Here is a 144,179-nt window from a genome sequence, read left to right on the forward strand (position 1 = left end):
GAATAGGGTTTTATTCTGTACAGTATGTTGACATCAAATTTCATTGTGACTCATGAACATACTTTAGAAGAAATTAAAAAAAAATTTAAAAAAAAAGCACTAAACAAAATGGAAGTGAATTGATTCTCTGCTTTGAATTCTTGTCACAGAACTGCTGGTTGTACTTTAACCTTGGAATAGGTATTGATTGACATTTACCACAGGGGACTTCATTACTTTACACTAGTACGTCTGAATGTAAAATGGTGCTTTCCAAATACGGAGAGACACTATCTCCTATGCAGAAATGCACTCACACATTTATCTATGGCATACCGGGGCACTCATATTGACCTGGTCCCTAGGTTGCCCAGAGTTGGTAGCTCTGAAGCATGCACTAGATTCTGTTAAAAATATTCATCTTAATTTATTTTTCATGGAAATTAGGAGGTAGGTAGAAGAGGAGGAGCAGCCAAGGTCACTTTAAGTGTCACCCCAGCACGTAACTCAGATGATGCATAGACTGAAAATGCAAAATTGATTTTAGGTTTTCTGGCCTAGGCTTGGTGCTGAAAACCATCTCCCTGTCTGTAGTCTGCTGCTTAACTAAGGTCAGGTGAGATACTCAGTCTATACAATATAATCTTTGGTCAATGAACAAGCTTAAGGAACTTCACTGTTCAAATCAATCTTCTTTCTATTAAAAAGCACATTGGTTTCATTATGAAGATATTTATTGACCTCTGGATAGGTCTCTCCCACCAGATGGGGGAGGTGATTGTGGGAAGAAAGCTTTTTGCTTTGAAGTCTTACAAGCTCATGTACGGCTGACAAGATTTATTTTTTTGGTATCTATTTGTAAACATTTGAAATCTCTTCGTCTTGAAGAAAATCACTATCTTCTATTGAAAGATAAGAATGCGCTTGTTACTGAAGTAAACAGGAAGGCAGCTAAAAATATTCTTAAGGATTTCTTATGTAGGCATGCTATTTCTAGAAAATGTGTTTTAGTATATTCAAATGAATAATTTCTTACCAGAACTTGCATGTGACTCATTTCACTTGAAAAATATTTGCAATCAAGTCTTTAAGACTACTTAAATAAATAGACTAAGTCAGGACAAAATACTTATAGAATCATGTTCATAGAGTATAAATGCTAAATTTATCAGTGAAACAACTGTGGCAAAATTCTACAATAATCTAATTCAAACAATTTCAACCCAAGGTTACTGAAACAGATCCTTCCTGTAGCAAGCCAGAATGTAAATGAAGGCTGTCACATAGAAACTGCTTTCTGTTAATCCTTCACAATTAAACTCAGTTTGAAATTCCGTTTTGTCCTCCGTTTATGGGTACTGTAATGATGCCGTAAAGGGAAGAGGCTAGCTCTTAGATAAGTGGCTTTCAGAAACTACAAAGATTTGAACTATTAACTATGTAAAGATTAAGCAGGTAGATTATATAGCATGAATGCAATGCACTTTTATTGTGAAATCTTGCTAATAACAATTGTCTGTATACTACACTAGCCTCTCAAATTATCTAAATCTGCAACCCCATATGGAGATCATTATAATCTGGTCCTAAAGGGATAAATTGTTCACTGAAGAGGGGTCAAACAAAAAGAAAAGATTACCAAATTTTTTTAAGGAAGAAAAAATAATGGTTTTTTTTTCATTTCAGTTGTAGTTACTTCACACATTAAGGAGCTAATTGGGATTTAACAGACTGACTCTGTATAACACATAGCAAGTAAATTCTTTCTGGTGAGTCAAACAATATATTCCAATGCTTTCAACAGCTTTCCCTGTCTACTGGGAATTTCTGGGTATGTCATAAAAATTCTCTGAAGTAATCTCTTATGTCCAGGTGAGCATTCCTAGTGTCTTGGAAGAGGTGATTGAACTTCACTAAATACTAGGGACATTTTTCCCAAAAAATCTTTTGTATGTGACAATATATTCTTGGCATTCATATATAAATACAATCTAAAGAAGTGGCCTCTAAGTCCCCATGAGAATTTCTCAGTAGCTAAGGGTCTTGTCTTACGCCTAATGTTTCACTATATTGTCTATTTAATAGACAGTCCATGAGCACTGCAATACCCCTTGAGGAAAGACTGGCCAGTACATGAGCAGGAAGACTCCATCTAATATAAATCTTTCTGCAGAAAATTCAGATTCCTTAACTGCACAGCCAAGGAAAATGTCACAGGAGGAACTGCATATATACCTATGTATACCTGCAGATCTATCACCGTAGTGTCTAGCCATGTCAATTTATTGTTCCCTTTTATGCGGCTTTCTGAATGGGTCAGTAGAAGGTGGCATGAGCTTTTCAATGAAATCTACAGGGGACTTTTTTTGCAGTGAGGGTCACAGCATTTAGTTGTTGCTAGATATAACACAAAGATATATCACTACTAAGGTTTAAAAAGTATACATTACTCTTCACCTTGTTCAAAAAAATTAGCTTCTGAACAAAATACCCTGAATTCTCTCCCTTCGTCACACACACATATGTGCATGTGTGTTTGTGTCTGTCTGTTGCTTTCACTGGGCTTCTCACCAGAGAAAAAAAAGACATATTTAAAAGGTAAATGTGTTGATCCAAATCATGGTTGTGTACATCAGGATTATTAAAGGCCTCAGAGCTGATTTATTTTCCTATGCTTTTAACTACATTCACAAATTACCATAGGGTTTGTTTTTTTTTTTTTTTTTTTAGCAAACTGATTTGTTTTAGCCAATCTAGAAATTACCCAAATTACACACCTGTTTCTAATACCTGTCTACATACTTAGAACTCAAATGTCACCTGAATATACAATGTTATATGAATAAAACTTACTTTTTTCTGTAAGCATTTGTCTCTCCTTGTAGTTATTTGTTAAAATACTTAATGACCAATTAGAAATCTATTTCTCTGCCAGTTAAAATCTATAATTCATTGGATGTGATATGATAATTGCTCATTTATAATCTCAAACATTGCACATCATTGCATTGAGGAAATGATTCAGAATTGTTTTCCAATTATAAATAAACTTAATTGCTTGGAAAACATACTGTCTCTTACAATCTCATAGAAGCTGCCATTGGGAGCTAAGATGACACTACTTAAAGTTCTGCAGCTCATAATTTAGCAGTTTAAATGCACAGTTAAAACTTTATAGATACACATCAAGGCCGATGGTGCTATTCATACCCTGCAGATGCAGCATTTGAAGACTAAATCAGGGATATGGTGATGATCAGATAGAAACAGTGATTTGCCTTGGGCCACAGTCTTCAACTCACTGACAAACATGGAGTTTCTTACTCTAGAAACTTCATCAGACTAAAGGGACAATAAGAAGCAATTGATCCATTCTTCTTTTCCTTGTTTATGCTCTAGAGATTTATTAGCCACCAGAAAAGTGCTTGATTGTTCTTACCCTCTGGAGACTGATGCCTTATACCAATCGCTCTCAACAAAATGTCTATGAAGAAAGTCTGGAAAATGAGATCTCTATCAAAATTTTCCTTGCTGTCTTAAAAATGTGTGTTAAAGGAGCCACAGAGTCATACAGAACTGTTACCTGTAAAAAGATGATGGATAAGATTAAAAATATTGCCTCTGAAATTTCTATGATAGTTTCATGACTACTTGATATCCCAGGCTAGTCGATCAATTTACCAGGGCATGATATTTATATGATGAATACTGTAGTAAGGTTGGTTGTTGTAAAGATGGAAGGCCTGCCAATGCTGAAATGTGTCTATTAAGAGATTCTCCTCTTTTGTCTCCTTTTGAAGAATGAAAAGCAGTTTGCTCTGACTGACAGCGATGTCATCAAAATTTGATTCTTAGTTACTGTTTCAAGTGCCTGAAATCTGGAACTGTAAAATGATCACATGAAAAATTAACCATTTCTAAAACTGTTAAACTGGCCTATTTGCAAGCACAATCACAAAACAATCCCAGACAAAACAATCTCCCAATCTGGAGAACTTTTTTTTCGTCAGAGGTGTAGCTGAAACAAAAAATACTGATGCACAGACACAATGGCAAACTGGCAAATGGTTGCCTAACCTGTTCTCAAAACTCTTCAGTGGCAGAAACTTCATGGTGAGTCATTCCTTAACTATCTCTGACCTCATACCCTAGAGATGAGATCATAACCTATCTAAAATAAGGCATGCGTGAAGCATATATATGAGAAAATCCATAAAAAATTGCAGGGTTTGTATACTTTCAAAACTTGTAAATGAATGCAATTTTGTAAAAGACGAATTTTCTCTTGGACAACTTCCCTACACTGAATACTTCAGTGACCTCACCCTCACCTCCATGTTACACCTGTAAATAAAAATGTATCTGTGCACTTACAGCAGTCTACTTTTGCTCCATCTGAAGAGAGAGAAAGCAATTATTAAGCAGTGAGAGGCAACAGCCCTCTTTCCTCAAATAACCCTGAGGGACCAAAAGAGGAGACATAAGTACAGTTTTCTTGTAAAAATATAGCAACATCTCACAGTATATTGCCAGATTTTCCACTTTTTGTGTAATCACTCTACTGTTGCCAATATAAAATATGTTTGTGAGATTTTTTTTCTGTATTCACTAAAACAAACTTCATAAGACATCATAGCTGGTGTGACTGTGCAAATACAGTTCACTTACAACTTCAGAGTAGAAAGGTCACAATGAAATCACAACTCAAAAGCATGTCTTACAGGTGAGACAGGTAGGAATAGACTCCCATTGTTATAATACCTGAATATTGAACATGAAGAGTGTGCTCTGACATTTAACAAAATGTTTCTATTCATCTCTACCATGCGTACTTAACATAGCTCAATTTCATGAATATATAATTTATTATTTTCCAGTGATAATAGCAGAACGGAGAACATAAAAGTATTCAAAAGAGCAGAAATGTGAAAGATAAGGTTGCAACCTCAGATAAATATCTCTAGCAGCTGATGATATTCAGATTTTATTTAGAAAATCAGAATTCACAAAAGTCATGTACATTAAAAAAAGAAAATTAATCTATAAAAATTACCACAGGACTCAAAGCACAGAGCAATAACAAAATGTACTTAACTCAGGCTGAAGTTCAAACCACTCAGGATATAATATATACATATTATGGGTATGTACTTGACAGTCTTCTGAATTTGGCTAAACATATGCCTAATGGAATGGCTACAGAATTAGCTGCTACTTCATCTTTCATGTCTTTCCTCTCAAAAGTTCACTGCAGTTGTCATTCAATACGGCAGAATGGACAATTTCTGCTCTCAAAGTGAGCACCAAAAACCTGAAAAAAAGAGAAATTGCAAATAACATTTTCTGAAAAACCTATGCAGTCTTATGGTTTTTTTCATGAGCAGTGAATAAAGTTAAATTTTAACTCAAACAGTGCAAAATCTGTTACTGGACATATTGCTCAATTCAGTAATCTTAAACAAGGTGTATTAACTGAAGGTGAGCACTGGGAACTTAAAATAGCTGCAATTCTGGTAATACAGTTTGGTCTCTTTCATACTAAAAACATTAAAGAAATGCAGATGATAAAAAATATAGAAGCTATCCAAACATTTGTTTAGATATCAATTTAATGTCATACTGCTTCTAAGTATGTCTCGGGAAAGAAAGCAAATGGAAACTACAACACCATACATAAGATATATTTTACAATGTAGATGGATTAAACCCCGTGCTATTGACCTATAAAGATTATGCATGTGTGGAGCATTGCTTTTTGAAAAAGGTGATAGATACACAGAAGAAATTATGCACTCATTAAATACAGAAACAGCGATTTCAACAGCATGCCTCATAGAATGGGGAGATTAGACAAAGTGGAGTTGAGTCTGGGTTAGCACTTCCCAATGGTATGGTTTAGGAGAACATTACTTTTCCACTTGCTATGAGTAAGTTCTGTATTTCAGCCCCCTTTTAAGAATAATCATTTATCTAAACTTCCTTCCTGTTTGTTTTTGAGTTTTTTACCTTTTTTTTTGTTTTGGTTTTGTTTGGTTTGGGTTTTGTTTGTTTGGTATGGCTTGGCTTGGCTTAGGTTTTTCTTGGTTTTATTCTATTTATTCTTCTTGCAGCATGTGATTTGACAAGATAATCTCTCAAGTAACATTAAGATAGTTAAACCAATGTATCTAGAGTTTTCTTTGTCCATTATCTCATTTGGGGGCATCAGTGTAATTTTTCAAGATATTGTTCTGATGGGTTTGAGGCTGAACTTGTTCTAGAATTACTGGATGGTTTCTTGCTTTCTTAGTTTCCCTGTGTCTGTGCTTTATTTCTGCTAGTTGCTTTCACATGTGCAATCAGGGCCAGATTTAATCCTGATTTATAATAGAACAGAACTGAATAGAATAGACTATTTCAGTTGGAAGGGACCTACAATGATCATCTAGTCCAACTGCCTGACCAATTCAGGGCTGACCAAAAGTTAAAGAATATTATGAAGGGCATTGTCCAAATGCCTTTTAAACACTAACAGGTTAGGGGCATTGACCACCTCTCTAGGAAGCCTGTTCCAGTGTTTGATCACTCTCTCTGTAATACAACGCTTCTTAATGTCCAGTCTAAACCTCACTGGCACAGCTTTGAAACATTCCCATGTGTCCTGTCACTGTATACCAGGGAGAAGAGCTCAACACCTCCTTCTCCACTTTGCCTCCTCAGGAAGGTGTAGAGAGCAGCCTCATACACCTCTTAGTATTTTTTTGCATAGGATTGTACAGAATGCTAAATTTTGTTCATTACTTTGTTCTTCTCAAAAAAAAAAAAAACCCCAAAGCAGATTTTTATAGATTTAGAATGCTAGAAAATTCCTAAGATGGGCTACATTCAGTTCTATGTAAGGAGAAAGCACAAGAGCTGTGCACAGTTTCAGTCTCCCTTAACAGTGTCAGAAAAGGCTGATCTAGTATTTCATAAACAAATTGACCTTGTGCTGTCCTTTGCATCAGGCTGAACTTCACCCTATAGTAATAATGGCAGTAGTAACAACAGCAATTGTGAGCAGTGCTATTGGACTGCAACCAGCCAGGACAATTTTAGGACAGCTACTATACAGCTCAAATCACTGAGCAAGCAGATGCTTAGCAGATTACTATTATATCTTTCAGTTATTGACAAAGAAAATCTCCTGGGCACCACCAGGGCACCCTATCACTGTAGTAAAGCTCCTTAAAACAGAAGCTATCATGGAAAATTACTCAAAAAAACCCCTAAACCAAAACCAAAAACCCCCAAACCAGCACATCAGGGAACAGACTATTATGGTGCACCTCATATAGGCCGGTGTTACAGATTTCTTCAGGATATGTAGTGGCAACAGGAAGATCAAGACAGGGGTTGAAATGCCATCTCTGAAAAGCTGTTTGATTTATACTTGCTGAGATTTGTAAGAAGCTTGAATGCTTAAATGTGTGACTAGTCTGTACTAGGGAAAGACTGAGAGGTCTCTTTTGCTTGTTTTTGATTTGCAGTGCAAAGATTAAGGGAAAGGGTGAAATGATAAATTGATATGCAGATACACAGATATTTAGAATGCAAATATATAGAGAGGAATATAAAAAAAATAATAATTCTGAAGCAAAATCCTCTCTGAAGAGGTTAGAAAGCAAGGGTATCCTTTCTGAACATCATGACTCAATGGAAGGGTTTCCCTGACAGTTTTGTCTGACCCTGTCCTCTATGCAGTAAATAATCAAGTGTACCTTGCCATCCAATCTTGTTAAACCAGTGGCATATTTACTATCAAACTTTGTTAAATCACTGGTTTATATAAATACATATTACTACTTCTCTATTACAAGTGAAGTGTGTCACTCCATCCATGACAGATGCAGGCAAACACATCTTTCAGAAAGAGTCACTTTGTTAATCCACCATTTTATGTGGATGTCTGAATTTAGGACATTTCTGGAAAACTAAATACCTGTTCTAAGAAAATTTAACCAAAGACAATTTTATTCTACAGATGATTACCTAAGCCAAATAGGGGCTTGAAGGCTTCTTCTAATATCTTTGAAAGCATTTAGATTGTGAGGAATGCCCAGAACCCATCTGCTTTTTTCCCACAAGAAAAATAGTACTTGACTGTCTTGCTAGTTCACTTCTTCTGTGTTGATTTAACTGAGGTAAAGATCTGCTGTCTGCAACTTATCTGACAGCTGGCCACACACATGAAATTGCAAGTACCATAATAAACCACAGGTTCTAAACCAAAAGAAATATATATGTAGAAGAGATAGTTTATTCCAGAGTTATCACAAAACTGGGGCAAAATTCTAGAAGGGTTTTGGGCTTGAACAGTCTTCCCTACCAAATCGTCATATTTGAAGATTGCTGTATACATTTAATGTTATATCTTTTCTTTCATCTGTATGTACATATATATATAAGAATGTATATCAAAAGTACATAAAATACTGCCTGTTTGTATTCTAGTCTTTCATTGAGAGATCCTTGAGGTCTATGACTATATGACTATAGGAAGCTATGCAGAGCAAAATGGGATAAAATAAAATGCTCACAGAGCAGTCACTAAGCATCTAACTAGAAAACCAAAGATGCTGACTTTTAGAAGTGTTACTTACTGGAGAGGTTAGGACAGATGGAGATTCTGAAGAGCTCCTTGCACAAGAATGATTCTTGCTTGTTAACATTACAGTAGTTAGTATAGTCATCTGGTTTTGGTCTTAATTTCAGTAAATTTCTATTAAACAAATATTAGTTTTACCTTAAGATTACTTCTAAACCACTTCTCTGGGCAGAATTTTTATTCTGAAATTGCTGTTTATTTTCAGGCAGTGATAGGCACTTGTAATAATTTAAAAGGACTATCTGCAAACAAAAACTCTGGCCTTGATGTTTTTCACAGAATCACAGAATCTAGTCAAAACTATATCTAGTCTAAACCTTCCCTGGTGCAACTTGAGGCCATCACCTCTTGTCCTACTGATTGTTACTTGGTTAAAGAGACTCATCCCCAGCTCTCTGCAACCTCCTTTCACGTAGTTGTAGAGGGCAATGAGGTCTCCTCTCAGCCTCCTCTTCTCCAGACTAAACAACCCCAGTTCCCTCAGCCGCTCCTCGTACAACATGTGCTCCAGACCCTTCACCAGCTTCATTGCCCTTCTCTGGACACGCTCGAGTAATTCAATGTCCTTTTTGCAGTGAGGGGCTCAAAACTGAACACAGTAATCGAGGTGCGGCCTCACCAGTGCCGAGTACAGGGGTAAGGTCACTTCCCTGTCGATGCTGGCCATGCTATTTCTGATGCAAGCCAGGATGCCATTGGCCTTCTTGGCCACCTGGGCACACTGCTGGCTCATGTTCAGCCGGCTGTCAGTCAACACCCCCAGGTCCCTCTCTGACTGGCAGCTCTCCAGCCACTCCTCCCCAAGTCTGTAACACTGCTGGGGGTTGTTGTGGCCCAAGTGCAGCACCCGGAATTTGGCCTTATTGAAACTCATACAGTTGGCCTTAGCCCATCGATCCAGCCTGTCCAGATCTCTCTGCAGAGCCTCCCTACCCTCGAGCAGATCAACACTCCCACCCAACTTGGTGTCGTCTGCAAACTTACTGAGGGTGCACTCGATCCCCTCGTCTAGATCATCATAAAGATGTTAAACAGGAGCGGCCCCAAAACCGAGCCCTGAGGGACACCACTTGTGACTGGCTGCCAACCGGATTTAACTCCATTAACCACAACTCTTTGGGCCCAGCTATGCAGACAGATTTTACCCAGCCAAGAGTATGCCCATCCAAGCCACGAGCAGCCAGTTTCACCAGGAGAATGCTGTGGGAAATGGTGTCAAAGGCCTTACTGAAGTCGAGGTAAACAACATCCACAGTCTTTCCCTCATTGAATAAGCAGGTCGCCCTGTCGTAGAAGGAGATCAGGTTTGTCAAGCAGGACCTGCCTTTCATAAAGCCATGCTGCCTGGGCCTGATCATCTGGTTGTCCTGCGTGTGTTGTATGATGGTACTCTGGATGAGCTGCTCCATCAGCTTCCTGGGCACCGAAGTCAAGCTGACAGGCCTGTAATTTCCCGGATCATCCTTCCGACCCTTCTTATAGATGGGCGTCACATTGGCCAGTTTCCAATCTGTTGGGACCTCCCCGGTCAGCCAGGACTGGTGGTAAATGATGGAAAGCGGCTTGGTGGGCACTGCAGCCAGCTCCTTCAGCACACTCGGGTGTATCCCATCTGGTCCCATAGACTTGTGTATGTCTATGTGATGCAGCAGGTCACTGACTATCTCTTCCTGGATTGCAGAGGTGTCATTATCCCAGTCTCTGTCATCTGGCTGAGGAGGCTGGATTCCCTCAGTACAACTCATCTTGTTATTAAAGACTGAGGCAAAGAAGGCATTAAGCACCTCAGCCTTTTTCTCATCACTTGTTACCATGTTTCCTCCTGCGTCTAGCAGGGGATGGAGGCTCTCCCTGTCCTTCTTTTGCTGTTGACATACTTATAGAAATATTTCTTGTTATCCTTGACTGCTGAAGCCAGATTGATTTCTAGCTGGGCTTTAGACCTCCTGATTTCCACCCTGCATAGCCTCACAGCATCTTTGTAATCATGGTGAGTCACTGGCCCCTTCTTCCAAAAGCTCTAAATTCTCCATTTCTCCCTGAGTTGCAGCCAAAGCTCCCTGTTTAGCCAGGGTGGTCTTCTCAGTCATCACCTTCTCTTACAGCACCTGGGCACAGCCTGCTCCTGTGCCATTAAGGCTTTCTTCTTAAAAAGTGCCCAGCCTTTCTGGACCCCTATAGCCTTCAGGATCGTCTCCCAAGGGATCCTGTCAAGGTGCCTAAACAAGACAAGTCAGCCCTCTGGCAGTCCAGGATGACAGTTGTGCTCCCCCCTCTCCTGGCCTCTCTAAGTATAGAGTACTCTCTTATTTTGTGATCTCTGTGCCCTAGTCGTCCTCCAGTCGCCACATCATGCACCAGTCCTTCTCTGTTCACAAAGAGGAGATCCAGCAGGGCACCTTCTCTGGTCGATTCCCTCACCAGCTGCATGAGGAAGTTATCTCTCTCACATTCCAGGAATCTCTGGGACTGGTCCAGCTCTGCTGTGTTGTACTTCCAGTAGATGTCTGGGAAGTTAAAGTCTCCCACAAGAACAAGGGCAAGCAAGATTTCTTCTAAGTGCTTATAGAATATTTCATCCACCTCTCTGTCCTGGTTGGGTGCCTATAGTAGACTCCTACTACAACATCTGCCCTGTTGGCCTTCCCCCTGATTCTAATGCAAAGACAGTCCACCTGTCTTCACTACACTTGTATTCAAACAATCATAACCGTCCCTAATATACAGTGCCATCCCACCACCTCTTCTTCCTTGTTTGTCCTTCCTAAAGAGCTTGTAGCCATCAGTTGACACACTCCAGTCATGGGAGGCATCCCACCATGTTTCTGTAATAGCCTCTACATCACAATTTTCCTGTTGCATCATGGCTTCAAGCTCCTCCTCTTTGTTACCCATGCTGTGTGCGTTGGTATACATGCACTTCAGATGGGCTGATGTTTTGCCCCCTTCCCCCTTCAAATCTAGTTTAAAGCTCTCTCAATAATCCCAGCTAACTCCTGCCCCAATATCCTTTTCCCCCTCTGGGACAAGTGCATCCCATCTGATGCCAAAATATCTGGCATCCTATATACTAATCCATGACTGAAAAATCCAAAGCCCTGACAGTAACACCAATCTTGGAGCCACAAGTTCATCTGTTGAGTTCTCCTGTAATCTTCTTCATCCATCCCCGCAACTGAAGGGATGGAGGAGAACACAATTTGTGCCCCCGACCCCTTAACCAGTTTCCTCAAGGCCCTGAAATCTCTCTTCATTGATTTAGGACTTCCTCTGGTAATATCGTCGCTACCTACCTGAAAAACCAAGAGAAGATAGTAGTCCTTAGGTCTCACTAGAGTGGGGAGTTTTACTGTGAGGTCCTTGATCCGGGCCCCAGGGAGGCAGCAGACTTCCCTATGAAGCGGGTCTGGTCTGTGCATTGGGCCTTCGACACCCCTCAGAATGGAGTCACCTACTACAATGACTCTTCTGGGGTTCTTTTTAGAACTGGTTTTAATATCTGGTCTAGAGCAACCTGGCCTTGGTGGGCCTTGGTCTTCCTCCTTGTTTGACTCATTTTCTTCATCCTTCTCTACTTCATTCAAAAGTTTCAGGGCCCTGTATCCGTTGTAAAGAGGCACCATGGAGGGTGAGGGAGGTCGGGAGGGGATTTTCCTGCCTCCCTGAGCAGGTACCTCTTTCCAGCCTCCCCCATCTCTTAGATCCCCTCCTTCTGCCTGGCAGCAAGAGGGTGAGGGATCACTTGCCTCCTTTGGAGCCTCCATTTGCTCCTGTTGCTTCAGGGGTGCTAAGGTGCTACTCCACCAATCAATTTCCCTTTTGCACTCCCCAATACTTCATAATCTTTCAACCTCTTCTTTGAGTTCCACCACCAGGCTGAGCAGGTCATCCAGCTGATCGCAGCGCACACAGGTGTTATCACTCGTGCGCTCTGGCAGGATTGACAGGCTCAGGCACTCCCTGCAGCCCAGGATCTGGACCGCTGCATGTTTGCGTGGCAGCACCGTCTGGGTCGCCGCGTTCTTTCTGGTGGTGGTTTTGGCACGAGTGGAGACCATGGTTCAGCCTACTCGTGAAGGACGATAAGATGAAGCTAGCTCAGATAAGGTCTAGACTCAGGAAATGGACTGCGCCCTGTCTGCGCGAACTGCCATGCAAACTGACGCGCCACACCCTTCTGACGTGCCACGCCCTGTTTGCCCATCATGTTCGCTGCGCTCCTGGTTGCTCGCGCTCCCTGGGGGCATTAGAAAAATATCACATTTATATTACATAGATATATGTGCAAGTTATTTAGTGATTACTATCGTACTGATGTTGATCAGCATGTGAAAATTACATTGAAAATTGTGAAAATTACTATTCATTGTTAAAATGATACATTTTTCATAAATGTCATGCTATTTTAAGCAAATTAACTCTCTTATAATGGATATAGGATATTATACCAAAGAAAAAATTCAGAAGTAAAATGAAACTTAAAGAAAATAAAATTTTAATTTTGCAATGAAATATCAACATTATTATATTCTTTACATTTTTCTTAATTGAAAACAAATGTGAAATTAAATTAAGAGCATGTTGGCAACATGTTCAAGTGGAAATTCAGCAGCAACTGGCAGAGTTCTTCTATCTGCATAAGTGTAACATGTCCTCCCATGACATATATTGAGCTCTGTCAGGAGACCTTAGTCTGCAGTAAGCTTTTCTGGCATGAGTGTTAGCTGGGAGTGAAATTTTTCCCCTCCATTCCTAGTTGATATAGCTGTGTTCACAGAACATTATAGCATAGGCCTGGCCTTATTCATGACACATAAAGCTAAAAGCATGCATAAGTCTTTGCAAGATTGATGCCTTTGATTTTAAGACCTTTAAGACCATGTCTATGCTTTTAATAGTATTTTGTTTATAGACATTACATTAGGCCCTGGTTCCAGAGTGAGTTTCTAAAGGACTGCAGAAATAAAAATGATAATTAAAAGTAATAGGTATTAACAAAATATGTGGAAAAACTTGCAGAAATTTATGAAGCTGAGAAAAATCTTACAAAAATCAGGAGGAGGAGAGGATTTTATCATCTACAAAATCCAATAGATATAGCCATACTAGATGCCCACACAATTTGTACCAGTGTAAATGAAATAGCTTTTTCCTTTAATAAATGCTTTGGGGAATAAGTTGCAAAAAGGTTCTTGTTCCTTTTAATTTGGAAGTAGCCTGCCCCTCTTAATTACTGTATTCAGGCAGTCACGTACTGCATATAACAGTTGTAGCCGATGAAGTCATGGAATGCTTTAAACCAGAGCAGACAAGAAGTATTTATAAACGAGAATATTATACTTATTGGGGTTTTCTTTATATCACTCTACACAAAAAGCAAATGTAGATGAGAGAAATGAAGGAAGTCTGAGAATCCACTTTATTTAATGAAAGCAATGTAAATATTTTATTTAGAATTTCTATTTCTTGGATTAAATATGTTTAGTAACTTAAATTGCAAGAAATATTCAAAGCATGTTTTAATTTTCAAGACCTCTTCTCAAACAAAGAATTAAATCAAAAAATCTGACAGCTATCAAAGTAATTTAAAAATCAGTCAGAAAATTATGACATCTTTCCATGGGGATCCAGATGCTTTCATGTGTTATGAAATATTGTATATGTGTTGTTTCATACTGATTTTTACATTTCAGGGAAGGTTTCTGCTATACAGTGTTCCTTGGAATATGTTCAAATCAGTATCTGCACTTTTTTGGCTTTGAAATACTGTCTGATGACTAATGCAGAGGTTGAGTTTTTTTTGGGGTTTTTTGTTTGTTTTTGTTTGTTTGTTTGTTTGTTTGTGGTTTTTTTAAAGAAAAAAAGAAGCTTAAGGATACCAGTTACACCACAATACCATTAGTATGGAAGGATATAGAAATATAGGATATTATTAAAATCAAATGTCAGCAATAATTTCACATGTGTACTGGAAGAATATATGGAAGGTACTGAAAACTTTAACCAAGAAGTGAAATAGAAATAACAAACGTACCTAGAAAAGGATATGTAAAAATTCTTATGGATGATGGTTTCATGGAGGAGGCATGATGCAAATGAAACAGCAGTTTCACTACCTGTCCTTCTTTTAAAGCATGAAATAAAAATGGTAAGTTGTGATCCACATGCTGTATACCAATCAAAAATTGCAAGACTTTGATGACATTTACTTCAGAATTTGCTTACTAGGTTTGACACGAGCCAAAGTTTTTACTTGTTTTAGAGAAGCTGCTCCTAATTTAACGTACTGTAAATCAGATTGAAGTGAGATCTACATCTGTTGAGACTAACAATGCAACCTAGTGCTAATAACAATTTTTCATAGGTAAATATTCTTTCAGAATATGCAACATTGACCAAATAAAATGGAGCCCCTCAGTTTCTTTCAAAGATATTGCTGAAATCTTTGTAATTCAGAAAAAAAAATTCTAGATATTGTATCTAAAAATGTGTATCTACATTATTTTCACTGGCAAACAGACTTGTGGAAAGTCTAGTCACCTTCCAGTCAAGTAGTTCTACTGATGACACTTACTTTGGTATCTCAGATTGCCACCTTTCTCTCCCACTGAGGCACATTATGCTTACAACAGTATGGGACAGATGCTTCAGAAACCACTTGTTTTTGTGAGCCAGGTACAGTATCAATTAATACCCCATTGCTGCAGAAAAAAAGAATGGTCAGTAATTTCTGCAGAAAACCCCTTCAAGAGAGCATCAAAGGCAATATATTCATTTGGTCAGCTTGATTAGCCTGCTCCAGCAGAGGGGGACATCTTACGACCCCAGATGTGATTGCTAAGTTCAGCTTCTGACAAGTTATGAGCTCATGTTCATGTGAGGAATTGTATTTTGATTAGGTTAATTTGTAGCTGTCAGCTAATTCGTAGCTGTAATGATCTAGTTTGGAGATCACTGGCAGAAGAGGCAAAAATAAAAATTAATTTTCACCAGAATATAGGAACTCGACAAAACAAAGAGACAGTCTTGTCTCTGAACATTCTACAGTCTAAGTAGATGATTACTTTTTAGACAGATGGAAGTACAAAAGCCCCTTTGAATAATGATAAAAGCTTCTGCTTAACTTTTCTGTGGCTCAAAGTGACTAGTTAAGGCAACATCAACAAATCTCTGAATGAGGAAGCAACTCCATCATCCCAAGCTGTAGGTAATGAAATGGCTGTCTGCTCCTTATTCAGATTTCATACCTATACAACGCATGTTTTCTGTCTAGGGTTCTGGTGGATTTATAACGTGACAGAATATCATCAATAGAGATTTCATGATATGTCATTAAAATATGTAAATAATGCTGGTCTTAATATAACATAACATAAAATTTATTAAATTATTAATACCTCTGGTTTACAGATGGGGATTACCTTGATCCTTCATCACCCCTGGAGAGTCAAGATATTCCATATAGTGAGAGCCTTATGTGCCCCATATTAATAAAGTGAAATTTCTTAGCGTTCCCAGGAGCTTTACAGTGAAATGGTATACCTAGTCAGAGTGCTAGTAAAGTAACATTACAGGAGGCATGTATTTTTTTAAGAACAGTTTATGGGTATTTCTTATAGTACCTGTTACAAATAATTCCACAGATCATGAGAAAACATTAAAATTAGCTCTGCCTTTATATTCAGTTGTGGGGGGTTGGATTTTTATTTATTTTTTTGTATTAAACACACCCTCTGCAGTTTAGTTGTCAAGACAGAAAGGAGGTTGATATGTCACCAGTGATTTGCTAATTCATCCATTTTGCAGTTGAATGAAATAACTGTTTTTCCTAGTATATATTCTTGCTGCAATGGGAAGTGTCCCATTGCAAGCTGAGTCTCTAGTGCTCAAAAATGTTAATACTGTAGCAGCTGGTGCTATGGTGATGAGAGATAAATGATGACAATGGAAAAAAAGGTAGTCCTAATGCATTTAGCCATAAAACTGCCGTTTTCTTACAAACTAATAGAAGGAAATATATATATATATATAAAAGAGTTTGTTTGTAGTTTTTATTATCTTGTACTTAGTTATTATTTTAACTTTTACTCCCTAAAGTTGCAGTATTTTATGGATTTTTTTTTTCAATGGGCCAAATATAAAATGGGAGTATTGCAGAACTGAGAGTACAAATCCCTCTGTAAAGCAGCGAGATGTGTCACAGGAACAATTTAAAAAAAAAAAATAATGGCAATACAATCATTTAAATAGGGATTAAGAAATAATAAATTTTAATGGAAAAACACTGAAAATCTTGGGCTGTAGATAAATTCATCATAATCACTGCTATGTCAATTAAATATCTACAGGGTAATGGGACACTTTATAAGACTCTTCTGTTGTTAACTGAGTAATATTCTCTATCTGGGTGATTAATGTTGTCATGATGGAGAAACAGAAATGTTAGAAGATACAGCATCTGCTACAGAGACCCTGTTTAAAACCTGAGAGGTGTCATCACATAAAGTTTGCTATTCCTGTAAAATTAAATTTTAGTGCCCTCATTGGCAAAGGGTATTGTTGAATTCAGAGTAGACTTTCTGAGAGCTATTCAGGTCCTCATAAGGCAGGCCAGAATGTCCAGGCATCCACATCTTGCACAAGTTCATTTCCAAATATTTTCTGAGTGTTCTACCACAGTTTTTGATACAATACTCAGACAATGCAGCTTATCTATTGATAATATGCTGTGAAACTACAACTACTAATATAGTTTCTGCTCTTCTGCTCACAAGCGAAAATTTTTCTAAATTAAAAAAAAAATTAGTCTTTCCGGTAAGAGTAAAACTGAAAAGAATTATAGTCCTAAACCTATTTTTACTTATCAATCAATAATTAAACCATTTTTATGCAATACTCTGATAGTTTCATTCAGATTTATCTTTAACTTTTAAAAGAAAAAAGAAAACAAAAAAAAAGGCTTCTTGAATGATTGATCCAGATGTCAGCAGGTAAAAAACTAGAAGAGCTCCTTTAATTTCACATATCAAATAGATAGCTAGTTTGAGCACTCTTCTGCAGCAGTCCCCTAGCAGCTGATGCTCCCCAGGACCTCTCTGTGTCTTGCCTTCTATTTCAGTGTACAGCAAAAATGTTTCTGCACTTGCAGGGTGATTTAGACCTGTCTGAAAAAACAATCCCAAATCAAAGAGATTATTTTTCAGGGGAATCATTTACCCTATCATTTCCACTGTGGGTAAGCCAGCCTGTGAACAACAAGGCTACTGAAAAAAAAAAAAAAAAAAAAAAAAAAAAAGAGGGTCAGAGCAGGCACTTCTGCACCACTGAAAGAAAACTATCTTCTAACAGTGATCTAAGAAACAGCATTTTTTTTTCCAGGTATCAAGGTAGCTCCTGTGCACAGGAAATTGCCCATGCTGCTGTTATTGAAAAAGCATAACATGTTCTTCCTCATTTTGTGGTGCCTTTAGGTTCCAGCCACCACTGAAACACTAGTGGAGTTCACATCCTGTGCTCACATGAAACAGACCCCTCTCTAGGTGATAAACAGGAAATTTGACTCCTGTCGTTGCAACATAGTGAATAGTGGATGAATGTGGGCCAGAAACCCAATCCTATTAATTCTGAGGGATTTGTAGGAAAATGTCTAGTTTGGATGGTATTTTTTCTGTCCCGGCCTAGAGTCTGACATATTTTGATTGAGGCTTCTGCATTCAGAGAAATCCAGGCACATAACAAAACCATTGTAAATTATTAGCTTTATCAACAAGCACTACTCAAACAAAGCCTTGGCTAGAAGAATGGGTGATGAAGAAATGAATGGGAGAGCAGCCTTCTAATCTTTTATCCAGATTTCATTTTTGTTTACTTTTGGATAACAAAAAGGCATTACTGATAATTTTCAGCTTTTTGTCACTTTGGCTAATTTCAAGCTCTACAATGACTTTGTTTTCTTTGTTGAAGTAAGGTTTACAAAGAAAAATATATACAATTTATTTTTAGACCAGCTAGTATAATTCAGAAAAGAGTAAGCTTTCAGACCCTTGCTATCTGAAGGAGGGAGCAAACTTTAGTCTAAACACAGGCTGACAACATTTGTTCTGAGTTTAACTTAATTATGTGAGTTTGGATTTTCTTAGTGCTTGACTAAGCTTTTGACAACTTGTGAAGTGGTATGTGAGTACTGCTGAGACTGAGAACAAGATGTTGTTTTATAAATATACTTGGCAGAGAAAAAAAAGAATTCATAGTGAAAATTAGCTTGTAAAGATTCAAGAACCAGGGTATGTGAAATAAACCGGGTTTGTGGCAAGCCCATTCAAGTAAATTTACCTAGCATATAAGCCTGAGGGAAGACTAAGTTTTTCCGTTCACCCATCATTCATTCTCCTGCTCCCATTTCAGCTTCCAAACCCTGTTCTTCCCTCAGGGAAAGCACTACATCCTGTGATTTAGCTGGGGAAAAATGGCATCAGAATCTACACAAATACAAAAATGCAATATCAAGCCACCACTCCTAAGGTCTCTGACTCACCATAGGTCTAGCCAGCTCCTGGGTACAGCTGTGCTTCTCTGTTAAAACAGAAAAAGGGACAGTGGGTGGATTAGGGAGATAAGTAAGGTTTTGACTTCAGCTCTAGGGCACACAGCTAACCCAAAAGAACTGAGAGCTCTTAAATTGATCAAGAATGACTGCAAGATCTTGGAGGCAAGTTCCTCAAGGAAGTTCCTATGGTCATACAACAAAAAAAGGAGGGTCAATATGTTGTAGCAAGGGAAATTCCATTACATATAAATAAAAAAATAAAAAAAAATCACAATGAAAATTCTTAAGCACTGTCAAAGGTTTTCCAGAGAGGCTGGGAAACTGACCTGAGAAACCTGAGCTTTAACTTCAGAATTATCCTCGCTTAGAGCACATGTGCCAGGGACCAGCAAGGTCAGACACTGCACCCTAAGGGAAAGGGAGCCTGGGGTTGAGATATACAGAATTCCTCACAGATATACACAGGTCCAGAAGTCTTACCCCTTAAGCAGAGATGAATTAGGAATCATACATTGGTCATTTGTGATGTCGTAACCTGTCGTGTACCTGTTCTCTTCCAATTTTAGCATAAAGATATGCTCCTTGTCATCCTGAGATCCCTGGAAAGAGGCTTGGGTGCAGGAATTGTTTCCTTGAAGCTGTGTCCCTGATATTAAATCCCAGGTCCAAGGAGCGTTACAAAGTAGAGAATAGTCGGTGCAAGTCCTGAAGTCCCACAACAGGGTCTTTTCAGTACTCCTGCCTCCCATTTCCACTGTTTTTTAATTTAAGCCCAGAGTCTTGGGCAGAACTAGATATCTTATTTCTGCTTCTAATATTACCTTTTTTTTTTTCCCCTTTCAAACCGAGTTTTGCATATTTTTTTAGTATTGGTGTCAATTTTGAATTGCTTAGTGTTTAAATTGCTTAATCTGTAATGGAAGAAAAACTTTCATGATCTTTCCTGCTTTGTGATTTTTAAAACCTTTCCCTTTTGGCACAAAATTTTTACAGAGAATAAATTTTTCTAACAATCCTTATTTTGAGATTTTTATTACTGTTTCATGAGTTGTCATGATGAAAGCAACTATTAGAAAGTCATAAAATCTGCAACAATAGACATAAAGAGATTATACCAACTTACTTTGACATTTTAAAATGTATTCCTTTCTAGTTTCACCTGAAAAAAACATCTTGGAGTAAAATCTCATGAAAAGTGTGAAAGAACTCCATGCTGTAGTGGATTTTATAAGAATTACTAGAAAAGTTTCAAAATTTTATCCATTTTAGCAGCTCGCTTAAGAATTGCTGAGAATATGTGCAACTACATACTTAACCTTTTTGACTTTATGTGTTAATAAAAGAACTTGTGTGTATTTTCACTATATTACATTTTGGTTTAATGATAAATAGATATACTGTAAAATATACAAATCTGAAACACCTCTAGAAGCTCAAGAATAAAGAGAAATCATCTGGCCTAACTCTTTATTTCCAGAGAAGATCAAGTAACACACCTCTAATAAGTTTAAAGTTTTCCTAATGCTTAAAACAAACCATTTTTTCTGAAAATAAGACTTGTAACTTCTCATTTGGGTAATCAGAACATTGAAGACACAAAAACTCACTATCCTTACAAGAAACATTTTCACCTTGGGAAACTGTTATAAAGTCTCTGAGACCTATTTCTCCTTCCTCTCCAGGCACACAATCTTCTATTTTTAAAAATAAAATAAACCCAGTCCTCCAGGCTTTCCATTCCTTATTCACTGGTCCTGCATACTCTACTGAAGTTTTACTCTCCTCTGCCTCATTCCAGATTTTCTCCAGCTTTCAAACAGCATATGAAACTGGAAATAGTTCTGTATCTACACTATTTGGAGAGGAATAATTATACTTCACCTCCTTTTCTGCTTGCAACACGCTTCCTAACACATCAGAAAATACCATTTGTCTTTTCAACAGCAGTAGTTGCTTATTTGGACACACTGTTCAGACAGCCCTCCATATCCCAGATTTGTATTTTTCCCAACCTCGTTGACACTGTCATTGTATATTTTGATTTATTTTTCTTTATGTTTGTAGTTTTTCTACTTTACTGTGTTGAATTTCATCTTAAAGACTTCTCACCATTTCATTGATTTATCAGGATCAATTTAAATTCACAACTTGTCCTCCAAGGGGTTTACAGCACTTACTGTTGGGTGTCAAGGCTGATAAGTCATGTAAGCTGTTAATGAAACCATTAAATTACACAGGACATAAGACAGATCTCTGCAGGACCACCCACATCAACCATCTTCCTAGTTTCTTGAGAGCAAACTGTTGATAGCTGCTATTTAAGTTTGATGATTTCAACCTGATGTGAATCTGCCTGTTGGTATTTTAATCCATACCATATGACACTGTCTGAAAACTAGGCAAATATAGAACTCCATTAAAAGGTAATTGTGAATTGCAAATAGACCAGTTATCCATCTTATAGAAGTTCATTTCTGTTGCGCATTAAATGCTGACTGGAAAGAAAAAGAAAAAATACACTGAGCAATATATGAGACCTTTAGTGTGCTATCACAAATTCTATCATAACATGACATTTTCACCCGTATTGTCTACCATCTTTGTATTCTGTACAGATAATTGCATAGAAATATGCTTACTCTTTGCATTCCATCCAGTCAGCTCTCATATTATTATTCTCATCACTCATACAGCCTTCAAAATGTGTTAACATCTATCAGCCACCTCCTTCGCTTTCCACACCTGAGGCAAATATACGTTAAACTCTTGTGCCATTATTAATTCAGTTTGTATGGAATATAGATCATCTTAACTTGAAATGAGAATAAACTCTACAGTATTCTATCTACAGTTTTATGCTTCCTGTCATTATGAGCAACTGAAACACAGGACTTATAAAAGTAAATCAAATTATTTTGGTTTTCTTCTATATCAAAAGAAAAATAATCTTGAAATTCTCTTTTGGTAACTAGAATCTTTTCTTTCCACTGAGCTTTGGTCCATATGTCCTGATTTGCTATGAAAGTTCACCCCAAATATGTGTACAAACTTCAGAAAATATTTATCTCCCACTTATATCAGTATAACACTTATTTTTAAAAAGCAAGGAAACAAACCCCATTATTTCAGAAGGCTGAAGATGCCAACAACACCCAAATATTTTGTTTGTTGTCTTAGGCAAATTTGGACCCAGCTGTGGATGGCCTTGAAGATGGAAGTCTCTTCAAGAGACCTTGAATTTACTATAATATGCAATGAATAGAGCAATACATTGAACAAGTAACAGATTTAATGGGTAGCCACGTTTTTCTAGGTGGCACACTGCAATATTCTGTAACAGCTGAGCTCTTCATAGCACTGTGCTGCATTTGTGTTGCTCAGTTCAGAGGTGATGGAATTGTGAATAATTGAAGGGAGTCCATGACCCATCAGAGAGGAAAAATGTTTTAACCTTTCTAGAAATGAAATGGGATGTATCACACTGATACCATTTCATTGACAGCTTGTTGGAATTTCTTTGAATATTTCTACTGGATAAGCCTCACAGGAATTTTTGCTGTCTTAAGAAATCTGAAGACAGCAAGGGCTGTATGTATACAGTAATGGTCTAGGGATGGGACAGGTTTTCACTGAAAAAGCAAATGCTTCCCCAGAATAAAAATCACTGAAAAACAATATTCTGTGGGGAAAACAACCATCCAAAACCAACCAAGAAAATCATGAAAAAAGACCACCAAACCAACTCTCAGTGAATGATATTATAGTAAGTCTTATTTTAGCCTCCAGACTTTGGGGGGTGAGGGACGGGGGAATTAGTGATCATTTTTAATACATTCTTGTGTCACTAATATGACAATTTCATCATCCTAGTGACAATTCTGACAGTCATATCATAATAGGTTTCTGAAAGAGAAAAGGCATATTTCAATATGTGTCATTGAATTGCCAAATTTTATCTTACATTATTAAAACCAGAAATTGATAATAAAATTTGACAACCTCATTGAAGAAGTAATTTTCTGTTTAACTTTCGCAAATTAATTTCGTGATATATTAAGAGTTTGTTTGTCATACGTTTTTAGTACAACTCATTAATCCGATACGACATTCAGTAACTTAAAAGTGATATTGTACTATATTGATACGATATCTTATTAGGGATTTCATAATTTCTTAGGAATGCTTGTTTGATCTGATATAATCTGGATTTTTATTTATTTTTTTAGAGGACAGGTGATAATTTTTGCTCTTGTTTTATACAGAAGTAATGATATGTTACCCTTTTAAGGGAGGAAAAGTTTTAGGAAAAATAAAACTATAGAATATTTTATAAACTGAATGATGCACAAAAATCGAGATGTATGATGTTTTCTTCTTCCCAGAAAACACCCCAAAGTGCCTTTTTAAAATGTAAAAACTGAGGAAGGATATGCAGGAAAGTGTTGACACACTGAGTATAATCTCTCTTTCATTCTATTTTATTTTAAATAGTACTAAAACCATTGTGGTTATCTTCAAGATACACAATGAGATGATCATCACTTCAAGTGCTTACAGTCTTATTGCTTGCGCTGTCAAGTTGCAACTTCTGCTATGACTGCCTGGAACCATAATGATTTAAACTTGTCTATCAGGATGCATGTAGTTGCCTCCATAGAGTGAATTTGCACTCATTAGTGCTTAACTAGAAAGAACACACAAACTAAGGCTGTAGAGTGAAAAAATGGGTGGTTCTTTCTGCTCCATTGATTTTGGTTGACTTCTGAATATCTAACTATACACATGCAATTGCCAAATCAGTGTTCAGCACAGAAGAAATGGCTGCAAAGAGTGGCTCACTGGATTCTGGTGTATAGAGGAAAGACAAGTGTAAACTAGAAGAAATAACATGATCATTTGCCTCCAAAGTCTAATATGTAAAAGCCAGTACTTCAGAATAAAGATTTTAAATACCTGTCTTTGAAAACTAGTATCAAACTGCTGCAGTTCCAAAGACTGTATTCATTACTATGTTTTTCAATCCTTAATCAGTAAAATATAAAGCAACTGCTATGATGGTGTAATATCAACTGTCCAAAAGCTTTGGCAAAATCCAGCAATCTTTAACAGCTCCTACTGTCACACTCTTCTTAGAAGGAGAGTGAGGATGTAAGTAGCTAAAGCCCCCAAAATCTATAGTACCTAATTCAATATTATAGAGGTAATGACACTAATATAGGAAATGCTTTCTAAATTCTCTGTTAGGGGCATTCTGAGATAACATTTCCTAGCTGAAAAGAGCCAAAATTTTGTAACAATTTTTTACAGAGGGCTTGTTCTATTGCTCATCCTATATGACCAGTGCATTTTGATTTCTGCACAGAATTTACAGATCAACAATTTCTGACCATCTTAGCTATAGAAAAACATTACATAGCTTTCAAGTAATCTCATTAGGTCTTTAAATCAAAAGCGGAGTGATATCAAACCCAGACAGTGGAGTGATCAAAAAACACACATGCACAAGAAGTATTTATTTATGATATTTTCCAGTAATAAGCAGATATAAATTTTATAGTACAGGACAATTGAGCATGTACTAGAATTCCCTGCTGTGATTCTGGACTACATTTTATTCAAGGTAACATTGTATTTGAAATTAATGTGATATGAAATTATTTTAAAATCGTGCTTCAGCTTGCCTTTTTTTTTTTTTTTTTTTTACAGGAAGTAATATATAGATAAATAAAGTAGGATGCTGTGAATTACATAATATTTCTCAGAGCTGTATGTTCATGTTACCTATGTGGTGCTTGTCTGCTATAAAAATTTTAGTTCATATCACATTTACTAGGTGTGCTATCAAAAGTTTAGTGCCCGTAAACAGATCCCTACTTCTCTGCAGTCATCTTGGTTATTATCTGATATTAAAGCTGTGTCTGATATAAACCAATAATTCAGACTTTGTCTATAGTGCTAGCAGGGACAGTTAACTTCTAAGTGAATTTTTTTCTGTTTCAAAATGCCTGTCCAACAGAAATATACACCTCTTTCCATTAACTACAGAAGTAACACAGATTACTTAGGCTAAACTTTTAGGTAGCTGAGGTTAGGTGAGATCAATCCCCTATCTTTCCCTAGTGTCTGAATACCCAGAGAATTATGTGTGTTAGCAGCCCCTCAGTTAATTAGAAATTATTCTGTTCTACTGAATCAGCAAACATCTGTGTTAAATCGTAATGCATGCTTAATCAGAAAGTTACATTCCACACTCTAACACCTTCTTTCTTGCAACTTTGAATGCTGTGGATTTACCTTTATGATGTAGAAGGAAAGAGGGAGATAGAAAATCTGGACCTGGAAGAAGAAGGAAAAAAAAAAAAAAAAAGAGAACAACAACAAGCAAACACATGAAGAATAGGAACACTTATAAACCAATGTTCCAATCCAATGTCGGGGGAGGTTTCGATATGATCCCAAGAGCAAGATTAAGACACAAACGAGGTCAAATGCCGTATACCCAAAACAGGTTTTTATTATTTAAAAAGTGAAGAGGGGTAGTGATAGGACACAATGGAAGGAAAAGACAGAAATAAAGCAAGGATGCGGGATAGGGCTGCAAGACTAGTCACCACCATGAATCCAGCAGTGTCCCGTTGGTCCTCAGTCTTCAGTTCTTCAGTGGTGGGTGCACACCGATCTGGCTTTGATGGTGGATGCACACTGAGCAAAATTTTCTGCTGCCTTTTTAAATTCATCTGCTGATTAGCATATCTGCTCAACTTTAGTTTTTTTTTTCTCTGGTCCCACAGGTTTTGTTGCATCGGGCTTCAGGGCAGGAACGTTTGCCTCTGGTCAGTTCATTAGCAATGCATGCATGGGGTCTGGCCTACACAATAGAGCCACAAATGGCGACAGGATGGGGCCAGCTCAGTACACTCTGCCCCTTTGACGCTTGTCTAAAGAGTCCGGACAATGAAACCGCAAAGAAGTGGGGGGGTGCATCCTGCAATACCCTCCCTCTTCCCTGGGCGACACTCCCCAGACCAATCCACAGGCCGCAGCAGCTTCTCCTGGAGGTTTGCACAGACAGAAGCAAGCTTTGAGACAGTCATGACATTTCAGTCTCTCACAACCAATTCTGGAGACACTCTTTAGGAATGATATCTTGCACGAGTATCTTCTGTGGCTCCATTTGCAGTATTTTCTTGTTTATATTTATGCTTTGTTCAAGAAGACTTGCAGATTTCCTTCACCCACTGTGTATACATTTGCAACACTAAATACCACTGGATATCTCTCTGTTTGCATTCCTCAAAGTAGAAATTTTCCAGCTAACAACCTGGGGAGAGAATGGTTAAATCAGAAAAAAAAAAAAAAAAAAAAAAAAAAAAAAAAGGAAATAGCTGATATTGTACAATTAATTTCATAGGGAAGCATGAATAAATCTTAACTTCTTCACTTAAATATACCAGTTTCTATATTCAAACTGTAGTTTCTTGAGTAGCTCAACTTACCAAATCACCTGCTCCTTCCAGAAAAAACATGTTCCCTTTCTTTCTTTTTTTCTGTCTACCCTTGCTGCTGCTTCTAGTAGTATGGTCACAATCTCCTGTGAGCCCTGGTATTCACAGGATCTTCCAGATCACCAGCTCAGAGTAGGAAACTATCTGTAGTTTGTTTCGTTGTGGTTCTTTTTCTGCCAGGTTAATTAGTTGTATTAGTTCATGGTTGGTGCAAAAAATAGCTGGGGTTTTCACAAGGTTTACAGTGAAAACGTGCACCTGGGAGTGATAACGACTAGGGCTTCCCTCTTTTAGTGGAGGTGAACACTTAGATTACCTCATCAAGTTGATTGGAAATGCAACTGCAAGTTGTGGTTTCACGATTGGTTTAATACAATCTAAGAATGTGCTGCTGTATGTTCGTACCACCTCCTTTGTGGCAGCATTGATTCTTATGCAGTCTAAAACTATGCCAGCAGATTGTAAATGACTAGTTTTCTATATTAGGATCTGTATAGTTCTCCAGAGGGTATAAATCATAAGTAAGATAACATAGAATTTATGACTTGTAAGTTTGATTTATTGGATTCACAAAGCTCCTAAAATTGGAGCAGATGTACCGGAAGCATACTTTTAAGACCTGAACAGCGTTTTCAGGACATGTAGCAGTGTCATGGCAGCATGAAAGGTCCCAGTGGAAGCGGTACTGTAAAGATTCAGTGATGCCACAATATTTGTACACTAAAGATCTTTGTTATTTCAAGTTCTGGTTTAGTAGTGTATGTGATCAAAGACTGCATTTGAAGAACATGAAACATCTTAACTCTAGTGGCATACACAGATGGGACTTGAACATTTTCTGAAAAATGTTAAGTTGCTATTCCTCCCAATGTAGCTTTCTTCTCAACAGTTTTACCTTCCTTAAGAATTTCTTAAAATCTAGCATTAAAGTGAAGTGCAATAATTCACCCTCTACTTATATACATCATTTTCTGCCTATTTTCTTCAGCAAAAAGATCAACTAATAAAACTTAATTTCTGTGTGCAAGTAACTGGAACTCAGCAGCTTATGCTGCATGAAGAACATGTATAGCAATGCAAGGTATATAACAATGATTGACTTGGAAGACATGGCTGACTTTCACTTATCTTTGTGTGTGCCAGCATGTCTGAGACTTTATTGCTGTGCTGAAACACAAATGCAATATCAAGTTAATCATAAAATCATGTTGGGATTTGTCTGACCTAACTTTTGTTAGACAGCAGGTCTAAGGCATCATCTCAGTTTCCTCCCATCATTATAGATGTCAAAGACAAGAGGGATGAATCACCCTCTGTGGTGTCCAAGTGTCTCTACTTACTAAAAAAGGTTCAACTAGCTTTAAGATCATGCCTTACTTATGTAGCAAAAGCAGAGTAAGATTAATTCATTGTCTCTAATGGACTCTATTCATGTGAATGGCATACCTATTAGCACTAGTTTTGTATATACCAGGCTAGTTTTTGTGGTGTGCTGGGAAATACTGATTCTTACTACATCTGGACAGAACATTATAACCCTTCCTATTGACTTAAGTTGGCAGACCTATCTCATACACTAGTTAAAATCTTCGTTCTTCTGGTGTAGGAAGTGGAGGGAATGTTTCTGAAGCAATCCAGGAGTAGGCTGATGCAGAGGAATCTTGCACTTTCCTCTTGTTAACATTTCTCCAGCTTTTGCTATGCCGGACAGTATATAATGCAAGACATGAAAAGTTTCTGCTTGTACTTTACTTTATATATGTAAACAAAACACAGATACACTAGAGAATGAGAAGGTTTGTACTTGGTGGTATTTAATATGTCACAACTATCTACTGATTGTGTTGAAATGCCACTTTCATCAGATAGTTTAGTGATATGTGAAATGTTCTCAAAGGTTAAAATTTTAAGACTGCAGTTACCTCTGGCTTTTTCAGAAGAGAGGGATTTGTTTTTAAACTTCTGAAAACCTGAAAAGCGAGATATAGTCTATCTATTTTGCAAATGCATGCAACTTTTATATCAGTGGGGCATTGTAGTAGCTGCATAATGGGTTTTATGGAATGCTGCCTCTGCAGTTTATGAGTTGCTTATAGAAGGTGGGTAATAATAAGTGGTTTCCATTACATATATTTTAAAAATCAATGTCAACACTTTTAAAAGAAAAGAAAATATTGCTCAACTCATACATGTAGTATTCAGGTTGAGTATGATTGCTTCACACTGAAACACCTGTGGGGCAATTCTTTTTTACAAACAAAAGTGAAGTGCATAGAAAAGATCATAGATAATCACTGCCTAGTTAGAACAGCAATGAACAAAGTATCAGCCCTTTCTCTTCGTTCAAGCAATTAATTCTGGACCTACTCCACTTACGTCTTTTAACATAAAGGAATAGAAAATACCCAATATTCTGCATTAATACCTGGGAAAATGTAAAGGCCCACTGACTCCACAGTGCTTTCTTAAGGAAAATACTGTAGATACACTATCAGGATTTCTGCTCTAGTGGTGACTTTTCTAACTCACTGATATCAGAGCTGAAGTCCTAAGAAGCATGTTATCATCAACAGCCAACACACCTTATTGTACTCATCAATCAGAGGGGACTATCCATTGTAGTGTATGACTATAGTACCGTCGCCCTCTGGGTAATCACAATTCTCTTTAGATGCTTGTGCCACAGATCACTCAGGAATGGCAGGTCTTTTGTGAGCAGAGATACACATATCCACACACAGAGCAGCAGTCCCCTGAACTCTCTATCTGCAGCCACAGGGGACTGGGAGAACTGATTGGCTATGGACATCTTCACACAGTAAAGCTCATCTAAATTATAAAGACTGAAAGAAACAGACCCTGCATGAGCTTCCACCTGCCAAAATGGGGCCTTTTCTTCCATATTGCAAAATGTAAATGCAAATGGTATGTTTAAACAGTCAAGAAACAGATTCACAAAAAGCAAAGAATAATTTTTTCTCCTCTGCTTATGCACAAATGCAACTTTTTTACATTTCTCTTAAGAAATACCGAAGACTTTATTCAATATGCAAAATCCAAAGATCAATGAAATGTTCCTCTAAATGATATTTTTTAATCACTGGAAATGCTCAACAGGCTGATTACAATTCCTACCCTATAAAAAGTGTGTTTATATTGAAAATTTTTGCTTAGTTCACTTTACTACACACTGCAATAAAAGTATAGAATTAACCACAAATTCACTTATTTCTTTTTATGGATTATATAACTATTACATAATGTATTGGAAAAAAATAGAAATAATCTATAATAAAATTGGAAGGTATTTTTGAGTCATTTGATCCTACATACCCTCTTTCTTACGCAGAAATTAATATGCTGAAAATGTAGCTGTTGTCTTCTAATATTAGAATTGTTCCTTTACCTGAGACTACCAAAAGAAGTCCTTTAACTGAAATACTGACATTAAGAATGTCTGCCTTCTCAAGAGGAGAGTGGGGAAAAAAAAAAGAAAATAAAAATTAAAAAAACTTTTGAACGTCTGTGAGTTGTTGAGTTTAATTGAACCAGAGTCTGGTGATTCTGTACCAACGAAGTAAAGTCTCACTGACTGACTGATTGCCTGCAAATTGCATTTCATTATCTTTTTCTCTTCCCATTATGACTATGATGAACTGTGAATTAGCAAGATTATGGATCTGAAATGTACTAATCTAACTTCTGGTCTATGTGTGATATCGTATTTGCTGGACAAAAGACATCAAGAGAAATATATTTCTTGTGTTAGAGAGCACTTTTGAAATTTCTGGAGAAAAAGTCATGAAAACGTCATCATGTTTTCTTTCTTCTTTGTAGAACTTCTATGTGTGCATGGATTTTGTTTACCTGTAGCAAAAAGTTCCAAGACCTATATTTATTTTTTTTATTGATTCAGTTTAAAAAATATGATCATTTTAGATTTATATTATATTAATTACTGTTATTAATAATATATAGCACAGTCTTTAGGTGTCTCTTCTACATCCTTAAAAAATTAAAAATCTTAAGAAATTTTTAAGCAGAAGATTATGTTAAATTGAAATTAAGACTGAAAAATAATGTTGGGAGAAGAGACTAAAAACAACAACAAACCTTGTTGTAATTATCAATAATGTAATAACTATAGGTCCAGTAATAGATTTTTAAAAATTTTTCCTTTTTTCCTGTAAATCTTGCTAGTGACAGAGAATTCACTACAAATCTATATACACCATTTTTATGGTTATTTGACCTAGCAGTTAAATATATGCATGCTCTCAGTTAATTTAACTTCACTTTTGTAATCATAATTTATCCAGCTCAAAATCACAGCTGTTGGATTATATTTGTGTGTGAGACTGAAGAGCCTTCTATTATCTGTTCCTCATGCAAGTATTCAGACTGTGATATGATCATCTTTCTGATAAATAAGGTTGAATTCTCAAGCCTCTCACTAAAATGCATCTTTGCAATAGCCCAATATGTTAAACATTCTTTTCTGAACGCTTCCCTGTCTGTTGTAATCCTTCAATGTTGAACTAAGCAATTTAAGGCAGTACATGGTTGTTACTAGTGTGCTGATGTTAAAGGTAATCCCTTTCCTGCTACTTCTGGATACTTCTCTGCTCATAGAGAATACAACTGTATGTTGTGTTACATATCTGTATCCAACGGATAATCCACTATGAATATCAAACCATCTCCAAACTCCCTTTCAATGCCCAGATAGACTTCCCCACATGTGTCATATTTTCTACATTCTTTGTTCCTGAAGCCGTGGCTGCATTTGGCTGTACATGTATACTGTGCATTTAAGCCCACCTTACCTAGCCATCCAGACTGCATTGTATCAGTAGGTGATCCTTTTTACTGCTTATCATTCTTCTGAAAACTCCATATTCCTCCTTCCTAATAATTGATAAAACTGTCAAGCAGTGTCAGGTCAGAAATCAGTTCCTGAAGGATATCACTTGAACAGTGGTTCCTCACAATGATTTCATACTTTGCTGTTGGATTTGGAAGCTTGTCAGTTTTGCAGATTTCTGTCCATTTCACGTGTCATGTGACTCTTGTGTCACTCTTCTATGGGTCTTCTCATGTTACTTATTCTTTTGTGGAAACGTTGTAATTTTTATTGCAACTCCCTAGAGCTTAAATGAAATCTGAATTCTACATTTTCTGAGTTTTCACAGCTTCCTTTTACTTTTGCTGTATACTAATTCTTTTTCTATTCTAGTATTACAGAGATGACAGAACCAAAATTGTGTCTCATGAAGCAGCAGTGATTTTAAGCATATCAATTACTAATGATATTATGTGATATTTTAAAGGTCAGAGATGAGTGCTGTACAGTGCACTATCAAAACAGTATTTAACTGAGACCTTTTATGGAGTTGTCACCTGTCCATTTTAAAAAGGTGACTACTTTTTTGTCTCTTCCCTTCCAAGCTTCACAATCAAGCAGACATTGCCGATGGGTGGAAGGAACATATTTGTTTTGCTTGTGCTATATTTTCGCAAGGCTTAGTCCAGGACATCCAGAAAGGCTGCCTTAGCTTGTTTTCTATGAATATTCATGATACAGAAGTGCTGGGATGCTTCTTTGACTCACACCAAAACCCAATCACTTCTTTACCTTAAATAATTACTCTCTTTGGTTATTTTGGGACACCACTGCTCAGACTGCAGAGAGTTGTTTGTGTGCTCCCTTGTGTCAGGAAAACTCAGAAGAGCATTGTTTGGATTGTGAAAGCCTGATTTGTGTCTCCCTTAGTTTCATGTCCATATTTCTTGTCTTCTCTCATACTGTACCCTGTTAGCTAGTTCTCACCTTTTTACAGATATATAAGCATAATACTATGATTGGGAGGTCAGCAAATATATTGCCATTCAACTTATTGCATAAATATGTGTTGAAGTCTTGCTGTCATCACTGGGACTCAAGCATACTCATATGCTAAGTATGTGCTTAGAGGGTTGCGGAATTGAGGCTTTAGTTAGGAACATATAGTTCTTTCTCTGCCAGCTCTCATTACTCTACCAAACTGCCTAGTTGTTTGACAAATTGTAATAATTCAGGACTGAACATCATGTGACAGAAACAAACTCAATGCAGTAGAATTATTTTATGAAATATAATAAAAAATTGAGGTGATAAGAAGAAAATATATCTCCAAGGGTTTGGAGAGTCATAAAAGCTTTAGATAACCATCTGAGCACTTAACTGTTTATATCGACTGCACTGAATCTTTGAACTTTCAAAAGTTTATTTTTCTGGTATTAATATTACCAGAGAAAAATAAAGTAGAGAAAAAAAAATTGATTTACTGAGCCAGTTCTTTTAGAAGGTTATTAATGGGACACAGAATCTTTTAGCTCTAGGTCATCAGTTTTCATCTAATCCAATTTTTATAGATTCACAGATTTCCAGGCCAGAAGAACCATTATATTTCCTTTGCCTAACCTCCTGCATGACACAAACCACAGAATTTCAACCAGTGTTTTCTAAATCAAGCACTTGCTAGCTACTAGAATGAAAAAACAGTGTAGAAAGACAATTTTGTTGCTGTGCTATGACTACTGAGGTGTTGATATAAAATCACCTGGCTTTATAATAATACTGAATAATCCACAATTTGTGCTCAATTTCCCCTCTTCTCTCCATCTTCTGCCACCATTGTTAACCAGAATGGATAGTACTAACCACAGTGCCGAGGGCACATGGAAAATAAACTGCTGTTACAACATTGCAGGTGATTCTTCCTGTTCTAAACTGATCTACAGTGGAATCAGTTGTTTATGTTGTATTTCATTCCCTATGTTGCACTGGCTTTATCATTCGCACAAATCAGAAGAAGCCTGTCAGTCTTCAACACTAAATTGTTCAGAATATTTCAGTTGGAATGTCTTTCATTTAGGAAATGCAAGTGTCTTTAGAATGAAAGCCTTCAGGCGAAGACTCAGACAACTCAGGCCAATTTACAGAGCCAGTGATCCCAGAATCTAGTTCACTGAGATCCATGAGCTTAAGGGAGGGATTCCTCTTTAGCTATACCAGAAAATGCTTGCTTGTTTTTCCAAAATGAAATTGTAGAATTTCATTCTTCTGAGAGGAAAAAAAATCAGATTTTTGCCCCAATTCAATGTTTGGGTTTTTTTCCCCACAGAAATTAGAATCAGTTCTGCAGCTGTTTTTCCAATAAACTTAGATGAAATGAAATTATGCTGCATATCATTTTTCATGGACAAAGGCTAGTTTTAATTGTATTTTATGGTATGTACTTCTTTGTGGAAGAGCCAAGATTAAGCAGTATGTCAACTCAGGGCAAAAAAATAATAATTTCAAACACAACAGAAATTGCTACTTGCTCTTTGCTCCCCATCAAGTGAATAGAAGAGAATAATGTTTCAAATGTGGGTGGAACTAAATATTTCCTCTTCAGCAGATAAGATCTATTATCTCATTTGTTTTCTCATATTGCCAGTATATGTTATAAACTTATGTATTGTTTGTATATTTATTTTAATTTAAAAACTAATTTCACATACAATTTAGCACTGAGATATAACATAATCACATTTTGTTCTTACATCTATAAAGTGCATGTCCACATATTGTTTTATTTTTATTGGCATAGAGCAGTATGGGAAATTTTTACTTGTAGTCTTTAATTTAAGACTGTGTTAAAAATCTTTCTGCTTTCTATGTAACCACTGAAGAGGAGACAAAACTCTCAGTATGCTTTATTGGTGCTGTTAATTTGAAAAGCATCTAATTCAAAAGTGGCCAAGGAGCAGCCTGGATTCTGTAAAGAGATGAACAGGGATTGCAATGGTTAAGCCATGGGCAATGCCTTCTTTGAATCAAGAGAATTTCAATACTGCCAACCTATTTTTAAATACAAGTATGGACATTTTGTAAACAAGAGTCACTTTAAAAATAAATATTATGGTGTCATGTGGGCAGGAGCCTCATTTTCTTTGTTTCAGGAGCTAGCAATGTCTGCAATCAACTGATGATTTCTTTCCTAAAACAATTAGTTCAGTTCTGCTGCACGAGCTAGAGGAGGAGTAACTCAGCTGGAGTCTGTTCTTCCTGGTACTTCTGAAGGGCCAAAGGAAGAACAAGTTTCAAAAATCTTATTCTGACTAACAGTTTGTTTGGCCACCTAAAAAACTATTATAGTACCAAATGTGTATATATTTTATTTTATTATTTATTTATTAAATATTATTTATTTACTTATATTTAGGTATTACACCAGCCCTACTCGCAGAATTGAAAAGACGTGTTCCTTGACTGTTTTCATTTTGTACTTTTTACCTTTTCATTCTAAATTGTTATTTAATTTCACTTTTTAAACATGTTGAAAACTCAAAGGACCCCTTGATGATAATAATATAAATAGAGGTCAATGTAAAGAATAGTGTCATAGAGGAAAAATACACAAAAAGGTGTGGTAGGGATAGTTTAATGAAAATAGTTTATTAAACAAAAGCTGCAAGTTCTCACTCTGTCTAAAATTCAGAGTGCTTTAATTCAGGACCCTAAGGGGACATTTTTAAAACCTCACATGACCTAACCCCCAGGGATATTTAGTGGAGTTAGATATCTACTACAAGTTATGCCTTCAACATTTCCCTGTTTATGTGGATTTAAGGGGTTGAAAGAACCTTAGATTTAAGGGCTTGAGTTTGAACACAGTCTAAACATTCAACTATATGTAGAGTTAATGTATTGGTTTATTCGTCTGGAGAGTGCACAAATGCACTAAAAACCAACTAACTTGGTCACATGTGAAAATAACACAACGCATGCTTCACAGAGATGTCCAGTATTAAGAAAACCAAAACATTCTCTATATAGGCTTTTTATACCTTGTATAGAGTGAGAAAAAGTATCTACATGCTTTTTTTTTTCTCTGTCAGCTTTATGACATCCTGCTTCTTTCTTTCCATACCGTTAATAGAACAATTGTTTGGACAAGTATTTTGCAATGTAATATTGTAAATGTTTATAAATGCTTAGAAAAAAAGTTTTATAAATTTGAGCCCTACAGGGAATAAGGTCTGCAAAGCAACTTTATAATTTTTAAGGCAACAGTATCCAGACAGGAGTTTAGTTATCAAGTTATTCTTGATTATGGTGTTTTCAGAAAGGGCAATAAACCCCTGGAGGCTCTTGAAACATATGGGAAGTGATGTTTTCCTGTTTTGCTATAGTTTTTCCAGTGTGGTCTGCGGTTCTTTTAATAATCAGGAAGCAAAGTTTATATAGATCTGTTGCTTTTAATGCCAATGTATTTTCTGCTTTTCAGAAAAAACCCCCACAACTGTAAAGCAGCCTAAACAAATTCAAAGTCTCTTTCATTAAAAAATTCAAAATGTCACCATTTTTTTCATTTTGTGAATTCTATACTTGAATGATTTTTTTTAACATCTTCAGGATTTACTTTACTAGGATTGAGTTTGAAATCCTCCACTTTCAAAACTGACTCTAATATTAATAAATATATCAGAAAGGTTCTTTTGTATTTCTGTCAGCTTTTTCTCAAAGAAAGATTATGCTGAAAAAACCCACATTTAAAAAAAATTAAATATCTCATTTGTGATAAGAAGTCATTTACAGACAACCAGAAGATTTAAATGAAAATTTCCAATTGTATTCACTGCTGATTAGGAGTTATTTTCATTTTAGTAGAACAAGAAAATTCATTGGTAGAATAATGCTAAGACTAAGTTTTTCTTAAGACTTCAGCTTTATCTTCATTTTTACCTACAAAGATCTAATTTGTACATATTGGTTCTGTACTATCGATCTCCTTGTGAGATTGCGATTTCAGATACTGCTTCTAACACAGTACCATGAATAAATTGTATCAACCACAGAGTAGTATGACTTCGTTACCACTGATATTGGTTCTTTTGTGTTAAGAAGGAATCAACATTCAATATATTTGTGCCTTGCGCAAACCAGCTGCTCCAAAGAGGTTGTAATGAGGATACCAATCCTGCCTAATTGATTGAGCACAGGTATAAATTTCCATTTCTCTCTTAGAGCAAGCTGTTCCTAGTTTGTCCTAGCACTTTGCACACATTTGCAACAAGTGAGCACTCCCTGTACAGGCAGAGTTTGTATATATCACTTCTGTGAATTTTTACACAGTGTTGTGTAGACTTTTGTTATTCGAGCTTCTATACAGATAAAACTCTACAAAAACAAGTCTAATTTCCTAAACCAGGATTTCAAACAATTTGGAAGATTTTTGGAATATTTTGATAAGGTGAAAAGTTTTGATGCACTACGAAAGGTACCACATGGTATGTACCACAAACTATCAGTCCACTGCAAGTGCTATTTTTAACAGGGTTTTAAACTTAAGATTTGTTGGTGTAGGGTGCAAGTTTTCTCCATACAGAGGGCCAATTACTGTTCAAATGAGTCTTTATTTGTGTAACTTGAAGAAATGACTCTGTATGCCTTCTTTTCTTCCTCCTCCACAGAGGCAGAGGAGGTGAAGAATACATTCCAAGACACATTTTTATTTCATATTCACATATGAAATTCTACTCAAGTCATAAACCTTGAACATGTGTAACCAAGACCTAAATATGATCCCTGCCCTCTGCCTATAATGGATGCAAAGGGACCTACATGAGTAAATTTTATGCTCAACTTCTTTTAACAGTGAATATAAAAGATAGCAGTAAATTTAAGCCCACAGGGAAGTTTCCACGTTGTACTATATGGATGTTTCACTGAGTACTACTTATGAAAATTGAACTTCATATGAGCTATAATTATGACAAAGGTAAGAGAGAGTGTGATTCTCACTTTGAGTACTCTTCCCCTTTGTCCTTTAGCTGTTCTTTTAGTCACCTTTAATAGCTAGAGAGATGTTTCGTGCCAAAGGTTTTCACATATGGTAGAAACTAATTAATTAGTTAATAATATATGAATCTTGCCCTACATTATGAGTGCAATCACCCAGATGGGAAACCAGAAATATTGATGATGCTAAAGGTTTAATTGAGACTTTCATCCCAGCAATGTTCAATGACTATGATATTTTCATATATTTAATCAGACTCATATCACAGTTTACAAGCTACCCTGATGGTCTAGAACTCAGCAACTTCCTACTCATCTATGTACAGCTAAGTTGTTGTTTTGGTTGGTGAGAGCCATGTAAAAATAACAGTCAAAGTTTTATTTCTATTCAACATAAACATATTTTCAATCCTAGCTCAATCATATTTAATAATTTTATGTCTCAAACTAGGTGCAATGAGTCTGGACCTTAAACTTTACAGCTGTATTTTGAGAATACAGTATTTTGGCGGTACTTGAAGATTCCTTTTAATTTGGGAAGTCTAAGCAGGCAGTTTCAGTGATGAGAACATAGTAGTTTTAAATGTCTGCTGGAACAGTAAGCTGTAACACTGAGTAATATAGTGACAGACAACTTCATATTTTTACTCAGTTTCAACTAGAGCTTCGTAATCCTGTGTGATCAAGTTAGAGTCTGTGTGGGATATGATGTGGTATGGGACCACTCTTTTCTATTGCTGGTTCCTACTGTACGGAATTTAGGAGAAGGTAACCAAGATTTCCATATAAGAATAAAAATTGTTTTCTAGGACTACAGACTTCTTGATTGTTTGTTTGTTTGTTTTAAAAAGTAAATAATTTTCTACCTGTTAAGGCTGTGAAGAAAGGCTGAAAGTGTAACTGAGGCAACAATGATCCCTCCTAGTTTACTGAGAAAGTGAAACAATAACTCAGGTGAGACAAATATATTCACTTCAAAAATCCATGACATTTCAGACAGCATTCTGCAGTATGGTGTAGTGATAATCAGTCCAGTTTCAAATGGAGACTCTTTGCATGCTATCAGCTGTCTAATCAGAGCAGTACTGAAATTTGACTAGGTCAACATACTCCACTGACATCTGAGGTTATCTTAACTGTTTCTGGAACTCCAGTTAATGTATTTAAACATAAGACTTCTTAATTCCATATATTCTTCAGCAGCATAGGATACCTGGATAGCAATGCTGATGACTGTAAATATTGTAAATATTTCCACTTCATTGCATTTAAAGTAGAAAAGAAAGATTCAATATTAAGAAATACTACTCATTTAACTCTGAAAAAACATCTTTCTCTGTATTCTTTCATATTATTATGTATTATTAATATTAATTTTATTGTAATAACACCAGAAAGCCGCGTATATCTGAAACCCCTTTTATTTAGATACAGCTTAAATTTTTTTTTTTTTTCCAGCATTCATATTGTCTCAACAAAATTGTAGACATTTATTCTTAAAGAAAGTATCTAAACTACCCAACTCCACCCTCTAATTTTTTGGTACTGGCAATGGAGAGAGGTAAGAAGCCACATAAATCCTTAGGAGAAAATGTTGATCTACCTAACACAAGCATGTCTTCTCTCCATAAGTATTAGGAAATCAAAACAGCACCAGAAGAAAATATAGGTGTCTACCCTGGACAACTGAGAGAATAAATAGAAATCACTAGACACTCCCACCCACTGTTTGAAAACATGTTCACATAATAGAAGAGATAATGAAGACAATGTTTATGGGTTCACAAAGCTTTCAAGCTAGAACAGGACTGCATAAAAGCACCTGAGAAGCACAAGGAATGGATTGCTGTCTGGAACTTTATCTCCAGTTAAATATGATTTAGACTCAGTGGAGTTCTTTATGTGTACCCAGAAGTCTTGAGTTAACTGTTTTCCAGTATGTGAGATAGCAGAGTCTTGCACATAACACAAGACATAAATTGAGGCAGGGTTCAATTGTGGTGATCTGCAGCTGGGCAGAAATAGTCCATATCAAGTTCTGTAGCTACGTCATGGCACAGAAGCTCTTTCCTACTTCATGAATTTATCAGGTTTTCCAATAGATTATGTTTGCTATGTGGAGGCAAAGAAAGAGGCTTTCATATTGTAGAGAATAAATGTGTGAAATATAACACTAACTGTGAAACAATATCAAGCAAGAATAAGCTGCATGAATCTTATTTAATATGAGACTTGAAGAGCTTTGTATTAAGAGGATGAAACACACAAGTGCATTAGAATAAGATTGAAGAAGTTAAAACAGCAGAAACTGTACACAAATCTTAGCTGCAAAGGAGTAATAATCACATGGATGTGAATGAGAAATTGGGACAGAAGAAGGTTCTAACTGGATTTCAGTCATTGATGTTGGTTTCACTGTAGAATTTGACAAGTAAAGAAAGAAACTTTTGTAGTGAAACAATTTATCTGTGCATCAGTGGTCCTGAATGTCCTGCAGCTAACCACTGTATTCATGATCTTAGTAGATTTCCTTATTTGAATTTAATCCAATCTATCTATCAAGCTATATAACTTCCATCATCAAGCTATCTTGATGCTGATGGTTAAATTTCTATACGACAGTCTCAAAAAAAAGCTTACATAACTGACAAAATGTAATTTTACACATTAGATATTGCCATATTCCACAGGTTGTTTCCAGTGTTTCCACTCATTTTTGTGAAGGTGATGTGCTGGGCAAATGTTGCATGCTTCCCTATGCAGAGATCAGCTTCTGCTCCACTTCTTTGTCCAATCATTACTTGAAATTGATCTGAAATCTTCAGCTTCCATTAAATCAATAAAAGCACAAGACTGTTTAAAATTCGCGTAGGCCCAGACCCTCAAAGATTTTGAGGTGCCTTCTGGATATAGTCTGTGCATTTCTTCATTGTATGTGAGGAACTGATATTTGTATGAACTGACATGAGATGCTTTGTTCTATTCGTCATTCTCTTCCATTCCTCCATACTGAAGAATGAAAAATTCACCATTATTACGATTTCCTAGAACTTGCAGATATAACCTGGTCTTCAAGAGAAAGAATAATCCTCAGGTGAACATAAATTGCAAACAGATGAAGGAAAAGCAACAGCAGAAGTAATTTGTGTTTATTCAAAGTTTGGCATTAGTAACAGTTTCATGGAAGAAGTAGATTCAGCTTAATATCAGTTTCTTTATCCGAAAAAAGGCATCTGCAAACACAGCCACAGCTTCAAAAGTCTACTGTCACCTAGAAAAGCCCAAGGTTGGAAGATCTTAGTTCTGGACTTCTGGTTTAGCTCAATGAATCAAGCAATTGTTAATCAGATTTAATACACCCTCCAAATTATGTGTTTCTACCTCCTGTAATTTTCATAAAAACGAGCAAAGAAGGGCAATCCATTTTGAATATATTTAAGGACATTAAATATATATAATTTTTTTTCAATATATGCATAATGCAGTTATGAGACTTAGTGTCTTGGTTTGTTTGAAAGGTAAAAATATATCCATAGTTGGGCAGATTCATAACAGACAATTTCTCTAGTAGCCTCTAGACATGGTAATCCAGATATATTTCTTATTCAGGAAAGCCCTTAAACTACATGCTGTTGGAGGTCAGGATATGTAGTAGGGGAATGATTATTTGATACATAGTGGCATATGATCTTTTTTTCACTAAGAAACTGGTATGGGTCATTTTTGGAAGAAAGGATACTGCATTAAGTAAATCTTTTTTCTAATCTAGTGCAAAAGATCTCATACACACACATACATATTTTTACATATATGTACACATATACATATATATGAAAAAATTAAGTTAACTTCTGAAATTTAACTATTAATATCAGCTTTCAGTAAAATTCTTCTGGAAGAAATAGTTCCTTAACATCCGAATTTTAAAATCATATCATATAGAAATACAATATAAGCTCACAACAACCTGTTCCATATATTATCAAAATTAAACTGCAACAAAAGGCCCATCGTACAGTGAAAAACAGAAGAAAAAAAAATATCAAACATCACAGAATTATTTGAATTCTGTGAAACTGACAGGGAAAAACAGAGAGGTGAAATGCTTGTTGTTCTGAGAAAGCCAAACAATTTTCAAAATCAGAGTTAATATCCTTACAAGTAATGACTGATGAAGAACAATGGTTCTGCTGGTACTCAGGAGAAGCAAGGATTCTGATTACAAATAGTGGACTGTACTTTTCTACAGCATAGGGTGCAGCAGTGGGACTAGTACTAATAACTCATTCATTACCCAGAGGACTTATTTCTAAAAAAAGAATTTTTGTGGAGAAAAATATTGTCTTGTTCAGAACTACTCTATTAAAAAGACTGAAGAAAATAGATGAATATGGAATATTTTATACAAAGGGATGCAAAATAGCATTAAAAAAAAAAAAGGCTTTATTTCACCAGATATTCAAGTTATTCCCATCCTGATCTAGGAGGCATACAGATGATTAATTACTCTGGTTACTTTGAATTAGAGATGTACAATTCATGGCCCTGGAAATTGTAATTGTGAAGCGTGCCGAAGCCTGGTGTGTTGGCACTTCAGTAAACTGACCCATGAGTTGAACTCAGTTTTCTAGAATTAATGAAAAACTCAGCAACAATATTTACCTAATAGGATCTCTTTCAACAAAAGATATGTAGTTTGTAGACACACGTTCACGTAGGAACAGCAGCTGCAGTCTAAGATAGTATACCACACCTACCACCTACTTATTAGTCCCTCTCCTGGAGATTATTGCTCTGTTGGGCTCAGTCATGGAAGGTGGGCTCAGAGGTCTGGCGAACCAGGCAAGTTTACTCAAACTACCAATTAAAGTATTTTATCTAACAGCCGGATTTGTTGGGAAGAATATTTTAGGTGGCAATTACCTGGGAATATTGGTCTGGTGGTAGGTTCCCACAGAAAGACAATGATAAAAATCTGGTGTTGAAGTGTTAAAAACCTGTGTGGATCCCAGAAAATGTCCCTCTTCAGAGGGTTATGCAGTAAACAAAATCTTAAGAAATGGCTTAGGCTGCTTCATATAATGACGTAGAATACTACAGAAAAATCATTAAGAGCACAGCATTTTAATATTACATTGTCTTTCTTCTTAGATTTATTGAAGTAAACTTTCTTAAAATCTTCAGATTTGAATTACAAAAAATGATATAAAATCTGGAAAAACCACAGGTGTAATATTTAAAATCCTCACTTTATGTATAAAAAAGATGAATAATCTATAAGATACCTGAGCCCAGTCTGCAGTCCTTAGTCGTGGGAAACATGTTCTGAAATCAATAAAATTAAGCAAGATGAATTGCACTGAAGTTACTTGTCATTACTGTCAGGTGATAGTGATAAAAAATCTTATATTAATTGGCCATGTGCCCATGCAAAAATCAGACTCTCTAATACACTCTGAGTATCTTCACACATAATTAAGTGCACACAGATGCTTACAAAGAACCAAACTGAAAATCAGAAATTAGACCATAATTTTATTGCTGTCAGCTGTAAAATTCCTGTAGCTTCAGCTGCACTGAGATTCCACCTCTGGATCTACAGCTTCCCTGAATCAGTCTGCCTTTATTTAAAAAAAAAAAAAAATCAAACCTTTCTCTGAAGCTCTGAATATGAGAGTTCTTTGCCTTAACAAATTACAAATGTAGAACCTACTGACCAAAGCAATTTTGTACCAGATTGTTTAAAGAAAATATTAGGCATAAAGTCTGTCCTAAAGATGGAGAAATGGACCCAGTCAATTACAAGAAACTAGAAAAACATTAATTAAAAATAAAAATCAGGCCAACCCTCAGCTGCTTAATTCTTAATTTACACACTGTAGCTCTTTCCCACCCAGCTTTCAGCTATTTCTAATCTAACGATACTGCAAGATCTTCAAAGATCTAATATACTTCCTAAATTTTTGTTCAATGAGAAACTAGTTAAAGATTCAGTTTAATTGAAGCAGAATTACAAGAAAAATGAGAACTAAGGGTTTTGTTAGTTACTATTAAAAGTTATTTCTACCTTCAGCAATACTGGTTTTTATATTCAGGTGGGAGGTTCCTCTTTCTTTGGTATCCTGGCTTGCATCAGAAATAGCGTGGCCAGCAGGGACAGGGAAGTGATCTTACCCCTGTCATTGGCACTGGTGAGGCCACACCTCGATTACTGTGTTCAGTTTTGGGCCCCTCACTGCAAAAAGGACATTGAATTACTTGAGCGTGTCCAAAGAAGGGCAACGAAGCTGGTGAAGGGTCTGGAGCACGTCATACGAGGAGCGGCTGAGGGAACTGGGGTTGTTTAGTCTGGAGAAGAGGAGGCTGAGGGGAGACCCCTTTGCCCTCTACAACTACCTGAAAGGAGGTTGCAGACAGCTGGGGATGAGTCTCTTTAACCAAGTAACAAGCGATAGGACAAGAGGTGATGGCCTCAAGTTGCACCAGGGAAGGTTTAGACTAGATATTAGGAAGCATTTCTTTACAGCACAGGTTGTTAGGCATTGGAATGGACTGCCTGTGTAGGTGGTGGAGTCCCCATCCCTGGAGGCGTTTAAGAGTTGGGTCGACATAGCGCTGAGGGATATGGTGTAGTTGGGAACTGTTAATGTTGGGTTGATAGTTGGACTGGATGATCTTCACGGTCTTTTCCAACCTAGACAATTCTGTGCTTCTGTGCTTCTGTGAAATTATTTTCTATTTTATATTTCTTTGCTTTCCAAATGGAAACATTGCCTATTTAATAATTTATTAAAAAGTAGATAAAAGTAGATTAATGTACACATACTCATTTTTTATAATAAAATATCATCAGAGAATGCTGATGACAAAAGTTAGAGGGAAAGGTGTGATAAGGAAAACAATGAAATAATAAAGTCATCAAAAAGCTTCACTTTTTTATTTTTCTGAAATAACTTGCAAATGCAGGTGAAATTTTCCCAACAGTATCAACTGAGACTGGTGGATGCAGTGAAGAGATGTACTGTTTCTGCCTAATAATTCTAAGGTGTGAACACGCTGTCAAAGTTTAAATCTACGCAATTCATTTCAGGACACAGATTTTAATCTCCCTCTTAATTGAGAGGCCAGGCCACCCACTGTTCCAGAACTTCTGCAGAACCTTTGGTTAGGTTTTTCATTTAAATATTTATATAATCACTAAGAGTGAGTCCACAAGCAAACAGAAGTGCATGCCTATTTTGATGACTGATGATATAAATGTATACATGTCTTGTTTTGAAATAAAAATATGAATAGCATCAAACAAGAAGGCACAGGCCTCAGGTACTTTGTAACTCAGTTGTCCTTTTGGAACGTTTTGGTTTAAACCTCTTGTGTGTATATGAACACTGAATTTTTATTTTCCCCATGCTGGTGAGTGCTCCATTTTCTGGACATCATTAAAAAAATAATAAGTAGTTTGTACATGATTTGGCTCCACGGAAATAAATAGATCAGTTATTTACACTGTCCTACTCATAAGCTCTTCCAGTGTTTCAGTTTTGAACAAAAAAACAGCCCAACACATTATAGTTCTTCTTTTTTCAGAAATGGATAGTAGATGACAAGATACTAAGGCAGCATAGCACAAACTTGTGAGATTTATTGATTCAGCTCAAAGCTGCTGGAGTTTCCATACATCAAAGCTTTCAAGTGGTAGTGCACTCACCCTATATCATATCCATTAAGGATTTTTTTATTATTAAAAATCCAATAAAATATTTATAACTCTGTTACAAACCTCTGATGGTTAGATGAATGCAATTCTAAGCACTATGATTATCTAACACAAAGTTTTACACATATATCTTGTTTAGAGGTTCTTTTCTTTCTTTCTTTCTTTCTTTCTTTCTTTCTTTCTTTCTTTCTTTCTTTCTTTCTTTCTTTCTTTCTTTCTTTCTTTCTTTCTTTCTTTCTTTCTTTCTTTCTTTCTTTCTTTCTTTCTTTCTTTCTTTCTTTCTTTCTTTCTTTCTTTCTTTCTTTTGTTTTTGTCAATCTGCTGAGTTTAATTTCAGAGCTATCAACATTTTCAGGCTATCTACAATAAAAGGCTCCCTGACAACTGTCTCAAATGTCCATCTCTCTCCAGCAAAGTCTGAAATTTAAATCTCCCTTAGGGCTATTTGAATATCCTTCTGTGAATTCAGAAATAATTAGATGATCTCTTATAATGAAGCAATTTATATTAATAAAAGAAAAGTCACAACCTATCTAATGAAGGTTGGAGGTGGACTCTCAACTCCCTTGTTACCACATCTTAATGCAGCATCTTTGTGCTTCTGGGAAAGCAATTGGAAAGTATTCTCGGGAGATGTCTGTACTAGAAAGAACATGAGAAGGTGCATGTACAGGACTAATGCATGTCATTTCAAGAGTTATCATATTTTAGTGTAGTCAGCAGTCTTCTTTCAAACAGATGTATTTTGCTAGTTCAGACATTGTTTTTAAACTATTTAAAACTGCATCTCCCCACAACAGGACAGATTTATCTCCCGATAAAAGTAGGAACATTTTCAATCAATTTCACCAGTTAATGCCTGAACTATCACGGTATTTTTATTTACTGATGCCAACAGAGATGATTTTATACATGGCTATTCAAGGTATCCACAGGATCATGAAGAAAACATTCTGGAAATTGCTTAGTTTCAGCCTTCATTTCTTCTTCAAATTATTGTATAAAATAAAAATATTAATTTATGCCATTTTTAATGTAGCTTATAAATTATTATTATAGATTAATAGTTACAAATAATTATTCATTGCATAGATAGGATAAATTTGAGGAGATAGAAGATTTATTCACTATTCTAAAAATCACCTGTACATAAATAAGTATTGATGCAGCAGAGAAAAATCTCTTTAGGCGGTACCTGTGCATCTTTTTCTCAGAGCATCTATACACATGGAAGTCACAACAGTTTAACTACATCATTTTCTAAATCCATTTACCTAAGCTGACATAAAGACAGCTAATACTTTTCAGTACACAAATTTGGTTTCAGAACAGGTTTGACATGGAGACAAAATGATGAGACCTTTCACCTGGCTTGAGGCTAAGAGAACTGAGCAGGACATGGAAAACTACTGGACATGACATAAGAAATTACATGAGAAACTGACAAAAGTTACAAATCCTGCCATGAAGCATGACCAGACCTCACAGATGATCAAAGTGGGAGATGAAAGTGTCCTGGTTTAGCCAGGATAGGGTTAAGTTTTCCCAGCAGTGGGGGGGAAGCTCTAGCCAGGTTATTCATATATCATGCTGACGTCACATCCTGGTGCGAGCACGGGAAGAATCGGTGATTGCGTGGGTTGGCGCAGCCAGTTCTCTCACTGCTGTATCGGTATATACTTTGCTCTGTTCATTTTTATCACTATTACTGTTATTGTTATTGTTTGTTATGTTGCTGTTGCACTGTTGTATTAAACCTTTCCTTATCTCAGTCTCGGGGCTTTGTATTTCACTCCCTTTGTGGGGGAGGGGCAGCGGCCACGTGGTCTCAGACCCCGGCAGGGGCTAAACCACCACAACTTTGGCGCCCAACGTGGGGCTGGAGAAGACTGAGATAAGGACAAAAGGAGAAGGTGTGTCAGAGCCATCTGTTAGGTGTAATTTTTCTGTTTTTATTTGCATTTGTTTGATAAGAAACGTTTGCAATGCGGACCAATTTGCTTGCATGGTGGGGCTGGATTAATCCTTATATCTATTGTGCATTCCCAGTGCTGATGTTTGTTTTTGGTGGAAAATGTGTCAAGGGTCTTGTTTTGCTGTATTGGCTGCAAACTGCTTATAATATGCTTGTATCGCTGCTTGTGGGGGTGAACCGATATCTGTTTGCTGCCTGGGCTTTTGTTAAGGGTCTCACCCCCTCTATGGGTGAGCCAGGGGAGGAGATTCTCTCAGGTTTTGAGAGTTTCAGCTATCCCTGGAGCCTCCTGGCCACTGTGTTCATGGTAAAATGCTTTCTAAATGTCTGCCAGATCTTGTTTTGGGCCATGCGGTATTTCTCCAACAATAGCACCACCCAGAAACCTGCCCTGAGGGCAGATAGTTGTAAATGGTAAGGTGTGTGGGAAAAGATGGGCAAGTGCCTGAGTCAGTGGTCACCCCCAATGCTTTGGGATTTCACTCCCGAACAAATGGAGAGTCCTGATAAACTGGTGAAATATTTGGAAAAGGTGTGCTGCCAATCTGACAAACCCCGGGAAACACAAATCCTTGCGATGTGCTGGGGGCTTGCCCATGCTTACGGTGTCATTTTTAACACTGTTCACTGCCCTCAAGGGGGAGAAGGGGCTGCAGAATCTGAAAGTGAACCTGCTGGTACAGCAGCTGGGCCAGGGGGACAGGCAGTGCCAGTACCAGTTGCCTCCACCAGCACAGCAGCAGAGCCAGAGGGACAAGCAGTACCAATATCAGTCGCCCCGATACGGAAAACCAAATATGCCAAAAAATCCCCTCGCAATGTACAGGGTGATAGTGAACCAGGCCCATCACGAGAGCAGGAGGAAGAGACGGAGGTAATCATCCGATCTCTATCCCTCAGTGAGTTGCGAGATATGCGGAAGGATTTTAGCCAGGCGAGCAAATTTTCACCTGGCTGCTCCGATGCTGGGATAGTGGAGCTGCTGGTTTGGAATTGGAGGGGAGAGAGGCCAAGCAGCTGGGACCTTTAGCCAAGCAGGCTGGTATTGACAAGGCAATAGGGAAACAGGCTCAAACCCTCGGCCTTTGGAGGCGACTCCTGCTCGGTGTGAGGGAGAGGTACCTCTACAAGGATGATGCTCTATGTCGGTTAGGCAAGTGGACTGACATGGAGAAAGGCATTCAAAACCTCAGGGAAATGGCTGGTTTTGACATGATCTATGGTGATCTGAATGATGAGCAGTCACCAATGGATCCAGATCAGGCCCCTTGCACACAGTTGAGGAGGCGGAAGTTCCTGCAAAGTGGACCAGAGGGACATTCCAAAGCATTAGCAGTAGCGTCCTGGTGGCAAGACACCCAGACTCAGACAGTGGATGAAGTGATTATCCAGCTCCGGCAATATGAGGGAAGTCTCCATTCCTCCCAACATGCTTTGGTTTCAGCTGTAGAGGAACTGTCTCAGAAGCTCCAGAAAGTGGAACAGGACATGTCCTATGTTCCACCTGCACAGGCCAATGTCTCAGCTATTAGAAGCAGGCGCTTCCCCACCCAAGAGAAGGTTTTGGATTCATTAGCTCATCTCAAGTGCATCTATACCAATGCATGCAGTATGAGCAACAAACAGGGGGAGCTTGAAGCCATGATGCAACATGAGAACTATGACATAGTAGCTATCACAGAAACGTGGTGGGACGCCTCACACGACTGGAGTGCTGCAATCAATGGCTACAAGCTCTTCAGGAGGGGTAGACAGGGAAGGAGAGGCGGTGGAGTGGCCCTGTATGTTAGAGAGTGCTATGAGAGCTCAGAAATCAAGTATAGTGATAATGGGGTTGAGAGTGTTTGGATTAGGTTAAGGGCCAATAAAGCAGATCTTGCTGTGGGAGTCTGTTATAGACCTCCCAACCAAAGCAGTGAGGTGGATGAAGCTTTCTATAAACAGTTGGGAGAAATCTCGTGGTCAGTTGCTGTTGTTCTTGTGGGGGACTTTAACCTCCCGGGTATCTGCTGGGATCACAGCACAGCAGAGAGGGAACAATCCAGGAGGTTCCTGGAACGTGTGGAGGATAACTTCCTCACACAGCTGGTGAGTGAGCTGACCAGGGAAGGTGCCTTCCTGGACCTGCTTCTTGTGAACAGGGAAGAGCTTGTGGAGGAAGTAAAGGTTGGAGGCCGTCTAGGGTGCAGTCATCGTGAGATGATTGAGTTTTCGATCCTTGGAGAAACAATGAGAGGGGTTAGTAAAACTGCTATCTTAGACTTTTGGAGGGCTAACTTTGACCTGTTCAAAACGCTTATTAACAAAATCCCTTGGGAGGCTGCCTTGAAGGATATGGGAGTCCAGGAAGGCTGGACATACTTCAAGAGAGAAGTCTTAAAGGCACAGGAGCAGGCTGTTCCCGTGTGCCGAAAAACAAGCAGGCGGGGAAGGAGACTGGCCTGGCTAAACACAGACCTTTGGCTGGATCTCAAGAACAAAAGGAGAATCTGTTGCCTTTGGAAGAGGGGCCAGGTCTCTCATGAAGACTATCATGAGATAGTGTGAGAGTGAAGCTATGCAGGGAGAACATTAGGAGAGCCAAAGCGCAGCTGGAGCTCAACCTGGCTACAGTTGTCAAAGATAATAAAAAAAGTTTCTATAAATTCATTAACAGCAAAAGGAGGATTAGCTAAAATCTCCCTCCTTTATTGGATGTGGAGGGAAACATGGTAACTAAGGATGAGGAAAAGGCTGAGGTGCTCAACGCCTACTTTGCCTCAGTCTTTAGCAGTGGAACTGGCTGTTCCCTGGACACCCAACCTCATGAGCTGGGAGATGGGGAGGGGAAGCAGAATGAGGTCATCACAACTAAGGAGGAAGTGATCAGAGACCTGCTACACCACTTGGATGCACACAAGTCTGTGGGACCGGATGGGTTACACCCAAGGGTGCTGAAAGAGTTGGCAGATGTGCTCGCCAAGCCGCTTTCCATGATTTACCTGAAGTCATGGCTAACTGGGGAGGTCCCATTGGACTGGAGGGTGGCAAAGTAACACCCATCTACAAGAGAGGCAGAAAGGAGGATCCATGAAACTATAGACCTGTCAGTCTGACCTCGGTGCCAGGGAAGGTCATGGAGCAGGTCATCTCGAGTGCCATTAAAAGTCATATAATGGACAACCAGGGGATCAGGCCTAGTCAGCATGGGTTTATGAAAGGCAGGTCCTGCCTGACAAACCTTATCTCCTTCTATGACAAAATGACCCGACTATTGGACGAGGGAAAAGCTGTGGATATTGTCTATGTGGATTTTCGAAAAGCATACGACACAGTTCCCCATAGAATTCTCATAGAAAAACTGGCTGCCCATGGCCTGGATGAGTGAATGGTCTGCTGGATCAAGCACTGGCTGGATGGACGGTCCCAGAGAGTAGTGGTCCGTGGAGCTAAATCCAGCTGGCGGCCAGTCACAAGTGGTGTTCCTCTGGGCTCGGTGTTGGCACCATTTCTGTTTAACATCTTTATTGATGATCTTGATAAGGACATAGAGTGTATCATCAGTAAGTTCACAGATGACACCAAGCGGGAGTGTCAATCTGCATGAGGATAGGGAGGCAGTAGAGAGGGATTTGGATAGATTGGATCGGTGGGCCAACATTAACGGGACGAGCTTCAACAAGGCCAAGTGCCAGGTCCTGCACTTGGGCCACAACAACCCCATGCATCGCTACAGGCTTGGGGAGGTGTGGCTGGAGAGGTGTTTGGAAGAAAAGGATCTGGGGGTTCTAATTGACAAGCAACTGAACGTGAACCACCAGTGTGCCCGGGTGGCCAAGAAAGCCAACAGCATCCTGGCTTGTATTAGAAATAGCGTGACCAACAGAAGTAGGGAGGTGATAGTCCCCCTGTACTCTGTGTTGGTGAGGCCACACCTGGAGTATTGTGTCCAGTTTTGGGCACCTCAATACGAGAGAGATATTGAGGTGCTGGAGCGAGTGCAGAGGAGGACAACGAAGCTGGTGAAGGGCCTGGAGAACAAATCCTATGATGAGCGATTGAAGGAGCTGGGACTGTTTAGTTTGAGGAGCAGAAGGCTGAGGGGAGACCTCATCACTCTCTACACCTACCTGAAAGGACATTGTAGAGAGGTTGGTGCTGGTCTCTTCTCACAGGTAATTAGTGACAGAACAAGAGGGAATGGCTTTAAACTGCAACAGGGGAGGTTCAGACTGGACATGAGGAAAAAATTTTTCACATAAAGAGTGGTCAGACAGTGGAATAGGCTGCCCGGAGAGGTGGTGGAGTCACCATCCCTGGATGTGTTTAAGGGTCATTTGGATGAGATGTTGGGGGATATGGTGTAGGGGAGAACTTTGTAGAGTAGGGCTGATGGTTGGACTCAATGATCCCATGGGTCTTTTCCAGCCTGAATGAACCTGTGTAACATTAGTCCTGACTTTTCATATACCAATAAGAGAACAAAAGCATGGCAAGAAGTTTGGACTTCCACTCCTTGTGGTATAAGCATTTGATAATTAAAATTATTTTTAAAAAATCTTTGCTTTATAGGAACATTTCTTTTCATAATGTAAAATATAATCTTAAATTTACATTAGAAATATAATTAATGTTCTATATCTAACCTGAAATACAAAATGGCAGGCACTAACACATCAGAAAAAAGAATTCCTCAGCATTAACAAGACAGTAATGAAAATTGTAGAAATCACAGTATCTTGTTCAGCTGCAGAGAATAATCCTTTGTTACAATTATTCATTCTGGGCTTGAGCCCATAAATTGAAGACTGCCTTAAACTCTGTAGGATAGTCACTAATACAGAGTCATATATCTGATAAAAATACTTTAAGAATAAAAGGTCAGGTTTAAAGAAAAGCCAAGTAAAAATTATTTTAATAAATTTTGCATCTTCTAGATATATACAAATTAATTTTCTAAACATTTAAGATTAATAGCGAATATATATTCTGTACATATAACTGAGGAAAAGTCCAAGGTGGATGTAAACACTCAAATAAAGATATTTTGACTTAAACATTTCCCTAAAGTATCTCATAAGAACTGTCATTTTTATGTCTTTTATCCCCATTCTCTTTTATTGGTCACAATGTAGAATCAGACTCCTATCACAGGCTACCCTTGCTCAGGAGACAAACTGTGGCATCTCATAGGAAATATTTTACCATCAGCAAACACAGCATGTGCAGTATATTGGAAGTGCAAGACTCACAGATTTGCTTCCATAGCTACTGTAAGGTTCATGATTACATTTCCAAATCAAAATAATTGTGAAGTTTTTTAATCAAAAAAGGGGAAATTTCCTGAAGAAAAATAATAACAATTTTTCAAACATCTTTATTAAAGATCTTGGATATCTAATGTATGTCTTATTACAGTATTACTGAGTTACTGATCAGTTCTGCAACATTGTTTTCTAATATAGTTTATTCTAATATTTTTATAAGGTCAGGTAAAGTTTCTTTTCTCCATGGGAAAGTGAGCCCGAGATTGAGCTGCAAAGTATCAATAATGGGACATGGTTGCCTAAATATAAATTAAATTTCTAACTTCCCTGTTGACTGAGAGACTCACCCAAGCTTCCCAGAGCATCTTTGAAAGAAGAAGTTATTAAGTGTGTATTGCTTAAGGTCCAGTGCCTCAACTATATTAAGCTGTTGTATATAGGAGATTGGACTCTATATAGGAGACTCCTTAACCTTGAAAAGTCTATCCTGGTAATTCTTCCTACCAAACATCGTATAAGCACTGTCTCAAAGTCCTAGCTGGTTTAGTGGGTTTTGATTTATTAATTTCCAGGAGCATGGACTTCCTTATATGGTGCTTAAAACAGAGTCTTCCACAAATAACACTTCAAGCCCTTTAAATGCCATTTTTGTTCAACTGTCATTGTTCTCTGAAATTATGGTGGCACTCCTGTATGTGACATTTCAGTGTGGAGAGTCACTTTTACATAAGGAGAAATAACAGGGATTAGCTGAAGTATAGGGGAAGGTAATGGCAGATAAAACATTTCACTTCTGGAGCACTGGAGAGGCCTGTGACACTATTTAACATGACATGAATATATGTTATTGTTTGAAGGTACAATTATCTTGAGAAGTGTCCCTGAACCTGTTTGTGATTGTTTTGGAAGGTTTCAGAAGTGACTACATCCTCAGCTGAGCAGTAGCAGCTGATCAAGTACATATTCCCAGGCCATTGCAAAGTTGACTAAAGCAGATTAATTTAAGTCAAAATGAAAGTTAACATGGATTGAAAGTAGCCTGTTTTATTTAACATGTTAATGGAAATCAAGTGCTCACCAACAAGCAGTTGAGGTTCACTGAGTATAAACCAGGCATGGAGCCCCACATGGCACTGATTTCCTGATCAATGCTGAGGCACAGTGCAAGAACAGTGTGCAACAGCCTAAGCCATGAAGACTGTTCCAGTCTAGATGGGTTTTTCTAGTCTGTGTGTTCCAGATGCTGAATAAGTTTGTAACCTCAACACGGTTTGTTCACTGGAGTTGTTTGCTGCTTTCCTGATGTACTCCTCAGCTTGTGCTGATTTACTGGGGTGCTTCATCGAGAGACAGTTCCGCTCCATCCAAAACAGAACAAAGGAAACCTTAGTGAAAGACTGAGGCACTGTGAGTGCATGTATTATGTTTTTACATGACCTGTTTGTTGGGTTTTTTTAATACTACACACTATGCTTCACACATCTAGATGTCTTTGTAAAGATGGCACTTAATATCATGTTTAACTCAAGTCCCCAAATGCTTCAGCATATTCTTGCTCCTCCAAAAAAAGTGAACATATGATTCAATATTTTTCAATTCAAAAACTTTTTTGGCAAACAGTAAAAGACAATTAAATACTAAAGGAATCTTTTTCATTCAAAGTACAGAGGTAAAAACTTCCAGACATAGCAGAAGACTATAAGATGAACTTCTGGTATTCAGTTTTCTAGCATCATGGGGCAGTAATAGCAGCAATGATAGATAATTCATATTGAAATCTACTGAAGAAAAAAATAAATAGTTCCCTAACATAAAACTATATCCATGGCTTAGATCACAAAATTTAAACCAAATATTTAAATCTTTTTATAAAGTTACATATTGATTCTTAAAGAATAATGCAGGGCAAAGACTTAATCCATATTGCTGACAAAGAAGAAAAAATCAAGTGACCAAGAAACTAGATGCAGAAAGCTGCTGAAATAATACTGTGAAACAAAACATCAGCTAAAGCTCACAGTTTACAGATGAAGCAATAAGGAGTAAATACAGTCTTATGTTGATATACTTATTCCCCAATCCCTTTGCTATCACTGCTAATAATAATCAAAAATGTCTGAAGGAATATGGAAAATATAAGTAACAGTATAAAAATTTGGTATGAAAGATATGTAGTCCCCCTTTCCCTCCCTTTTCCCCCAGTTATAGTTCAAACCCATATGGTACAGGATTGAATAAACTCTGGGGGAAATGACAGCTCATGAGTAATATTATCATTTCAGAAAAACTTAGTGCAAAGGCAGGTTTGAGTAACAACTTAAAGGAACTGGTTTTCTCCAGGAAGACACTGAAGAACCACTATTGGCATCTCTTTAGGAAATTATTTGAAGGAAAAGTAAACTGGAAGAGATGGATCTTATGTTTTGTCTCAATTATTTAGCTGTAATAAAGCATTACACCTAAACCAAAAGGTTGGGAAGTCTCTGAATCTAAACGATGTAGATATTTACTCCTATCAACAGGAAATGCTTGTCTATGAAGGAACTAAAATATATATCAAGTACTTGTACACCTCATGTGGGAAAATGCACTGGCTTGAAGAGTGGAGGAACAAGTATTGATTGAACAATGGGCACAACTCTAAGAGGATTAGGTTCACATTTCAATTCTAGAGCTCTTTTGCATGTACTTTCTCTAGATAATTGTGTATTTGATATATACTAGGGTGAATGTTCATAGAAATTAGTGTTGATATGCCTGTACTTCCAATGAAGAAATTTTTCAATCTCTATTCACCTATTTCTTATAGTAATCTACATTTCATGTGCATAAATGACATAACTAACCAGCACAATGCAAGCTATTACTGTTAGCCAGACTGCTATTTGAAATTCAAAGTATACCAGTTACTTTCATAAAGAAATTATATATGTATGATTATATGAAATACAAATAATGACGCATAATTTATTTACCTAATTCCATTACAAGAGAATTCTTCATTATGAATTCAAAAGTGATTTTCTTGATTAAAATCACTTTCAGCCCAAAAAATTCTCTCTAGAAAAAAGTGAATTTTGAATAACAGAACCTGTTGGGTTTTATACAAGGATCAAATAGCAGAAAATTTTAATAATTATTGTTATAAAATTATTCACTCAGTTCAAATGACCACTGAAAAAGAACATTTAAATTATACAAATTTACTATGTATTTTCTCTTCTGACATCCTTCGCACTAACAACATTATTTAGTGAAAAGACTGTAGTCTGTTTTTTTTCTTCAATCTGAAGCAACCATAACAATTTAAGGACAAAAATCTTAAAGGCAGAAAAATCTTATATTTAAGTAATAATTAATCAAAAGTGGTTCTCTGGGTCACATACTCTCAAGAACGTAGAGTATAACATTTGCATATTATGTAAATGAATCTAAAAATGCCTTTTATTTTGAAACAATTCAAATTAATTGTAGCTATCATCCTATATCATCCCTGAAGAATCTTCAAGGTGCAAGCTGCATCATCTGAGACTTGGCCCATAGTAAGATATTAAAAAGATTTTTCTTTTCCTTTTAATTTTTTTAAATTGTTTTTAAAGTAGTATGCTTTTTAATCAAGATATATCTTGAAATATAAATGCATGACAAGTGACAGAAAATGCCTATTTATTATTGGAATTTGAAATGTTGAAGAAAATGTTGTTAGCCTTGTGAACTGCAATATGTAAAGCCCTTTTGACTTGCTCTTGACTTTCACAAGTAAAAATTAGACATAAACCAATCTTCATCATAAAGTATGAGGAAAATAATAATTTAATACTCTCATCAAAAAATGATCCTCTTTTTACTTCTCTAGTCTGGAATTGCATGGGATTAGTGTTATCACAGATAAAATGTAAGAACTTTACAGAAAAACATCCAAAACCATGAAATAATGAGTAAAGACAGTTCACTACTTATGAATCAGAAAAATATTAGTCATGCATGCCAAAATGTCTAGAGTACTCTCTATAAAAACACCAAAAGATAAATAATGCCACTGTAGTTCAAGCAGCTGATTTTGTGTGATCTGGAAATAACCCTTACTATCTGGAAGCAAGATTTAAGTAATAAAAATGATCTGTGGTATAAGATAGAAACACTGGCAAAACAGAACAGAGATCCATAAAGGTTCAGCAGCAGATTTTATGTGAATGCATATTATATTTCCATGGATTTTGTGTATTTTTATTTTATCATCTGATAAGAGGCCATACATTTAAAAATTTTCTGGACCTGGAATATATAGGGAGATTCACATTTTAATTGCATAGCTGTTGGAAGGTAAAAATTGCTCTAGAGTATGCAGAGACAATTTAGTATGTCCTCCTATTTTATATAAGTGGGATTTTTTTATCCTTTAGCCTTAGCAAAGAGAGAGCTTTTCTGACTTTTGGGGGTCAGGGCAAGAAGTAAGGAGATGCATGGGATGAACTTTTGAGGGTGCCAATTGGGCTGCCAATTCAAATAAGAACATTTAAAATGCCCCTAGTAGAAATCATACTCTTTTTTAAAAATAGTAATAATTCCCACATATCTGGCTTAAAGAAAACATTTTGCTGACCATGTGTTGGCACTATCAACACATGGCCGTAGCCAGCCTCAACTGCTGTTTTTTCAGCAACATAAAATATACATTTTGTACTGGTGTTTATATCTCCTTTGTCCCAGTTCATATGTCTTTCTGTGCTAAATCTCCACACTTTCTTGATAAGCCAGGCAGTCAGGATATGTAGCCATGTGGCTGAACTGTCTCCTTCCATTCATTTTGTGGTCCATTTCAATGGAATGATCTGAAGTAAAAAAGTAGAAAGCTCTCACTGTTTTCTAACCTTTCCTAAGAGATGACCTTTCCATTAGATATGGTATAGTGACCTACGCTGTTGGAAGCCTTTTAAAGAAAGTTGGTTTCCATTTCCCAAATGGATTTGTTTGTCTGGGAACCGAATCATTAGCTGTCTGCAAGTCAGTTCTTTGCCGCTCCTATCAAAAGCTTTGAGGCTCTATAAGTGTTGGAAGTTAGCCAGAAAGATTTTATGTTGTGTACAAGTTCTCTTTCAGAGCTCAGACCTGAATTCTTTATAGCAAGATTAGTGATATCTCAACTACTCAGTCTCCATGGGAGTGTGACTCTGGTCCGTTCCAGGAAGGGAAAGAAAGGGTGATCTTAAGTGAGATTAACCATCTCAGTTCAGGAGAACAGACTTTTAAGCCTTATGATATCACCATTGTTGCTTAAAGATGTCTGTTTTAACTGTTTAAATTCTTTACATTCCCTTTCTTTCAAAGTATTTGATTTTACATGAGTCCAGAAATATATAGGTATTTTTAAGGAAAATGTTCTGATTTACTGTTTTATCTTCTTTTTCTCCTGTTTAGGTAATCTTCTTTTTTCTCTCTTCTCTCTTTCATAGAAGAAAAAATGTCTTTAATATTCTCATTCCTCATACTGCATTCTTAATAGTGCAAAACATAAATTTTATTGTTCATGTACACAAAGCTGAGGAAAATTCCTAAAACTGACAATTTACCTGCAAAAATACTAAACGAGCACACATAGGCCATACTGACACAAAACAAGCCTCCTACAAACATAGCTAATCATAACAACTCATGACACAAGGTGGTAATGGACCCCCCCCTTGTTTTTCCAGAAAAAAAAAAAAAGAATGATAACTCACTTAGGTTCTATTTCATGGCTTCCAGACAGATGACATCCCTCCTGCCCTCTACAGTGCTGTGGTCAGTGACTGGCAAAGAGTATCTGTTTTGGGTTAAAGACAATGAAGAGTTTACTTCTGCCATGTAACCCTCTGACCATTGCATTTTACATTTCCCATAGAGTACAAAATGGCTGGAAGAGAAAAGACAACTTGGGAAGATGGGGATCTAGTCTCTGCAAAAGATTGCTATTTACATTTCTAAAACTTAACCACATATTTAATGTCTATGTTCATAGTTATCAATGTAAGTCATTGTACATATACATGAAAATGCTAAGTCAGCAACTTTAGAAGAAAAACAAGACTTGCCCAGAGAACGTATATAGTGATATGGAGCTGTGAAGAAGGATCAGTTGCTCACTGTAGCTTGTGAATCACAAACTATCATCAGGTAAAGGTAGTAGGTAGAAAGTTCAGAAAGAAGAAGAGCAAGTATATCTTGACAGTCTGTAGTTAAGCTGTAAAGCTCCTTGGTTTAAGATGTGGGAGTGCTAAAAGTCTGCAAGAACTCAAGGGACAACTAAAGAAACTGCATGGAAAGCAAAAAACCTGTGTAATTCAAAAACATGAGCACTGTTTCAGAATGCAACTTAGATGTCAGTTCCTGGAGTCTGGGAGAATATTGTGAGGAACTATCACTATTTTCTTGGGGGTTTTAAATATGTTTATATATATATATATACACTGTAATTTGTTGCAGACATCTGCATTTCACCACTGCTGGCAGGAGAATACTCAGATAAATGAATCTTTGGCCTTATCCATTATAGACAGTTATATATTTTTATAACATTTAGTTTATCCTTAACAAAAAATAGTTTATTGTGTGCAGATGCAATGGGTGACATTCCACACATAGCCTCATGATAAGTGTTTGTCGCCAACAGTGTACCTCCACGGTGTAAATCAATGAGTTAAAGCCATGTTTTTCATGTTCTAAAGTTCTTTCACTTTTAGAAAAAATAGAATTAATTGGCCTCGTTTATTTTCCATGTGACAGTGCTCGGAGTTTTGACTTTTCTTTCAGTGAAGTACAGTAATTTCTTCATTGTGAGTTGGAACTTTTCCCAGCTTTGTATATTCTTAAATAACAAATCTGTGAAAATAGAATTTCCTAAAATGAAAGTCTAGAAGTGAGAAAAACCAACACAAAACAAAACACCTTTTGGGTACCCTTTTCTTTATTTAATTTCTACACTAAAGAAAGTAGATTTAACAGAAATTTTCATTATTTGTTCAAAGGCCAATCATTTAAGACACTTGGGGAAAAAAAAATCTTGGAAAAATTATGAAATCAGAGCAAATGACAGTGAAAAAATTTCACTATTACTTTTGTTGTGATCCATTTTTACTAGAATATGAATATTACTGTGATTTTTTGGATAAATTTTACGGAAGTGTGCATGGCAAAGGACTAGGTGAAAATTTTTGGTAACAATATTTTTGCTTTATTAATTTGGGTTCAAACATAACTTCCCAAACTGAAATGATCATGTCAATGCAAAAGTATTGCCTTTATCAAACTTTCCCTCATTTTAAGTATAATCTTCCTGATTAGCAATATCTACACTAGAAAGATACAGCACTTCAGTAACTGTGAAGTTCCTAATCCACCAACAGTAACATGAATCATAAAATAAACAACTGTCAACATTAATTCAACATTTGTGAAGTTATATGATTAAGGATCATCACAATTTCCTATCTCTTCATCCTAGCCAATATCAACTTTAAAAAAACCTATAGCAAGAACATCTCTCATGAACTTGAGTTTACAGAAAGATCTACTGAGGGCATCAGTTAATTTTTTAGTGTGTTCCTTCAGTTATTGGTTTATATGTCAGGCTACCTCATAAAAGTGTCACCACAATATTAAAAAAAATTTGGGACACCTACTTATAGATACAATTTGTTAATTCATTTCTGGTACTAAAATGACCAGATCTAACAGGAGGAACTTCAGATCACATAAAAATGCAAAAGGACGAGTTTCACAAGCTCTGTGGGATGCCTTCAAGTAATGTAAAGGGCTTACTATGTGCATGGTAAGTTATACTCAAGAACAGGTCCAAAACTGATTGTCTGACTGTTGATATACAAGTATATACAAAAGTATATACAAAAAATCATGTATTTTGTCAGTTGAAACTTCTAGTGTCACATGTTCTTGATTTAGTTTTAGGAAATTTTGGGGGTCTTTTTTAGCAGGAAATGCTCAAAATTGCTTTGAAGTCAGAACCTGAACCATCTTCTGTAAAAAAGACAGTAAATTGAAGTGCTCTAGAATGTTTAAAATGAACTCTACCTTTTGGAAGCATGATCCTCCCCACCCAAAAATAAGGTAAAAAAAGGAGGGTACAGATCCAAGAATGTCATCCATAGGTATAATGTATGTCAGTACGTTACCTGCAGGTGTACGTCTGGTTGTGCCATTACTCTGCCAGATGTAATATGCATCAAAGCTGATACAAAGTTTAACACTAATGGATAGATTAACACTAACGGATTGAGATGTAGGCTGCAAGAAAAAGAAAGCATTTAGTGTTCTATTGCCTGAGGACTAGCTCCTCACTACATACCCTCACTATCTAGAGTTTATTTTTCCCTTATTAGGTTTTACTTTATCCATCTTAAAAGATTCATTTTCAACTTGCATGTCTGAAGCAGTTATCTTAGTTTCCTCAAAATTAAAGTAACTCAGATTAACCCACTGATGATTCTTTCCCATAAATGTATTGTGTATTCATGATACGAATGGTCAGTGCAAACTCTTTTCGGAAGTATTCACTGTGGATCTCATATAGGTAAACATAAACTGTATATAGATTCATCATTTTGATTTTCTGAGTTCACTTTGGGATTAAATAAATGGTTTATGAGAGTCATCTATTTATCACACTCAAAGATCAATCTTTTGGGAAGTGTTGCTACTCCTTGTCATAACTGAAACACCTGCACAGTCGTTATGTCTATAGTTGACCATTTAGTTAGACCATATAGTTAGTTTAGTTGACCATATAGTTAGAACATTTATTGGTTTCAAGAAAAGAGAGAGCCAGAAAATCAAACTATTTGTGTAACATCAAATCTGGACAACAGTTCTGACCAAAAATTACATAGGTTTTGAGGCAAATTTTCATTTTCCATAAAAGTTCATTGGATGTGACAAGTTGCATGAAAAACAACAGAAAACAATGAATGTTACCAATTAAACTGAACAAAACCAATTTTTTATAACAATGAGACAGGAAATGGTAGATGGTCTCCAGTAGTTAGTGGAACACTAACCTAGGTTTTAAGATATCTGCTTGCAGTTTCCACTTCTACAGTTTTTGTCTCTACCCTGAACTACATACCAGTTTTGCTGTGACTCAATTCTCCAGCTGTAAAGTGAAAATAATAATAATAATCCTTTCTTTTGCAGAAAAAAAGCTCAATTTTAAGAACACGTAACTTAAAACTAAGGGGCTTAAATATAATATCTGTGATACATTTGATACATTTTCAGACAGAATATGTTTCACAGAACTGTGTAAGAATAACAAAACAATATGTTAGATTTGTCACAGGGTCTTATTTTACCCTCCAGTACTCTGAACCATATTCATGGTGAACATCTAGTAAGACTAACTTCAATATACCTAGAGTTAGAATTAGCCATATAAACACAGGTATGTAAACACAGGTGCTCCTGAAAATTTCATGCTTTTTAAAACTAGTTTTATTTTTTTATATATATAAGCTCCTGCTTCTTGTGATAAAACTTGAAATTTTTCTATCTATACACATTAAAATCACCTGAAGAGTAATGCTTCAGTTTCTTTATTTCAGCTGAGAGATGATTGTTCATCTTCCTAGAGTTTATCTTCAGGAAGTTTTTGCTAATATTCAACCTATTTTTTCTTCTAATCACCTCTAAGTTCTACTGTAACCAGTTATTCTCCAGGTTGGTTTTCTGTCTGTTTCACATATTAATAGATATTTTTTTTCTTTTCTTCTCCACCTACATACCCTGTTACACAGATAAAAATTTTCAGTTCCTTCCTTACAGAATCACAGAATCGTCTAGGTTGGAAAGGACCTTGAAGGTCATCTAGTCCAACCATTAACCTAACACTGACAGTTCCCAACTACACCATATCCCTCAGCACTATGTCAACCCGACTCTTAAACACCTCCAGGGATGGGGACTCCACCACCTCCCTGGGCAGCCCATTCCAACGCCTAACAACCCCTTCCGTAAAGAAATGCTTCCTAATATCTAGTCTAAACCTTCCCTGGCACAACTTGAGGCCATTACCTCTTGTCCTATCGCTTGTTACTTGGTTAAAGAGACCCATCCCCAGCTGTCTGCAACCTCCTTTCAGGTAGCTGTAGAGGGCGATGAGGTCTCCCCTCAGCCTCATCTTCTTCTCCAGACTAAACAACCCCAGTTCCCTCAGCCGCTCCTCGTATGACATGTGCTCCAGACCCTTCACCAGCTTTGTTGCCCTTCTCTGGACACGCTTGAGTACTTCAATGTCCTTTTTGTAGTGAGGGGCCTAAAACTGAACACAGTAATCGAGGTGCGGCCTCACCAGTGCCAAGTACAGGGGTAGGATCACCTCCCTGTCGATGCTGGCCACGCTAGTTCTGATGCAAGCCAGGATGCCATTGGCGTTCTTGGCCACCTGGGCAGACTGCTGGCTCATGTTCAGCCGGCTGTCAATCAACACCCCCAGGTCCCTCTCTGACTGGCAGCTCTCCAGCCACTCCTCCCCAAGCCTGTAACACTGCTGGGGGTTGTTGTGGCCCAAGTGCAGCACCCGGCATTTGGCCTTATTGAAACTCATCCAGTTGGCCTTAGCCCATCGCTCCAGCCTGTCCAGATCTCTCTGCAGAGCCTCCCTACCCTCGAGCAGATCAACACTCCCACCCAACTTGGTGTCGTCTGCAAACTTACTGAGGGTGTACTCGATCCCCTCGTCTAGATCATCAAGAAAGATGTTAAACAGGAGTGGCCCCAAAACCGAGCCCTGGGGGACACCACTCGTGACCGGCCGCCAACCGGTTTTAACTCCATTCACCACAACTCTTTGAGCCCGGCCATCCAGCCAGTTCTTTACCCAGCAAAGCGTGTTCCCATCCAAGCCATGAGCAGCCAGTTTTGCTAGGAGAATGATGTATGAAACGGTGTCAAAGGCCTTACTAAAGTCAACATCCACAGCCTTTCCCTCATCCAATAAGCAGGTCGCCTTGTCGTAGAAGGAGATCAAGTTTGTCAAGCAAGACCTGCCTTTCATAAAGCCATGCTGACTGGGCCTGATCATCTGGTTGTCCCGCATGTGTTGTGTGATGGTACTCAGGAAGCTCCATCAACTTTCCAGGCACCAACGTCAACATGACAGGCCTGTAATTTCCCGGATCATCCTTCCGACCCTTTTTATAGATGGGCCAATTGGCCAATTTCCAATCTGTTGGGACCTCCCCAGTCAGCCAGGACTGGTGGTAAATGATGGAAAGCGGCTTGGTGGGCACTGCAGCCAGCTCCTTCAGCACCCTCGGGTGTATCCCATCCGGTCCCATAGACTTGTGTATGTCTATGTGATGCAGCAGGTCACAGACTGTCTCCTCCTGGATTGTGGGGGGGTTCGTTCTCCCAGTCTCTGTCTTCTGGCTGATTCCCTCAGTACAACTAGTCTTGCTATTAAAGACTGTGGCAAAGAAAGCATTAAGCACCTCAGCCTTCTCCTCATCACTCGTTACCATGTTTCCTCCTGCGTCTAGCAGGGGATGGAGGCTCTGCCTGGTCTCTCTTTTGCTGTTGACATACTTATAGAAACACTTCTTGTTATCCTTGATTGCTGAAGCCAGATTAATTTCCAGCTGAGCTTTAGACCTCCTGATTTCCACCCTGCATAGCCTCACAACATCTTTGTAATCATTGTGAGTGGCTAGCCCCTTCTTCCAAAGGCTGTAAACTCTCCTTTTCTCCCTGAGTTGCAGCCAAAGCTCCCTGTTTAGCCAGGGTGTTCTTCTCTGTCTCAGTTTCTCTTACAGCACCTGGGGACCGCGTGTTCCTGATCCATTAAGACTTCCTTCTTGAAGAGCGCCAAGCCTTCCTGGACCCCTATAGCATTCAGGATCATCTCCCAAGGGATCCTTTCAAGCAGGTGCCTAAACAAGACAAAGTCTTTGAAGTCCAGGATGGCAGTTCTGCTTAGCCCTCTCCTGGCCTCTCTAAGAATAGACAACTCTATTATTTCATGGTCACTGTGCCCTAGTCGTCCTCCAATTGCCACATCATGCACCAGTCCTTCTCTGTTCACAAAGAGGAGATCCAGCAGGGCACCTTCTCTGGTCGGTTCCCTCACCAGCTGCATCAGGAAGTTACCTCCCACACATTCCAGGAATCTCCGGGACTGGTCCCACTCTGCTGTGTTGTATTTCCAGCAAATGTCTGGGAAGTTAAAGTCTCCCACAAGAACAAGGGCAAGCAATGTATGTGATACATACATCGTATGTATCTGCTCGATCTGCTCACAATACATGTGATATATTCGATTTTTATTATTTCAGATACTCTTGATCTATCAATATATAACCCTAGCTCTGAAAATAAATGCTATCATTCATTAAATTCCAGTAATTAGATTATTTAAATGTAATTATGTCTGATTACAATAATAATGACAGAAATTATAAAATATTTTTTCAGAATAAATTATTTAATGTATCTAACCTTTTCACCAGTCATCACAGAACAGATTGCAATGCTTTCACTCAAAGTCAAGCTTTAGGAGTATGACTTATTTCTTGCTCAGAAATCTGTTGGGTTTTTTGAAACATTCACTCTTCCTTAGAAGTTAGAAAATTGCTTTTCTATCACATTTTGGGTACCCACAGCATTTTCCTGGTGAAACTGGCTGCTCGTGGCTTGGATGGGCATACACTTGGCTGGGTAAAAAACTGGCTGGATGGTCGGGCCCAAATGAGGTAATGGCCTAAAGTTGCGCCAGGGAAGGTTTAGTCTGGATATTAGGGAGCATTTCTTTACAGAATGGGTTGTTAGGTGTTGGAATGGGCTGCCCAGGGAAGTGGTGAAGTCCTCATCCCTGAAGGTGTTTAAGAGGCGGGTTGACATAGCACTCAGGGATATGGTGTAGTTGGGAACTGTCAATGTTAAGTTAATGGTTGGATCTTCAATGTTAAGTTAATGGTTGGATCTTCAAGGTCTTTTCCAACCTAGATGATTCTGTGATTCTGTGATGAATACTAAATAATCGTAATTGAATGTAGTGTATTCTGAGGGCCAATTTAGACCCATTCATGGGGATTAACTTCAGCTATTAATGTTTTTTGTTTGTTTTGATGATAAAGATATTGGAAAATGAAAAAGTGCACTGAAACCACAAAATTGTTCCCATTGGTCATTGAATAGCTAAACCATCAAAAAGTCTACTAATTACTCAGATGTCAATCCCCAGTTGAGATGATGTTTTAAAACTGTATAACATTAGAGAAGCTGGAGACTACAGTCTTTCAAATAACAATGTCACTGATGATGAAATACCTTTTGAAAAAGACAAAGAACTGTTTGGCGTCTCTGCTTTTTTTCTTGTTATCTCTTATTTTGGCACCACATAATTCTTTAGTCTAGAAAACATTAGGGAACAAAAAAGAATGGGAAGAAGCTGCAACATAAATAATATAAAGTCTCTGATTATTATGACAGTTGAAAAAAGTACTGTATTGACTTTAATGACCCACAAAGAAAATTAAATATCTGTAGCAATCAGTTCTGTAAACAGCTGAAGATTAGAAACTGTATTTACAAAAAAAAAAAACAAAAAACAACCCCAAAACACCACCTTGATTTCTATTTCTGAGACACCTCTCAGTATGATATCTGAAATCCAAAGTTACGCTTTCCATTCCAGTCACAGCTCTGTATAAATACATAATCTCAAATTCAGCTCAAACTTTATTAGATTTGAGATTAAGGGAAAAAAAAAAAAAAGATAAAAATGAGAGTTTTCCACAAAATTATTTATTCCCTAAAGAATGGAAAACTATGTAAAGAAAGTTACAGCAAATTTTATGATATATGGCATTCAGATTTGTTTCAGCTGCAGTCTTCAGACTTGCTGTTAGTATAAGTAATTAGGGTGCTTGTCAAACAATGTATTTCATGACACTCGTGTCCCATGAATCAGGTTAATTGTGGTGTTCATAGCAGGCAGGACAGGATATTACTTATGCTTTTTAAATTGTCCGTTTATCAAACTGTGGTGTTTCACAAAAGAAAGGCTATATATAGGGTCACATCCAAAATATCAGAGACAAGACAGAGTTTATCTAGTCAGTCCAGTACATTTTAAATAAATCTATTCACTTAATTTGCTCAGTTTAAATTCATATCTGACCTTCTGTGTTAGCCAGCCATGACAACCATGAATAGATAAAAATCCTAAATGTATTGGGAGTATCTGACATCGACATATTTCTTCTGTGGTGGAAAAAGACATCAAAGGTGCAGGTTTTTAAGTCCAGTACAGCAAAGAGAATTTTTTGTCAGGGAAAAAAATTGTCCTAAGGGAAACAATGGAATTTAAGAATGAATGAACATTAGCCCTATCCTTATCCAAAAACACTGAGGCATGAAACATCTTTAAGGAAACTTTTTAACTCTCTGTGTAGATGGTGGATAACCAATGAGGGTCTTGATTCATAAAAACAATAAAAGTACACTCCAGGCTCCAAATGAAATAGGAATTAGTGTCAAGGGGTTTGGTTATATTCATAAATACAGCATTTGATATAGTCTGTGTTTTAGTCTTGAACAAGTTAATGATCAAAAATATTATACCTGGCATCCTTTCCTTTTACATTGTAAAGTCAACTCCAGTGCATTCTTTGGGACCTTCTGTATCACAGGGTTTACAGAAGCAGACCCTAAATCACTGTCCCACACAACATCGTTGTTTCTAAATTGGAGAGACATGGATTTTCCAGGTGGATCACTCAGTGGATAAGGAATTGGATTGGATGGTCAAACTCAGAGTTGCAGTCAATAGCTCAATGTCCAAGTAGAGAGAGGTGATGAGTGGTGTTCCATAGGGGTCAGTGTTGGGGTCAGTGTTGTTTAATATTTTTTTTTTGAAACACAGACAGTGGGATTGAGTGCACCCTCAGCAAGTTTGACAATGACACAAAACTGTGTGGTGCAGTTGATACACTGGAGGGAAGGGATGTCATCCAGAGGAACCTTGACAATCTTGAGAGGTGGGTCCGTGCAAACCTTATGAAGTTTAACAAGGCCAAGTGTAAGGTTCTGCACATGGGTCAAGGCAATCCCAAGCACAAATACAGGCTGGGTGATGAGAGAGCAGCCCTGAGGAGAAGAACTTGGGGGTACTAGTGGATGGAAAACTGACTATGAGCCAGCAATATGCACTTGCAGCCCAGAAAACCAACCATATCCTCAGCTGCATCAAGAGAAATGTGGCCAGCAGGTCGAGGGAGGTGATTTTCCCACTCTACTCTGCTCTCGTGAGACCCCACCTGCAGTACTGTGTCCAGCTCTGAGGCCACCAGTGTAAGAAAGACATGGATCTGCTCAATCAGATCCAAAGGAGGACCATGAAAATGATCAGGGGCCTGGTGCACCTCCCCTATGAGGACAGGCTGAGTTGGGGTTGTTCAGCCTGAAGAAGAGAAGGATATAGGGGAAGCGTATAGCAGCCTTCCAGTACTTAAAGCAGCATACTAGAAAGCTGGGGAAGGACTCTTTCTCAGGGAATGTAGTGATACGATGAGGGGTAATGGTTTTAAACTGAAAGAGCGTAGGTTTAGATTAGATATAAGGAAGAAATTCTTTACTCTGAGGGTGGTGAGATGCCAGAAGTTGTCCAGAGAAGCTGTGGATGCCCCCTCCCTGAAAGTGTACAAGGCCTGGTTGGATGGGGCTTTGAGCAACCTGATCTAGTAGAAGGTGTCCCTGCCCATGCAGTGGGGTGAGAACTAGATGACCTTGAAGATTCTTTCCAACCTTAACTATTCTATGGATTTATGATTCTAGACATATAGTATAATTTCAGTTGAAGGGAAATTTATAAGTCATCTAGTCCAATATCCTGCCCAAAACAGTGGTAATTTTAAAGTCAGATCGGGTTGCTCAGGCTTGTATCTGGAGGTTTTAAATATCTCCAAGGGTGAAGACTCCAACCTTCTGGCCACCTGCTACAGGGCTTAGCCACTCTATATGCAATTTTTTTTTTCTTCATAGTTAAAATTTCTGTTGTTGAAACTTTGAGTTGTGCCTTTGTGTTATGCCTGAATAGGACCCTTTCTTCTGCATAACCTCTGCTTTAGATAGTAGGTAACTGCAGTGCTATTCTCTTTGAGTGTTTTCTTTGCCAGACTAAACAAAAAACATTCCTTCACCCTCTCTCCAGATCCTGTGCACTAGCCCCCCAGTTATCTTGGTGGTCTTCCACTGGACTCCCTTGAGTTTGCTGATTATGTTTTTTGCCTTGGGAAGCCCCAAACTGGATGCAGCATTCCTGACATGGTCCCAAAAAATGTGGAATAAAGGGGTTAAATCACTTTCCTTGTCCTGATGCTTTTGCTAATTCAGCTCAGGATGAGATTAGCTGCATGTATCACTCTGCATTTCTTGCTGCGTATGACCAATTTTTATGAAAGACATTTATTGTAGAACATCAATAACTAAAAATAACTGCTTTTACCAGAGCAGTTGTACTTTGGAAAGAACAAGCATGACCATGAAACACATTAATGAGGCAGATGCAGCATGATGAGGTCTTGTTACGATGAAAGAGTTAAAAAAAAATCTAAGAGTTCATAATCCAAAATACAAAGAAAATGTAGGTGTAGGAGGCAGAAATCAACCAGGTGGCATGAGTAATTTTACCAATAAATCAGAGACAAGGAATTTTAATAGTTATGACTACATTTGTGAAAAAAAAGTTAACTATTGAATATTATCCTGTGCATTTTCCTGGTTTCAGTTGTCTTTTTTATTTGTCTTTGATAGTTCTTTCTTAAGCCATTTAATTCACTGCTTACAGGCAGGCAAGATTGTTTCATTAAATATCACAACATTTTGTCTAATTTTGTCAGATTTCTAGATAGGGACTTAAGACACCAGTATCTTAATGTTTCCTAATTTTTGAACCCAGACATTGCTGCAAAAGTCCCCTTAGAAATACTGCACAGTTGATCTTTCTTTGGTAACAAGATGTACTAAATGACTGCATCAGGATCTTCCAGAGTCTTTTCTTTTGCTTTTTAAAAATATTTTTCTTTGTTTCTTATTTCTGTTGATGATGTGGGTCACAGCAAAGAAAGATTTCATTTCCCCAAATATGTGTTCACATGTTTCCGTGGACATGAATAGAGAGTAGAACTATCTGAAAACAATAACCACTGCTGTGTGGGGAATGGAGGGGTGAGCGTTTTACCTTTGTATTGTGCTTAACTTGACCCAAGACAGTCATTCTATTTTCTTAACTTTCTGTACCAGAAAGTCTATGGAGCAGTGAAAAAACAAAATAAACCACAAAGATGCACACACTGACTTTACCCAGGGTCTCATATATTAGTATAATAGGTGCAAGCTAAAGAATTCTGTTAACAGATTTCACCTAATTTGTTGTTACATATGTTATAAAAAATTAATCACATCCCGTTCTCGCTTTCCCTAGACTCAGTCAACACCGGCTAACTGGCCAAAAAGAATAACATTAATACCAGCCTGCTTGATCTGTCTCAGTGCTGCTCTGATCAGACAAACTTACAGTGATGGAAACAGAAGACTTGCCTTGTTCATTGAAGTCATAGCCATAGTGCTGGTTTCAGGAATAGCTGTCCTGGCATTCAACAGCCCGAGGCAGAGTTTAGAAACAGGCAGTTTACAAAACCAATGGACATTTATTCAAGAACAAGCAACTCTTCCAGTGAATTATTTTTAGTAATACCTAAACATATTAGATGAATGATTACAAATGTTATATGTGGGCTATAAACATGCAGGCTTTATGGGTGAAACAGTCTCTGAGTGGCATATCTCACACTATCAGATGCATGAAACAATTTACAGGAGAAATATTTTACCTTTAATTAAATGTAATTTCTTTAATCACATTGTTAATTAGTGGTAAAAAAGCATAAATTAACACCACAGTATTCATTCATTATCTTGAAATCATTTTCCCTCTTCAGTATTTTCTGAGGAAATAATTTTTATGTTAGCTGTTCTTTGTGCCATCTAAACACTATAAATAAAGCTAGCTGTTTGACTGCAAATAATCATCATTATGCCCTTGGAGGTATATTTTTGGGAGAGGCAGTTATGACCTCTTTCATGATGTAAATTTGACTATCCCAAACCCACTAATGCTGAGTTGTACAAGGACCCACTTGATGTAATACACCACCTACAGAACGACCTATTAACTGACTGCCTGTTGAAGTCTGTCTGATACCTCTCTAAGACATGGAGGTATTAGTATTGTCAGCTGCTACTTGTGGACTTGATAGCTAAGCAGCCAAATTTTAGGTGCTCAACAAGGCCTTATTTGAACCCAGTGGTTGAAGCAAAGGTCTAGGTTACTTTTAATCCTGTGAAATAAGCAGCATAGTAGTGCAAAATGTCTGTGCAACCTTTACTGTAGGGGAGTCTAAAAATAATGTTTTCCAATGATTGAATCCACTCTTAGCTTCTTCCACTGACTTACAGAAAATGAGGGAACATTTTGTAGATGATCATACCATAAATAAATTCTGTGATATTCACCTTTTGCTGTGTTTTTCTGAGAATCATCCCTGCATCAATTACACCATATCTTGTTCAGCTTATTTATCCCAGTGTAATTTAAAACTCCTGTAAATAATATTTTAATTTTATATCAGATACTCTACTATAATCTCTTTCAGGGGTGTTAAAACTATGTTAATACTACCTGTTTTCTGGAAAAACATGGAATATATGATATGTGCTAATTTTGATTTTCTAGCCAAATCATCCTTAAATAGTCAATAATCTATTCAGCCTTAAAAGTTATTAAGCAAGGATTTCAAAGTCAAAAATGTATTTAATATGATTACTTGGAATAGCTTTATATAAACCACAGTTTAATATTCTTGCCCTTACAACGATAATCTGTATTATATGTATGATTTGTCCAGCTTTCTTTAATGATAATATTATCTTTACTTTTTTTTTTTTTTTTTTAAATTATTCTGTCAGGGCTAGATCTGTCTCAGTCCTAGAAATCTTTCTCAGCTTTATCAGTAATTATAAGAGAGTTGAATTCCATAATTTCCATTCTTGTGTGAAGGTCTTCTGTGCCTATGTATTTGGAAAGTGATATAAATTTAAAAGAAACAGTAAGTCTTATTTAAAGTTCAGAAATTAAATAAACAAACAAAAAAACTCCCAAAAATTTTCTTACACCAATATTACTGCTGGAATGTTCTAGATAATTCATCCTCAAATAAGATATAAGTGTTGAAAAGGAGAGAGTAAAGATTTGAGCCTTGGCATTTAGTTCTGGAGACTATATAGAGGTAATTTTCATTTCTTCTTTAAATGAGTTCCAAGTACACAGAGAAAATTCTGAATTCAGTTTCTACTGACTAGACTCATCCTTGCACTTTAAAATTCCATATTTCCTAAACCACTGCCTGGAAGTCAGTTCATTCAGGGGCAGGCAATCACTGAAGTAGCCTAAGGCCATACTAACACAGCTTTGAAGGTTTAAAGTGTAACATTGAACTTGATGTAAATGGAAGAGGGAAGACAGTTTAACATATGATGTACTGTCACACTGAACCTTTGAAAAAGTTCTTGTATGGATGTTAGAAGTGTGGCTAATGCAAAAAGAAAGAAAAGCTTATGTATTTCTGTTCCAGGAGCACAGCAAGAGTTGCCCAATATGAGCTTCCAGATACCTACATGTAAATCAGTACAGGAAAGTTCCTCTGTGTCCTTCCTCCTGTGCGAAGCAGTTATTTATTTTGTTTGAGGTATATCATACTATGCTTGTACATTTTTGTACAATAACCATTGAGACTTTATCCTGTGATCCAGAAATGTGGTTGTGTAAAATAAAGTTGTAAAATTTAGTAAAGATAGATAAAAAAAAGAAATAAAAATACCCCATGACAGATGTCAGTAGTAGTTGATAACCTGGTTTGGATATGGGTTTGGATTTTTTTTTTAGTCTTGACAAAAATTACAAGTTCATTTCAGCTGGCCACAGTACGAAATGATTTGCCATAGCAGATTATCGCATGTTATGTTTATTGGGAGAAGGAGATATTAACTGTGGATTCAGACACCTGCAAACACATTTTGCCAGCAAAAGCATGTATGGATCCTGGTTTGATATGGCTATTCAGATTTCTTCAGTGCCTAAAGATTCATTTTCTGTGAATGGCCCATAATCTGTGAAGGAATCTTTGGTATCAACAGTCAAATAAACTTTCTGAGAGGTGATTTGGGAATTCCTTGCTGGCAGCATTGCTGGGATGGGAAAAAATTTTTGTTCATACTCTGGAAAAATTCTACAGCACCTGAAGTGGACTCCAGGGTGTGAATGTTGATAGTATGTGGGCAATCTCATGTGTAGCATGATACTAAATTATTTGCATGCCCAAAATTCCCTGTGAAATTGAACACATTCCTCATAAGAAAATTAAGTTTCTGCCACAATAAAGAAAATTTGCCATTTAAAATTTATAATAGTCCTATATATTATAATAGTTGTCAATATCACAACCTTGTGATCAAGCCAAAATAAAATCAGCAGATATGGTTGTGAAGAGTACAGAAATGTAAGTTCTTTTTGTGGATCACACCCTTTCTTCTTTGCAGGTCTTTCTGCACCTTAAGCATTTTTTTATTTACAAAACACCTTTGTTCCTTTAGTTTGAGTTTATGGGCAAATGATATTTTGATGTGTCTGCCTTTAGTGTTTCTTTTCCCTTTCTGCTCAACAATAGCACTAAACTGTCTTAGAAGATAATTGTATTGCTTTCTTTCTAAATTGCAATAAAAGCAATTAAAAAGTAGTTGGTCCTCCTGTAAGGTACATCATCAGTTATAGAGGGTTACACTAAACCAAACACATCTTACAACATATAATTTCAGTGCAAATAGGTGCAATGAACAATGGCATACATTTATTATTATAATTTCAAATGTCAAATGCACTTTTCCAAAATTTCCTTTATGGAGAAATATCATAGCTATAGGACAATGTGCCTTCCTTCTGCTGAAATGCTACAACTTTAAGGACAAGGAACCTGATTCTGATAGATGCTGAATGTCATTCAGCCCACTGGTTGTTGTGGATGCGGAGCACCTTTCCAAGGGATACCTAGTACTTCATAGGAACAGTCCATAGCAGAACTGCTGCAGTAAGCTCTTGGAGTTTCTGTCATATAGGCAATAGAAAAATGTGATAAAGTGTGTTTAGATGAAATATAACAACCTAGTCAGTTGTTAATACTGGCAGTGGTGAGTCAATTTGAAGTCACAGCTGAAAGGATTCTAGCACTAAAATTGGGAAAGTTTTGGATCAATATAGGTAAATAAGAACACAATAGACTTACAGAGGAACAAACCTCCCAATTTTAAGTCTATGAGAAGTAAAGGAATTGTATTGCCAAGATTACTCTGTTTAGTTGGCCCTGTAAAGTCTTCCAGTGTTCAAAAAACTATTTATCCTCTTTAGGGGCGATGTGCAAAGCAGCATTGGCTAACATTTTCATTTTCATTATATTTGTTTTCTTTATGCTTGACTGCTCTATACAATGCCATTCCCTATAATACTGAGCAATCTACCTTGCAATTTTAAAAGCATCATTCACAATAAATAAATGTATCTGTCAGATCTCAGAGAGAAACACAAATGTGCCGTGTTTTCTATGAGAAAAATATACAATTGAAAAACTCCCCAAAGTAATTTTCTCCCAAGTCCATCATATACTCATATTTAATAGGCTTTTTGGCCCAGATAGCTATAGTTAGACCTTGGATTTTTTTATTAGGAATTCTTCATAGCATAGAAGAAATAAATTTACTAGAACAATGATATGAACTTTGTATGAGAAACATAGCATATCTGATTTTCATATGTTATTTCTTTTCTTTCTAACTTAACTTCCAAATCTCCTTGACCCAAATATGCAGAGCATGCGCCCACCTAGCTTCCAGGTGCCTAATGCATGCATACCTGTGATGTATATGAATTACAATATACCTGAGTCCTCCTTTCTGCTGCCAAACACCTGAAAGAAGGAAAACAAACAAACAAACAAACATCCTGATAGTGGGTCCACAAAATTTCAAGTAAAATTTCAAGATAACAATACTTCCCCCCTCTAAATATAAAGTCAAAGCAAGTACTGAACTAAAAGCCAATGGATCACCTGTAACAGAAAAGAACAAAACCAACAACAAAACTGATGAACACTGTAGTGCCCTCCATACTGCTGAATATAGATGGAGTTCTTCACAGTTTTAATTAGGAAAGATATGTTATTTGTTTCAGAACTGATAGTAATGACATAGTCTTCTGTATGCATGTATTCAGGTAATTTCCACCACTCTGGTGCCCTGAGCAAGAAAAATTCGGACCTATGTAATAGTAAAGGGATTTGACATCCTAAATCTTTTAGTCACACTAGGAACTACAGGGTTTCTAGGAATCCATCACCATGACCTTAATCCTTATCAAGAATCTGACAAGACCCAACAAAAGAAGCCATTATAGTGGCACTTTTGTCCACTTTGTGTCCTCTCTATTAGCTAAGTAGTCTGTCACTGAAGTAAGTGAACATGGATTCACAGACTTAATCTCCCAGATATGATAAGTATTGTTACTTCTCTTCTGCAGCTGAGGATCTGAACCACAGGCAGAGAGAGCAATGAAGTAGCGAAACACTTAAGTACATGCTCACCTTCACACATCTGAGAAGCTTGGTTTACAAAATGAAAGCAAAGACTACATTTGAGAATTTGTCCAGACCTACGTGACTTCCCAAGGTTCACAGAGATGGTTGTAGCAATGTTGAGTGCTGAACTTCTAGGGCTCCTGAATGCTGGTGAAGTGTTTTAGCCACAGGTTCCCCTTCTGCAAGTATGTAGAAAGATCTTCATAGGACCAAATCTTTACAATAAAACTGTTAAAATTCATTGAATTGCTTGTCTGACACTTGTTTTATAACCTTAGACACGGAATTTGATTGATAGCTGAAAACAAACCTAAAGTTATCTGGCAAAGAAAGATGAGGAAAATTTCATTATATAAAATAATGCCCTCCTGTTGGCCATTTTTCTGTTACAAATGTTATGCTCTCACTTTCCAGTGATGAGAATAGCATATGCATCCTGCTATATATATCAGATGTAAGGGCTTCCTTGAGATCATTTTATCTCTCTTTTTATAACAGAATTTAATTCTACAGAAGAAAAAAAATAAATGTTTCACTTTTATTTTTAATAAACATTACAGTAAAGGTAAAATGCACAAGGATTCAGACTTGAAAAGTTACTTTTAATAATATTTGATCTAAGCAATCTAAGGGGTTTGGGATAATTAATGAATAGCAGATTTTAGTTTGGATAAGATGACTATATTTTCTTCTCCTGACCACATTACATGTCAACAAAAAATAAGTGTTTTAAGGGTAATCATTATTTTCCAAATCTTTGATCAAAACTGCTTAGCTGAAGATCATTTTGCTTTTAGTAATCAATGTCAGAATCCCTTAAAGATACGCTGAAAAATACTGAAAAATACTGGTTTTATAGATGTCAGAAGGTTACAAGTCACTTGGCCATCAACGATTCAGTTAGTAAATCAACATCTGAGTACAGTCATTGTAAAATGAGTTTTATGTACATTCAAACAAGGAGGTTGAACCACAGCTGGTCTGCAGAATAAATTTTTTACATCAGGAATTTTACCCCAAACAAAAATCCTCACATTCAGGGAATAGCATAGCTTTATAATTGAATGTGGTTAGAAATATTACGAGAGAATAGATTCTGTGGATTTTTATCAGAAAGAAACATTAAAAAATCAACTACAGCTGACAGATTAAAAATATATCAACACTAATTAAAAATAAATCAATAACATGTATGTATCAACATCATCTTGTTACTCCTATCATATCTCCAGTCTTTTTTTCCCCACAGTTTTCTTTTTCCTGTTTGTGGTAGTGCAGCCTTCTCTGTGTTTTCAGAGGACCAAATTTCCTTAGATTCCCAGGTATGCTATGGGAAAGTTTTGAGACAATTTGTAGTTTGGCAACCTATTTTCCAGGTACCTTTTCCTGCTTCTGACCTGTCATGGCAGTGTGAAAAACAAGGGTCAGAACTTGCAGCAAATATATTTTGTTCTTTGTTGTTTAAGTTTAACCATATGTATCAAACTAACAGTAACTGGAAAGCATAATACTTATTGAAAAAAAAAAAAATGTTCAAGTGAATTTCACATCAGAAAGTCCTGTGGATTGTTAGATATTAGCAGCATAGTCTGAGCTTCCAAAGGTGATGTTTTTGGAAATCTCTATTATCCTAAAAATAGTGTGTTTCTATTGCTGTTTTCAGGCTTTGGCATAAGACCTTTATAGACATTCTACCAAATTTGAACAGCTATAGCTATAGTTGATAAAAAAATCTAGAGTTCTCAGTATGAAAACTGCCACAAAAGTACAGTTTTCAGAATTAGTCAATTGTGAGTCAAAGCAATGAGACTCTACATGTAAATTAAATTAGTCAGGGATCTTTCCCTGGTCCTCTGGCCAACTGTCATGGCACAGTTTGTATCTGTATGCTGAAACTCTCTTATCATCCAAAAAAGAATGGTCACCTCTGTGCTGTTTGTTGGGAATGGTCCTTGGCCTGAGCTAACTCCTGAGCAGTAGGGGGGGAAATGCTAGAATGCAGAGACTAAAATTGTGCCATAATTTAACAATTTATGAATTTCTGAGTGTGGGTGACTGCACTGCAGAGCTCAGTCCTTTGTCCTAGTCCTGTTTAATCTCTCCAACACACATAAAATCCATTTGTATTCATGCATGTTATGTGATCCCACCAGCTCTTACCTTCTCCAGTAGGTCAATTTTAGGGTTTGTTTTCATTTTATATGGCAACTCCTGGGGCTGTGCTGAACCCCTTCAGAAAAAAAAAAAAAAAACAACCCGAATAACACAACCCACACCCCCCACACTAAACGCAAAATAGACAAACAAAACAAACAAGCCCTACCCACATTTCTGAACATGTTAGAGAGATTCCTGGAGACATGACTAGTCCTCCCTTTATAAGCTGAAATAGCTAGAGGTGCATTCCATCAATTGCTAAGGATTCTCTTATGTATCTTATACCCCTTTGGATCTGCAATACGTAACAATTTGTAGGTGTTTTTAAAATAGATCTTGGGTACATTATGAAAAAAAAAAAGATACTAATAACAAAAAATCTTAGGAAACGTGTTTAGTTGTGCTGTGACAGGATGAGAAAAATACAGATACAGATAGACCTGAAAGGTGTAATGATGTGTGAAATGTAAGGTTTGCTGGAATATCACTGATGCAGAGAAAAGAAACCAAAATTCCACAGTCATGTCCTTACTACTTACTGAACTGGTCAATAAATCGATCTAATTACCAAACCACGGCCAAACACTGCTTGGGGAGAGACCATTTTGTCTGTGCCAGGAGCAGTCTAGCATGTATGGAGTATGGACAATGGACTAACAAGATCTGGAAGCAGAACAGCAGGTTGTTCAAACTGTCTGTGTAGATGCACAAACATTTGTCTGCATACCTTTTCTCTTTTTTCTTGCCTTTTTTTTTTTTTTTTTTTTTTTTTTTTAATCCTGACACTTGACAGCTTCGTTCTAGCTCTTATACTTTATAATCCTTCAAAATTCTCTTTGTGATGCAGCATACAGGCAGGATTTTATCTGTCCCTGAATCACTGCTAGTCACCACTAGGCTTTCCTGTCTGCATCTGTATTCTGTAAACTGTATTCATTCAGCTGCAGTTTGGTTAGTGGACTCTGGAGGCTTATGTAGATAATGGATATACAGAGCTGATATCTCTGGCTAACCCTAATGCTACTTTTCTTTTCTTCTCTCTTGCTCCTTTCCATCAAATGAAGCAGATGCTTATGATGTTTGTGTGGTGAGTAGGAGCCATAGATACTCAACTGCCCAACTTCCTGTCAATGCTTCAGTCTCTGTAAGTATCATTATTTACAATTCCAGATGAGTACGTGACATTCTGGAATTCTACAGCATGAAAGTGGTCAAGTACAAAATTCCTGAAAGTGCAAAGATCTCCTTCTGGGTACTGGTGCATTACAAAAGTCAAGCGACAGATGTATCTTTTCCAGATCTATCTTCCCCCTGCAAACACTGAGAGTTTTCCACTGTGTAATAAAAATAGGGAGAAGAGAGGAAATTTGTTTGCTACAGTAAATGGAAAGCATAAAATAAAAAAAATCATTCTGGTCTGAAGCTTTTTAGAAGATGCTGTAAACAATAATGAACACTATGAACATGTACACTGATATATAAATGTCTGACAGAGCAATCTTAAGAAGTTATTTGGGCTTCAAACTGACCTGCAGTAAAATGATGGCTCTCAATTTAAGAAATATTGAAGAAGTTCACATGTGAATAATTGAAGAGGATTAATTCCAGGGTAACAAAATGGTCAGCAAATAAAAATGAACTAAACATTCTGCCAATTTAGTGAACAGAATATTAAACCTTTTTTCAACTAAAATTAAGCTTCCCTCTGACTACTTAGTATTTCTAGAACATATCTTACACTGCATTCATCCTATGTGGTGTTTCATCAGTTTATGTTACCCTTATACCCTGTATGATTCTCATTTACAGTAAGCCCTGCTGTGAAGTATAAAGAGGCGTTACTGTTTAACAAATGCAATAACAAGTTTATTTTAAATTGCCAAAATAGAATGTAAATGAATAAACAATAACACCTTAAAATTGCTTCATGTATAAATGGGAGCAACCCCTTTATCAAGAAATAATATGAAAGATACAGCTAATAATCTTCTGTCATCATAAATTATATGATGCATCTATTAGTACTGAGAATCAAGGTAACAGAAATAACTGCTTTCCTTATGATATTGCATTGATACAGTTAATACCTTGAGTAAATGATAACAAAACTGTAGCCAAATATTTCTTCAGGAAAAAAGGGTCTTATTTTCACACTGTTCTTGTGATTGGATCAAAGATATCAAGAAAGAAAAAAAGGTTGGTTTTAAGCCACTTTGGGGCTTCCTAGGGCTTTTCAAGAATCTGTTACCTATACAGATGTCAGCAGCTTTGGAGTATCCCTATATTTTAGTTTCTACAGCTCTGTAAGAAAAATAATGGAAATCTAGGTTCCTATGTCCTTGACAAAGACTGGTTTGTTACCTACATTGAAATTCAGCCTTAGAGGTTTTGTGGTAGCTGACAGCCACTGGGGATACTTTAAGTGACCTAGATGGCTAAAATGGACATCAATATAACTAAGTATTAAAAATGTAATATAAAAATTATTTCATATGTCAGACTTCTGGTTTGAAAACTTAAGGTTCTTTAGTTTCTGCCTATAATGTGCACATTTATGAGTCAAATTATCTGCTGACTACTAATGTTCCTCTCTGTAAAGCTTCTGTTCGTTGATGAATTTTCTCATCATGCTTTTCCTCTATGAACAGCTGTAAATTTGGCAAAGACATGTATTTACAGCCCTGAAGAGTTTATTTGGCAACTGGCTCTTGTTTTTTACAACTTGCTTCCTCTTAGACTGTAAATATTCCTCTGTCTTCTTTCCCTCTGTGATTCTGTATGACACAGACATCTATTTTGTAAATTCAGATTAATACTATATACTGTTTGTATATTTGTAGCTCTCTGTAATTGGTCTTACTGAAATTACTGAATATTAACAGTATTATCCTTTAAAGTCTGCCAGACTTTTTTCTTAAACAAACTCTCCATGCCTTGCTCTAAATGTTAGGACTAGAAATGTTGGCCTATCTGATTCGGAGGAGTCTAGCAGACTAAGGTCTGGAAGCCAAGTTTCACACAAATTCCTTTCTACACCCTTCCTTCTCTGCTGCCTCGTAGTAGAAATAGTAGTGAAGTAGAAGGTCGAAATACACTCTGGCACACCTCAGTGGGACAGTGGAGGTGGCTTCATGACAGGGACATCCACCCAAGGTTTGCTCTCACATAACCTCAGAGAATATCCCAGCCTTCTTCACCAAATTGTATTTCCTGTTGATAGCAAAAAGCTATTGAGCAAACATGACATCCAGTTCACAGCCTTATATCAGCATCAGACAAACATGACTAAAGAACGTTTGTTTTCTAATCTATGTTTTTTGGTGATGCCTACATAATATACAATATGATAGGTATCATCGTATTGCCAGTTCTTTGGCTATATGTTTTTCCATCTTTCCCAAAGACTACACGAGGAGATAATATGAATGAAAGAATGTATTTTTGTTTCAACAGTGATTACAAAGAAAGAAAAAAATGTTTAGATACTATTAAACACCATTTTGATTACAAATTCAAAATGAACATATGCCTTTGAAGTTACATAGTGGAAACCATATTCTACACCATAAAAATTGGTTTTGAATAACTGGGTACTCATTATCACAACACATTCTGGACAGTGCATTTTCTTGCATTAGTCTCTAGTGATCCCCTTTTCTTACAAAACTAATGCCATTTGTATCTGGCGTGATAACTACTATACACTGTGGCATTGTCCTGGTTTTGGCCAGGATAGAGTTAACTTTCCTTGGGCTGAGAGGGAGCACAGTTGAAGGGCTGGGTCCTGATCGATCATTGGAACATTCCATGTCATGTGACGTCAAGCTCAGCATATAGGTGGGCACATGCTCTCTCATGTGCAATTTTTCTGGATTGGCTAGGCAAGATTCTCTGGTGCGGTTGTTTCGCTTCTGGGGCCGGGCTCTGTACCGGTCACCACTCAGTGAACCAGTACTGCATTTTACCTGTTTTGGACTACTATTGTCACTGTTGTTTTCATTAGTATTACTAAATTTTTTTTATTCAACCTACAAATTTCTTCTTTTGTCCCTCCCCTACTTCACCGGGGCAGTGGTGGGGGGGGGAGAGGGGCAAGGAAACAACTGGCCATGTGGTGATTTGCTGCTGGTTGAGTTCAAACCACAACAGGCATGTAACGACAGTTATTCTATATTCATACTAATTTCAGAAAGGTAGAGTTGTGCTGTTTTATCTTGAGGCAAAAATATATGTCTCTTGAATTGGTTTTGTAAAAATTTTCATTGAAATTAAAATGACATTTTAAGCATTAGTGTTGTGAAACATGATTTTTCATATCATAATTCATATACATTAATAGTAAAAAAGATAAATATTTAGATTCATGTAGTGAAACCGGTTTATACATTCATATTTAATCTTGGGAATTTTAATAAAAAACAGTTTTGGTTATGAAACGTCCAGTCCTCATGAGTCTTTTGGGACAATTTCAGTGTCAAAACTTTATTTTCTACAGGCTATTATTAAATCAGCTAAAGAAGAAACAAAGCAACTCATATCACAAACACAGCTATAGAGCTCCAGGTAGGAGAAGACCTGCTCCCTAGAATCCTAGTCACCTGTGATTAAAGAAATATCCTAAGGGAGAACAAAACACATGGCACATATATGTAATTGGAATTCACAGTAATGTATTTTCATTTCTGTCCACATTTTCCATTGTTTAGTTTTTAAATAAATCAGATTTCACCTATTTCTAAGTATTTTTTGAAGGGTGTTATATTTAATGACAGGTTAAATCCACTGCATAATAAGACTGAGAAATATTCTCTGGTACAGCAGTACTACAATATTATGTCCCTGATAGACTTTAATAATAGCCATCGCTTTCACTGCTTTATACACTGTGGTGATTGAATTTCACTCTTAACTCAGTTAACTTCAGATTACCAATACACTTGATGTAGAATCTGTTGAAATGTATCCATAATAAATCAAAATATGAATCCCTATAGTTACGTAAATATGAGAAAGCCCATTTATAGTCCCGCAGGAACTGGCATAAGGAAAGTCACTGTAAGGTAAGTACTGAATTTGTATCAATCTAACTATTACTGCAAAGTAACCACTTTTCTGGTTCATTTTCTCACACTAAATGTGAGGTATAGTAATTTACTCCTTTTGGCTGATGGGTGTTCTACTGCACCTTTGCCATGGAGTAAAAGGATGCATATGGATATTATAACAGAGTGGCCATCATGATGTAAATCCATGCTTATCATGCTGTGATCTGTGGGATAGACAGACCTTAGAGTTAGTAAAAGTGTCCCTGCTTTACTAGTTATAATCTTGGTACAAAGGTTAGTATCATTTTTTGGTCAATTAGATCCTGGTAGCGGCTTTGGTGAACTTCTGCCATAATACATAATTTCAAAAAAAGTAGAATTGGCCCAAGATCTTATGTTATTCCTAAAATACTTTTACCTGCCTTTTCCTACCTGCCTGACTCCCTACCAGTGAGGTTCTCAGGTGTGGTCATTGACACAGAGATGGCAATGAGAAAGGGATCATGCCTGCTCCAGGAGTCCACTCTCAGCTGTTCCAGTGGAGATAGATGCAGGAAATCACACTGGCTGAACATCAGCGTCCTTTTTGATACCATATTCTTTGGATCTATGTTCCAGGTTTACCAGTTATATAGTACAATTTTTGTTTTATAAAATTGTATTAAATTCTTTGGAATTGTGCTGATTTCTGGCACAAATTTGTTAACAGCACCTGAGGGAAAACTTACTCAGACTTAACTGAACTTCCATTTCAGTGGAAGATACAATTAAAACTGAACTCCAAAATTTTCTTTAAATCAGGACTGAGAGGTGTAATCCTGATATTGATGAAGTCAGTAACAAAATAGCTCTTACCTTCCAGGTGAAGCCTGGATTTCACACATGGTAGCAGTTCTGAAATTAGTGAGTAAGTTAAAACTTAAAATAACTTTTATTTTCTGCTTGTTTCTTTGATACTTTTTCCTCCCGGCTTTGTATTTTTGTGCCATTAGGGAATGACTCTGGGAACTTCTCTCATGTGTTTAAGGAAAGCCTTTCAGAGTTTGTGCACATAACATAGCAATATCAGTTAATATGTCATCCTTCCCCAGCCATAGGAAGAAGTAGGGAATTGAGTCTCCATTGGAATCCAGTCAAATCTTGTCTAGCTAACAAGTCTTCCAATTTCACCTACTCCCCTGTCTCCTGGCAGAGATGACAAAAATGCTGGGATTCAAACACACAGAAAACATATTAGTAGAACTGGAGGGATCTCAGAGGGAAAAGGAATCCTAACATGTTTAGTCTAGGATTGATATCTTGTTATATTTGAAAAGAGACCAGAAAATATAGGAATGAAAATAAAAAACCAAAGAACTGTAAAAAATGAAAAAGAATCAGGAATAGAAAAAAGAAAATATAGCTTTTTCCCTTGTATACTCTTACATTGACTCAAGTATGATGTGAAGTTAACCATAGTGTGACACACTCTGAATGCCTGAGTGTGAGAGGCTGAAATGTCAAATGACTGTCTCAAAGCTTGCTTGTGTCTGTGCAAACCTCAAGGACAAGCTGCTGCAGCCTTTGGATTAGTCTAAGGAATGTCACCCAAGGAAGCAGGAATGTACTGAAGGATGCACCCCCCACACCCTTGTAGTTGCATTGTCAGACTCCTTAGATAAGCCTCAAAGGGGGATAAATGGACTGATCAAAACCAAATGTTTATCAGTGGCTCCATCGTGTAGCCATTTGTGGCTCTATTGTGTAGGCCAGACACCACACATGCATTGCTAATGAACTGATAAGAGGCGAGCATTTCTGCCCCAGAAGCCGGATGATTGCTCAAGAAGCATGAAGACAGCAAAAACCTGTGGGACCAGAGGAAAAACTAAAGGTGGGCAGATATGCTAATCAAGTGATATGTTGAACTTGAAAGGCCACAAAAAATTTTGCTGTATGTGCACCCACCATAAAAGCTAGATCCATGTGTACCCACCACCGAAGAGCTGAAGACTGAGGACCAACAGGACGCTGCTGGATCCATGGTGGTGACTATTCTTGCAACTCTGTTCTGAATGCTTGCTTGATTTCTGTCTTTTCCTTCCATTCTGTCCTATCTCTACCCCTCTTCATTTTTAGTAATAAAAACTGTTTTGGGTGTGCAGCATTTGACCTTGTTTGTGTCTTAATCTCACTCTTGGGATCATATTGAAACCTCCCCCGACATTGGATTGGGACACTGAGATAATAAAAAAATTAATTTCTTATTGTGAAACCTTTATGACTGACAAACAGTTTGAACTATTTTTTTTTTTCTCTGCCTGAACATTTCTAAATTATACCCCTCATAAAGCCTGCATCTTGCCCAGGGATTTTTGTAGGCTTGGGTGTTGTCAGTTTGCTTGTTTGTTTTTTCCGTTCCTTTTTTTTCTTTTAGTTCAATATATTGTTAGTGTAGGGATTTTCTTGCGTATTTTCAGTTCCAGACTATTTAAGCATATTTCCACCTTTATACAAGAATTCAATATATAGCTGGAGAATAAATTACCAAAATTAACAACCTCCCAGAAGGGCAAAATATTTTAAATATATCTGAAAAAAGCTACTATTATACATCTATTATTTTTTTCAATAAATATTTGGAAAACTGAAATAGACTATACCAGAAGAAATTAATGACAGGAAATTTGTTTCTTTTCCAACTGGTTCTTTAGCTTTATTATGCATTGAGGATGTTCCATGACTATTACTAATACAGCATCTTTCTGTGTGATTACACGTTGTCTGTGTCTAGGCAAGTATATGTAACACATTCTGAATATTGTGAGAGCCACTTGTTCTTATGACTCATGTGAATATGGTGTCTGAATTCCCATAAAGTTGTTCACTGATCCATGCTTGGTCCATGCAAATCAAAGTAAGTCACAACAACATTGATGTTGCTGCATCTTCATGCCAGAATGCTCTGTTGAACCTTGGCTTGTTTACCACTGAATTCCCTTTAAAGAGGAGATGAGTATATAAACAATTAAGACCTTAATATATAATTAATGTGTTTTCTAGTTAAATAGTAACCAAGTATGTTGTAATGATTCAGTTAATAATATAGAAAATAATTATCATCTTAAATACTTAATGTAAGCATACCACAAAATGCCACTTCTCTAATTTAAAAATTGTGCTTGGCCCAATTCCAAAATAACTATAAATTTTTACTGTGGATTTTTTTTTTTTTTTCAAGGAAGAGCTTTTGTTTCCAAGACAGGGACCTGTTAAATTTATCAAAGTAATTTCATACACATATAAAACAGTATAATATAAACAAGTATAATAGTTTTATTAAAAAAACCAAACAAACAACAACAAACAACCTATGTTTTTATCATAGAACTTATTTGGAAGTGGGTGGTGTAAAATTCCTTTGTTAATTATTATTTCAAGGATATTTACGTTTTATATTAAGTGATATGCTTCAGGTATATGATCAATGCATTTCATTTCCTTCAGTTAACAGGAGGTAAAATGGTATTAAAGTCCCTGGATCTAAACTATCAATTCCAGCTGGATTTTAAGCCTTTGAAGGAACGTTTGGAGTCTCAGCTCTAAACATTGTATGGCACTGGAGACAATTCAAAGCTGCAACATTTTAACAGGAGCAGGTTGAAAGAAGCATTACAGTATTTGGATTTCTTCAAGAGCTGTTACTTGAAATTCATTGCTGGCTTTTTTCCTCTTCTTTAGTGTTAGCAATGAGGTATTCCAATGCCCAGGAATGAGTAATAACAGCAGTTCAAGTCACACTTTGCATAAAGACCTACATGGAAAAGTAGGATGGATGGCAGTGTTTGCAGTCACCGTCTGCCTCTGTGAAAATAAGCCTGGCATTTTCCACTCATTGCATTCAAAGGTAATAAACATTTCCTGCAATGCAATATAAGAGTGGTAAAGTTTAGAAATAGTTTCTTTGGATCATTGTGTTGATAGTGCTGATTCAAAAATAGAGGCTAGAAGTATATTTTAGGGATCACCACAACACTGCTGAAAAAGGAGAGAAAAAATCAAAATTGGTGTCCAAAATAAGAATAGAATGCCGTATTTAGGTACTCCAATGGAAATCAGCTTGACTATTACACATCACATATACATATATTTAGAGAAAGTCAATGGAAGTCCAAGTTTTGTGAGCTCTGTGATGTCTAAAAACCATGAATTTGAAGCTTTTGTGCAAGATTACTCCAGAAGAGTCTAGCCTGATGTTTTTAACCCTGAATGGAAAGAATGTAACAGAAAAGAATAAAAATTTTTGGGTACTCATCTTGTGAAACTTTGAAAATCTAAAGTTTGAAGAGTTGTGTGATCATCCACTTCTTAGATGGATCTCTGAAATGTAATGAAAAGGACTTCTTGAAAGCAAAGCATTGGTTAGCCCTTCATTTATTCTGTAAAACAGTTTATGACTTGCTTATTTCTGTAAATACAATATAGATATATTGTTTATCTGAGGAGTGTCATGCATTATTTCAAGGTGTAAAGTGTAACAGTATTAATTATAAATGTCACCTTAAATTAATAATAGGCATAACAATAATCATAGACAAACCAAGTATTTAATATACTTTTGTATCTCAACAAAGCATAATGCGTCAGTACATAGGTTACTGACTTTCATAGTTATTTAACATTAAACAAGGTTATATACATTATAACTGTTATGAAATGAATGTAATTTTAGTGTAACCACAGTACCTATGTTTAGACGATAATTTAAGTGACAGTTTGTTTGCACATTATGAATACTCCAAGCCTCCTTTTATGTCATTCTAATTTGCTATAGAAAAGCTTTCATGTGTAAAAGTATTCAAATGAACATGGGATTTTTCTTCATATCATATACATCTTATTCTCCAGTGCTTAATACCAAACAGTGTAGCACAAAACATAACCCATTATGCTTGATTTCCTGTACAAGGTTCCCTTTAACTTTTTGCGGCATCACTGGTTGGAATGTGCAACTTGTAACTTGCAGCAGAGTATTTGGAGGGAATAATATTTGCCTTAGGAGCAGTGTGGTCACATTGTATTTCCAAGGCAGAATGCAACACTGAACTACCTGCTAGGACAGAATTCATTCATCACCAGGAGCTATGCTGTGGTAGAGGTCAGAGCAGTAGAAATTCCCCATTTTATAAAGAGGTGGCATGGTTCTTTAATTACAGTTAAACAAAGTGCTGAAATTCTATTCTCAAGGTTTGTGTTCTTTATCTTCAGGGAAAATTAATAATGTTTAACATCTAAGGATAGCAATTCATATTCATCTAGTTACTTGAAGATATAAACCAAGGTCCAATTAATCAACTTGAAAAGTTCCATACAGAAAAAATGTTCCTTAGCTGTCCACTGCTTGATTTTTGTGTCTTCTTGTCAAGTATCTCTTGTAAGCTCTTGTCAGAGACCAGTTACTGAGTCAAGTAGATGGATCAGTGGCCCTTCTCGCTGTAATGTTTGCAATAATTTAAGGATATGATTCCTTTCATATAATGTTAAGGATTAGAGTTAGGTGTCAAACTTAAGTTATCATCTAGGCTCCTTTGGTAGTCTCTGAAGCTAAGACCCTCTGAAGTCAAATCATAAACTCCCAGAAGTCAATTCATCACCACTGCCTTTGATATCTGTTCTGGGATAGACAGAAACATCCTCTGGAAGAACATGTCTCTTCATTGTCTACACAGAAAGCTAAGACAAGACATTTCATTTTTGATGGCAGAATTTACATAAAAGCAATCTCTGACTTAATCAATTACTAAATATAAATCTATCACTTGCAGAAGGAAGTACTTCACAGTAATGAATATGACAAGTTTTCATAAGGATATTGGTTACAAACAAGACCCAGCAGGTCTGAGATCCTTCTCACTTCTCACATATATGAAATCTGTGTTGCATACAAGTCAGTAATATCTCTTTTCCAGATTTTAAAATTACATTCGGTATCTGTAGTGCAAACAGGTACATTGCGAGATTTTAAAAAGTAGATTTAGTCACATTAAAAACCCAGTGAGAACACACTTAAGTCTTCAGGCTCATAGATATCCTTATATAGTGATCCTTAGATGAACAAAAATATTAGGAAAAAACAGCATCTACACTGTTTATGAAGTAGTTTTCTTTAAAATGGTCTGAAAGAATAGTAATCTGTCCTCATATGTGTCCATGGGCCTTTGGATTCCCTACAATAATGGGAACAGTGAACATCTGGAAGCCATTTACTAGGAGAATTTGAGGACTTTATCATTATCAATTCATTCAGCATTCATTGTAAAGTCACTAATAAATCTCTTTAGTGTTCTTAGCGATCTCACTTAACATTTAATCGTTCTTATGGATCTAGCTTGCAGTTCAATTACAGTACATTTCTTTAAATGGCACCAGTTTGTGCTCAGATTTGTCTCTAGACAACAAATCCATTTGCCACTTTTTGGTTGCTCTTTTTTCTTTGCTTTTTTATATTTTGTTTGGGGACTTTGTTGGATTTTAGACATGTTCTTGTGCTGCTGCTTTTTTAAACTGAGCAGTTCCCACAGAGACTCTAGTCTTTACACCAAAAACATTGTTGATAAACTTTTAACATAATCTTTTAAATGATGCCACTACATTCTGCTCTTAGCCACCTTTTTTATAAAATTAGAAAAGAATATGAAGGCAGGAAGTTAATTTCCAACTCATGAGAAGCAGCATGCTTTTTTTTTTTTCTTTAACACCACTGCCAGAAGTAATTATAAGTGTGTTTAATTCTTACAAGTTTAGCACTTTCAACTGTTAGTCTCTCTGCAAGGTTTAAGCTCACAGAGGAAAAAAATCAATGAATAACATTTTACAGGGTCCCTAAAACTTGGCATATACTACACATTTTAGGCTGTCAGAAAGGTCCTCTAAAATATTTAAATTCAGAATTTCCCTTCACAGGAGATGAAACACTCCTGAAGAAAAAAAGAAGTAAGTATATTTTTTACACTTTCGGTGTGCTAAGAACATGGAAGATTTAAGGACCTGTTTCAAAATTGTTACAGTTCATCTTTTTTTATTTGTGTACTGCATTTCATATACATATTTCACACTCAGCAAATTCTTTTGTATATGAACAATCTACTTCTCTGATCTTATCACTCCCGCTGGAAGTTATATAATGTGACCACAGTTGTGTTATATTGTTATACAGAAAAGAATTGAGGAAAGGGCAGTGTAGGCAGAGAGGACAGGTGAGGTTCTTTTGTTTCCTTCAGCCTCTGAACCCAGTTTCTAGTCTGTTTTCACTACAAAAGTATGAAGTTCTCACAGTAAGCAAGTTTTTGTCTCATTTTGGTTGCATGAATCGGGGTCCACCTGGCACACTAACCACTAAGCAATTAATCTTGAAAGTCACTTACTTTTGTGTCTACAAAACTGTAATTGCTTTTACCCTTATGCCCACCACATGCTCACACCTCCTGCATTAGCATACAGCCACTCTCCTACCCATTCCAGTGGATGTTCCAGATAATCTTACAGTTCCATCAAAAACTTTTTTTAATAAACTGTGATTTTAAAGCATAATCTAGCATCCAATTTATTTTTAATTCCCAGTTACTCAAAACTAAAACCTTATCCACAATGGTGAAGTAACCTGGGTGTCATAAATTGCAAAGCCTGACATTCTGTAGAATATTAAGTACCTCATTATTCAACAGTGTATGAACTACCTTTGCAAAATACAACCAGTATCATGAAGTCTTATATGTTCCTGTGGAAAATCTGCAGCAGACTGTCACTGAAATAAGACAGTTTAGTAGCAGTAACAAAGCCTTTAAAAGTAAGCTTTTTAAAAATGTAATCAGGAAATATTTCAGGAAAGATTTTTTTTTTTACTTCTCTTTAGGAGTCATGTACTTAAATGTTTGTGATATATTTATTGCTGTATATACACTAACAATACATGTATATTATGTGTGAGCATACACTAAAAAATACTGAAAGTGAAAATAATACATCATTTGTATTTACAACTGTCAGACCAATTACTGGCAAAATCATTGTCTCAGGCAACAACAATAACAACAACAAAACAGTTTAAAAAAGCAATGCAAAGTGTGTAAATCACATCAAGGGTTGTGACTTATTGCCACAAGAGGGAGTGAATCCCAAAGACAATGATCCTATGATCCTCCGATAACCCAACTTTCAGGAAATCAGCTGGACAGACAGAGAATAAAAGTATTCAATCCACTCATAATAGCATACGTTACATAAGATAAATGACATCCAAGATAGTCTGGTCAATGTTACTAACGGGTTTTATATGGTCATCAACACCTACAATCGCATTAGAAATTAAATTAGATGATAGCTTCTTTGTTACCAGCTTACTCTGCTTATAGGGCTCTGAGAAGTTATTACAACAAGGTCTGAAAATGATTCTCTACAGTGAATTATTCAACCACTAAATCCAAAAAATAAGTGGACTGTCAGATTTGTAAAAGACCCTCTACAGTGAAGAGCAGACTGCAACTATCCAATTATCTGCTCCCTTGGTTGCCTAACTGATCTATGAAATCAAATTAAACACCAATCTGCAGACTTAATATTTCAGTGCTAAAGGATCTGGACCAAATCTGCTGAAACAATGAGGAATACCTAAGTCCTCTTGTGGTTTGCAAATGGAAGCTAGGAAATCTTGAGTGGTTAAAATCTAGAATTAGTTATTCTGTTTTCTACAACTGAGCACTATTAACCTTTATTCTCACTTTCTTTACTAAAATCACAATCCTATTCACTCTACACCTTCTGCAGCAATAAGCAAGCAATGGAGCATACCAAAGAGGATAGCTAACAGTCCCTTTTATTTTTGTGCAAGATGTTTTGGATTTCTTTTTCTTGTTGGTTTTGCTTTTGGTTTTGATTTTTTGTTACCTTAAATTAGTCAGTATCTGCAGGGACAGATAGTGTAGCGATGAGGAAACTGAAAACTGCATCTGTTCTCTCACACTGTCTCTGTTCTTGTCTCTCTGTTCCCTTCTTCTACCCATTCTTCTTTATGTGCGTTGTACTGAGAACGGCTACTAAGCATTTTCAGCAGCAACCAGATTCATGGTGAAATACTTAGGAGTTCTCTGTTATTCCAGTTTTCCAGGAACATGACAGAACAATACTTTTGTCTTGAGGACATTTTCATGGGAAAGGGAAAGGGAAAGGACTGACTTAAGAGAACATATGATTAACATCTCTCTGTTTATGCATATAGTAATTCAGTTATTTCCACTTTGTCTTTTCTCAATGTTTCCCTACTAGTCAGGGGGATAGCAAAATGTCCTTTCTGTCTCTCTCTTATTCCCTCTTCTTGTCAGTACATGCCACACACGGGTTGAGGTTATTAGGCTGAAAGGAATCACGATTTTTGTTCTTCCAGTCACAAATCATATACATCAAATTGTAACATCTAGTAAATCCTGTATATACTTACATTTAGGACTTTTCTTAACATATCAGTTTCCATCATTGTCCCATTTCTCTGCCATCTGTGATCACAAAACTTGGTCTAGGTCTTAAAAACTTTTGAACTAGAAAAAGAAAATTTAGCTATTACTGGGTACTGGCAGCACAGGTCTGAGTCTTTGGACACCTTATTCTTAAAACCAAAAGTAACATATACCAGACATCTTAAGTACTTACTCTGCTTCTGATTTAATTCAGTTCCATCACCAAATTGTGGAAGGTGGTTGCTTAAGGTTTTTGTATGGTGCTGGAATCCTTGCCATTGGCCTTAGTTCCTACTAATAAATAAGAATTCATGAACTTTCTTCAACCCTCATACCATCTTGCATCTGTCCAAGATCTGCTACCAAATACACACAACTGAAGCTTAACCATCTGAACTCTTCATTTAGAAAATATTAAGTTCAGTTCTACAGCTTGTTAGTCACACAGATTAATGACAGTACTTGTCAAGATCATTTGTCACTAAAATACAAATTCTAATCAAAATAATCAAAACCTTTGCACAAGACCTAGTGTTTCTTAGCAGAAAATGCCATATCTGCTGAAAGCAAAATTGTTTAGAGGATTAGTTTTGACAAATCTATTGCTTTGGATTTTTCAATTGCAAAAATATCTTATTGGTTTCAAAGTAAAAATATTTTTTTTTTCTGTTTGAATATTTTTTTCCAAGTTGTAAACTAATTAATCTGATTCTTTAAAGTGAAAGACTTAATTAAAAAGCAGAAATAGGTTTTCAACATATTAAAAGACCAAATGACATTACTTTGTGTGGACAGTTTTTGAACATTTATTTTCTTAAAGATTTGGATATTTGGCCTCATTTAGGATTAGGAAAAAAAAATTTTTTTGAGTATTTTTCCAAAATGTGAAATATATTTTGCCCAAATCTAATAATGGCATTTATGAAAAAGTTTTCCAAGGGCATAGTAGTGACATAATGACTATCATAGCTGAGAAAGAGGTAGAGAGGAGGTAGAAATGGATAACAACTCCCCATGGATTCCACTACTATTCCCAGCAACTGTGATATCTTTAACATATAGCTCTGTTTTCTGGGATGCTGATCTCCATCAAAACATTGTCTGAGAAGTAAAACAAGTAAATAATATGACCTAGACTATTTACAGAAATAACCTTTCACAAACTCTTTGTTGAATGTAGATTTGTGTTCTGTTCTTCACAGGTGTTGCTAGAAAGAAGGTGCTTTCAATTGTGATATTAAAATACTATTAATTTGATTTTAAACTTTGAGTTTCTAATGTATAAAATAATTGTACCTACAAGTGAACCGGCTACACTAAGGTTTTGTTTTGATTTGTTCTGTTTTGATTTGTTTTGTTTTTTAGAAATGTCTATTTTGTTGTGGTGTTTATTTAGAAATTAATGTATTAAACACTGCATGAGTGAAATAAACAATGTCACAAAGACATAGTCATTATTCAGTTTAATTATCACTTTGTGCAAGCCCATAAAAAATGAAGAGTATGCATATTTAATCACAGTTCCATTCCCATGTTGCTTACCTCTTCTGAACTGTTGTCCCTAAGAGCCAGGATTTTCTGCAATAAGGCCATGTATTCTGTTTCTGGGAAGGAAGCATATTTGTGTGTGTGACTTCATAATATATAGCAGAAATGTAACAGAACTGTTGAAATAATTTTACTCTGGATAAATGTGTCTTCTGCCTCAAATAATATTATTTGAAAGATATAGTTTTTCTCTATGATTTTAAGAAAAAATTTCCCACCATTTTCTGCTCCTATTATGATCATATTCTTCTGAATTTTTAACCTGATGTCAAGATAGTTGGTTATCAAACCCTTTAAGACAGAACCTCCAGAGTAATAGACTACATATTTTCTTCCTTTTCCAATCTATTTGTTTACTGCAAATTACTATTATTCCACCTCACCTCCTGTAGTTGAAATTATTTTGAGTTCTAATTGATAGATTATTCTGGAATGTTCTCCCCTGATTTTTATTATGTGTCTTCTCACACTTCGTGACCATAAAATTGTTAACAAAATCATATACTTTTGAACATGTGTTGTCACACTATTTACTATCAGTGGGAAGCTGTCTGTGGTAAAACCCCACATGTAGTTCTTATGAACAGAGCAGTACAATATGCAGTGCCTACAGCACCAAGAGTACTAAAGTGTGTCCTACAATTCTCTGATTTTATTATTTTTTCTGTTTTTCTTGCCCTGTATTACACAGGAACACACACAGAGTTAAAAAAATATTGCAGTATATTTAGTCCTGCAACATTATATAAAAAGATTAAAAATACATAATTATTTCTTAAATATAAAAATTATGGTGATTCTATTTTTTTTTTCCCAGATGACTTTTGTATATGGTCCATGATTACATTCAGATGGAAATCTCTGAAAATAATTTCATATATTTAAAACTGTCTTCATAATGCTTTGTATCTAGCAATAAAAAAAGAAAATTATCTAATGCTACCAGTCAGGATTTAAAAACAAAACCAAAATCCTTCTATACAACTGCTTTAACTATACACAGATTTAGTAACTCTCACTACAATTGCTCTGTGTTTAGGCTAAAACCATAGCAAAAATGACCTTGCTTAATGTTAAGTGGACCACCAAGGTGTCTGCTGCCCTTTTTAATCAGAGATTGACTAATCACCAAAAGTGTCTGAGACAAAGATTGTAGTACAGAGCTGAGAGTTCTTCATGTGGAATGCTGCTATTTTAATTGTAGAACATAAACCAGGATAATATTTTCTGATACTATTTTTCATTTGAAAAATAACAAAAAAACCCCAATAATTTATAGTTCATGTGGATTTCTAGAATCTTATGTTCTATTATAAAAAAAAAAAAAACTCTATATTTAAAGACAGACTGCAAAAGCTTCAAATAAATTTGGAACATTCATTTTTATTATTAATCACTTAGGATAGGAGAACATTTTCACATTCTACCAGATGACTTGGATAAGTATATGTCAAATTTAAAGTTAAATTAAGGTATTCATATTAAGATCCATGAGAGAGATTTTTCAGAAGTGAGCTTTGACATAATAACAATGTATCATATTTTTACATTTGCATAAGGTGACATGTATACTGTACGTGTATATACATTTAGATGTACACAGAGTAAAATCCTTATGTGTAATGAGAAGATGTAGTAAAAATATGTTATTATCATACATTTGAGATAACCAAATTACTGATGAATCTGCATCACTCCTGGATTCATAAATATAAACATTTTAGGAACAGGAAAGATTTATGGTCACTTAGTATGACCTTCCACTTAGGCCACAGATTTCACATGTGTCAGATGAGTTATCAACTCTGTTTAATGTTGGAACAGATATTTCCATACATCCCTGGATAAGGTTATTTAATTTCATGATAGGAAAATCTACTTCTTATATTTCTAAAAAACGCAAACAAACTAACAAAAAAAACCCCAACCAAAACCAAAGCCAAACCCTTTCATCAGTATCCCACCACAGGATTTTATTTTCCTTTACAATAAAACTGGTAGTCATAAAGAATAAGCGTGGAAGGGAACCTGCTCTCCCATAGACATGTGTTGAACACGCTGAATTACCTCAAGAACTTATCTGTGATATGTAAAGTAGGTAGTTTGTCTCATTGTAATGTGTTTTTTTCACATTTTGAATTGTACTTGTATATGATTCTGGTGAGCTCTCTCCGACTTGTCAGGAACATATTTAAAATAGAGCTTATCTTGAGCTGCTTCAGAAGTGATTGGTACTGAAGCACAGCTCCTCCTGGCACCCCAGCTGCTAGTGCTGTGCTGAATGTTCAGAGAGAGGGCCCTCTCTACACACTATGCAGCTGATGCCACGTGGAGTAAATGGGTTGCATTCATCACACAATGGGCTCGAAGAGGGACCCCCAGCTGGCCGGGAATATTGGAAGTGATCACAAACTGGCCAGAAGGCAAAGATTTCAGAAAGTCACCAGAGGAAGAGGAGACGCATGCTGAAGAGGCCCCACCATAAAACAAACCACCAGATAATGGGAAGCGATATACCCTGTTGACTGATGGGTTCTGTTGCATTGTGGGGAAACATCGAAGGTGGAAGACTGCTGTGTGGAGCCCCACACAACGAATTGCAGAAGCTGCTGAAGGAGAAGGTGAACAGAATCAGTTTGCAGAAGTGAAAGCCATCCAACTGGCCTTAGATATTGCTGAGTGAGAAAGATGGCCAGTGCTCTATTGCTACACTGACTCACACAAATGCCCTATGGGGGTGGTTACAGCAGTGGAAACAGAGCAACTGACAGCACATAGGTAAACCCACCTGGGCTGCTGAATTATGGCAAGATATTGTTGCTCAGGTAGAGAACCTGGTTGTGAAATTATGTCATGTAAATGCTCGTGTACCCAAGAGTTGAGCCACTGAAAAACATCAAAACAACCAACAAGTGGATCAAGCTGCTAAGATTAACATGGCTCAAGTGGATCTGGACTGGCAACATAAGGGTGAAAAATTTATGGCTCACTGGGCCCATGAATTCTCAGGTCATCAAGGAACGGATCCAACATATAGATGGGTTTGTGATCGAGGGGTGGATTTAACCACTGACACTATTGCATAGGTTATCCATGAATGTGAAACCTGTGCTACAATTAAACAAGACAAATGGTTAAAATGTTTTTGGCATGAGGATGATGAATAAAATATAGATATGGGGAGGCTTGGCAGCTTAGTTATATCATGCTCCCACAAACCTGGCATGGCAAATGCTATGTGCTTACAATGGTGGAAGCAGCCACCAGATGGTTAGAAACGTATGCAGTGCTCCATGACACTGCCCAGAACACTATTCTAGGCCTTGAAAAGCAAGTCTTGAGGCAGCATGACACCTCAAAAAAAATTGAGTCAGATAATGGGACTCATTTCTGAAATAATCTCATAGATACTTGGGCCAAAGGACATGCTATTGGGTGGGTATATCACATTCCCTATCATGCACCAGCCTCTGGGAAAATTGAGCAGTACAATGGATTGCTAAAACCTACATTGAGGGCAATGGCTGATGGAACTTTGAAATAGTGGGATACACATTTAGCAAAAGCCGCCTGGTTTGTCAACACTAGAGGATCTGCCAATTAAGCTGACCCTACCCAATCAAACCTTCTATGTACTATAGATGGGGATAAAGTCCCTGAAGTGCACATTAAAAATATGCTAGGGGAAGACAGGTTGGATTATTCCTGCTTCGGGTAAAGGTAAACCCATGCATGGGATTACTTTTGCCCAAGGATTTAAGTGCACTTGGTGGGTGGTGCAGAAGGATTGGGAATTACAATGTGTACTTCAAGGGGATTTGATTTTGGGTGAATATAGGTGATGAATTGATTTGTTTGTGTTAATTGCTAAATAACCCTGTCATTGCATATCATCATTGCTATGGTTGATATATATATTATACTAAGGATATTGCATTAAAAATTACTGTGGTGGTTTAGCCCCTGCCGGGGTCTGAGACCATGCGGCCGCTGCCCCTCCCCCACAAAGGGAGTGAAATACAAAGCCCCAAGACTGAAATAAGGAAAGGTTTAATACAACAATGCAATAGCAACACAACCAACAACAACAATAACAATAACAGTAATAGTGATAGCAATGAACAGAGCAAAATAGCTACCAAATACAGCAGTTTGAAGCACGATGTACAAAACCACGAGTGCACCGCGCTCCGCGCCAGGAAAAATGTGACCTGCCAGGATGTGACGTCTGTCCGCATGGTATCTGAATAACCCGGCTAGAGCTCCCCCCCCACTGCTGGGGAAACTTAACCCTATCCTGGTTAAACCATGACAATTACCCAGATTAATGAGAAATGAACTGATAAATCAGGACTAGTTTCAACAACTGACACCCAGCAACGTCCTCGAGATCAACATCTTCAACCTGTAGAGTGTGAGCATGGACCATGCCATATACATCAGCTATGAGCTCCAAATGTAACATACAACAGAGACTACACGTCATCCTCCTGCTGTCTCCAATGTCACCCATTCCACTGACCAAGTGAACTCTGCGTCATCCCTCCTGCCTTGAAAGACTGTCATGACAGATGGAACTGGAAGTTATGGACTAAATGAACTCACTACACATTTTGGATATATGGACCATAGACTAAGGGAATGATATCCGTACATATATATTAAAAAACATGAAAAGAGATGGTGATTAATTAGAATATATTGGAAAACATGTAACCTGAACATCTCCTCTCAGATCACTAGCCAGGAACAGGCTGGGGATCAGTCGGCAAGTGGTGAGCAATTGAATTGTGTGTTACTCATTTATATATTCTAACTGTCATTAACATAATTATTATTTTAACTTTATTTTATTTCAATATTTATTTTCTTTTGTCTCAACCTACGAGTCTCCTTACCTTTACCCCTCTAACTGTTTCCCCCACTCCTGGGCTGGGGGAGGGTGAGAGAGCTGCTGCATGGTGTTTGGTTGCCAGCTCGATTTAAACTATAACAGGTTATCAATAAAACCTTCCTGACATTTGCAGAAGCGGGTTTTTTTTATGTTGATGTTTTATTTTTATTTCCCACAGCTGAAAAACTGTCTACTTAAGTATAGTGATTACTATTTTCCAGCTTTTGAAAAGAGAAGGAAAATTCTAAACAATATACAATTTAATAAGAATATTGAATGTCAAAGGCAGAAGCCTTTTAGAATACGCATATAGTAAGACATGCCTTATGTCACTCTAGAAGAAGTTTTCAAACTGTAATCAAACTTCTCTTATTTCAGTCAGTCACAGTCTATTGTACATTTTACCTAAAATCCAGCGTTCAAGCCCTAGATTTCAGGCAACTCCACATTTCTTTGTTGGGACTTCTAACATTCCACTCCACTGAGCAGCTGCAATCATCCATCACAAAAATAATAAAACAAAGACAGGGTAGAGTGCTAAAACACATGAAGCGATCAAAGGTACATGATATATGAAATTTACCACAAGAGACTTGTGTGCACCATGCATGTCAACACCATACATATGTTCAGCATCATAATAGTTGTATTCAGATGCATATGTCATCTCTGAGATCTAGATTCCTCTCTAAACACAAAGTTGTATGTTTATCTCCTGATTGTCTTATTCATATATAACCCACAGTTTATAACAAAAGTATGACTAATTTTCTCCAGCTTTATACAAACAAAGAAGCAAATTGTAAAGGCTGTGGGAGAAAGAAGGGGTTTTTTGATACAGAGAGAATCTGGCATGCCTGATATGAAGCATCTGAATCTGCCATTCAGACTGTTGTTGGGGAACCTGAGCAGAGTAGATTTGGAGAACTGATAAGAAATGGAAAATTCTGAATTATTTTGATTTGTTTGTCTTTTTCAGAACACAAATTACAGCACAACCTTTAAGAAGCACACATAAGGCTTCATATGACAAAGCACTCCCTGAATAAGCTTTCCACCTAAGCACTAATGATTCCAGTGAATTGCATGTCCTAAGTAAATTAATGCCTACAACTCATACTTGTTGGATTCTGATGTCCTATTATACATCATTCCTCAAAAAAAAAAAAAGTGCTAATGTGTAACTCAGAAATGAGAGTGCTAACTTTTTAATCAGTTCCATTTCCTTCTCTCTTATAAACTCCCCAAATTTTTCATTTAAGATAAAATACTATTTATGGACAGAGATACATGACTTTTTCACGAATCCTATTTCATTCTAAGTCTTCTAAATTGGGTGTAGAGCTCTATAGAAAAGGAGACATAATATGAGAATATTAAGGTTTAGTTCAGACAAAACACAAAGAGAAGATCACATGCCAGACTGATGAAATCAACATTGTATATGGATATCTGATTTCTCCATATTTTTTTTACATTTTGTTTTTAAAATGTTAATTATTTAAAGAACATAAATGACAGGGAATTAGTAGCTCATCTGTTAACTAGCTGATTGATGTCTGAAGAGTATTGTTAGTGATGGGATATCAGCAGGAGCCACTAAGGTTTAGTAAGAGAATAATCATGCCTGCTGGTTATAGACCCATCAGAGAGTTGTTAAAGACATAAAAACATCGTATTGATAAAAACAGAAAATAGACAAAACTTAAAAGTGAAATTAAGAAATTTAACTAAGACATTAAATACAAGAACAACCTTCTAGCAAAACGATGGATCAACCAAGACCTAGGCCCAATAACATCTGCCTGTCTTTAAAAAAAAAACAACCTGTTGTAATCCAGGTATCAGTTTGGATACCACAGTAGTCTTCTCAGGCTTTAGAACCTATGTGATATATGTAAATCCCAGGTTCATGACCTATGAAGAAAAAAGCATGTTCTTCAGTGCCCTTAATACACCAGCAATGTAATTCTGCATAAAAACAATGATTGTCATTCAGTGTTCTTCAAGAATTATTTGCCTTCAAGGATCAGAAAATTTGGGAATAAGGATAAATTTTTGTCCACATCCGGATGACAGGAATGTCACTTTTTTTTTTTTTTTTTTTTTTTTTTAAAGCATAATACAAAAATCACCTTGTACATTTCTCAGCTCTTTTTCATCAACGACTTTGTTGGCTGATGCCTGGTTAGTGCCAGTCTGTGACATTTACCACTTCAGGCACCTGAGGACCGAAATGCTTGGTTTAGCTCAAGTCACATGGCCACCAGGAGGAATATATGGGTGAAAGCTAACAACTTGTGACATGCCATAGATTAATATAGAAGATTTATTGAGTTCCTGCAGCCTTAAATACTCTGAAGTATAAAACATAAACTTGTACCAGATGGCTTGTGTAGTTGCCCATATGAGTAAACTGACTTACAAGTTAAGTACTGACATAGCTGGAACTCCAGAGACTCACTAGATAAAATCCTTAGCCCACCTGAAACCACTGTCAAAGTCCCTACTGAACTCAGTAAACTCAGTTTATAATTTAAGTGAGAATATCTCAGAGCTATCCGGCCATGTACTGAGTACAGTCAATCCCAGCTACAGTATCTTAGTTTCAGGAGCAGAGGACTTTAGGATGAAGCCTTTCACACAGCATTGAATAAACAACACTCTCGTTCACAAGGGAAGTTTGAGAGCTGTGTGAAAAAATTCCTTGTGTAAGTTGAAAACAGTGGCATTTGTTCTTTGACTTCCAAAGAGTGGAGAGAGTAAAAATGAAAAGAAATTCCTTTGTGTTTTTCCATGACTTACCTGTGATCAAAAGGAGTTTTTGACAGTAAACACTATCTTTCATTAGTAATCTGGGTAGAGAGCAGAAGTAGAATTGATGGTCACAGTTCAAGCTGTTCACAATATCATTTTGTCTCAACGTTTCCTACATGATCATTAACAGTAATCTGACTATTATCAGTATGATTAGCCTCATTCCTTCAAAACGGGCCAACCTTTAATAAGTAGGAAGCTGTTCTAAAATTAAAAGAAGGCTCAGAACTGAGCAGCTTCCCAGTCACTCTGTTGTCCCCCTCCACACAATATACAGATGCAAACTCTTCTTTTTTCTCTCAGTATAGCAGTTGCTGAGCTCCCTGGGTCTCTCCTCTGGATGATCTCTGTTTACTTTCTCTAGGGACAAGCATCTGACAAGTAGCAGCTTCTGGAAACTCATAAAGAAAGAACCAACTGAAGATTCTAACAACTCTCAGGCCAGATCCTCAGCCAAGGCAGAGTTACACCAATTAACACACTGCTTAAGAATATGACTTCCAGTGTCTGCTTGTATTAAATCATTCAACACATTGAGAGAGATTTGGAGGAGACCTTTTCAATGCATAAGCCACCAGCGCAACATATGTTTTCTAATAATTCCTAGGTATGATTTATTTTAAGCAGTACCCATTCAGAGCTCTGAGTTGCCTGCAGTCCAACTCAGAATTTATGGTGAAGAGTACTTCTCATTCCTGTTCTTCTTTGTTTAATTATAATCTTATATCACTTCAGCATGTAACCCCACAGTACCACCCCCTTTCCAAATTCAGCCACCTGCCTCAAAATAAAGTACAGAGTAAAGAAAAAAGGATCTCCATTGTAAATCAGAAAGGATAACAAACCAAAGAATGGAAGGATCAGTGAGGAAGGGCACCATATTTAGCATCTGGAGCTTTTTCACTAGTAATATGGTACTGTTAGCTTCCTCCACTGATCCCAGAGAGCTGCAGGTCTTGACACAAGGCGAATGGAATCCAAGTAACTTACTTTCAATTAATAGGGCTACAGGAGGTCATTACCTTGAACTCCACTGAGAAGTGAACCAGACTAAACCTTGAAAAAAAACTGCACTTCTGACCCTCACATTATGGTCTTTAAGCTGGAAAGGTAAATCATCTGGGTAACTATATTTTAAATAGTGCATAGAGTGTATTGCACATGTTCTCTTTCAGTTTTACAGGCAACAGGATTTGATGTAATTGAAAAAATTAGAAGAGATGTGTAAAGAAAAAGTATGGAGAATAACCATGAAAATTAACAGCTCAAAGCTCTTTTGAGCTGGAAATGTTTAAAAAATGGGGACATATTCTGACCTCAGTGCAAACTTAAAGTCAGTGCACTCACCTTGGGTTGATCCCCATTTGCACTGGAGAGTATGAAGGAGATCAAAACCTGGATCTGGAGATCACTGCAATAACGCCTCGCAGACTCAGTCACAGGCTGACTTCCTTCATTACTGGGGGCACAACCTTGTCATTGTGTGAACTGCATCATCTGCTCTGTAAGAACCTCTTCTGAGTTCTTTGGCCTCTCTCCTTACCTTCAGTGAGGAGAACTTTCTACAGAGAAAAAGACAAAAAAGAAGAAAGGCAGCAAAGCCACGTAGTTAAAGAATACACATAGCCCACAACAGAGAGATACCTCTTTTACATATCTCCATTGCTTAATTTTAAAGAGGACATAGTTTAAGCTTTTTTAAAAATCGAGGTGTTTCTTTATTTCTTTTTTACTTATTGAGATTGCAGATATAAACTATCAAAATGCATAGACCATTTGTCTTGTACATACCTTTATTTGCATGATAGCTGTGTTTAGTGGGTTTATATGTGTGTTTAGCTAATAAAAATCCAATTCTCAGTGGTAACAAATGTGAAAAGAAAAAACAAAACAAAGCAAAACAACCCAACTAATTTTAGTTACTGAAAAACTTTGCAGAATCTGAACCATCAGTTATCTGTTTTAATTACTTGCACAAGGTTAGGTACAGGCTTCTGGTCTATTTATTTTAGCATAGCATTCTTTTTTAATCTTTGTTTTTAAGATTGGTATGGAGTGGAACAACATATTTCATTGGCATTTTGTCTTAATGAAGGTGTGTTTCAGTTCTCTTCTGACTGTTCTCCCCTTCCAACACACCGAAACACATATTCACACACTCCTTCTGAAAAAGGAAATCCTGCCTGAATAACTCAAGCTGTGAGTGGGACTGAGAGTATTATTTCACAAGAGGAAGAAAAACCTGATTAACATTTTAGAGAAATTATTACCTTGCATTTGTTACAAGTTTAGGATAAAAATTTTGAGCAGCAGTTTTGACATTCGGGACACTGAGAGTCTAGACCCGCCTTTCCATGGAAATAACAGACACAAAAGCAGCAAAGGCTTGGCTGAGTTGTCTACACATAGCTGCTTACTGTAATTTGAGGTACTTGCATGTGGACACCTAAATTTAGATGGCTTGATCCTGAATTAAATTTCATTCTTGTAGATGTCTACAGGTGTGACAGGTGCTTATTGTAGACACATAGTCCATGATTCAGTTGTCTGCAATGACCACACACAGGCATCTAGTGTCATTTGAGATTTTTCAGGGTATCTGAGACATCTGCACAGAAGGAACAGATATGTCACAAAACCTGTGGGAGAGTAGAGACCTTCTGGAAGAGTAGCTACAAGCATTCCAAATGACACTGGATGCCTGTGTGTGGGCAACTGGACAACCTCCAACTCAGCTGATCCCCCAAGTCACTCTCTGATGAAAAAGCTAATGACTGAGAATCAGGTTTACCTCAGTGTGCAAAGTATTTAATATCTGAGTCAGTCAATGTGATACAGCCAATTCAATACTCCTCACAAAACTTGAAATTATACTAGGCCTGTGAACTCAATGAATGGTGTCACCAGTCATAAAAATTATTAAGATCTAGATTCAGATCCAAATGTTTATGGCATCTGCATGTGTCCAGTCCAAGGTTTTGCTTTGGTCACAGACAGAACAAGCTGAGTCGACACAAATAGCAGATCTGAACACACCTTTCAAACTGTAAGAGTAGGTGAATTTCAGGTTTTGATTTAGGTTTACTGTCAGTTTGATATCTTTTGTTCTGAAAATCAGTGTAGGTGGGTGGAAGTGTTTGCACAGAGAGGTGTGAACCAAAGGAGAATAACACAGCAAACAAAGGGCATGTCTGCACTAGGTAATGTACTGATGACATAGCACCCACTGGCAAGCTCTGAGCTGTTCACTGTTGGGCGGATGCACCAGCTTGCTCAAAGACAGAACAGACGTCCTTGCACAACACTCCACTGTGTGAGGTAGATATGTCTCTCAGGGGAAAATTGTGAGCAGATAAAATAGCTTTTGTGTACGGCTGATGAAGTTTGTAACCAAGTCATATGGTGCTCTAATGTGTAAAGTTTAAAAAAAAGAAAAGGTAGGACACACATTCCTTCTCTGTTTTTTGCTTTTTTTCCTGCATTGTGAGGTGAAGATGAAGGGATATATATACTCAGACAACTCAAGAAGAGTTTATGAGAAGAAATGCACATATTAATCTAGAAACCTTTCCCTGAAAATTGATTTTAGAATTAGAGATCTGGGGTTTTGATGGGTCATTACCTTGCCATATACCCTGTAATTTCTCTGCTACCCTTTTGAATTTTGTATGCATTATTTAAGGAAAACTCTTCCATTGTGGTTTATTAAATGCATTGAAACATTTAACCCTTTGTAAATATATACACATTCTTCAAATGGGAGACTGAATTTTCGCACTTGAAAACTGAATATTAGGCACCTAAATAAAAAGCAATGCCCTGTTTCAAAGGCACTAACTACCATAAGCATATTATATAGCAGGTTGAAATTTAATTTGTATTTGACATATTTGGCTTGGAAAGTTATTTACTTTTTAACAGCTTCAATTATTACACACATTTGTATTGGAAATACATGGAAACATATTTATTTAAAATCAGTATTTACCATCAAAATGTATCAGTGTGTTAAGTACAAGACAGGCCATATAAATTTTTAGACCACTGATGAAAATTTTTTCACAAAGACTAATGATGATGGTGGAAATTATTTATTTGTTAGATGAAACATTTTCTTACCCAAAGTAGTTTATTATGGTATTGGTTCTGCCAGTAGTGGTACACATGCAGAACTTAAGACTGAGATAGTACCCACTGAAATATGTACATGAAGATATCTCAGTTGACTTTCTGCTATGCTATTAATTTGGATGACATTACTTAAGGAAAACAAATAGCATGATGACAGAAATCCACTTCCCTTTTGTGTTAAGAAGTAAGATTTTTGCACATGCATGGTAATAAGTGATTTAGACAAGGAAAGTCAGCAAGGCAACTTTTGTTACAAAACAATTGCTAGTCAATTCTTGTGCTAGAAGGGAAGGAGATGTGTTGCCTGCGAAGTAACTCTTAAGCAAAAAATACTATTCCCCTCAATAAATGAAACATTCTGTTAAGAAAAAGAATATTCATGTGAATTGCATGTACACAAAATATATCACCACTTGACTGGTCTTTATTTTTCTTCCCTTTTCTACTAAGAGATTTAGTTTTCTAAATATAAGATAACAAAGTTTTAAGATTTCAAAAATATTAAGTCTCCATTTAATAACATTTGCAACCATCAGCACAGGAGCAACCTATACCATGAATGAACTTCAAAAATGGAAGATAAAAGTAATCCCAGTAGCTTAAATAGTACTGGTGTTTCTCTAATATGTACCAAGCGAATTGAGTTTAAATAAGGACTGTTATGAAGAATTAGTAAAACAGGAAAAATTAGGCATTTGAGGTTAAATAAGGTAAATATTGTTTCATGTTATTTCTTTCTTTTTTGTCAAGCTTTGGTTTTGTCCTCATATTTTGAAACAATTTCTAAAAGTAGTGATCTCACCATCCCTTTTAGTATTGGTATCAAAGTACTGATGAGCACATTTGGTCCATAATGTGATAAAGTTCCTTTGACTTTAGTTATTTAATGTAGAAAATGATCCAGACAATGTGTTGAATCTGAGGCATGATTTTAGGTTTTACTGTACTCAGTTTAACCAGGAGTTTGTATTTTGTCCTACTTTCTTGGCCAGAAAATTTATGTCACAGGTACAGACGGTGGTTCAGTAGGATTCTTCCTTCATTTATTTTTGCAGGAGGACTCTTAAATTATTCATAAATTTATGTTTACATAGTAACTTCCAGTGATAAACCCATGTTTTTATCCATCAGAGCAAAAACCCAATAATTTAATTTGAAACAAAATATGACTTTAACTTTTTGATTTGTAACCCTGAAAAAAGTTTTGATGTTTCATGCTTCTCAGTCCTGTTTTACCTATATAAGACTATAAATTATAAGTGGTTCTGTGGTGTGCACAAAATTATGTTTTATTGTCAATTAGGCATTTAAATTATTTCAAGACAAAAGATAACCACAAGCCAGTCTTAGTTGTCATTATAGCTTGTTTTCCAAGATGATGTAACTTTTCCCTTCTTTGGAATGTTATGGATCTATTGGTTTAATAATACTAAATCCCTGTTACATTGCATTACAGAAGCCTGAAGAATTAACCTTGTCTCAATTCAGGTTTCCCTGATGATACCAAAAAGCTAAAAGTTATTAAAGTATGTAAATTATCTTATCTCATATACTCCAATATCATATATTCCTTTAGTACTTATGAGCACTCAAAAAAATCCAGTGGTGCTAGTGTCCTCTATTTGCTTCTTTACAACTTCATTGTTCTATCCCATTTTTTGCACCTGTAAAAAAAGAATAATAAAATTCCATTCCATTTTAAAGTATTATCTATATGGGCCAGGAATTACATTAAACAGTGAATCTTAACTTTAATAATTTAAGTAAGTCCTAATTCCTTCCACCCTTCCCTTACTTATTATTATTGTAAATTTTTCTTTTCCTTCTCAGTTATATCACTATTTTTATAATAGTCTTCAGGTGCTCTAAATTGCAGCCCTCATACACTAAAGTGAGAAAGATATTTACAAACAGTAAAGGCAGCGCATCATGGACCTTTAGTCGTTTGAAAAATCTAAGACAACCACAAGTGAGATGAGCAAAATCTTCATTATTTCCATTTTATGGACCAAAAGCTGAGGCCAAAAGGATTAAATTATTTGCTCAACAGTTACAATGTTTTGAAAACAAAGCTGAAAAATGGGATGTTCACAGCCACCTTTAAAGACCCAGATATCTCTGTTGTCCCACTGCAAAAGATATTTTCCAGAAATGGCCAAAATTTTCTCATTTCAGTAATTGTCTCTGAAAACATAGAGGGAAGATTCCTCTTCCTATAAAACACCAACATTATCCTTGATACAATCCATATTAAACATCTTATATGAACCAGAGGACATATTTTTATTACTATTATTATTTTTAGTAGCACATCGAGGAAAAACTAGAGCATAAAGAAACTGAGGATACAGCCTGCTGAATAGGCAGTGCATTAATCCTATGTAATCTCCCATTCAGTAGAGGATTTAAACTGATTATAATGACAGAGATGCTGAATGAATATCATATATAGTAGAGGAGGAAAAGAGGATACCCAAAGAACATAACCAAAACCTGAAGGAGACTTCATATGCCCTGATCATGAGTTTACCACTCCCTCGTTGCTTTCATCCTGATGAAATCTTGTTAGTAAATTAAATTGTATCAGAAATCATTCCCTTGCTTTGGAATCATATTAATATCTGGTTGTTTACCCCATTACTTTCCTGAAGTGATTCCTAGCGTGCTTTTGTCCTGGGACAGCCAGATCTCTCAAACTATTTCCAGGCACCATTCAGAAATTATCATGGAGTGGGGACAACTGCCAACAGGCAGTCTGCACACAGACACTCTCTTGTCAAGCTTAAGAGTGTGAATATGGTCAGGATGTACCACTGGATTTCTGGGCTACAGAAACAGATTTGGGCACTATTTTGTTTGCTAATAAAACTAGCACCACTGTGGCTCTATTAGGTGAACCCCCAAATTTATTATGAAATTAAATCTATTAAAGATTTCTTTTTTTTTTTTTTTTTTTTTTTTTTTTCTTGCATGGAGTAACAGTTTCAGTAAATCAAGAGTTTTTTCATTCTTTTTGCCTCTCTTGTAATGTTTAACTCCTTAACATCTGTGTCTGGCTTTCTAAATATTACACTGTGCTTTGGACATTATATTCTGTCATGTCCAATGGTATGTATCCATCACTCAGTTATCCCTCTGACTATGGGAACTAAAAGGTGCTGCAAATATTTAATTTATATTTAAAGTATACCATTTCAGGAAAATGTAGTAAGAGTTTTGATTAAGGAACTAAAGTAATCCAGTAGTTGTATAGTAGTGTGAAAATCCAATATTTGACTCCAGTGAAGTAAATAATTCTTATATCATTGGGAGTTTCAAAGGTCTGCATACTAATAGATTCGAAATATTCTGCCATGGTGGAAATTCAGACATTATTTAGTATTCTAGATGGACTTATTTTATTTATTTATTTGTTTATTGCTTACAATATGCTATAAATATTTGCTTCAGGTTAACAATTATATGTTCCAGGGAGAAAAAACAGATGGCTGCTTCTGCTACATTTTCTGGAAAATTTTTTACTTTGTTGGATTTTCCACTCCGCTAATTATAAATTTGTAGTGTAATAGGACAGTATTTAAGACTTAGGTTTCTTAGGTGTTCTTAGGTTTGTCTCATTTCAGCTGAAAAGGAATAGTCTAATCATGAGGTGTTAGAATGAGTGATCAATGTGAGCTCATGATCAATCATTTTCAATGAAATACCTGTAAACACTGCATCTGGTACGGCTAATATGGTGTCTGTATGTACTTAGTTGTTGAGCATTTTGGAGTATAGCTGAAAGAGAGGGAAGGGAAAAACTTCTGACCTTCTGAAATCCTTAGTAGACCAAGCAGCCTCTTTTGGGGCCTAAAACCAATCAGCTCTCTTGGCTTTACTCCTACTGTTCTTGGACCTTAATTTTCAGCTGTTATCTCAGTTAAACCGATGACTATTTTCCCATTAATACAGGACTCCTTAGTCTAGTCATTCCCTGGCCTCTACTAATGGCAATGAATAAATTGAATTGCCAGTTCCATGAAATTTCATGAATTCTTCCCTCGGAAGAGGAAAAGATAAAAATATAGCAGTTCTACAGAAATGGCCCAAGACATTAATTTAAAGACTTATTTCCTTTATTGGAACTCTGGGACTCCTTTATACTTACATACAATAACACAAGTCTGTTACCAAATTCTATTTGTCCCACTTTTCTGCATGCTTAAATTTCATCATTTCTCCTGAAAAGAAAATAGGTTCTTGGTTACCATTATATTCACAAGCTTCTTAGTTTTTAATCTTATCTGGAAACAGGACTGTAATCCAGTTTAGGATTCAGACAAGGATCCTGAGGATTTAACTGAAAGATTATAGAGAAGGGAAAGAAGAAAAAACCTTAATCACAGATGTATTTCTGCAGTAAATACTGAATTCTGACAAGTTCTATGGGAATTGTACATCCAAGATCTCTATGAACCATAACCATAAGGGTTATATTTACACATTTTGAAGGCATCAGCACCAGAAAAATTCCACTTTGATTTAAAACGAAAATACTAGTTGGCCTAGAGTAGGGTGACTGACCTAAATCAAATCTAATTGTATGCACTTAGAGTGGCTTGAATCTAAATTATCTATGCTGTACTGCATCAGAAGGCATTACAAAAATAAAAAGGTTTTAGTTTTATTCTCTAACATTTTAAATCTGCAATTTACATGTAAACCATTGCTGTGAATAGTATCAGACAAATGAAGAATTAAGAAAGAGAAGGATGGAAAAGAATACTTAGTTTCTTGTGATCTCATATGGGTATTTTTAAATTAGGCTGAAACATTGCCACAGATGGCCTTCTGAAATGGCTAGTTGGTATTTTCCTACTTTCCTATACTTTTTTTTTTTGCAGTTGTAGTTGGTTTTTTATTGCATAATAGCTCACAAGCGTGGTAGGCAGTTGACTGAATTTATTATCAACACAGAACAGAGGTTTTTAACTCTAAAATGTTGTCACTAATGAGATTGTTTTATATTTTTTTTTTTTTAACTTTTGAAGATAGTGGGTCTGTGCGCATGAGAAATGTTACCATACATTAATATTTGAACAACCAAGACACTAGATAATTATTAAGAAACTTTGTTGAGAAATTATGGTATGAAATAGAGTATTTGTGTGCAGATTTCTAGTGCCTTTCGAAAGATGGAGGCCCTTGAACTAGGCGAGAATGGCTATAGCGGTACTTTGTCTCCTTCCTATCTAACTTTCCTCTGCCTCTTCTTTTTTTTTTTTTTTTTTTTTTTTTGACTCTTTCACACACATGTATTTATTTCTATATAACTTCTTCATTGTATGGTTAGATATTTTGTTTTAAGGAGGTATATGGAGACAAAGCTTTCAAATGTATACATGCACATATAAGTGCACATACATCTTTACTCATCTGTACTACTACTTGCTTTCACACATACACAAATCAAAATGAGTAGAGGAACTGGGGTCTTGTCCCTCACTGGGAAATTTAAGGAATATATTCATGTCCTCAGAATCAACTTAAGGCCTTGCAGTTTTCCCAAGTCAGAAATGTTCCCTCTAATTTGAAGAAATTAGGAAAAGTTACTAAACTTAAAATCCAAAAACATGAGTCAGATAATAAAACTAAATAAAAAGCATGATAAATCCTATTTTTAAATGTTAGTAATGTTGCAATAATGCTATGAGCTGCATTTACTGCATTGCTGAATTAAATAAAAATGTCCCCCTCAATGATTAAAATGGACATTTAGCTTCTCAAGGAGAAAAAGCATCCAATTTACTTCTGAATTTGAAGGAACTGACAGGTTATGCCTATTGTTTTAAAGAAAAGTGTTTCTGCCTAGAGAGGGTTGTAGAATGTACCCATCAGTTTTCAATATAATACCAACTACATAACACATTTGTTATTTAATTGAGAATATTTGATACATTGTATTAAAACCACAAAGCATCACGTCAAAAAAAAAAAAAAAAGTATTTTGAAACATAATTATAGCTTTAACCGACATTTGGAATTTTTAAAATGTGAAATCCAAGCTGATGCAGAACACCCACACACATCTTTTAATACATATTTTAGATGTTAAAAAGGGGGTTGTGTTCCAATGTTAATTTCATCCTAATTTATTTACAGAGTTCTTGTTCTAGTTTCCTTTCCATCCCTATATACAGGGGCAAATTCACTTAATAAGTGAAAAATATTTTCATTATGGTCTGGTGACGTTAACAGGCATTTTACCTGGTTTATGTGACTCTCCCATCTAAAGCAGAAAGTCAGATTTTGTTGCTATAGCCCTAGGCAAAACTGAAAGGAGTGAAGGAAATAGGTCCATGAGGCAACCAACATGGCTATGTCAGATGATACACCATGATATGGAAGCCCATGCCTGTGTGCCTGGGCAAGGTCAAGGAGGAGGAAGACCATCAGAAGTGAGAGGGAGTGAAACTCCCATATATCTGCCTGTTCAACCCATTCCCTACATGAGAAAATTTACTCCCTCCTTTTCTTTTCCATCTCTGGTTTACATAATAGCACTGCAGGTAATTAACATAAATCAGTTTAAAATACATACACGTAGGGTGATACAAATGCTGAGGCAGATCATCTCATTTTAGTCTAACTCTTGCAGAATTAATTCTTATTTTGGTTCAGTTTGAGGAACCCATGGAACCTACAGAAGTCTTACACTATACCAGCACAAACATCTACCCTTGTGAAAAAGGTTATGTGTAGACATCAGTTTGTGTCTTACTGAAAGTGGGTAAGATAAATTACGGGATCCAAAAATGGGAATCAATTGTCAGCTCATGATTACTTTCCCATAGAAGCAATAGATCACAAGTGTCTAACTCTGTTTGCATGAGGCATCCAAATTACATACTGAGACTGAGGCCATACTGAATACCATGACTACTATGATATCATTAATAACCATTCACACAGTGGTTGGGAATGACAGGATTGCCAAGAAAATTAGTTAAGTAAATAATATTGTTTGTTGGCCTGTAAAGTAATCGGGTAACTTCTCAGGATTTTTAAGTGATCCATTAACTTAAGCCACTACTAAACAGTTTTTTGATTCCATGTGACTATTGCTTAATTTCAGCCCAAGACTTAAAAGGGCAGGAAGTGCTGTTCTGCCTCTGTGCCAGATGTCAACCATGGTACATTTTAATCAGTACCTTTTACATACTAGCATCAGTCATAATAAACAGTCTCAGTCACCTATCTGCATAGCCACCTTTTAGAAACCGCAAATCAGAATACCATCTTCACAGAGCCTTCATATGGCAATATATTCATGTGTCCATACATACAAAGATGTTTTTATGTACATGTATTTTTGAAAGCTCTATTTTCATATCTCTGCACTATGGAGAAATGAAGAATGTATCTAACCTGTATTAATGAAGCTTCTAAGTTGGGGAGGGGAGAAAGAGTGGAATAGGGAAAAAGAAGTTAATGTGCACAGTGGAAAGGTAAACATGAAATGATGAGAATAGGAAAAGTTGAAGAGATAAGTCACGGTACATATGACTAACTAGGTTCTCACCAACCCTGAAGCCAGACCTGCACTTCAGTTAGCCTGCATAGCTGAAGGAATCACTTCAGACTGATAGCTTTTATTCAGACCAAGTCTGTTCAGAATCTTAGACCCAGTAAAATATCTGCCTTGCATCCACATTATTGATCATAAGCAGCATTTTGTTGAGAAGCAGCAGTGGTTTACAAAAGGTTTACTTTTTTTCTTAGAATTTTCTTAAGATACTTAGCATTCTTCCTTTCAACAGGCTTCAATATGGAGAGCTAGTAGAAAAGGATTATCATAGTTTAACAAAGAGAAAAACTAATTGAATCATTAACTGGCCATTCAGATTCAAATGTCTTCCTCTCATTTGCACCCTTGTTTATACTTCTGCTTTATGCCTCCACATCTCTCTATAGTTTGCCTTGTTTGTAAAACTCCTTAGATTGTAGCTCCAACCTAAAGAGGTCATGTGAAAATGCACATCAAAATGCAACTGAACGTCAAGGCTTTCTATGTTATCAGTCGTGCATTTTTTTCCATTAAGCCTTTTGCACTTAGTGATTGAAAACACAAAAAACCCTGCTTGAGATTTTACAACTCTATTAATTTATACCACTTTTTGTTTCATACAGTTCTCAACTTCCCATAAATAATATACATCATTGAACAAAATGTATGATTAAACAAAATATTCGTAAGTATCAAACAAATAATTATGATTTTGCAAATTAAAAATGTTGTCTTTCAGTGTAAATTAAGTTCTTGTTTATCAGCTACCTTGGTTGTAGTATAAAATTGCAAAACAGCTTTCTCTTTTCATTCCAAATCATTCCTTAACAACAGCAATAGAAATAACAAGAAATTATATATACAGTTAAGGGATCTTACTGATAGAGTTCTAACATATTTCTGCGAGGAGTTGTTTGCATTTAAGTGTCTGACAACAATTTTTGTTTCAAGTTCTCCTGCCTGAACACCCTGTATGCAGTAATTTTTTAGTACCTAAACCACAGTCAACTTAATAATATTAGTCAATACACAGATTAAAGAGTAGGTTCTATGATTCTCAAATTAGAGATGCACACTTGTGTTGACTTTTGTCACTCTGGTCAAGTGATATTTTGGATTTGAAAGTGAAAATAAACTGGTTCTTTAATGTGACCATGACTGGATGAATTAGCAGATGGTCAAATTTCATGGCCACTATTAACTCCACTTTTATGAAATATAATAATGTACTTACGAGCCATGAGACATGTACCATGTTAGGGTTAGCAGCAAATATCAGTGTGAGGTTAGTGTGTATTTGAACATACACACAAAGGAAGAAACTACTGTACATTTCCTCTCAGAAATACAGTGTGATTTCTTACAGGAGTAATCAACATTACTAGGAGAACGAAATATTGATTGTATCTTTGTATTTGCCTATGTACAGAACACATTTATATATCTTTCAAATGTTGCTTTCTTAACTTGCTCTGTTATTTCTACATGAAGAGGACAGAAACTATAGACATAAGAAGACTGATGCCAGAACAGTATTAACATTAACACATAGGTGTGCATATTTTAATCCAGTTGACTTATATTTACTTTCTGGTGGATCAAAGGCAAACTGTAAGTATAAGAGTTAAAATATGCCATGCACTCAAACTTCAGTTAGGAAAAACAAACAAAAATAAAGTGTATTCAAGTAAACTTTCAGTGTTTTTTTAGCATAAGAACAGCTTTCTGAAAAATAGTCATTGATTTTTAAAAAATAAGACAAGCAATTAGTTAAGTTAGAGAGCTGAGAAGAGAGAAAAGCACATCCATAGTATCCAGCTGAGGCTATTGCAGCCCCCTGAAAATTCACTCCCCCTCCGTCCACACCACCAGGCTCTCTTCAACTCTCCTTGCAAACCTGTCTAAAAGGTGACCAACTTCACAGTTTTACACTTCCTCTGATGGCTGCCTCCTCCTCCCACCTACCTGTAGCCTCCTCCACCACCACTGACCCCCCTCAGTAATCTAGAGTGCTTGCTGTATTTTTATTGTGTATTACAAGCGCCAATACAGAAGGAAAAATATTGAATTTAGCCAAAATGAACTTTTGTTAAAGATGAATGGCAGTTTGTCTTTCATATGTGATAATCTCCCTTTAACTTAGAACAGGCCAATATTACAGGTGTCACTCATGCAGATGAGGACAGTTTGGCTGACCTTTCCCCATGCTTGCCCAGCACTATGGAGCAGGATGCTCCCTCACATGTGATCTGCAGATTGCAGGCTTATTGTCAACATTGAGGCTATGCTGGAACAGGTTTTTTTGGTCAATAAAATCATTAATTATTCCTCATGCGACAGCTAAGAATGGTTCTCTTTCCCCCCACCACCTCCTGTCTTCCTCCCGCTCCAGAGCTGTATCACCCATATGCAACTTGCACGCACGCACACACACGTGCACATGTTGCATGTGCACACACACCATCTCTCTCTCTCCCACTCCCCACGTGGTCTCCAGAGCTTCCCCAACCACAGACTGAACTTGTTGGTTTAGCAGTGCGGGCTGGGTCAATGTAACAGCTATGTGAAAAGGCAATGTCAAAGCCCATTCTCTTGTAAGAATATGGTCCTCAGTATAGACACTATATCCATGGAGAATTTGCCATATTGCAAACATTTTCTAATTACTCCTGGTTTCTGTAGTAAGATGATAGCATAGTGGGGATTTTCGGAGATCAGTATATTACAGACAGGTTCAGTTCTATGTAACAGTAAAGAAGTCTGGAAAATTCATATCTACATATCTATCTATCTAATCTATCTATCTATCTATCTATCTATCTATCCACCTCTGCAAGACAAATTTCAGTTTTAAAGAAAAAAATATCTGCAATTTTTACTTAAAGGGATGGTTTTCACTATTTTTTATTTACTATTTTTTTATGCTGAACTCATGATCTCTTAAATAAATCATAACAGATAAGAAAGAAAAAGTCAGGTTTTATTTCATCAGCTAATGAATATGATATGAATGACAGTTAATAGGTTCTTATCAACTAATTATACAGGATTTTGAAATTCCTTATAAAATTCACCAGTATCAGCAGTAGGCAGCTACTTTAACATGAGAAAAATGGCCTTTTCCCAGTGAACAATTAATCCTAAAATAAAATGAAAAGTTTGTGAAGTCTGTAACAGCTTATTCATAACACTGTTTAAAAGTTTAAAAGTCCTTGTCACTTGATAACCTACAAGGTTTAAATTTGCTGTGTGCTCTTATACATCAAAGTAAGTCTTTCTGGTTTTTACATACTGTTGGTTTTTAATCCTCATATAGCACTGTGAGTGGGAAAAGAAATTTTAAAGGAAATAACCTACATGTTAGTTTGAGAGTCACAGCAGAGCAGGTGGGAATTATGTCTTGGCAAATGCAAACAGTTACATGGAAATTGTAAGTTACCTGTCCTCTCCATGCTTCAGAGGTGTTTTCAGGGCAATATATAATTCTGTCTGGCTTGATTCTCACTCACTACATTTTGCACTTGAGGCATGGTAAGGGCAGAGAATTTGGGAAGTGGCAGAGAGTAATAGCCCAGTTCATCTGAGTTTCACTTCCTTGCAACAACTTCCACATTTACAGTTAAAAACATAAGAGTTGAAAGCAAATAAATGAAGAAATAAAAATTTCCAAGGAAATAATTTTTTTTTTTGCTCCAAGATATCTTAAACCAAACCCCACTTTTTCATAACAGACCAGCTTAAAGACATAAAATAATAATAATAAAAAATATTATCCTAACTGGACAAACTGGATTTAACCAACATAATAAATGTTTTTTACTTTTCCTTTAACACAGGAATGCAACACAGCTATCACAATAGAAAAAAAATTGAAATATCTTTGCGTCATCTGAGTAGACATCTGTTGCACAGACTCTGAAGTCAAAGAATTTCAAAGGTTTTATTTGCATGCTAAATTTTCCTTTTTCCTAGAAAGTCCATGAACTTGAAAAGATGTGAAAATTATTTTGAAGAGCCATTTTTCAAAAAAACCTTTCCTAAAAACAATTCTCTGTTAGTCATGTTACCACACCAATACGTTCAAATGACTAACAATCTTTCCTGCAAACTGTTCTGAAAGGAAAAAAGGTTATTTAGATCATTCTTATTACCATCATCTAAACAACAGTAACACTCTGAATAGCATCAAACCATTCTTCCTAACTGCATGCAAAAAAATAGCAAGGAAATTCTCCCCGCCGCAAAAACTTGCAATCTCATTATAAGACGATAGACAACAGATGGATGCAACAAACAGATGGAGGAAGAATAAGGTAGCAATGAGATGATTATAATCAGCATGATAAGTAGTGATGCATACCAGCAAACCGGCTGCCTAGCTATTATCTATGTGTGTGTACATGCATGTAAAATTAACATAAATACCATTTGTGTGATATTTACTAATTCAGAATGTCTGATATTGTCAGTTTAGAAGAACAAGGAATGGAGACTCAGACAGTGAGACCTTGATGACCCTCAGGTAACATTAGAAAAAAGTATAAGAGATGCCTGGTGATACTAGCTGATGAAAGGGTAGAAAGGACTTTCAGCCAGTAACTGGTTTGCTGAACTTTTGCAAAGTGATCATTTCCATGTTACTGGGAATTATAAGATGAGGAAGGGAGTTCAGGTCAGGAAGACTTATCTTTCTAGGTTTTATGTTTGTTTTCTTTTTAAATCAAAGTAAAGGAAATGAGTACTAGAGATAGATAAATGTGTCTTGGATAGGAGATATGCTGCATGAGGAGACACAGTCTGAAAAGCTTCGTTGCTAAACATCTGAGTCCATTTTGTTCACTGTTAAAACAGAATTTTGAACAGATTATTCTACTCATAATGGCAGAATTATTTTGGAAGAGGCTGGAATAGCCTTGGGGAGTATTTGATCCATGTTCGCTCAAAAAAAAAAAAAAATTTTAAACATTTTCTAACATTTAAGACCTGACTTTCCACAACTATTCAGATGGCAAATATTAGTGGAGAAATATGGTTGCATCTCATTCTCTTTGCTATTGCAAAGGCAGATGTCTAAAGGTGAAAATATACATTTAAATGTAAATTTATATTTAAATTTATATGAAGCAGATAATTCTGCATACTCATTTGATATCTGTGTGTTATACAAAAATTGTCAGGAACACTGAGTTGCAGAACCTCTGCCCTCATGACAGCTTTATTATCACAGGATGGCTGAGCATCAAGAAATGTTATGAAAATGGCAAAGTTCTGCTAACTGCAGCACATATTTTTGTAATTAATTAAATAGTGAAAAACTACATCTAAAGTGCACTACAGAAATTATTTGCAAAAGATGTCCCATGCTGAAGTACACTATATTTTTCCCAATGTGACATTCAAGAAATGACTTGGGTGTTACTTTTATTCTTTTTTTTTAAAATTCCTATACAAACATTAAAAATACACAATAATGTGGATTTGAAACAGATCTCGTGATTAAAATATTGCATTTACATTTCCAAGAGGGATGGCAATGAATAGAAGAAGGGCTACTTTTAATTTTTCACACAATTTTAATTCTGTCTGCTTAAACAAGTATATATTTCTCATGCGTATTTTAGGACTCTGAGTGTTAATATTGTTAAAATTTATTACTTTTCTTAAATTAAGCCAGGTTTTTCATTAAAAAAAAATAAAAAAGAAAAAGACTGAGGAAATGGATTTCTAATCCATTGCAAGCAAATTAAAAGTAAACTTTTCAAATGGATTTTTATTAATATTCTGTTATTAGTGTAATTTGGTGCTGGCAACACTGTATTTTTTCCTAAGATTCTTTATTCAAAAATCATCATTTTTTCTACAGTGTATTTCATTTTACATGTAGATATAGGTAAAACTGTGATTTTAACAGCCATAGCTACAAAGAAATAATTACTTTCAAACAAAGGGATTCTTTAAAGATGTGTCACTTTAATAAAGTCTTCACAGATTAACATGATGGGGACATGTGAACAACTGCGAAAAGCACAAAGATATTAAGAAAGATTTCTGTAAAAAAAAAATACATATTTTCTTCCTTTACACATGCAAATGAAAGTAACTCAGTCATCCTGACACTGTTATTTGACTTCACTGAATTAAATAGACAATTTTGCATACCCTAGAAGTCACTGATCTGAAGAGGGGCAAGCTGGAAATTGCAAAAGGTGGCCCAAACCTACCTGAACCCTGTGAATGGTTCTCTGCCTGTGACAGAATTATGTTCATTGGAGTCTTTTTAAAATATCGATAACACTTCTGTAGACATGTAGGTTAATTAAGCAGGTTCTTTAATGAAGTTTTCAGTTTCTTGCCTGATACATTTGCTATATTATTATGCTTGATGGCTTTGAGATCCAGATGTCAGTCATTATTCAGGTGAAGTGAAAAGATCATTAAAAGTATTAAAAGTTAAGAAGATGTTAACATCAAAATGTTGTAATATTCATGCAATTTCACTAAAATGAAAATTACTTTCTTCTTTGATGTAGTGGTATCCAAAGTAATAGGTTATACTAGAAAACAGCAGATTGTCTTTTATTTGAAAAATTAAAACACTTGTACTACTTCATTACTTTGAAATTTTGCTTTCCATGTTTTCAATATTTATGTCCTTTTATAACAGTAAATATTAATATTTCTTTTTCAAATGCCTCTTGTGCCCTAAACCCAGATAAAATAGTCTAATACCATGGATCTAAGAACTAATATAGAAAAAAAAAAAAAAAAAAAAAGAACTATAAACAGGAAAAGAAAGCAGATAAATGAATAACAGTAAGGATGAAAAAGTACACTAGAAAGACAGGGACAGGAACATTCTTGAATATTCAATTTTACAGAAATATTGTATAAGAGACTTGTAATATGCAGCTCTTTAATTCCAGCTGCCATTAGGGTTTGAATATGCACTGCTGAAACAGATGATTGCCTTCTCTATGAAGGGGATACAGTGCTGTAGAGCATTCCACCATTTCCAGATTATGTTGAAGGAGGAAGAGTATTTTTAGTTGAAGCAATATTCCTTTCTACTGTTCAGCAATGTTGTGAGAAGTGGTGTGTTTTTCACCCTTTTCTACCTATCTAGTTCATGCCATCAGATGAAATAAATCCCAAGTCATTCCAGATCAAGGAACTGAAGTGGAAAGAAACAATGTCTTTGCTCACTATGTCTTTGGTATATCTTTACGGATGAAGATCTTAGATTCATTTCCTAGTGTCTCTGCTGAGAGACAGAGTAGAATCATGAATGTCCTTTAGTAAGCAACATACATAATTTCTAAAGATATTCAGTCATAGATGCCTCATAACTTTGCTTTTCAGATATTTCTTATGCTAAATACCATAAATTAAACAAAATATTTCATTGATTATTTCCATTATTGACAGAAGTCTAATATCAGTTGCAGATAATTCAAATGACTTTCTGTTTCAGATCTCTCAAAGAATTATCATCTTTGGTATACCTGAAGAAAGAGAAGAAATAAAAGGCCATGAGAACATTATCAGGATTTTCTCATGTATATTCTCTTTCACATTTTGAAAAATATTTGACAGATTACTGACATTTTAAAAATTCATCAACTTTAACCAGCACACATTAACTTAGTTGGAAATATTTGGTAGCTTATAGTTTTTCTGACTACTTTGTTTATATGTCGTTTTTCTGACTGATATAAATCTGATAAGATCAGATCACCTAAAGAATCTATTAATTACCATGGCTAACATACCATAAAGAAGAAAAAGTACCAAATGAAAGGGAGCAATTGCAGATATTCAAACATCAATGAAAATGTATTGCAATATTCAACCAGGGCTACAGGGGTTTGTTTTGGTTTTGCTTTCTAAAGACAGAACTAAAACTGCTGTAAAATGTTAATCTGATGAACATTTGGTTTTGTGACATAAGTCACAGCTATTTTAGAGTTAGGACATAAAGATGATAAACCATTTCATGGACACTTAGAATGAAAGCTAGAACAACAGTTTTCAGTGCTGTATTTTCAATTATGTTTTCCCTCTTTGTTTTTTTATTGTTCCTAATGACATACTCACAGTGTATTTGTATTCCACAGTGATAACAGAGAAATTCTTTTCCTTTCTCTCTATTTTTTTAAATTCGAGAAGATTTTACTTATTCCAGACTAATTTGGAATATAAATCTAATTTGCCTGTTCTAAGCAAATAGCATCATGTACTTTCTTTTGTTATTCTGTGAACAGTAAGCATATGATTATAATAAAAAATGGAAGAACAGATACACAAAGAGCAAAACATATCCCATCTATTGTCAGATCTGAATACTGACATCTTAAAAAGATACTTAGGCAGTACTAACTGGCACCTAACAGGTAAACGTCTCAAATTCTTAGCACCAAGTTAGGCTCTCAAGCTGCCTATATATTGTAGGATTTTTGCTTGGTACCTAAGAATGAAATGTACAGCTTATGGCAGGTCAAGCAGAGAAATGACCAGGTGAGACAATAAGGCCATGTCTATAATCCTGTCTTTGCTGGACTCTTCTGTAGCTGTAGCCTTCAGTAAGATACCCATGGGAAACTGAAAATCCCTTCTGCAAATGCAGATATCTTCTCAGTTTAGACACTTAAATCTTGCTACTGAGCAGAGCTTACCAACACTTACTTTTTATGGAAAAATAGTATGAAAAAAGAAGGGAGTGGTTGAGTGACAACTCATATCTGCCTGATATGTCAGTATAGAGAAAACCTGCTGTGAGAGCTACTTGGCCCAAGGATGTGAAGCCAGCTGTAGAAAGATGTGTTAGCATATGCTACCTAGCTCACCATATCTGTGCACTGCTTGCTAAAGCTCTCTAGCCAAGGAAGAAAGAAAGGGTCATGGGAGACAGCAAGGACACAGCTCTACATCTCCATAATCAGGACTTCCATGTGAGAGATGAGAGACCTCTCAGATTTGTCAGAAATGCTCTGTCACCACAGAAACCTGAGCCTAAAAAGACGTGTCTTCCCTGTGCATACATTGTGTTGCAGATGTCTCAAGGCAAAGGCACTAATGGGATTGACTGTCCCTGCTCAGACCCTCTCAAGGGCTCCCCACACTTTACCCATGGCCCAGGACCTCATTTCAGCTACACTGGGCCATTAGCCCCTGCCCCAGCGATGCCACAGCAAGGCTTGTCTCCAGCTGCCCACAGCTCTGTCCTGCCCAGCCATGGACTTTGTCAAGCCAGGTCCATCTTCAGGTCCACATTCCAGCCCAGCCTCAGCCCATCCCTGTCCCCATGGAGGTGCCCAGTGACCATGTCTGTGGCTTCTCTGGTGCCCCCAGCTGCCCTGATCCTGGCTGGAGTGGTGGGACAGGTCCTGGCTGGTATCCCCTGGGGAGACCCCAGCCCCCATGGGGTCCTGATGGGGAGCACATCTGGACTAGGTTATACTTTAAGTGAAACAGCTGTCAAACACCAGCTGGGCTTGGAATTTCTATAAAATTGGATATTGCTAACTATTTTTCATGGAATTTTTGCACTGTTTTGAAAGTGAAAGTTGAGAATTTGTAACCCCGTGTGCCAAGAAGGGAACTGACCTATTTCTTCTTCCTAGAGGAGCGTGCCAGCTGCCAAACAGATGCACAGAGCTCCTACACTGACATTGGGCCTTCTCCTCTTGACTTCTCCTTTTGGTGAATCTGACCATGGCTGCTGCATTTTGTACTGCTGAAGCACATTAGTCCAGGTAGCCCACAAACTGTGCTCGGCAAAAGGCTGAAGAGCTTGTAGATCTCAGGTGGCTTAAGCAGCTGGTGAGCACCTAGATACTTACTCACATCAGATAAGAGGTAAATGCTTTGTGGCAGACTCTTAAGTGCCTAAAAAATTTGTGAGGCGAAAATATGCTCCCTGAACAGGATAAGTTTTGGGTTTACAGACTTAGAGATCTAAATCTTGTTTTGGATCTTGCCCTCAATTCATATCTTTAAAATGCTAAATGGTCTGTATCCAGGATAGCTGCTCTCCAAGATGCACATCACTGCTGACAACGTTAATCCTCATGTCCAGGCAAAAATCTCCAAAGAGAAAACTCTCCTCTCCTAAAGACACATAACTTTAACAGAGCTGATCATGTTAATTACTGTAATTACCATTCAAAAGGAGTTTACTAGAACACATTTCCATGGGAAAAAAACCCCACTTCTTCAACCTTCTCTATCTTAGCATAAATACATATAGTGATAATATATTTAATAAATGGGAAAAATGGTCCCACATAGTTTTGATTTTGAGAGGCCAATGATAAAACAAAGGTGATTTTTAACTTAGTGCACTTACAGAATTTTCTCAGATACTGTACTAAGTCTGTGTAACTGCCTAAGTAGAATACAACAACTCTAATGATTTATCTGCACTGAACAGTGATCTAAAGCAAGTGTATCTGGCAAATGTATTGCCAAGTGTAAGGATGCATAAGAATAACTCCCTGGATAAGATTGTCAAATTGGTGGAGTTAGGTTCACAGAGAACATTGGGTAACCTTTCAGAAAGTTAATTGGTTCAACAACTGTTGAATCCTGTGGATGTCTTTGGAAATTTGGTAGTTCCTAGAATAATTTCACATGTGAATAAGAGGATGTGACTTAGTCAAATCCAAGTGACAGGTAAACAGAAGCCTGTCAAAGCAGTGGTATAAGGCATAGAAGACAGAGTAGAGGTATAAGGCATAGAGAACAGAGTAGAGGAAGGACATAAACCTCTGCAAGGTTTATTCCTTGGAATATGATCCAAAGTGTTATAGGGAATGAAACTTCAAGCCTTTCATTACTTGTTTATTGCTATTTTTGGTGACAGGATAGAGGTTGGAAGGAGCAGAAGAATCAGTAAAGGAAAACATTACTAGCTGAAATATTTGTTTAATTTAAAGATGTGAAGATATATCTAAAAAAGAATTCTCTTTCATGTGCACTCCAGGTAGTTTGTATCTTTGCTAAAGAAGAAAGCTTTTTTTCAGGCAATCTCTTCTTTGACATAATCATGCCTTCTCTGTCACCCTTTTAGAGAGAACCTCAGCAACAGAAAGGTTTGTTTCTGAACATCCCAACATATTCTTTGTCCTTATTAAAAACAAAACAAGAAAAAACCAACCAACTCCCAAAAGAACCCCCACCGAGAACTGAAATTCTTAAACATCACACAAGATTTTTTTAATAGTAATAACCTCATGTGTAATGCAGACTAGTGTTCAAAAAGCTCGTTAATAAGCTGAGCGCTAAGAAGTTTTGTGATCGACTCCATTTACCCCTGAAGGATAGATGATTCTCCACAGAATACATTGACCCTTTCCAGGCTCCAGAAGCTCATTCAATGGTCTTAAACATGTCTGTTTGGAAGTTCCTTCCCACCAATACGGCTTAGGAGCTGAGGGGGAAAAGGCAAGGCCTCTTTGTCTAAGGCTTCGATGCACTTAGACTTATCACAATTATTTTCCTATTTAGTTTGTTCAGTTGTTGGATAGCTCAGTAGGTAAAGCCAAGGATTAAAATGCAAGAAAGAAAATAAGAGGTGGTCTGAGATAGGCTGAGCTGTAGTCTAAACAAGGAGAGAGTGACAGTGCATTATCTTCATGTGAATGGAGATTCCTGGGATAATGCTTATGGCTCTTAACTGCAAAAAAAAGACTTTACCAATAGCCACCCATTGTCTTGTTTTTGTCAAGACTGAAATAAGAGAAGACGGGCTTTTCAGGTCTGGTCTGTGAGGATGGCAGGGTGGAATGCAGTTGGATTCCAGCTGAGTGTTTGATGTCTTCATTTTTGAGGCCTCTTCTGAAAAAGAAATGGCAGGAAAGTGTGGCCTTACATAGAAAAAGGGCAAGTCCTGGAGCAAGTCGCTTCCCTAGTAATGAGTAGACATCTAATTCCATTATAATAATGTGCTTTCATTGCCACAGTGGAGATAATAGAGTTGCGGTGACTTCACACCTGCTGCAGTCTGAGAAAAAAGAAAAAGTCACCATGAAATCTCCTAGAAGGCTATTGCGGTCTACAGGCAAGAGTACAAGTGACAGATAAAGTGTCTGACAATGACATATTGCTTTAGGAATGTAATGAAATGACTAGGATGCTGTAGTATAATCTCCAACTTCCCTGCCTCTAAAAAATAAGGAAAAAGCAAATAAATGATGCATACAATTAAATGTTATCTTTCTTTTCCTGATTATCTGTGGAAGCACTAGTACTCCAACTGAGAAGTTTAACTGAGATTTGAATTCCTCAAGACAATGTATGCCTATTCCATACCTGCTTTTATTACTATTAGAAAACAACCATTACAGTCGTATAGTTTATATTCACACTTTCAAATGACAATTTGTTTTAAAAAATGTCAAGATCAATGGAAATATTTCTAATGGCATAGGACTACATTATTGCTTTTCTACAGATTCCACTGATAAACATGAGCTTGGTTTTCTTAAACAGCAAGATGCCATCTTTTTGACAGATACAGTATGTAGTTATGTCACAGCATTACGATAATCCTTATAGGGAAGACACAGCAGGGTCAGAGAGTTTCTACATTCCCAGCACAGTTTCCATGAAAGGAATGTTTACATGACCCTCAGCGCAAAGTTTAAATATATGCAGCAGTTTTGCTGTTAACTCCCTGAACTTGCTTGCTGAGCAGCCTGTGACCAGCAAAATTCTACTCGACTTGTTACAGTGTTAGTGTTAACATTTTCCTGTCTTGTCAGCTGTTTTGGACATCTGCTGTACTCTACAAAATGTCTGCACAGGGGTGGTTGGGGGGTTTTGTTTGGTCTGTTTGAGAGGCTGAAGAACATAAATATTAGTCTGTCCTTTTGTTTATGTTGGTTGAGGGTAGATGAGAGAAGAGAAAGAAATCATGGATATCAAGCCAATGAAAATGAGTAAGATTCTTGCTTGACAAGTGCTTTATTTGCCTTGTGTGACTCCTTTCCAAATCTGTAACATATATGTACACAAAGCACAGGGTACATATGATTTAATGTTTTGTTAACATGTTTTACAGGACTGATTCAGAACTCATTTTAGTCATACAGGTTTTTCATAATCACAGTTAATATCTTTTGGCTTGGATGGGATTGCTTTATGCATCAGGTGCCTGCTTACAGGCACTTTACATTATTCTCGACAAGGCCTAGTTAAAGCAAGGCAGAGTAGCTAGGATACTAAACAGCGACTGGTTGAAATTTATGCACAGAACATAGGCCAGACCCAACTGTATTTGCTCCTCATGCCACAGAATCTTATTTTCCCCTCAGTCATTCTGAGAATATTCTATCATAGTTTATATCCATAGCCTTTAAAGCAATTTTGAAAGGGACATTATTGTTCCTAGTCTACAAATGGCAAAACTGAGGCATGGAGAAAAGCAATTATTTCTCATATTTGAATGATAGACCTTAGAGAGCAATTCAAGGCTTAGTCTGAAGTGTTAGTCACAGTAGGATCAAGTCCATATTCACTGACTAGTTTAAAACTAGTTAAAACATTAGAAGCCACATCAGCATAAAGATGAGTGTGGGCTTCGAAACTGGCAATAAATCATGGCTGTAAGCTCACAATAGACTCTTTATTGCTGTGGTTAAACTATTAGAGGTGCCTGTGCTACCATGTTTAAAGCTAACTTGATTATGCTTATAACATATTACCCTTGCTTTTGTGACTGATATTCCAATTGCTATCCACAGAAGAATGCTGCTTCCTTAGGAGTTCTATAATTAGATTGCAAGTTTTGAAGGACTTTCTTAACAAAACTCAAAACTCTGGGGAACTGCTCATCACAGCCTTAATTTTGTGTCATTGTTCAAAACTTTCAAAAGTTTTTTAAAAGGAGGACTGACAAAGATTGCAAATAACTCAGCATACTTGAAGGTTAAAACATTATGGCTTTGATTTGTTAGAAGTTTCTCAGTTGAAGCATTTGACCTTGCTTAGAGGCTTTTTTCTTTTTTTTAACTTGTTGGCCTGTAGTTAAATTCAAGCATGTTTCATGCATTTGTAAAGACTGGTATGATTAGGGTTGGATTCATAGCGTGATGTCTAGTGACTTGGATGTGCCTATTAAAGAAAGGTTACTTTTCAAAATGTGATCTCTGTTACCTCTTTAAAATAATTTGCTTTCAAATGTGAAGTAAATTCTTCCCATTTCATTTTCCTTTGCATGAACGTATATGGGAATTATCTCAAACAAGACAGGCTACATATATTTTCTTCCCCTTTTTGCACTGACTATATTTGAAATGTCTTCAGTAGTTGCAGAGAAACTGCAACTCAGCTATACAAACACACTGTGTTGATCCTTCTCTCCAAACATAAATTTAATTAAGATTGTCTCTTTAGTTATTGGGAACTCTCTCTCTATGCATATTATTACTTCATTGCAGACTTGAGGTCTTCAACAATTTAAAATAAATTTAAAATTTTGCTCCATGACTCACCTTTTTAAACATTCTGCACTAAATCAGCCATATCTGAAGTCATGAAAATTAAACAAACTTTTGTCCATCTGAATGCAAATTGTGAATGAATGTCAATGTATACATTCTTCCTCACAGTAAAAATTGTAAGGTAGCAACTCATTCACGCAGTCAAGTTGAGGTATTGACAAGATAGGCTGAAAGCTCAGCAGTCAGATATGAGGGAAATGGGGCAGAGGATAAATCTCAGTCTTAATCGTGCTGCATGAATTAGTTTAACAACAGAAGGGAGGGACTGGGTATTCTTTATGACAAAAATGTCAGAGATGGTCAAAGGAATGCTACCAAGGAGCATTTCTACAGATGGCATAACACAACAGCAAGAGACACCAAGACCACTGCCTGGCCAGTTGTTAAAGGTGAACAGAAAGCACAAAGGGAAAATGAACATTTTTCACAATCACTGTTAAAAGAAAAACATAAATGTTATTCTTGCTCTGCAATATTTCCTGCCGTACGCCTGTGTCAGACATGGATTCACCCAGTGCTCACTTAGATTTGTTCATTTAGATCACTGGTATTTCAGGGACTGTTAATTCTGGAAACTTACAGGGAATCTCAGGTTTTGATCTCTACACCCTTTCAGCATGTCCCACAGATGGATATGACAGCTGTTTGCATCTGACAGATTAAATCTGGTAACTGAATTTGCTGTGTGTGCGCTCAGCCAGTCACAGAATCACAGAATCATCTACGTTGGAAAAGACGTTGAAGATCATCCAGTCCAACCATTAACCTAACACTGACAGTTCCCAACTACAGTGTATCCCTAAGCACTATGTCGACCCTACTCTTAAACGCCTCCAGGGATGGGGACTCCACCACCTACACAGGCAGTCCATTCCAATGCCTAACAACCTGTTCTGTAAAGAAATGCTTCCTAATATCTAGTCTAAACCTTCCCTGGTGCAACTTGAGGCCATCACCTCTTGTCCTATCGCTTGTTACTTGGTTAAAGAGACTCATCCCCAGCTCTCTGCAACCTCCTTTCACGTAGTTGTAGAGGGCGAAGGGGTCTCCCCTCAGCCTCCTCTTCTCCAGACTAAACAACCCCAGTTGCCTCAGCCATTCCTCATAAGACCTGTGCTCCAGACCCTTCACCAGCTTTGTTGCCCTTCTTTGGACATACTCAAGTAATTCAATGTCCTTTTTGTAGTGAGGGGCCCAAAACTGAACACAGTAATCGAGGTGCGGCCTCACCAGTGCCAAGTACAGGGGTAAGATCACTTCCCTGTCCCTGCTGGCCACGCTAGTTCTGATGCAAGCCAGGATACCATTGGCGTTCTTGGTCACCTGGGCACACTGCTGGCTCATGTTCAGCCAGCTGTCAATCAACACCCCCAGGTCCCTCTCTGACTGGCAGCTCTCCAGCCACTCCTCCCCAAGCCTGTAGCACTGCTGGGGGTTGTTGTGGCCAAAGTGCAGAACCCGGCATTTGGCCTTATTGAAGCTCATCCAGTTGGCCTTAGCCCATCGCTCCAGCCTGTCCAGATCTCTCTGCAGAGCCTGCCTACCCTCGAGCAGATCAACACTCCCACCCAACTTGGTGTTGTCTGCAAACTTACTGAGGGTGCACTCGATCCCCTCATCTAGATCATCAATAAAGATGTTAAACAGGAGTGGCCCCAAAACCGAGCCCTGGGGGACACCACTCGTGACCGGCCACCAACTGGATTAAACTCCATTCACCACCACTCTTTGGGCCCAGCCATCCAGCCAGTTTTTTGCCCCGCGAAGCGTGTGCCCATCCAAGCCACGAGCAGCCAGTTTCACCAAGAGAATGCTGTGGAAAACGGTGTCAAAGGCCTTACAGAAGTCAAGGTAGACAACATCCACAGCCTTTCCCTCATCCAATAAGCAGGTCGCCCTGTCGTAGAAGATCAGGTTTGTTCAGTCCTTGAACCAGAACCCTGGGGGTGTATAGAAAGCAGGTTTACCAAGTGAGTCAAAAGGGAACCCTCCCCTAATAGCTTTGCTAAGCTTCTCTCAGTGTGAAGTTAGTTATTTACAAGTCTTACAGCAGTTCTTTGACAAGGGAGATTTTTTCCCTGTGATGAAACAAGAAACAGAGCTGACGTTAATAAGAGAGATGCTACACTTCGCCACACTGAAATTATGTGTCTGTTTTATTGCAGCAGGCTCCTGGCTGTGGATGGTGTCATTAGTGCCTCACTATAGAAATGTGACTTGCAACAGGACTTGAGAGGGAGAGAGGAGGTTGAGGTGTTGGGTTTTTTCCATCCGTTTAATTAAATGGACGTGGTCATTATAGAATTTTAAAACAGGACAAAGAGCTTCTGTCTTTGTCACCTATAAAATCTGGTCAAGTCCGGTAGAAGCCCAAACTCTTCGCTAACAGAGGTGCAGCTATCTACTTTAATTGCAGCAATACCAGGTCCAAGAAGAAATTAATAATTTTTTAAAATAAAGCTAATTCCCTGAAATTGTCCCTTCAGACAGGTTTCAGCATCTGTGTCAGAACTTTAAAGTCAAATGTTTCCTCTGACCTAGGAATAAATGCCAATGTTTTGACCTAACACATTCAGTGATGACTGTTGTAGGGTTATCTACCCTATCCTCACATTTTAGATACACTGAAAAGAGTTATGTTGCTTAAATTACTCAAAGAAAAATACATACTCAACTCCAGTCAAAGCTAAGTTCCCTTGTTTTATCTTTGGCCTCACCTCCCTGACAAGGAAGCTACATATTAGAGAAAAGTAGGAAATTTAACTGGAATGTTTTCTCTCTGTGTGTTCTTCCAGTAGCTAATGTAAACTCAGAGCAGGTGTATCTGAAAAATTCAGCTGTGGCAGCCATGTAGTTGTGAGCCTAGCTTGTCCTTAAAGGACTTGCTCTGCCACAAAAAATCTGCAGGAATTAATTTGTGCTTCTAAACAGATTTCTGGAAACTAATAAGGTGGACTTCTGTAACTATTTTGATGTTTTCCACCTATCCGCTTAGGAATGTTTCTTAGGGGGTTGAGTTTTATGTTGTATAATGCCTAAACACTAAACTGGTGAATGAACTAATATATTTCATTTTTAACTGATATAAAAAAAAAAAGAAAAAAACCCAAACAAATAAACAAACAAAAAAATGAAATAGAAAATGCAACTCTCTAAGGGTTATAGGCACATACAGGATTGGTAAGGCTGATATTAGAAAACCGTGTGTGCAGTTCCAGCAGTCACAACTTTGAAAGAAGGTTAAGAGTTGAAGATGAGGTAGCTAAATCCAGAGAAATTATTTGCAGTCTGGAGAAAATGTCTTACAGTGAGAGATGTAAAGGGTTTTATGTGTTGACTTTTTTTTTTTTAAATATCATTTTTAATTTACAAATATCATCATTGGTAGAAAATATAGGGTACTGAGGATTTTAAAATCTAGTAAAGAAAGCCATAACAATATTTATGGCTGCAAGAAGCCAGAAAAGTTCAAATTGGGAATAAAATTTTTAAAAACAAGCGGCTGTGATTAACGAATGGAACAACCCAGCAGAGAAATTAATTCTCTGTCTCTCATCATCTTCAAATCAAGAGAGGATGCCTTTTAGGAATTATGCTTTTACTAAATACAAGGCATGTTTTAGTCAAACAAGGACTGTGTTGGCTTCAGTATGGGAGTAAAGGGTGAAATTTAATGTCCTATAATAATGTCCTGTAATAAATTCTGTGATTCTGTGATTCTGTGAAATGAGTAAGGCTCAATGAGCCAATGTTCCCTCTGGCCTAATTTTTATTAATCTCTTATTCTCTTATATATGTGTTCAAGAAAATTCTAGAAGTTGTTCTGGTTTTTATTTTATTACAAGTATCTTCTTGAATTAGATAAACATCTTTTTTTTAAAAAAAAATGTATATACAATTTATTTCAGTAGATGTAATAGAACAAAACTGAGTTTTGATTTCCCCAAAAAAAAACAAATTCAGAAAATCCTGCAACTCTTTGCTGATATATAATGTCTTTCTATTTGCAATCTACAATTATTTTCTGTAACAATAAAGGTTGTAACAAATTACTGTCTGTAACAATAAAGGTTGAGGGTTTTTTTTATTTTGTGAAATGCTAGATGCTTTCTCTCCTCATTATTGCACTGTAGATGTACATTGTACATGTACATTGCAGATGTACATTCAACATCAAATCACAGTTTGAGCTACAGCTGACTTGCCACATCATTAGATTTGCTAAACGTCCACTGTGTTTGTAAGCATAGTCACTGTGCAAGGATTCAAAAAGATGAAGACAAACCATGATGGCCAGGATTTTCTGAAGTATATTATGACATTGGCCTAACTGTGGTTCATTTGAAATCTGTTGAAGTTGTGCTATTGATATCATAGGTAGTATCTTCAGGCTGATGTCAAATGCTTTTAATAATCTTAAGCAACATTTCTGCAGCATCTTTCTTATTTTTGAAAAGTATAGTATTAAATGACAATGATATATTAGAGGGAAACTATGACTAACTGTAAATGAGAACATTTATTAAATTAAAAGGAACTAGAAAGTAGTGATATGACAACAAGCACAAATGTAAATCTTTAATTCCACACTGCCTCTCTGAGACTGAAACCACTATTACTCTAAGCATCAGAACAGTGTCTCCTTTTCCCCTGAGTTTTAAGTAGAAGGAGACTGAGAAGTTAACACTGCTAATTCAAAAATACCTTACCTTCTTTTTCTCCCCTCTATTGTTCTCCTATACAGTCAGCAGGTGAGATATTAACATGGAAGCTTGTCAACATGACAAGAAATCCAAATACTTTTAAAGACAGTTAATAACTGATGATACAAGTCAAGAGATAAACATTGTCCTGTTCCTTCCAACTTTGGCTTATAGATAACTCTTACTAGACACTTACTATCCCACAGAGCTCTGACTTTCACCTATTTTCTATGTCAGGCATTTTTTCCTGTTGCCCTCTATTAATTTTCTGATGTCACCGTAAAATTATTGGGGCATTGAATTCATCATTCTTGTCAATTTTAATAAGGGGTAATTGTTGCCAATGAGTAAAAATTGTTCTGTGTTCATGAACATGCTTTTTGTTGCTCTGAGCTTGCTAAATGAATGTGTGCCTTGTACGTCAGTTCTGGTCCCAGGTCATCCCAATAAAGATTGTGATATGAGAGTAAGAAATTTAAGAACAAAATGTATACAGAATCCTTATCAACAACAGTAAAAATGCAACAACAAGAATAAATAAAATTGAGCTACTTTTATCTATTTTCAAGGTGTAATGAAGGGTGACATTTTAATGCTTTATAGTTACTTACACAGGTAAGGATGTTCTGATCAACTGTGGCTCGATAGGGCATAAAAGCATAAAAAGAAATTACTCTGCAGAGAAATAGATAATGTGCAATCTATTTAGGAAGAGCAATCAGTTGGGTAAGGCCTTGATCATTGATTATAATTCAGCTAAAATCTAATTTAAGTATTTCATTTGAGGGGCAAAATTGTTGTCTCAAGATTTTTCTGGGAAATTAATTTTTTTTAAGTGCTCAGATTACCTATGAGCCTAAATCTCTTGGTTTATGATACTAAACAACTTACGTGCCTGTGAAAATATTACCCAGGGATATTAAGTAAATGCCTTTTTTGTATTTGTCATGCATTTCGGTTTCTTTTTCTTTAATGTGGCCATACTGAGAACAAAGTACTAAATTCTATAAGCCTTCTGTTATTGCCAGGGCAAATATAAGAGAGATTTAATAGTACTTGGAAACCATTTTTTATATTGTTGCAGCATAAAAGATTTTTTTACTGAAAAGGCAGCATGTTTAAAATAAAATACGAATAATAAGAATACATTATAATGAAATACCTGGAGGGAATGATGTTTCCTTTTGATCAGTTTTTAGATGGGACTATTCTCTGTATCACAAATAAAAATATGTGAATTGTCAATTCTGTGGTCTTCTTTCACTAGCCTCATGGTCAGATTTAAATATTCCAACCTCTCGTCAGCACTTCAGCTGAACACTTCTGTTGCATTTGCAAACAGTAAGGATGATAATCATTTGCTTATATGTCCTATCAAGAGAAAAAATGTCAGACGATTCCCTGCATCTGGGGTAAGCGACACAGAGGAACTATGTGTACTACTTTCTGCTGATAATGCTGGGCTGGGATTAATGATAAATGATTAATGAACAGATTAGTCAAGCAACCATCAGGAATGGGGTAGCTACATTTGGAGCAGAAAGACAGTGTAGGTGACTCTTCAAGGTTCTTTCCAGATCTACTCTTGGTCTATGATAACACATAAGTCCTTCCTTTCTTGTTGTTTTAGGCTTTCCTCTAAGGCAACATCTATTCAAGGTCACTTTTCTAGAATCATATGTCCCATAATTAATTGCCCTAAGATAGCACTAAACTGGCTAAAGCTGGAAGCATACAGGCCAAAATTTCAGCTACAAAGTAAGGTACTTCTGCTCACCTCCCTGGAGCTGCTGCAGTTCATATTAGCTGAGTATATGGCTCCCTTACTTCATCTTTCACCTCCAAAATGTAGTGAGCTCATTCTCAATATTTCAAGTGCCAGTATGGATGAATTCCAACACTGGAAGCACATTTGAACTGGCAAACAATAAATGGCTGCCATCAGGCATAAGCGCTTGTTATATCAAAGCTTTGGCACATTATTTATGGAAGACTTATTCTAATGAATTCCATCCACACCTACCAGATGTGCAATCCAGGATTATGCCAGCTGTTTACCAGAATACTTGATGTCCAATGATATCATGAGTATAACATGACATTCAATTTTAATGTTGCTGAATAAGGAAACTTTTCTTAATATCTTTGTAGAAAAAGAAAAAGCAATGTTCTCGCATATCCTGAGTCAAAATGTTAGTGAAATGTAAGCTGGTCCAGCCCTTATGCAAACACATGCGCTTCTGTGCATATGGCCAACCCCAACTGAATGTGCACATGGCTCTCTGCTATTCATAACATCATAACAAATAAACCTCATACATAAAATACATGGAAAAATAAAACACCAAACAAATGATAAAGAAATCTGATGAGTTAAATAGCATTCACCATATTCTGTTTATTTAAAGGTATTTGCAGGAACAAAAGCACAATTTCTAATAACATTTAATGATTTTGATTCACATTGAGACTTCCTCTCCATCAGAGATCCCATTAAAATTAGTAGTATCTCTGAAAAATTCAGGTTTTACCAAACGTATGTGAAGACAGCAGAAACTAGTTCTTTTTTTATTATGTTATACTTACAGAAATAGGATTTCCTTATTTTGTTGTTTGTGGGTTTTGGGGTTTTTTTTTTCTGTTTTATGTAGAACTATGCCTTGGAATGGTATTCCATCATAGAACATTGAAATAATTTAATATTAATCCTTACTGGGCAGAAACATTTGATTTTCAGTTTCATAACTTGTAATGCATTGGCTTCATGGTCACTGTATTTACAAATACAAATCCATTTACTGATGAGAATAATGATTCATTTTTTTAAGATCTATTTAAAGACGGGAAGGCAAGAAGGAATTCTTGAAAGTGTTATGCTTTCTGGGATGATAAATATTTGTGATAATCTGTTTGGCTTTATAACTACATAAACCACTGACATATCAAATTAGGAAGAAATACAAAGTGCCGATAACAACATAAATATACACATATGTTAAAATTTCACTTTTTTTTTTTTTAAAAAATTTGTTTATACATCTTTATTTAGATAATGAAAAATACAAACAATTCATACAAGATCTGCTCTCACTCACAGAAAAAATCAAAATGTGGTGTCAGTTAACTGTATTGCTTTTGTAAAAGATATATTATTTTTAATTAACTATGAGGTAGGCCTTTTAAAAATTCCTTTTCCTTCAAACCACTGGTAAGTAGGACTTACTAGGTCTTGATCTCAGAACATAAACAGTCACACAATTCATCTTTTTGTAGTTCAAATACTGCTAAATGCACTAACATTTCCTGCACAGGTCTTTCTTTGATTTTTTTAAATTATCTACTCCTCTGAACACATATTGTTAATGAGAAAGAGTAACTCTGCTGTTGATGTGACTGCACTGAAAATTCTAGTTTCTGACATTCTAGCCTTCTATTCTTACAAGTAAAGCATCACACAATGATGTAACTGCATAATCATATGCTAGGTATGTGTCTATTGTGGTTGTTCAAAGGTAGGGCATGAAGACAGTTATAAAATATTACTTTGTTTATCTTTTCTTGTAGAACAGTAGTAATACTTGTAATCTATTTTTTAAGTCCTCTTTATTTCCCCTGTGGGCCTGATTCTATATCAGATGTGTAGGTTGGTATCCTGAAAACAGCTTCAGATTAACATTTCTGTGGTGTATTATACCATTCTTAAGCTTTCATCTGTAAAAACATTGCTGGAATTCCTGCATTTCCATGGTGTTTGATAGATGGACTATACTTGGCAATGCATATCAACATCTTTTATTCTGCTTCTGGTTGCAAATATATATGTGGAAAAAAGTGAGAGATCTTGGCATGAAAAACATCTTTAATTGTCAAAACAGAATTTCCTCACCCCACTCTGAATGAGCTTTATCCATCAGTATTTTCCCATTTTTTCATTGGCAACTCTGGTCCAAAGCTTGCTGGAGTCAGTACGCTTTGAACTGGTTCCTAAAGTTCCAAGGTCACAGAATCACAGAATCATCTATGTTGGAAAAGACCTTGAAGATCATCCAGTCCAACCATTAACCTAACATTGGCAGTTCCCAAATATACCATATTCCTCAGCGCTATGTCAACCCTACTCTTAAACACCTCCAGGGATGAGGACTCCACCACTGCCCTGGGTAGCCCATTCCAATGCCTAACAACCTGTTCTGTAAAGAAATGCTTCCTAATATCTAGTCTAAACCTTCTCTGGCACAGCTTGAGGCCATTCCCTCTTGTCCTATCACTTATTACTTGGCTAAAGAGGCTCATCCCCAGCTCTCTGCAACCTCCTTTCAGGTAGAGGGCAATGAGGCCTCCCCTCAACCTTCTCTTCTCCAGACTAAACTATCCCAGTTCCTTCAGCCATTCTTCATAATATATGTGCTCCAGACCCTTCACCAGCTTCGTTGCCCTTCTTTGGATACGCTTTAGTATTTCAATGTCCTTTTTGTAGTGAGGGGCCCAAAACTGAACACAGTCATCGAGGTGCGGCCTCACCAGTGCCGAGTACAGGGGTAAGATCACATCCCTGTCCCTGCTGGCCACACTATTTCTGATGCAAGCCAGGATACCATTGGCGTTCTTGGCCACCTGGGCAGACTGCTGGCTCATGTTCAGCCGGCTGTCAATCAACACCCCCAGGTCCCTCTCTGACTGGCAGCTCTCCAGCCACTCCTCCCCAAGCCTGTAGCACTGCTGGGGGTTGTTGTGGCCAAAATGCAGAACCCGGCATTTGGCCTTATAGAAGCTCATCCAGTTGGCCTTAGCCCATCGCTCCAGCCTGTACAGATCTCTCTGCAGAGCCTCCCTACCCTCGAGCAGATCAACACTCTCACCCAACTTGGTGTCGTCTGCAAATTTACTGAGGGTGCACTCGATCCCCTCGTCTAGATCATCAATAAAGATGTTAAACAGGAGTGGCCCCAAAACCAAGCCCTGGGGGACACCACTCGTGACCAGCCACCAACTGGATTTAACTCCATTCACCACCACTCTTTGGGCCCGGCCATCCAGCCAGTTTTTTACCCAGCAAAGCATGTGCCCATCCAAGCCTCGAGCAGCCAGTTTCTCCAGGAGATTGCTGTGGGAAACAGTGTCAAAAGTCTTACTAAAGTCAAGGTAGACAACATCCACAGCCTTTCCCTCATCCAATAAGAAGGAGATCAGGTTTGTCAAGCAGGACCTGCCTTTCATAAACCCATGCTGACTGGGCCTGATCATCTGGTAGTCCCACATGTGTTGTATGATGGTACTCAGGATGAGTCAATCTGACAAGCCTGTAATTTCCTGGATCATCCTTCTGACCTTTCTTATAGATGGGTGTCACACTGGCCAATTTCCAATCTGTCGGGACCTCCACGGTCAGCCAGGACTGCTGGTAAATGATGAAAAGCGGCTTGGCGAGCACCCCAGCCAGCTCCTTCAGCACCCTCGGGTGTATCCCTTCCGGTCCCATAGACTTGTGTGTGTCTATGTGATGCAGTAGGTCACTATCTCCTCCTGGATATGCAGGGGAGTCGTTCTCCCAGTCTCTGTCTTCTGGCTGAGGAGGCTGAATTCCCTCAGTACAACTGGTCTTCTTATTAAGGACTGAGGAGAAAAAGGAAGGTCACTGCTCTGGTGCAGCCCTCTGACTGCTACCCCTTGTTGGTTATCCATGCAGGTAATTATGAGGTGGCAGAGAGAAGTCTAAAGACACACAGAAAGGACTTCAAGGCACTGGGGTGGCTAGTTGAAGGCTTGGGAGCTCAGGTGGTGTTTTCATCAGTCCCTCAAGTGGAAGGAAAAAATACTGAAAGAGGGTGGAAAACACATCTAATTAACACGTGGCTCAGAGAATGGTGTCACCGTCGGAATTTTGGGTTCATTGATCATGGCGAATTTTATAAGGCACCTGGTCTGCTGGCGACAAATGAGACAGATGGGATGCAGCTGTCCCAGAGGGGAAAAAGGATTCTGGGGCAGGAGTTAGCAGGGCTTATTGTCAGGGCTTTAAACTAGATATGAGGGGGGAAGGGGAGGTACCTGAGCCTGTTAGGAACAAGCTCAAGGGAAGAATGTCAAAGCTTGAAGGATGGTGGACTGGTGAGGGCTCTCCCTCTGCCATTTCATTTGAGAAAAGGGTAAGATGTTTAGAAACCATGGAAGCACCTGGGAAGGGTCTGGTAGAGAATGTGGCCCACACTCACAAAAAGGTGTTGGATTCATTAGCTCATCTCAAGTGCATCTATACCAATGCACGCAGTATGAGCAACAAACAGGGGGAGCTTGAAGCCATGATGCAACATGAGAACTATGACATAGTAGCTATCACAGAAACATGCTGGGACACCTCACACGACTGGAGTGCTGCAATCGATGGCTACAAGCTCTTCAGGAGGGATAGACAGGGAAGGAGAGGCGGTGGAGTGGCCCTGTATGTAAGAGAATGCTATGAGAGTTCAGAAATCAAGTATAGTGATAACAGGGTTGAGAGTGTTTGGATTAGGTTAAGGGCCAATAAAGCAGATCTTGCTGTGGGAGTCTGTTATAGACCTCCCAACCAAAGCAGTGAGGTGGATGAAGCTTTCTATAAACAGTTGGGAGAAATCTCGCGGTCACTTGCTGTTGTTCTTGTGGGGGACTTTAACCTCCCGGGTATCTGCTGGGATCACAGCACAGCAGAGAGGGAACAATCCAGGAGGTTCCTGGAACGTGTGGAGGATAACTTCCTCACACAGCTGGTGAGTGAGCCGACCAGGGAAGGTGCCCTCCTGGACCTGCTTCTTGTGAACAGGGAAGAGCTTGTGGGGGAAGTAAAGGTTGGAGGCTGTCTAGGGTGCAGTCATCGTGAGATGATTGAGTTTTCGATCCTTGGAGAAACAAAGAGAGGGGTTAGTAAAACTGCCACCTTAGACTTCCAGAGGGCTAACTTTGACCTGTTCAAAACGCTTATTAACAAAATCCCTTGGGAGGCTGCCTTGAAGGATATGGGAGTCCAGGAAGGCTGGACATACTTCAAGAGAGAAGTCTTAAAGGCACAGGAGCAGGCTGTTCCCATGTGCCGAAAAACAAGCAGGCGGGGAAGGAGACTGGCCTGGCTAAACACAGACCTTTGGCTGTATCTCAAGAAGAAAAGGAGAATCTGTTGCCTTTGGAAGAGGGGCCAGGTCTCTCATGAAGACTATCATGAGATAGTGTGAGAGTGAAGCTATGCAGGGAGAATATTAGGAGAGCCAAAGCGCAGCTGGAGCTCAACCTGGCTACAGTTGTCAAAGATAATAAAAAATGTTTCTATAAATTCATTAACAGCAAAAGGAGGATTCACTAAAATCTCCCTCCTTTATTGGATGCAGAGGGAAACATAGTAACAAAGGAAGAGGAAAAGGCTGAGGTGCTCAACGCCTACCTTGCCTCAGTCTTTAGCAGTGGAACTGGCTGTTCCCTGGACACCCAACCTCATGAGCTGGGAGATGGGGAGGGGAAGCAGAATGAGGTCATCACAATTAAAGAGGAAGTGGTCAGAGACCTGCTACACCACTTGGATGCACACAAGTCTGTGGGACCGGATGGGTTACACCCAAGGGTGCTGAAAGAGTTGGCAGATGTGCTCGCCAAGCTGCTTTCCATGATTTACCTGAAGTCATGGCTAACTGGGGAGGTCCCATTGGACTGGAGGGTGGCAAAGTAACACCCATCTACAAAAGAGGCAGAAAGGAGGATCCATGAAACTATAGACCTGTCAGTCTGACCTCGGTGCCAGGGAAGGTCATGGAGCAGGTCATCTCGAGTGCCATTAAAAGTCATATAACGGACAACCAGGGGATCAGGCCTAGTCAGCATGGGATTATGAAAGGCAGGTCCTGCCTGACAAACCTGATCTCCTTCTATGACAAAATGACCCAACTATTGGATGAGGGAAAAGCTGTCGATATTATCTACCTGGATTTTTGAAAAACATTTGACACAGTTCCCCATAGAATTCTCATAGAAAAACTGGCTGCCCATGGCCTGGATGAGCGAACAGTCTGCTGGGTCAAGCACTGGCTGGATGGACGGTCCCAGAGAGTAGTGGTCAGTGGAGCTAAATCCAGCTGGCGGCCAGTCACAAGTGGTGTTTCTCAGGGCTCGGTGTTGGCACCATTTCTGTTTAACATCTTTATTGATGATCTTGATAAGGACGTAGAGTGTATCATCAGTAAGTTCACAGATGACACCAAGCGGGAGTTTTGATCTGCACGAAGATAGGGAGGCTCTACAGAGAGATTTGGATAGACTGAATCGGTGGGCCAATGTTAACAGGATGAGCTTCAACAAGGCACAGTGCCAGGTCCTGCACTTGGGCCACAACAACACCATGCATTGCTACAGGCTTGGGGAGGTGTGGCTGGAGAGGTGTTTGGAAGAAAAGGATCTGGGGGTTCTAATTGACAAGCAACTGAACATGAGCTAGCAGTGTGCCCAGGTGGCCAAGAAAGCCAGTGGCATCCTGGCTTGTATTAAAAACAGTGTGACCAGCAGAAGTAGGGAGGTGATAGTCCCCCTGTACTCTGCACTGGTGAGGCCACACCTAGAGTATTGTGTCCAGGTTTGGGCACCTCAATACGAGAGAGATATTGAGGTGCTGGAGCGAGTGCAGAGGAGGACAACGAAGCTGGTGAAGGGCCTGGAGAACAAATCCTATGACGAGCGATTGAAGGAGCTGGGACTGTTTAGTTTGAGGAGCAGAAGGCTGAGGGGAGACCTCATCACTCTCTACAGCTACCTGAAAGGACATTGTAGAGAGGTTGGTGCTGGTCTCTTCTCACAGGTGATTAGTGACAGAACAAGAGGGAATGGCTTTAAACTGCAACAGGGGAGGTTCAGACTGGACATGAGGAAAAAATTTTTCACATAAAGAGTGGTCAGACAGTGGAATAGGCTGCCCGGAGAGGTGGTGGAGTCACCATCCCTGGATGTGTTTAAGGGTCATTTGGATGAGATGTTGGGGGATATGGTGTAGGGGAGAACTTTGTAGAGTTGGATGGACTTGATGATCCCAAGGGTCTTTTCCAACCTGAATGATTCTGTGATTCTGTGAAGGCATTAAGTACCTCAGCCATTTTCCTCATCACTTGTTACCATGTTTCCTCCTGCATCCAGCAGGAGATGGAGGCTCTCCCTTGTCCTTCTTTTGCTGTTGACATACTTATAGAAACACTTCTTGTTATCCTTGATTGCTGAAGCCAGATTAATTTCCAGCTGGGCTTTAGACCTCCTGATTTCCACCCTGCATAACCTCACAGCATCTTTGTAATCATTGTGAGTGGCTAGCCCCTTCTTCCAAAGGCTGTAAACTCTCCTTTTCTCTCTGAGTTGAAGCCAAATCTTCCTGTTTAGCCAGGGTGGTCTTTGTCGCCGGCTTCTCTTACAGCACCTGGGAACAGTCTGCTCCTGCGCCATTAAGACTTCCTTCTTAAAGAGTGTCTCACCATTGTCCGCTCCATTGGGGATTTGCCAATCTGAGTCACTTGTCTCCCTCATCTGAGAGGGACATAATACCAGCCTTCCTGGATCCCTATACCCTTCAGGACTGTCTCCCAAGGAATTCTGTCAAGCAGGTGCCTAAACAACACAAAGTCAGCCCTTTGGAAGTCCAGGATGGCAGTTCTGCTGCCCCCCCTCTCCTGGCCTCTCTAAGAATAGAGAACTCTATTATTTCATGATCGTTGTGCCCTAGTCGGCCTCCAACCACCACATCATCCAACAGTCCTTCTCTGTTCACAAGGAGGAGGTCCAGCAGGGCACCTTCTCTGGTCGGTTCATTCACCAGCTGTGTCAGGAAGTTATCTTCCACACAGTCCAGGAATCTCCAGGACTGGTCCTGCTCTGCTGTATTTTGAACAAAATTTCTGGTTTTGAATCTCATTAGAAAAAGAGTACTGTATATTAAAAAATATCTTAAACAAAAAAAAAAAAAAAGATAGGAAGCAAATGTAAATCCACTCATCTGAAAATTCAGTTAAACCATACTTTATACTTCATTCTCCAACATTACCAACCTAGAGCAAGTAGTTTCTTCCACCACATACGTACCTGTTTTTCAGTCATGACTAAATAATCATGTACGTTCAATTTCTGCAAAGCACTTTGAAATATGACATCAATACTTTCAGTTTATTGGAGAATGTTATGACTTCCCTACCTTTTTGAATAAGGAGGACCATGCATTTCCTAAGGAAACATCCAAAAATATGGCTGTGTGTATGATGTTAGTAGAATAACATTTGCATCTAACAGTAAATGTATTTTTATTGCTTGGGTTTTACTTAACATAGTTGGTCATGAGGCCCACAATAATAAAGTCTGAATAAAAAAGTGAGAACAGGTTGAACAACATCTTGATGGTAGATTTTGAGAATATAGACTCAATGAATAAAGGTTGAGGAGAGGGGGTGGAGGGGAAGGGAATCTGCTTAGCAAGGTCTTTCCTATTATTATTATTAGTGCACCCATGTAATGTGTTCCTGATTGTCTCTATCCATTTCAGCAGGTTGCCTGAAGACAATTTAACCTGTCCTAAAGACCTATATATGATCTGTGTCCAAACACAAAAACCTCAAGCTCCCTTCAACTCTCCAGGAATACTGGCAGGCAGTCCTTATTTGCTAATCGTACCATATGCAGGTAAAAAGTTGCCAAGAGTCAGACCAGACCAGAAGTATCTCCCAGTCAATTATGCACTTGCACAGCACTCATTTTTAGAAGCCAAATTCTAATAAACAATTTGTTTGCCATTTGTCCCTATTGACTTTGCTTAGTCTTAACAATGTAAAAACTATGCCTTTCCTAAAACTTCACTCTTTGGACAAGCCTACAAACCTCTGACATGTGATAGCCACTCATTATTCATTCTTGTTTCATTGGCAAGTACATCTGGTACCAGCAGCCAGGGAAAACTGGATCTTCCTGTCCTCATAAACTTTCCAGGTGTCTGCTAGAAAGACAGCATACTCTCCTATATCTAGATATTACCAACCATATCCAAGAATATAATACAAAAATAATAAGTGTAACAACAAAGGGGAGGAAATATTGTACCTTATGTGACCTCAGTTAAAAAGTTGTTCTGTCTTCTTCTTGAAGGGGTTACAAGAGGTAATGCAATTCAATAGGCCTGGGAATATTTTTGCCACTTCATGGTGGAGACAAAGTTGACTTAATAGGTCAGATGCATCACTGCACATTTTAACTAAACACAAAATTGTTGTGAACAATAAGAAAATATCTAGCCTTTTGACAGTAAGATATATAGTATGGACATAAATTTCTGTGCACTTGAAACCTGAAAGCAGCCTCACAGCTTTATGGAATATCTATATACATACAACCAGTGCTTCTAGGAATTGTCACAAGGACACTGTTAATATGTGCTTTTGTCTATCTTTTATCTGCTATTTATAATGCCTTTTTCTTTGTATATAAATGTATGTGTGTGGTATGTGTATAGAGAGGAAGAGAGAGAGAAAGAACATGGTCTAAGCTTACACAGTTACAGTGAAGTCTTATAATTTTTTATTAACACCTTGTCACTTGCATCTTTCTCAAATGTAGTTGTACACAAAAAAAAAAGTAAAAACATATAAGGAAAGCAGTAAGAAAGAAAGCAGACACACTGTGACAATTTGTATAAAAACTTAGAAGAGGTTCTGTCTTCCATAAAAATGAAACAATAATTTGATAGAAAATACATGCCTATTGTCACTTAACATTACCAGGGAAGTATTTATTGTATAGTCACTGTGAAACAGAGACAAAACCTTCATTGTATATTCATTTGCTCTGTCATGAGAGTGAGCTGCAGCTTACTATGGAAAAGAAATATTCTCTGACCATTTATTTAGATTGTATTATGCCTCCGCTGTATGCAAGCCAGTCATATAAGTATCATAATTCCACACTTAAAGTATTGCTATTAAGTATGAATTGTGCCACCTCTAACAAAGAAGGTTAATCTTTTTTAGAAGAAGGAATGTATTAAGTCCTCCATAACGACAGTTTTAAACACAAAAGCAAAATAATACACCTGAAAGTCACCTCCTAATTATGGGGCTGGATCAGGGTTAAGTTGATGCTCTTTCTGGACTAAATCAACAGCCACTCACGAGTGAGATATGTGTGGTCATTCAGAAATTAACATAGATTGTTCTTCACTA

Source organism: Strix uralensis, chromosome 3 (genome assembly GCF_047716275.1).
Source record: "Strix uralensis isolate ZFMK-TIS-50842 chromosome 3, bStrUra1, whole genome shotgun sequence".
NCBI classification, from domain to species: domain Eukaryota; kingdom Metazoa; phylum Chordata; class Aves; order Strigiformes; family Strigidae; genus Strix; species Strix uralensis.